At 33.6% G+C, this 133977-nt stretch overlaps 1 protein-coding gene across 1 annotated transcript; it reads right to left on the bottom strand.

Moving 5' to 3' along the window:
* Nucleotides 1-17373: 17373 nt before the first annotated feature.
* Nucleotides 17374-126963, bottom strand: LOC143255412 (contactin-5-like). Its single transcript, XM_076511045.1, has 14 exons — nucleotides 126626-126963; nucleotides 51788-52114; nucleotides 49654-49764; nucleotides 48379-48582; nucleotides 46298-46594; nucleotides 39262-39552; nucleotides 37648-37935; nucleotides 35319-35615; nucleotides 25123-25263; nucleotides 22885-22912; nucleotides 21466-21554; nucleotides 20324-20457; nucleotides 19378-19544; nucleotides 17374-19083 (listed from the first exon to the last, which is right to left on the bottom strand). Exons 1-13 carry the CDS (start codon nucleotides 126720-126722, stop codon nucleotides 19392-19394), a joined length of 2457 nt encoding a protein of 818 aa, XP_076367160.1. The 5' UTR covers nucleotides 126723-126963; the 3' UTR covers nucleotides 17374-19083; nucleotides 19378-19391.
* Nucleotides 126964-133977: the final 7014 nt, after the last annotated feature.

Here is a 133977-nt window from a genome sequence, read left to right as displayed (position 1 = left end):
ATTTGCGTCATCTAGAGGTGCCATGTAATTAAAAAAAACCATAGATGTTTTTGTTTTGTAACAGCATACTTGAATTACATGACGAAATCTGTATCAACTGATATGTTTACTTCCATCCGTATCTTGTTTTTCTTTTACAAATTTGAGTAACAAGCCCTACATAGTTTCCTTTTCTTGTATTTAGCAATAAACTGTTTTCCTCATACTTACTTTTTTAATGTAAAATGGCGTACGTGGGTTACTAGTTTATAGAGTATATTCCAACTCTCTATGAAGGTTATACATAATGATAATAAAGCAGATATCCCAAGATCGTGGAGTCGGTTTCGATCTGCCAAATAACATTTTACCGGTAGAACCAAGTACAGGCGCTAGGCTTGTTGAAGAACAATGATGAAAATATGAAATCTTCATTTCGGGTATCCGCTGGCTTTCGACTTCGGGACGTTCTGGATAGTTGGAAAGAGGCATGTACACCAGAGATAGAGCGACTATGCCAGTTAGCTCTTCATATCTAGAAAGAAAACACAAATGTCTTTGCTATTGCTTTTCTACAAGCGTCCGTACCATCCCAACATAGAAAATCCTAGAGCACTCTCTAATAGAAACTGTATGTATCAGTTCTCGTCATAATCTTTGCTTTTCTTGCAAGAACAAAGTTTCATTTACTAAATTTAAAGAGAAGGTCACGAAAACATTGATAAAATGTAATCAGAAAAAAATATTTTAGAAATTAAGAACTTTAAGTTCGTTAAAATTGCGTTTAATAGTTTTTATAGTTTTATAGTTTTTTATAGTTTTTATAGGTTTATACTTTCTATGCTGTTCAAAATAAACAATAATACTTTCAGTTTTCCAACCAAATGCATGAGCATGTCTTAGTGGTTAGCGTGTCCGAAATGTGAATCCGATGTTTCATAGTTAGCGTTTTGTTACTACAAAATATGTGCCACACACTTCGAAATCGTGGGTGTACTATAAGAGTGACAGTCAAATTCCACGTGTAGGTCAAATAACAGTGAACCGAGGGTTGGTATTGGGGCCTGCTTACCTTTTTTTTTTTCTTTGTGTAGCTTTGCTCAAAGGTTTTAGAACCATCGACTAATCTTCGTACAATCTTTATATTTACTGACTGCTTGCCAGGTTTTCTAAACGTTTTCGTTGAACGTATTTTACAACGTGCTAATTACTTAATCGAAGAACGATTTTAAAGGGCAATCTTTTCTTTATTATTTTCAGACGAGTAATTTTTCCGATATATTTTAAAATGCATAAATTTTCCTAACGTATTTGATATTTCGTGTGTGTATGAATAGTTAAATTCACTTAAAATCCAATGTACATGTCTCACCGACCAAAATCAATAATTAAGAGAGAAGTGATATAGTATATAATAAAAAGTTCATTGATCAAGTATTAAGAAAACTGTAGAAATAACACCATGCATAATCAATTTGTCTTGGGCTTGTCACATTCCATTATTGATTTAAGTGAAAAACCATATCTTTGGTTATCTAATTTACACTTTTAGTAGGATCTGTATTGATTAAATGTCGAAAATTAAGAGAAGTGTCCTCATCTTATCTGGATTGTTCTCAAATAATTTAATTTGTTAATTTATAACGTTGTGAGAGCGCGCTCTGAGTGAGTAGTTTATTTTCCGTATTTTTTATTTAAGGAACCACGTGCCTTCGGATCAACACATTCCTTATTCTTATTATTAAAAAAATACTGAATTTAATTAATTGATTTTTTGACAATTAATACGCCTAAAATACCATTCATAAGAAAGTTATTTTGTTATTCTGGATATTTGCTGAAAGCTTCACGATTTTAGACTCCCCCCGGGGATATAGACCACGTCGCTATGTCAGGTTGTGCTCTGTATGACGGCAGTGCATGTTGACAATAGCCCTGCAACGTTGTTTTCATTTTGTGCTCGTAGACCAGACTGAAGGCATTTAGTCATCAGCAGGCACCATTAACCCTTTTCCCTCCTAATCCACTGTAATGAAAACACTAACAAATTTAAATTGAAAATATATTAGGACAAATATTACGACATTTGGTTGTACAACAGTATATTGAGATTTTTGTTAAAACTAGCCATGAAACAGTTTTTCTTGTTTCAAACTATTATTCTTTCGTTTGAAGATCTGTGGAAAAAAAAATGTTCTTTAAAACAAATTTCGTCAGTTTATTTTAAAAAGGAATTTCACGTCCACCTGCGTCTTTACATACTGTTTTCCATCGCCTAGAGTGAACCAAGAATCTAATTTCTTTCGCTTCATTCGCATTATCTACGTATTGTATTAAGCCTTTACGAACAATTTATTTAATTGCATTTCTTAAAAACAAACAAATATTATTAACTTAGGATTGATAACTTTCACTAGTACAGGATCCTCCGTTTGTTTTAGTTTGTACGAAGCTACACGAGTTATCTGCATGGCCTAATAGTTACTGTTAGCATAAAGATCAAAGGGTTGGGGTATAAGATACATAGCAGCTGGAAATGCTTTGCACTTTCAGCTAAGGGATACATTAATAAAACCGGCAATCAATTCAAGTGTTTAATTTATAGAGCCAGGTGCTGCTGAGCGGCTGTCTTCCTATTGGTCAATAGTTCAAAATTAGGGAAATCTAAGGGTCTGTGATTTGGGTATTTAGTCGTCCCTAATTCTTAAGTGATAGACAAGAAGAAAAACAGCAAGTTAAGAGCGTTCATCGTTATCCTTTTTGCTACTCTTATCTTACCGATTTTAAAGTTACACTTCTAGTGCTCCAGTGGTTTTAAAGATTTTGCAGCAAAGGGAAATAAACTAAAATTTTCAGGTTTACATTCAGGGCACGCCATTTACATTGCCATGTTCAGTCAGTTCCTTAGATCTCTTGTCAGAATCAATAATTCAGATGCTCGAGTAACGAAATATTTTCCCATAGAAGGAAAACCAAATTTAACACCCTTCAAATACATAAAACTTTTGATCCTCATTCAGTGATGACGTAATTGTTTTAAATAAATGCATCAAACTCTTTCGAGTGTACTGGGGGTCTTTTAATTTACAATTAGTCATTTCGTTAAATTTTCTGTTTCCAATAACTATCTCATGTTAGTCTTAGGTTATTAAAACATAAATAAAGCTCTGATATAAACTGAGTAATATCAGCTAAAGATCTTTGTATCAAGCTCGATAACGGCAGACGTGAATTTATATTAGTTTACAGGATGTCCATCAGAGGGTAAGTGTTAGGTTGCCTAGAGTCCTAGGCTACTAAACATCAGCGGAATTAACCAGTTTTCCGAATATCGTTAAATACAAAGAACAGTTCCGTTTATCTAGATACAGATTTTTACTTCGTGCATCTATGGATTCTTCCCAAATTAATTACATATCCAGTTTTAAGTTTACTATAAGCCTTCAGCTTCAGTGATTTAACACTTGCATCGTATGAGACTTTCAAGGTACATTTTGAGGAAGTTAGATCTGTGTCGGAAGTTTTATGAATTAACCATGCATAAATAAAAGAGAACTATGGGATAAGAATTTAACTTGAATGGAACATTTGTACATACATTCACTAAATGGGGAGGTCATAAAATCTTCGAGTTCAGTTATATTCGTTCCTAATTTTGAACTACTGACCACAGGGAAGGTGACAACAGTACCCGCTGCATAAAGGAATTGTATATTCTCTACAGTGTTTAAACTTTAACTTAAATCCCATTTCCGACACCTTAACTGCTTGGCTACACCCGACCTAAAGCGCTGTTTCGGTTATGAACTTCTATTTTTCTTTTCACAAACTGCTGATAATTTAATTAACCGTCGTATCTAAAACTAGAAAAGAAATACAAATGTTCAAGTGCATTATAGTAGAACGATTTTTGAGCTTCATCACGTGATTACTGAAAATACTGCCACGTCAGGCACCCTTGATATGATGACCGTGTATCTTGTCAATAGAACTACAGCATACTTTTCATTACAGAAGGCTTTGTCCTAAGATTTGTCTAAAGCACACCTCTCCTATTTGCGTGTTTTCCATAAGCCAGATAGTGGGCGAGGACAACGTATTTTCAGCGCTCGTTAACAGTCTAATCGCATAGAAATCCATTACAGAGTCTATTCAGTATGTTCGGAATAACAAGAATATCCGTCCCATTACTTCGTTGTTTGAATTATTGGACAGTTAAAAATTCAGTGTGGAAATATTTTTTTTACATGTGATTTCTGTTGCTTCTCCTGAAAAATATTTATGTTCATTATTCTAGGGCACATGGACAGCTTCTTCCACTCACATTTATATTTGTGGATTCTCACCTTTCACAAGATGCACTTTTTGCTTAACACATTCAGAACATTAATTGTTGCAGGTTTCTTTCTGAATGCTCCTGATACCCCGAGGTTATTCTTTTGGCAGATTTTTCTTTAGATGATCCTGATACAAGTTGATTTAAAGTAGTTTGTTTCCAAAGAGCTATCGACTTGAACACTTGATAATATTAAGTGCACGAGTACTTTTTTAGGAAAGGGACATTATGTGACCATTCCCACAACTGGTCAGCTTTCGGTGATATCACAGAACGACAAAGACCGAAAATGTGATTCTGATACATGTCGTTCAATGCGACTTTAATTCCGCTGTGGTTGTAAAGTCAATTTGCATATTTATAATATAACACAATCAACTTTCTGTATAATACTGTTTTTCTAAATTTGTAAGATAGATCAAACATACAAATGAAACTGTTTAAACGAATGCAACTTTAATAAGCTGAAGTAAAGAGCACACTATATAATCATTAAGGCTGTCAGTTTAACATCTTAGAGAAGTGAGAGTTAAGGCTGATTAGAAAAAGTGTACTTAAAGTGCAGCTACTCTTGTTGTGTTTTATTAAAGGCGAAGTTTCGAAAGACGTCTTAAGGTGACAATAGAGCTGCTGATTAAAATCTCACCCGTTCTCAGATTTTACTTCTCCGAGAAGAATCAAAACTCTACAAGACCATTTGCTACACTTAAAATGTTAATATTTCCAAAATGTTCGTATTTTATATAACAATACACAAGTCAAATTGGTATAAAATAAAATTAAATACATTCCTTCATATTGATAGCGCACATCACTACTGAATTTGGACTTGAAGCAATTATACTTTGTGATATTAACAGATTCTGTAGCCGGTTCAGACTTGACAGATGTGGACGCAACAACTATCACGTAAAAGCTCATTGTTGTATCTCTTAACATTAAGCTTGTGTTGATTCTGTATTACACAAAAGAAATATAGGTTATACTATGATTATGTTTTGTTTTATCTTTAGACACAAAAGACTTATTTCAGAGTTAAACAAAACGTTTTCAGTCTTTGACTGGAAACCTCAAGAACACTTATTATGACCATGATCAAATCATACGAGAAACTCGTTTATACTCTCGAGACTAATCTGTGGAATAATAATCAGTGATGTCGAGAAACCCACTTGTTGAGAAATTTATATGCAAAAACGGCTCGTTTGGGTTGAGAAAATATTTTACATAGTGAACCTGACGATGACCGAAGAAGGTCGAAACGTTGTTCGCTCTTCTATGTAAAATATTTTCTCAAACCAAACGAGCTGTTTTTGCATATAAATAATCTGTGGAATGTAGCGGGAAATATACCACCGAAACAGTTATAGGTGACCACTGACCAGTGTGGAATGTAACAATATAAATCCTAAAAAGGTAAAGTCATGTCAAATCATTAAACTGTAGCGGAATTAGGTGCATTTTCATACCCCAATTTTATTAATATTCGACCATTTTGAAACTTTAGAAATTCAAAGTTTAACAGTACTAAAGTTCAAAACTTAAAACTTAGAAGTTTCCTAATTTAAAATTGGTGAAGTTGAAAACCTTAAGTTCGTAGTTTAAAAATGGTAAAACTAATAATTCATGATATTTTTAACATAAACCTAAAACTTTACGTGATTACACTCAAAACATGCCTACGTAAATCAAATTTGGAATTGCTTAAGCAGCCAGGACACAGGCGTATAGGGCTACACCCATCTCGAAACTTGACCATGAAGAATTTCTACGTCTTGAAATCGAATAAAAGAAACATACACTTAAAATAAACTCCATAACAAACGGTTTGTATGTAATTAAGCACAAAGCTATACAAGTGGGCTGTCTTTGTTGTGCCCATCTCGGGTATGGAAATCCTATATTTTGTTATATACAATGGCATCGCGGTGCCTGATGCATGTCTAAAATTCGCAAGTGTTTTATTACAGTCTTGATGCCATAGTAATAAAATGTCATCACATCTTGCTGAGGCTGCTTGTTCGTTATTCGTATTTATTTACTTATTTTTTTAAAGTATTACTTTTTTGTTAAGTCGATAGATTAATTTGTGCGAGATAATTCGATTCACAAAAAAATATGGCAGTTGCTCTCTTATACAAAATAAAATTAAAAAAACGGTTGAAAAACTAACGAGTACTAACTAACTTAACCAATGGCTACTTTACATTAAATTCACCCTCATTTAATAATTTAAATAACTTTTGAATTTCAAGAATTATCTCCTCTTAACGTAAGGAAAAAAGTCTTTCTTCGATCAAAGAACTTCTAAATTTACGACTCAAAATTATTTTCCAAAATTGAAAGCATTGTAATTTGCACAGTTTAAATAAAGCAATTTTTTAACTTAGATTGCTTTTACGACATAATTCATGCAAAAAAAAAACAACAACACTACTGCCGTTTTTCTCGTTATAATCTAAGCTAGTATTGGAAATGTAAACAGCTTAAGTGATGTAACTTATAAAATGTTCAAAAGCCATTAGCAGAAAAATGCGAGAAAAATTCCTTAAAATTCTAATAAAAACTTTTCGAAAAGAAAAGGTAACTTGGTTTTCTGCTTTGAAATGACTGATTGTAAGTAGTATATTTGTTTTTAATCGAAAAGAAACTTTAAAGAATATGATTCATCGACTTTAAACGTATGTACTAATTTACACTGTGTTGGATTCGTATAGACCTTCAATGACCTCATTATAAAAAACATTTCAAAATTATCTAAAATTAAAACAAAACACTAAGCCAACATTAGGTAAACTGATAACTTTCTATAAACAAGCTTGCAAATAATTCACAGAAGCTACTAAAAGTAGTGTTACTTTTATCGAATATATTTTGTGAATTAATTAATGGTGACCTTAATCACTTAGAAGACTTGGAGTCATCTTATAGCTCTAGGTAACAGTAAGTTGACGAAGATGGATTGGTTTATATACTACTAACTAGCGTAACGGGAAAAGTGGAATTACTTCTCTGCAACAGTTTCAATATTCAGTACTGCTGTGTACGACTTTTCCATCACTATAGCTCTATTGTATTATATAGTTGTAACGTGTAACCTGCATAGTACATAGCTATATTGTCTTCATTTGCAACGTGTAACGTATCAAGTACACTGTTTTTGGCTATTTTTATATCGCTAACTGAAACTGGAAACTCTTAATAGTTCCATTTATAGCTCACGAGAAGGCTTCATCCATTTTCAAAGTTCAACTTCCTTTCTTACAATCATATATAAACAAAATGTTTTAAGGAAAGATCGATATTAGATTTAAATTTTTTATTTAAACGTTTTAGACAAAAGATACTTTGTTTATGTAATAAACTTTATTGCACACTTCATATACAATTTACAATTTGCATTTTTTCTTCGAGCAATGCATAACTAAATATCAAGGATATTTTGACATTCGTGTACCTACCATTCTACCCATATTTCACGACGTAGACGCATACGACACGTTTAATGCTACTGATAAAAGTACCTGTAGCTACTAATATATAAAAGTTTCGATGATAACGAAGTTGACAAGACACTTTATGGTAGCGTTTTTGAAAAGTAACACACAAAACGTTACGTTTGTTTTGGTGACACAAGACTTAGTTTTGATTTTATTTCTTCTCCCACCACAAATCAGATGTCATTGAAAAACTCGCAAATAAAATCGACCAGTTATGGAATCGATAAAAAAAGATTGCTTAGCAACTGTTATTATAAAACCAAGAAGAAACCAGAAGCTTATGTTTAATACATAACATTCAGTATAACGAAACATTGTTGGGCAGATTTCGGTTTTGGTAGTTCACCGTTTATCATCTGAAACTAGTGAACGTCTGATGCATCATCTGAGTCAACATGTGATTTAGTTTTGTTCTTAAAAAATAGTGGGCCATATTTTAATTCATTTAGTGTGTTTTGTCTCTCAACATTAAAACAAACAACTTATTCTATAAAGACTATATTAAATTATGTTAACATGTGGTAAAACACGCTTGGTTGTCAAATGGTCTTGGTTGTTTTTCAAATATATGAAGCTTTAACTTTATTTTACTAAGAAATGATACCTGGATAAAAAAACGAGTATAAACTACATTCTAGTTATAGTACTACGGATTGTAAGTATCCAATAATGTTTCTCTTGTATATCCTAGAGAGTTAAAAGTGGTGGAAACTTCTTTCTCATAGTGTAGAAATAATTTCCAGAAATACTGAGCCAATCGAAAAACCAGAGCAGAAATACTATAGTTGAGAATGCATTCTCGACCTCAACGAACTTTCAATTGTAGCAATATTTTCTCTCTGTGCTATGCAAACATTTGTAAAATACTTCACCTTACTTCTTTTTTGTTATGTTAGAGCGTGCAATAGAAAATGTGAATTAAGTAAAACAATGTCTGATCCACAAAGTATATTGTTAGTAAGTACGAACACCGAGAATATTCTCTGTAACAAATCAGCTAACGAAGTAACTTTTAATACATTATGCTATTTGTTTTAGATTAACGAACTATGTAGTGCACAATCTAAACCATTAATGACAAAAGTGTGTGTGAATCCGTCATAGTTTCCGAATCGCTGACCCCACTTTCACAAAACTAACGTGTTTGAAGCAAATTCATGATTTAGCCAATGACGCTTTTTGACCTACTATATGAACTATATAATTTGTACTAAAACATTTTTGCAGATTTATTAATTAAAGTATGCTAGTGACTGACATTTATAAAACCTGAATATCACATGCAATACTCAAACATAAAGGTATTTCCATTCCTTCTACGTTGCGAGTACCATAAATGATTGTCATAACTGTTCAACATTCTAGAGTACTGCATCTTGATTGCCACTTGCGCGACATCTGTCTAGATTACACTCTTCTGATACGTCTAGTAACAACCAGTCTAAATATACGCTTGATTTTATAAATTCCATTTTTAATATATTGGCTTTGAGTATTCTATACGATACTCAAACGTGTTAGTTTTGATACTCAAAATAGCGAAAGGGTGTAGGTTCCCCTGAGAGTGACCAAAGAGAGAGTCAGCGTTCTGATCCTATCTACCTAAACAATATTCCCATGTGCACTCTCTCTTCCCAGTACATTTTTATATGTTTATAACTGGAAAATCATTGGGATGTTTTTCACCAAATCTGTCACATACTCTTCAGATATCCCGGGAAGCAAGGGACGTAGAAGGGTTCGGATACAGAAGTAAATTTTTTTCCCTCGAGGATCCCTTACGTCTTCCCCGTGTGTTTAACAGGTAGGTCAGCTAGTATTGAGTGAGTAATGTTGCATTTAGTCGAGAGGCGCTCGTTTGAATGGCATATTTGTAAAATCAGAAATTCTCCAAACTTCTCTAAATCATGAACAAAGTTAACGTCAAATAAAAGTTAATTGACTGAAACCTATAGTGTTAAATTTGATCCCGTTAATTGGATTTGTCCTTGTTTGGAGTTACTGAAAAAGAGTGGAATTCCCTGAAACCGGTATAACTCAGTGACAAACGATAAATCGCCACAAATTACTTTTGAGAATTAAAATCCGAGAAATGACAACTTATACGCGATTACTTGTAACGCCAAATATACAGAATACGATACACAGTCTTAAAATAATGGCTCAAATAGCATATTCAGTTATGTCCCATTAAATATAATATTTTAATAAAATCGACACTAGTATACAGTAATAATTGAAAAGTTATACCTGTACAGTCAAACTATTCATTACTAATCCATATGTTTAAATATCATGGACCATTCGTGTTTATCAATATATTATACTGGAATCTAGCTTTATTTTGATAAAAAGGGAAAATCTTATATATATTCAGTTAAAACACTTTAAAGTTATACTGGATGACTTTACCATTGCACGAATTTCTACCACTAACTAAAACAATTTGGAAATTGGGAAAGGCGTCTTAATTCAGTTAAATTGTCAGCAAATTAAAAATTAGTATTTGTTCCCTTTTTTAACCAATGTTAACCACGCATTTATATTAAAAAAATACGGTTATTTAAATCCGTGTACACAAATTAATACTATTACCATTAGATATAACTACCTTTTGTACAGAGTTTCAACTATAAAAACTGTATAAACTAATACACGTTTTTAAATATATTACGTGGACAACCATTTTCTTGAACACAAATGTCTGGTATGATTAAAAAACGTGCACAAATATGATAGTATGGCTAACTCACCAATCAAGTTAACTTTTCCAATTGACTAGTCGAAAGAGCATTAAAACAAGAGTATCTAGATGTAGAATTTATCACTAAATATCAATACTTTAATTTGGTCATATTGTACATTTTATGGTAATTACATTACAATTACATTAGTATTATTTTACTAGAAACCTAACGATTAGTCATTCACGTTATGCTCTTCGTGAATAGCGTTTATAAAGATATTGTTCGTCACCGAGTTACAACTACTGAAGTGTACATCTTAACATACGATGTTAATGGGGATTTTTGATTTGATCCTTTTCCGTGAGTAGAGTTTAAAAGAAAATTGTTTGAAAACAATTTTGTTTTTTTACATTGAAAGTATAAAATGCTGATGAAGTCATGCACAATATACGTTTTTTCATTGTTTGTTCTTTTTTGTCTTTGATTTGTTTTCATTATGCACACAAGTTTTTATAATCAGTAAAGTGAGCATAACTTGTGCATGTTTTTACCAATCATTAGGTAACATATCTGGTCTAAAATTAACTTTAAAAAATACTCGAATTGGGTCTTATTTGTTTTAAGCACAAAGTTAGGAAATGAGGTATCAAACCCGGATAGTTTTCGTTATAAATAATCAGTCTTACTTCTGATACACTACCCAGGAACTGTTTGTAATTTATCTAAAACATATTATAGATGGGTCATTCTTAAAATTATGTTGATTTGCTTTGTTTCCTTTTTCAAACGCTAAATCAATTTTGTTTTTTTAAGAGCCATAGTCTAGTATCTCGGCAGCTAATTTTATTCCCTTTTGTACTTTCTTCCGACACATTAGATAATTAATACTGTTTCTCGGGAAAATATTTCACTCATTACTTTGTTACTCTAGAAACTTCACGACATTTCACTGAGTGAATTTTAGGCGCCTGTCTTTTCAAATAATCAAAAATTACATCTAAAATCAATATCAACACGAAAGAGTCCTGGAGGATTACTGGGGAAGGTTAGGTAATAGAACTATCACATTTCTCAGAATCCTCCCCTCAGTGTCAATCATAAGGTATCCTTTACTGAAGAGTATTTTCAAATACTCAGAGATGCAAAATGCTCATCAAAATTATATATGTCAACTTATCCATCAAAATTAAAGTTCGGTGATACGAGCTTCCGATTTCAACTACAGAAACTTCTGATTGACAGATGTATTAAAAGAAGTTGCATCTTACGGAATTCAAGTTATAAGCGTTTCAGTTAAGTCAATGTGATTTTTTTTCTTAAGTAACTACGTCAACAAACTAAACATAAGCAATGTTAGATAGAAGATTTTGTCATTTAATTTTCTATATACTAATGTTCCATTAAGCTTAACTTTTAAAAATAAATATAATCGTTTTTAACTTATAAATTTATCTCAAGAAAGCATAACGTAATTTTCTTCAATAAAATACAGTTGTTAAAATGTATTATATTTAAATCACATGCTTATATCTTAACTTATTAACTGCATTTTTGAGCTTAAATATACGTTTAATCAGATGTAAAATATAATATTCTGCTATCAACTGGTCAGCGTTAAATTTACTCACGTATATCGCTAAAATTCGAGGTTTGATTTCCGCGGTAGATTAACGGCAGATAGCACACTGTTTAATTTTGCCCAAAAGCTATCTGTGTTGAAGCTTACATGACAGCGGTAACTATTTTATAAACCAAACAATGCTATTTACGTAAAGTTTGCATTGTTTCTCTGTTGAATTATCGAGGGATCTCTACGCTGGCCGTCTCTAATTAAGAAATGATAGATCAGAGAAAAAGCAGCTAGTCAACAACACCTAAAGCCAAATCTTCGGCTACTCTTTAACCAAAGGAAAACCAGATTAACTACCACATTACAAATCTTCCATGGTTAAAAGAACAAGAACGTTATGCATTGGGTTTCTATCTCGCGACGCACAGATTGAGAATGAAGTGCTTGAGCTGCCAATTTTGTAGCAACTACAAGCACAGTGTAACGTTCGCGATAACCTAAGATTTTGACCAACTGAACAGGAAAGCTATAATGAAACGATTCCAGTGTTGGAAGGGTAATCTTACATGGATAAGTTATCAACTTATCATATTTCGAGAAAAGAAGGGCAAGGACTGGTGAAGGGGAGGGGCAGAAAATCTCCAGGATTAAGATCTGCAGTTTCTTTGCTTATATCCTTAAGATGGCGAGAAAAAACACGATTTGGAAAATGCAAGCATAGATTCAGCACATTTAGACAATTTTCTTTTTCAAACAAAAGAACTAACTAATGGAATATACTGTCGTCAGCAGCAACGAAAGTCAGTACTTCATAGAAGTTTACAACTGGAATCGACGATTTCCTGAAATATAAAAAAGTACGTTTAAATCTTTCATTTCCTGTAACAGCCTTAAGAAGAGCAAACGGTTCCTTGTTGTTCAAACGTTATGAGCTGCAAATCACAGTGGTATTCATCACCTACAACTTAGGAGTTGCATGTATAGTGATATTCATTTTGACCTTTCACAAAAGAAGGTTTAGGATGACATATAAATAAAAACACCGAATCGTCATTTCTTTGCCTGACTATAGAAGTATTACTAAATAAATAAATGTATACATTGAATTGCATGTAAATCAAAATGGGGCTGAAGTACACGTGGTCATATGCACTAATAAAAAAAATCAGTTGCAACATAACCAAACAAAGAAATGAATTGTTTTGAAAATAGCACTCGGATACGTAGTCACGGTTAGTAGTATAAAATTATTGATTAGTTATTAAGAAATAAATTCGCACTTAAAAACGTATGTTATACTTTACAGTTACAGTCAATAGTCTGTAATTATAAGTAGTTACTAAACAAAACAATTCATATTTAAAAACGTAATTCGCACTTCATAAAATCACTGTCAATAGCTTATATGCTCACCTAACTCTAATAATTAACTAGTTATAAAATAAAAATAAAAAGATTCAAGAAACTTACTGCATGCTCATAACTGAAAATACAGTAAAGCTACTTATGGAAATCATAAACTGGATATCCCTCTTGAAAACATTAAAATAGTGAGTTGATCCATACCCTAATTTCCTCTCAACAAGATCATACATCAAATCCTGGCAATTTTTCCAACCACGTAATAATCACTTTGTTATCCAATCAACACAGTCTTACAAATACATATTTCACACTTGTTTAAAGAGAGGTGTCGACTGCATTTTAGGTGTTACTTAACGCCTTTACTCCAGAAATATAAATATGTACTTAGAAAAAAAAACTTTCGAAAGTTTTAAATCGTATCATTACAGTTTGAAAAGTAATACACGATATATCTCAGTAGTTCTGCACGTTTTGCTTACTTTCACCTACCCGAGGTGAAATTCACTGATGAACACTAAACACAGAGGAAAAAACAAACCACTCCATCTCCACATTACGCAACCTATTTAATCATACCTTCTTTTAATCCGTGATGACGAGAAAACACACTTGTAGAGAAAAATATATATGTAGAAACGGCTGGTATGGATAGAGAAAGCTTTGTGTAGAGGAGCGAACACCGTTTCGACCTTCTTCGGTCACCGTCTTCCCATTTCACGAGATTTTTTTTATTTGTTTAGTTGAATGCATATGAACAAAGAATAAACACCAGAATGAAACAAAAAGACGAATTTTTCCAGAACATCTTTAGTTGTGAAATAGAAAATCAAAATTCACCAGAGAGTGACGATCGTGAGAAAAAGAATTGTAAACTAACTAGTCATTCACAATCGTCCCTTTCTGGAATAACTCGGCACAATCCATTTCTTAGCTACTTTTGAATTTCTGAAGAGCGCATACAATATGTAAATTTTATCAAACCTCAGGCAGAAACAGGAATTTAAATTTGACATATGTAAACATCATTACTCTCACCAAAATGAGAATCCGTATACAGTATTATAGGGAGGGGCTACATTTCCTCCTCCCCCTTCTATGCACGCCCATCGGTAAATCTTCGTCTCTAAAAAAAAAAAGTTAAATTTCGGCAAAATCTTTTGTATAATCAGTGTCAGCAATCAAGGAAAAAGGGCACACTAAATAAACAAACACGACCTCATGGAAATACAAGAACTACCAGAGGCACACTGAACAAACACGACCTCATGGAAATACAAGAACTACCAGAGGCACACTGAACAAACACGACCTCATGGAAATACAAGAACTACCAGAGGCACACTGAACAAACACGACCTCATGGAAATACAACAACTACCAGAGGTACATTGAACAAGCACGACCTCATGGAAATACAACTTATATAAATGCATATATTTTATTGCTTGTGTAGCAAGTGTGCCAGGTTTTCAATAATAAAAGGTACGGGTGAACACCTTTTTCAAGGTACCAAAAACATTTCAGAAATTATACCACCCATATTTATTTTATTGAACGAAAAGAATATCACCATCACTTAGTTACTTTCAGAAATTAAATTTACTTAAGTTGAAAAATTTGGTATCGTCAGATATATAAGAGATATTTCAACTTTATATTACGAAAGTAAATGTTTAAACCTACATCACCAGAGGCGTACTAAACAATAAATCTAATTACCACGAGTGTTGTCCTTTATAATTATAAAACGTCCTGTGTACTAAATAAAGCAGGCAACATTTCTTTCATATTTCATGGCAAATAGTAACAAAACTACCAGTCCCACCTCACCTAATTTAATATACTATCGCTAAGACTTATAAAAACTAAATATTTTATTTGGAGCTTTCATTTGAACTGAAACATTTGACGGAAAATTATCTTCAACTTACCCATTTCAAGATGACTTTTTTTTTTCTACGGTCAAAACAAAAGCGCGTAAACTTCTTGAGGATTAAAAAAAATCCCAGTTAAAGGCAAATAAAACATTATGCAATCCCAGAATACCTCGTCCGCACATGAAAAACACCCATACCTCATGAAAATACAACTACCAGAGGCACACTGAACAAACACAACCTCATGGAAATACAACAACTACCAGAGGCACACTGAACAAACACTGCTTCCATTTCAGAGTTGATCACTGTATTTGTGAATGAAGTTTTTGTATACACTGCTGGGCAAAATCTTAAGGCCAATGAATTTAAAGAAAAAAATATGCATTTTGCGTTTGTAGACTCAACCACTTATTTGAGTAGAGCTTCAAAAGGTGAAAAATAAGAAAGGGGAAAATAAAAATAAAAAAACTTTTTTGCATTTAATAGGTAAAATGTGAACATTAAGAAATTAGCCTAAATACCAGCTGTTGTTACATATCTCGGACCGCTAAGGATTTCTAGTTGGAGAAAACACCTAAATGATTGTATGTTCGTTTGTTTTTTTTATTAAGCACAAAGCTACACAAAAGATTTATCTGTGCTTTGGCCACCATGGGTATCTAAGCCCGGTTTGTAGCATTTTAAGTTCGCAGACATGCCACTGGTGCATACCTAAATGACCTTATAATAAAGACGTCGAGCCTGCAACTTATCCTAAGCGTGTGTATTGAACAGTAGTAGTTTCTTACATCATTGGTCAGTACCAACGTTTAAAAAGTTTGTTTTAATCTTTGAAGATTCAGTCACATTGAGACTGCATAGAACCAAGCGACTGTATTTAATTCTCATATTGAAAGTTCATTGAAAATATCACCTAACCCTATGTCTAGAACATACAGTTTTATAGAATGATGCATAGTGAAATATTCTTGAAATTAAAACACGTATTATCTTATAAACATCGAGTATATATTTCGGTTTAAAATTAACCATTACAATATGATGTATATATAGGTCAGGTTTTCGTCCTCAGAACAGTATATTCAAAATACCTTATATAATCATCCAATAAAACTTAAAATTAAAAGATAAGATTAATGCATCGTTCATACACAGAAAACTATAATAAATAAAAGCAATAAATATCAGTTTTATTCACTTGTTCACAGAACTAGAAAATCAATAATGGCCGCATCACAAGCCCACTGTCACATAATCTAATGGGCCAGTTGGTTAGGGTGCGCTCGATTCGCAATCTAAGAGTCGTGGGTTCGAGTCCCCTTCAAACCAAACATGCTCGTTGGTAAAACAGTAACCCAATAGCTGGTGGTGATGACTAGTTGCTTTCTGTACGCACATAATCTAATCTTTCACTGCTAAATTATGGACGGCTAGTCCTCGTATGGCTTTGTGCGAAACTCATAACAAATAAATACATGATCTAATGTGTGAACTTGTGGTACAATCATGGTTGTTCTGTAATAACCGAGAAACTTGATAAATGTACTTATTAAGATCAGTTTAGTGAAGTCACTACATCGTTTATTTGGTGTGTGTGTTTGAAGAATACATTGTGTTAGAAGATAAAGAAAGGAACAAACAAAATAATCTATAGTACATAAATAACCTCAACGTGGCGCAAAATAATGCTTCTTAACACAGTAATGTACTTATAAAATACACCAGCAAATACATCTTGTATGTTCGTAACTCGGGAACCCATAACCCTAGGAATTCAAGAAGAATGAACGGATTAGAAATACATTGTGATGCTTGGATCACGGTGCACTCTTGTTAACACGAACAATTTAGAATTAAATTATTAAAATATTAATTTTTATCTTAAAATCCATCACGTTGTAATGTGTTTTACTAAAATTTGGTACCTTAACAACTTTTATTTCAGTGGGTGAAGGAAAAAATAATTTCTCAAATCTTTATAGATAACAAACAAAACTTTACTTATTTGTAACATGAATATTTATTGAAAAATTTTCACTGTTACATAATACTCTGGATAGGTGAATGAAATAACAACAACAAGGAAGGGAAAACGTAATATTTTTTAACATCTAGTAAACTTAGTTCAATGCAAGTATATAAGAGCTATTTATTTGAGGTTTATATTTTTTACTTTTCCACTCACGAGAGTTTCTGTAACTGCACTAATCCACCTTCTTAACTTACGACGGAAACCAACGTTCTGAGATTTCCAAAACATACACACAGTGCTCATGTTGAAGAAAATCACTTGGCTAATGAAATATTTGCTTTATTTTTGTTAAAATACCTTACGATTAACTTTGATAAAACCGTGCAAAACATTTGATGTTACTTATAGTTAAAATTCATTTAATAATCACAACAAAAACTTAAAAGTGTATATGTACTTGTCAAGAGCTTGGAAAAAAAATATTTAGTCATAATTACTGTCGTGAATATCGGCGTGACGTCACTGGAAATATAGTAACTACTCGTTACCGAAGCTGGTTCTTTATAACGTTCATGAGCTTGTGCACTGATGATTAGAAGCACTCGTTAATTTAATACAAAACTTGTTTGTTTTGCTAAATAAGTTCTATTTTAAAACATGCCAGGCAAGAAAAATACAATACAAACAGAAATGTAAACCGTGGTGTTAACCGAACCAGTTTATCACCATCCTCTGAGTGAAGATGAGAAGTTTGTTTAGTACCCGCTTCTGAGTAAAGATAGAGGTGGTGTTAAGAACGCCTAGTCGAATGTTTATCACCAGTTGTCGTATAACAGGTGCACATGCTGACTTTGGGAACTAAGACAGTGAGTGGGTAAGTATGTTGGACGTCTATAGTAACGTTTCTGTCGTGTGTAAATTTCAGTAAAAAGTCTTCAATGTTTCGGAAACTATTCTGTTAGTGCTTTTAATACATTAGATGTGCGTACAGTTATTTGTACGATTCCAGTTGGTTGCTCTGTACTAATTAAAAGATAATATTTTTTTATTGTAGTTCAAAAATATATTATTATATTTTTCAATACTAGAGAGAATTGTTGTTGTTTTTTATTGTAAACCCTCTGACATTTCCAATAAACATATAGAAGGTTGCTTTAAAAAAGGACGAATTTTCGCCGCTTCGCTTCCAAAAAGTTCAAGACGTCCTTTGGGGTTTAATTCCCTTAAATTCCAGAAAATGTAATAGAAAGAGGGGAGGTAAACATGAGACGGCAACAAATATGAAACACGTTCAGAACGAGCTTTCTCTGATACTTAAAAATAGGTGATTTCAGTACCCTGGTTGACAGTTGAATGTTATACCAACTATACTAGCTTCTCTTGCTTATGTAAGTCCCATAGAATCAGCCTGGTTTCAAGGATAAGTAATACCATACAAATCACAGAAGATAGATGAGGTGGGCGAATGAGTGACTGTAGTTAATTTATATTACAACACTGCTATTGTCGCGTAGTTTACTGTAGTGATAGCAATAAAACTGTCACTAATAGAATTATCCGTCTATAGGTGCCGCCTCCAACCCAAATGCTGTGTATTGTGTTTTATATGTCTGGTTTTCGTAATAGCTGAATGTGTCATTTCGGTGAGAATTCTTATTTTCCATTGAGGATACAAGCAAATAATAATGTCTTGTGATCCACTTCACCCTAACCCAACATGGGTTACCATTGGATGTTACGACAGTCACTCTGAGTTTCTTCATCAGAAATGATGGTAGAGTAAAGACAAATTTTCTGGAAATGATGAAAAATAATCTCACATCCTGTCGAGCAACAACGTAATACATACATATATTTACTTATATTTTTCACGTAATACCTACGTTTTTTTTGGTTGCTTGTTTTCATTATCATCAAGTGTTGAACCAAGTTTAACATTTACAAATTTGTTATAATATCGTGAAAACAACAAGGAATCACTTCAAATAAAAATTCAGTATTTCCGTAACTTTCAGTATAATATTCTTATGCGTAAGTTTATAAATAAGTGACGACGGCGCTAAATCCGGTATTAAATTTGTTCGATACCTTTTTTTCACAACTCAAACTTCGGTGTTTCTTCCTTCTGCTACGGGGATTTTCTGGGCTCGACCAGGGATGATTCTCTTAAAAACGGGCGACGAAGGCAGAACTTTTACCCTTAAACCAAGATCATGAGGAATGTGGGTTTGTGAACTAAAAGTCCGTGAAGTATCCTGCAAAGTTTAAAAAAGGTAACAAAAATAGCTGTTAGAAATATTAGACATATAAATCAGAAACTTTTCTTAATTTCTTTCCAGTGATTCAGGTCCTTAAGATACTGTATAATTCAAAAGCCTACAATTCAATACTAGTAATGATCGCCGACTTAATCTACTTAAAAGCACAAAAAGTTCTACATAAAATATCGTTTAAAGTTTTGGAAGAGGAAAAAAAAAAACGTTTAGTGCTACTTCTCTGATTCAGTTGTTTCCAAGAGCTTTGGAGAAACGAAACGAAGTGTTAATGTGAAGATTGACTGGGTAAACGAACAAAGACGTTGAGCCGAGAAAGACATTTCAATTTCCATGTAATGAACAACCCTACTGGAATTCCACACATCTTCAAACAAAAAATCTATCACTGAGATAAAACTGAATTTTATAATGACATGGTTTCTTAGTGTGATTTAGTCTTAGCAGAGAAATAAAACAAATTTGTGCGATACTAAAAAACATAACAATCACCACCATAAGTCCTCGTTCACATTTCAAACCAGTATAAGCAGCTACAAATAATGTTATATGTAAAACCACAGTTTATTTTTCCACTTTCATAATAATAGATAATATTATTGTTCTTACATTTCCAAAGGTGAAAAGAATAGAATGTGTATGTCATAAGCCGTTTATGCTGTTACTTTGTATTATGTAAATATATTATGTAAATTGTTATGCATAACGTTTGCAAATTATTCACTTTTCGAACGTAAGTAGTTTCCATAACCTAATCTTACCTTAGCATGGCAGTGACTAGCCTCAGCAAGTGAGTGGGTAATTCCGGCTAAAGGACTAGTCCATCTGTCGGTCTCTCCCATTACAAATGTTCCCCCTTCGTTTATATTACATAGCTCTACCAGGTTCCCGTTGGCTACAAGAACAAGTAAAAGATAAAACAGTGAGGTGTTGTAAGCAGAAAATGACATAGAGAAAGAACAATACGGATATTAAAAGTTTTTGTTATCGTACTTCGTTTATCATCAGTCTCTCTGACAGCAGAATTAATTACACAAAAAGTTGCAAATAATATTATTCAAATAATTATGAAAGCAAAACTGAAACGAACTACTGAACAGTCACACGAAAATAAAGATAACAGGCAAAATTTACCAAAGTCTTTTTCTGATTGGTATGAAGATTTATTTGCTCGAATAATTTATAATGATGATAAAAGTTCGTGAATATATATATATCATCTTTATTAAAATTCATATGGAATATTTTTCAGGTTTACCTTCAAATGATAAATATAATTTGTGTTTATTATCACAGCGTAACTGAGTGTAACTGAAATCCCTTAGCTAAACGCAAATTTTATTTTCTTTGGTGGATTCCCAGCTGATACAACAGTGTCCATAATATTCAGTTTAGGCTTGTGGAAAATTTATGACTATTACTATTCTGACTTCATGAGATAGTCGTTTCCAAGGTCATAAGAATCTACTGTCTACTCAACTAAGTAATCTGAAGACAGACGAACTCAACTACTAATTAATTTCTTACTGTTATTACTGTCAAAAAAGAATGTAATCGCTATTTTGCTTCAGAGCTATTTTAAAAGATATGAGTTGTACAAAGCCAATCTGAAGTAAGGAATTGCACTGAAATAAATTAGATCAAGTTTTAATTTACACAAAATGGTGCACAACGAACTATCATTCACATTTGATTTTTTTTTTCACTTCTATCCGACCATAATCACTGTTAGAATTAAACGGAATATAGTTTACCATACAATTCACGCATTCTTTAAACAGATATATTTTAAATATATTTAAATTCTCTGTTCTAGTACTTAAAAATAAACTTCAACACTGATATGTCTTTAAAACTAAATCTAATAAGATCCATTGTTTTCTTGTATAGGGTATTTCCTGACCTGGAATTATATCTGGCCCTTTCTCATCTTCTATAGTTGATAACGGCCTGTAATCTTCCACTTGGGATTTCAAAGTCATAACTTCTTCACTAAATTAAGAAATGGCTCATGTACTACGACTATGTATTCTACAGTATTTCATGATATAAAAGCAGTAAATATATGACGAAATGGAGAACTTATAGGGTCTAGAAAGACTTGTTTTATGTAAACTCGTTGAATAGATTAAACCGGTATTTAAACATATAAGGCTTAAGATAGAGAATGACAGTGGTTGATTTACAGCGTATAACATTTAGTGATTACACGATTACTCTCTCGAAGGAAATAATGAGCTTATGACTTACAAATGCTTATCTTTACAAGTGTCTGAGTCATGAATCACTAAGTGGGAAAGATGTATGTGCTTAGAAGTCGGAATGAGAACGGCCGAGTGGTTAGTCTGACCTAGTATTAATCTGAGGTTCGAATCCTGCTCCCAACAAAGAACAAAACAAAATCGCAAGTTTCAATTTCCGAACGTGGGTGCGTTTTAAGAGTGACGGTTCAATTCCACTATTTTTTTGAAAAGAGTAGTCCAAAAGTTGGCGGTGGTTGATGTTGACAGATAACCCTAGAGAAGTTTTACTCTAACTTCAAGAAACACAAGCAAAATTTATTTATTTTTTTTAATCTCACATGAAGAAACTCATAAATGAATAATAAAATAATCAAGAGAAATATAAATTATAAGAACGAGATGTGGGTGCTCAGGCGCACAACACCCCACATCTATATCACCCTTCATTGCCTGGAAGTGTGCTTCTATTTCTTTTGATTATTTAATTATTAATAATGTTTATGAATTTATTGATGTGAGACTGGCGAGCGGAGGTTAGGACTGATAAACGGGGTATCTCTATCACAATGTGGGTCCTACTATTTGTAACGCATCTTTCCTTTTGATTTAGTTTTATTTTATTTGACTGTTGAGTTTGAGTATAAATGTTCTACACATATATATAGGAAGTGTACATCCGGTAAATTTTTATTCAATCCGTGTTTAAAGTGTTTTTATGATTTCTACTTCTTTACAAAGTATCCATCTCGCCAGTTCCTAATTCAATGTTATTTTATACTAGCTTGCTGATTTCCAAAACAAAATATTTTAATCACAATTATGGATAATCGTTTTGCTACCATTATTTTAATTGTATCCGATAAATAATTTAACATTCTGTTAAACATATTCTAAATTTATTTTATAAGCACCAAAACATAAAAGAAAGCTAGATAAGAATTTAATGCTTAACCTATACGTACTTCAGGGGCACAACGCTGGAAACTGGATTTCGATACCCGTGACTGCTGAAATCAATTCTAATAGTTTCTACCATTATTAAATGAAGTTACTTCATTCGTGACAATTCAAAGACTTACCATAATTCTTCTTCTACGACAGTTTTGTCTGCAATAAAAAATAATTTAGTATTTTAGATGTGTTTTATCTATCTAAGAATATTAAAATGTTATTTATTTCAATGCATAACTGAGGTTAGGGGCGTTTCTATGGTTTGAACTTTCAAGGAAGTACATTACAAAATAAATTACTGACTTCTTTAGGGTCATCAAGTAACGGAATTTATCATCAAGTTGGCTTGGAACGGCCTGAATGCTAGAGCGCTCAACTCGTAATGTGTTAGTCGCAAGATCGAAACCCGTAACCCAAGATAATCACCTTTTCAGTCATGGGGGACAGGAATGATATAATGTAATTGTTGATATTGGCTGGCAAAGGTATTGATTAGCCGGCTTCCCTTCAGTCCATCGCTCACTTCAAAATTAGGAGTGGCTGATGTAGTTGGCCCTCATGTGAAGTTGCGTGAAGTTAGGCAAACACCAAGAATTTACGAAAACATAAAGACGAAGGAAAGGCCATAGGGTGGAGATCATGAGGTTATTTTACTTCAGCAGATTCATATTTCTAGTCTTCTGACGGCTTGTCGGTTAGCTTCAGACCTTGTAACACTTGAACGCTGGGTTTGATCCCTATGTCGGACATTGCTCAGATGGCGAATTGTTAAGCTTCGAGCAGAAACAACCAAGTATCACTATTTTTCTATCCTTCTGTCTATGTATGTAGCTAACTGCATATGTATTTGTCTTTCTATATATAATGTTAGCATAGTTAACGTGTTCCATCAACCGTACTCCAAAATTTGTCAACATGTGCGCTTGGATATTGTGATTACTGATAGTCTACCGAGTCGTTTTGTATATGCAACCATTAACCTCAATCCAAAAATGTCAATTAGGCTTAACGTAAGACGGGACAGCAAAAAGTTCACAGACCTACAACACTAAAATCCTTAGTTCAATTCCATGAGATGGACATAGCAGATAGCCTAATGTGGCTTTGCGCTGAAGAAACTTAATAAGTCCACTTAACCCCTGTACACTATAGTTGTTAACTTACTGTTATGACCACAAATTTTATGTTTTAAAGCAACGATTCTAGGGTTTAAGAAAAAAGAAACATGGACATTTTTTGTTATTGCCACTTTAATTTTCAAGTTGATCTGTATACTTTAGTACTATTTTATGGTTGCTTGTTTATAGCGTAAAGTTAAACAATGGTTTATCAGCGTTTTGTCCACAGCAAGTAATTGAGTCTAGGATGTTAGCGTTTTAGGTCCGCAAACTTATCGCTGATTCAATGGAGGACAACTACCATTAAAATACGCGAGAGAGCGGGGCACTTCGTCCCGTCATATTAGTTCTTCAGTTCCACTGACATTTGGTATTTAATCATTATTCTTCCTTACCTAAAAAAATATTTATATAAAATATTCTTTTGTCAAAGAGTGGTATTTTAGTTGGCGAAGTTAAAACGTCAGGCACATTATGAAATAATGTGCTTCTATTATTCGCTTGACTTCAGGTAGCGTATATAATGACATATGAGCATTTTCATCGTGCACTTATTGTGAAACTGCCTGAAAAACAAGCTTAGGGACTTTAGCGTGAAAAACAAGAAAGGTGAGATTCGATTTCTTTACGAGAGTCTGTTCTGCTCTTCCAGAGGTGAAAGCAAGAACTTCCATTACTATTCCTTTTGGCTGATTAGCCAGAGACTCAATTTAGCGGGATTCATCAACGGAAGCAGAGGAACGCACAAGCAAAAAGCAGCAAACAAGTCACTGACAAATTAGTCGCCGATTATTTAAGGTATATTATTGGGGACTTATATTGTCTTATTATTAAAATGCCTTATCCTACTTTATTTTCACTGAGTTAGTAGCTTCCATTTCTTTGACTGCTTAGTGTTGTCAATATACTGAATGATCATTACTTATGTAACTTAACTTAAACTCATGTCGAATACTAACTAAAATTTGACTTTTAATTCTACAAGTCAATATACAGTACAGCAGTCAAATATATAACATGATAGAAAAACAACTGGGTTACGTAAACTTGTAATATTATTAGTTTGACATATTTCTGGAAAGCAATTAGGTCACTCGTGTGTTTATAAAAAAAAAAAAATCAGTAAAGCAAATGAAATTTTCATTATCTCTAAATTCTAATATTATCTACTTTGTTTTTAGTTCTACAGCAATCGATATAAATAAATTATACTAACATGAGAAGCCAGATTTCTTATGAACTACCAACCTGCGTTCCTTTTATTTTGTTTTCTAGAACGGACTTTGACAAGAACAATAATGATCAAGATCACGAAGACCAATCCTGCTACTCCTGCTACAATTGTAACAAGTATTGGTCTAAACTCCACAAACCATGGGTTCCCAGGTTCTGCAAGAATTCCAAATAATAAGATGGTAAGAAATACTTACAACGAATAATAGAATGTTAAGTATAGTTTAGTATAGTCAAGACAACATTTAAAATATACGAAAGTAGAAGATGAAAAAATAGATTCGTTTCTAAAATGATGTTTAGAATAAAGCAAGTCGACAACTGACCCAGTCTAGCTATAAAGACATTTTTGTACATATTTCCATTGATAAAATGAGTCGGTAACTCATCGGGTTTACTTTTAAAGATATACATTTAAATCCTTTACTGATTAAAATGTAACGACATTTAACAACTTTTATATTTTTTTTGCAAAACTCATTTCTATCTTTCACTGCCTTATCATAATTATAGTCATAGAGACATATTACACATAAATATTATCTTTTTATACCCGCAATGTATACTGGGTTATGTGTAAGAAACGAATAAATGGAACACGAGTTATATGGTTTTCGATTTATGTAAAGTTATTTTAATCAGATACAATCTTCAATAATACGTTCACAGTCACGATGGAAATCGTAAAACTTTGCACTGGAATTAGCTTGCACATATTCTCCACAAGGGTAATACGCGTTTATAAAGTAATTTTCGTTCAGTGAATAAAATCGTATGTTATCCTTAAACTTCCAAACGGTGCTCTTTTTCTTACCTATATTAGGTGCATTTTATAAGCGAAAACGATTTATCATCCACAAAAATTCGATTACTTTATCCACGTTTCAGCTTACGCTTTCTTCTGAGCGAAACGTTTTACAGCAAAACAATCAGTTTTATTATATCTGGGTAATTAGAGCAAAAGTTTTTGGTTGTTTGTTTTTGCAGGCACTGTTTTCTATACTCTCTATGAAACCTGAAGTTCATACATGAATTGTATTTAATTTTTACACAAGTTATATTGTGTGTCCTCGTGCAGAAATAATTAAATAATAAAGAAATAAATGCGAAGATGAAATAAGAAAAGTAAACTTGTGAACTGACTTTTTTAAACACAGAAAGCCACACTCTGATTGGTTACGAGATACTGTGTAGATATTAATTTCAAGAGTTCTATCTTACATGTGTTATTGTGTGTTCCATCGACTTTGCAAAACAAAAAAGTGGAGTCGAGGCTATCTTAAAGTAACAGTTTAACTTCACTACGAATTATTTTCACGATATAAAAGTTACTTGTAAATGGTTACCGTTTTATTTTGATTACTAAAAAAAACTTTTCTCATGTGTATCCACAATGTTACGTTTAGTTCTGATTGTTTGATTGTTTCTGTCTACTATTCATTGGATGGAAATATTGGCCATCATTACAATTTCAAAATATTATTTTCAGCTACCTAAAAAACGTTATTCTGCGTCATTTCATTTTATCTTAAGTTTTAGCGATGGACAAAGTATAAGTTCATTTTTACTTGAATGCAGGTAATCTTTTTTCCCTTCAAACAAAAACACCTATTATCGCTGAAAGATATTACTTTAGAAGTCTGTTGTGAACTATATGGCATAAAAATGTTTTAATGCTCATCTACATAGTTTGAATAATCGAAAAACTTTTGAAACTTTATTTCAACTGGCCTATTTGTTACTTAACTTGTTACCAACAGTTCTACTTAATCGATTCCTACCACTCAAAAAACGATATACGAATAATTAAGTAACTTCAATCCAATGGTATGTATCCATGGAGATGAAGAAATCTTCAATTCTTTTTATTCAACATTACTTACCATAAAACAAATTGTCACAGTTCATAAAACACATCACAAATGAAACACATTAATCAGTGCCTTATTTTATGGAGCTAGGTTTAAAGTTTTAAACACTTTCACACCGATTTACACTGATGGTGATACATCTGACTATTTTAAGAATTCTGCGTTTTCCTATGAATACAAAGGAAATATCCAACTGCGGCAAATGACACAAGGGTCTATTATTTAGAACCTCTCGAGAAAACAAAGACTTCCAAAACAAAACTCTGCCATCAATTTTGAAGCACTGCGCCATAGAAAACACGATTTATTTTCTAGCACGGATGTTTCAATAAATTTTCGTAGTTCACAAGTTAAATATGGTGCACAAGACAAAGTGGTATCATAAATATTCCAAGGGCATCTCTTCTATCGTCCATCAACGTTCTGCTTCATGTTTTTTATCTTTCTCAACTGTGAAAAAACCAGTCACCAATCTCCATCAGTATAAACCAAGGATGATGAGCTCACAAAGCCTCATAACTCACTGCAGAACAACAACAGTTGTTGAAACATGAATAAAATAGTCACCGTTGGCCTGATAAGACGCCCACTTTTGAATACAGTAAAGAAATTACTAAGCTCTGTTACGCGTTACAGGCAAGCAGCAGGTAGGTTTTCCTTTTCCATTTCCGAGGCACTAAAGAACTCTTGAACAAACTTTTTTTTATATATAGACGAAGAGTAAAACGTTCTTACACTCGAAACTGTTTAAGTACTTTAGTGTCTTTAGTTACGCTTCGCTACTGAATATATATAAAGAAAACTTGTGTATCAGAATTAGTAGTTTTATCTTTGGGAAAAGATGGGGAGGCAGAAAATGTTAAGAGGGGCAACAAATCAAAAAGTCGAAATATTTAATAAATTAAAACAAATCACGTCATATACAACAGTGCTAATAGAAGTTTTATTTGTTTATTAAATGACACAAAACGAGCTTATTATTTATAAAATAAAGTAATGTAATCATTATGCCTAGTGTAGTTTTCTAGGGGACTAGGGCCCCTTAAGCCACCCTTTGCTAATTTCTGAACGACTGGACAAATGATAAAAGATCGCTAAACTGTCTGGTTTGATTATGTAGTGAGTTCAAATGTGGCTGTAATAGCTTTTGTGCATAAAGTTAAAGTTTCTATGATGTTTTCTAGAATCCTAATTATCATCAATCTTACACATTTTATAAATCAACCAATCAGTGATAGCATTGTAAAACAATTATTTTATCCAAATCTAGTCGTTAAAATGCTTTTGTATCTTCTGCTAGCCTTTATTTGATATCATACTTAGTACAAGGTGTCGAAAAGTATGAGTCAATTCTGTTCTAGGTCTGAATAGATATGCCACTCATTAACGAGGTCAAAGATGAACAGTTATAGCTGCTGCTGACGTCAGAACAAAACCATCAGTCGATCCCTTGCTTTTGACACAACTTTTACTTTGTTAATTAAGGACAATTGCAAGCATCACGTATCCTATCCTAGTCTATACGTTTATCTATTAATGTATTTCTAGAAGGAGTAACACGAAACGTTCATCTATTGGTTGTATTTCTAAAAGGAGTTATATGAAAGTTTATCTATCGTTGTATTTCTAGAAGGAATTACGTGAATCGTTTATGTGTTGGTTGAATTTCTAGAAAGAGTTATAATTTTTTTTTATCTACCGGTTGTATTTATAGAAAGAGTTACGCGAAACGTACATGTGCTAGTTGTACTTATAGAACGGATTACGTGAAAAATTTTAATGTAACCAACTAAACGTCTTCCGTTATAAGAAAAATAACAACATGGTAATGGTGCAGTTGTGTTTTCTAAAATAATAATGTAAGAGATATTTACAAATATTTTGAGGGGCAGAATAACAAAAAAAAATATTTTTGTGTAAAAATGAGTTTCCCACCACACTAGAGTGGATCTATATGTAATAGACAGTAAACTGTCGTTACGAACACGTACAGTCATGTGAAAAAGTTAGGACACCCTATGAAAGCCTGTGTATTTTTGTAAAATTTTTGGATATATAGATATATAATCTCAATTTTAACAATACTGAGAGAGTATAGAATTATAACTAAACAATTAAAACTAAAGAAAGACTTTTCAAGATCTTCTGTAAATGTAATTCTACACAAATGCATATTCTAACTGAGAAAAAAGTTGGGACACCCTACCCCTAATAGCTAGTGTTACCCTCTTTGGCTGAAATAACTACAGTGAGACGCTTCTTGTAGCCATTTACCAGTCTCTGACATCAGTCTGAAGAAAGTTTGCCTATCTCTTCAATGCAGAATTCTGTCAGCTGAGAGATGTTTGAGGGGTTTCTTGCATGTACAGCCCGTTTTAAGTCACTCCACAGCATCTCAATGAAATTAAGATCTGGGCTTTGACTCGGCCATTCCAGGACTCTCCATTTCTTAATTTTCAGTCAGTCCTTGGTGGATTTGCTGGTATGTTTTGGGTCATTGTCGTGTTGCAGGGTCCAGTTCCGCTTCAGCTTTAATTTTCGTACAGCCGGTCTCACATGATCCTCAAGCACCCTCTAATACACAGTAGAATTCATGGTGGATCCTATGATTGTGAGCTATCCAGGTCCTGCTGCAGCAAAGCAGCCCCAAACCATGACACTTACACCTCCATGCTTCACAGTTGGTAGAAGGTTCTTTTCCTGGAATGCTGTATTTGGTTTATGCCAAACATGTCCTCTGTTCTGGTGTCCAAATAATTCAATTTTGGACTCATCATTATTCCAGAAGTCCTGGTCTTTGTCTACATTCTCTCTGGCAAACTTCAGTCTGGCCTTAATGTTTCTCTTAGAGAGCAAAGGTTTCTACCTTGCACATCTCCCATGCAAGTTAAACTTGTGCAGTCTCTTTCTGATTGTAGAGGCATGCACTTTCACATCAACACTAGCCAGAGTCTGCTGTAGGTCCCGTGATGACATGTTAGGGTGTTTGGAGACCTCTTTTAGCATCTTGTGGTCTGCTATCGAGGTGAACTTGCTTGGACGACCAGACCTGGGTATGTTGGCAGTTGTTTTGAAAGCTCTCCACTTGTTGACTATTTTCCGGACAGAGGAATGGCTGATTTCAAAATCTTTTGGGATCTTTTTACATCCCTTACCAGACTCATAAGCTGCTACAATTTTCTTTCTGAAGGCCTCAGACAGCTCTTTTGCTCTCACCATGGTGCTCACTCTCACTTCAACAGTCAAGAGCACACCAAACTAAATGTCTGAGGTTTAAATAGGGCAAGCCTCATTAAAAATCCTGAGTAACGATCTTGTAATCATGTGCACCTGGTGTGATACACCTGTGTGTGAGTTGAGCCATTTTAAGTGGGAATAAATGTGGGGCATGTCCTACCTTTTCCTCACTTAGAATATGCATTTTTGTAGATATTAAAAAGTCCCCCGCTGGTGCATCGGTATGTCTACGGATTTACGACGCTACAATCAGGGGTTCGATGCCCCTCGGTGAGCTCAGCAGATAGTCCGATGTGGCTTTGCTACAAGAAAACACAAACACAAGATATTGAAAAGTATTTTCTTTAGTTTTACTTGTTTACTTATATTCCTATAATCTCTCAGTATTGTTAAAATTGAGATTAAACATCTATATATCCAGAAATGTTACAAAAATACACAGGCTTTCATAGGGTGTCCTACCTTTTTCACATGACTGTATCTCTTCTAATTTCAGTTGTGAGGGCGACCCAGATCGAGACAATCGGTCCTGTTTTTCAAAATATCTCCAGCTTGTATTCATTTTTTTTTTTAAATTAGAGAATAAGAACAGTTGATTACAAGAATCGTGTTATCGTTTCGTCGAGTTTGGGTGATCATGTAAACAATGTTGCTCCTACATGCTCAGCACTTTCAAGAAAACGTGTATCAGACTTAGACAAATTTTCACCTCAATCAATCACCACAATCATTGAGCTAATAGATTTTTCGTGTTCTCGATTTATCAGGTCTACTAACAAGTACACTTTGACGCTTAAATTATAACCATTAGCACAGAATCCTATCCAACGCCAACACACAACTTTACTTCATAATACTTCAACATATATATATATTTCGTTCTGAAGTTAAGAATCAGAAAAATATGCATCAGCCACAATATCTTACCTGCGGTGGCACTAAAGCCAGCATAAATGAACAACAGCTTCCAAGTTCTTTTCATAAGGACGCTATTCTTATTAGAGAGGTCACAAGAATAAATCAATGGTTGTTCCGCTTTCCTCTAGGTTTGTTTTTATCGACAAGACTTCTGTTGACGGTTTGCATGATATTGTTTTCGTAATGATATATATGGGTACCTAAGTGTATATCTAAAACTAGTAACTATATCTTCGGTAGTAATGTGACTTGTTCAGTAGGTACTTTGCCGGTTAAATGAACAGTTGAATTTTGAAACTCGTCTTTTCCTGAGCATGCTCAGAAACCATAAACCAAATTATTAATGTATCAGTAAAAAAGTGTGAATATCAGCCGTACATTACAAAGTTAAACTGTTACAGTACGAAATGGAAATATAAACCGTACATAACAGAGTTAAATTGTAAAAGTGCGAAGTGTGAATATGAGTCACATATACCGGAGTTAGATTTTAACGGTACGATAAGTGATACAGAACCACGTTAAAATGTATTAGCACATAATGTGAATATAAACTGTCCAGAATAGAGCTGAAATGTATTAATGCATTGTGTGAATATAAAGTGTGAAGAAGGAAGTTAAAATATGTCGCTACACAGTGCTCAGTTAAACTTAAAATGGAGTCACAATGTACTACGTGTAGGAAGTTTTTAATTTTAGTTTACTACCTGCAGTAAAGGTATTTTTCAATAAAATTCCGAGAATGTGTAACACTTATTTATTAATTTAGTCTTCCGAAGTGCTCAGGAGGTAAGTTGTTTAAAATACTTAAAAAAACATGAAGCACAGTCTAGTATTTAATACACTAATTGATAAGGAGTTTCAATAAAGTATCACTGTCAAAATATAACAGAAATAAAGTGTGAATATTAGCAGTACGGAGTTAAAATGCCACAGAAACAAAATATGAACATTAGCATTACGGAGTTAAAATATCACAGGAAAAAGTCTGAATATTAGCAGTACGGTGTTAAAATCTGACGGTAACAGAGTGTGAATATAAACAGAATAGAGTTAAGATGTGAGAGAAACAAATGTGAATATTAGCAGTACCGACTTAAAATGTGACAGTAACAAAGTGTAAAAATTAGCAGTACGAAGTTAAAATATGACTGAAACAAAGGATGAATATTAGCAGTACGGAGTTATAATGTGACAGTAACAAAGTATGAACATAAACAAACAGAGTTAAAATATAACAGAAATAATAGGTGAATATTAGTAGTGCCGACTTAGAATATGACAGTAACCAAGTGTGAATAGAAACAGAACAAAGTTAAAGTATGACAGAAACGAAGTCTGAATATTAGCAGTATGGAGTTAAAATATGTCAGAAACAAAAGGTGAATATTAGCAATATCAAGTTAATATATGATAGAAACAAAGTCTGAATATTAGCAGTACCGAATTAAAATATCACAGAAACAAAGTCTGAATATTAGCAGTACGGAGTTAAAATGTGACAGTGACAAAGTGTCAATGTAAACAGAAAAGAGTTAAAATATGACAGTAACCAAGTGTGAATGTAAAGAGGATAGAGACAAAATTTGACAGTAAGAAAGTGTGAGTATTAGCAGGACAGATTTAAAATATTACAATAACCAAGTGTAGACGTAAGCAGAATACAATTACAATATGACAGAAACAAAGAGTTAGTATGAGCAGTACGGAGTTAAAATATGACTGTAACCAAGTGTGAACAGAAACAGAATTGAGTTGAAGTACGACAGAAACAAAGTGTGAATGTTAGTAGTGCCGAGTTAAAATACGACAAAAACAAAATGTGAATATTAGCAGTACGGGGTTAAAATGTCACAGTAACAAGATGTGAATATAAACAGAATAGAGTTAAAATATAACAGAAACAAAGTGTGAATAATAACAGGACGGAGTTAAAATATGACCGTAACAAAGTGTGAATATAAACAGGTACTATCCTCTACGCTTGTGTCTCCACAAGAGGCAGTTGCCGTCCTTTCTACAAAGTTTTATCATTCAACTAAGCTTGTCATCTACAACTAGGCAATGATATGAACAAAATGGATTTCAATAAAACGCCTAAGGTTCATGTTACATAAGCAGCATAGATCTCAATGAAACGTCATGGATTCATGTTACATACAAGTAAGTTAGATGTAATTGAAATGTCTTTGGTTCTTGTGTGATATTACGCTAATTAAGAGATGCAGAGCATTGCATTTGTCCCCAAATCTTGATCTTTGATTTTTTAGAGGAAGAACGAGGATCAGAAACAATTACTATATAACTTATTTAGATTAAGATGGTTGTGAACGTGAACATTCAAATTAACAAAAAATTATTATTTTTTATTCAAGTTCTGTGTATGTTAAAAACCTGTATAATCTTATCGTATTTATGCATTCAATCTAAATATTGAATGTGAGGCTAATTCACGTTTGCTGTATCGAATAGAAAGAACGCAGTCTTTGGATGGTTCGATGAATGGACATTCAGTTAGACATATAACAATTGTTTGTGCCAAAGTGACAAAATATTTGTTACCACTTAAATTATAGGAAAGAGAAAACGTCAAGTGATTGAATTTTGTTTTTCTTTGTTATTGATGTGTTCAATAGCATAGTACTAATATTTTCACTTGAATAGCAATTGTGCGCGATTTCAAAGCCAGACAAAAGAATGAACCTATTAATAAAAGCACCCGTCGCAGTTGTTTGGCTTTTCACTGTTTAAAAGGATTGAACTATTACGTTAAAACATACATACAACTGAAAGTGCAGAGCGTGTTCTGCGGCACTACTACTCGAACCTTGGATTTTCTAGGTACGTTAACCACAAGCCCCCAGCAGAGAGCAGGAGCGAAAGTTATATGAAAGTATTTAATTACTAGAGACTAAAATATAAGTGTGTCTTTTCTTATAGCAAAACCACATCGAGGTATCTACTGTGTTTGCCGAGAGGAATCGAACTTCTAACTTTAGCAATGTAAATTCAAAGACTTACTAGTTTTTCACCTAAAGTATTACATAAGATGTCGTTATTAAAAGTATAAAAGAATCATTAAAAACACCAAAAGACTTGAAATTCATCGAAACTAGATACAATTATCTAATGTAAATTAATTTTTCTATAAGTATTGATTAGTAAATGAGAGATCGTTGAAATTATTAACCGTTATTTCAAAGCTAAAATGATCATTGTTTCCTTCTTATACATCAGTTTTTGGTACGACGTAGAAAACCACGTGTGAAAATTAACTTAAGTTCTTCACGTATTACATTGCTACATTTAACCTAACAAAGGCCCTCCGTTAGTACAGCAGTAGGTCTACGGATTTACAACGCTAAAATGAGGGGTTCGATTCACCTCGGTGGGCTCAGCAGATAGCCCGATGTGGCTTTGTTGTAAGACAAACACACATGCCTCACAAGAACAATACATCTGAGTTAACGAGTCACACAATTGATTATACTATGACCATGTTTTTCTAGCAGTCTTCAAGTTGTGGCGAGATTGTTTAATATATCAAAGTTACTGTGTATTCACTACTTCACTTTTGATCACCCTATGTCTCTGGTTTGGCTAGTAGGTATATTATACCATCTATTTCCATACGATCAATTCAACAATATGTCATAATATTTCACAACTCTCTAAATCTCTTTAAGCATGGGAGTTTCATTTTGAGCTTAACATAACTACGTTATTTATTATCCATAAACGTAGATTTACTTTTAACACTTCGGGTATACATGTTTTACACTAACAGTCTACAAAGAAAAGAAAGTTAATGTGATATAACATTACGCTTTGTGTTCTGTACGTAAACTGGAATATTATGATTGGTTGAAGTACGTAGAATGTAGAAACATTATTATTATCGACAGCTAATGATGTCTTCCTTGTGCTCCTCAAACAAGATTAATGACATAAATACATACCACTTCAGAAGACACATTAACGAAATTATAAAATAAGGCACCACTTAAGATCGCGTAATAGCAGCTTAAATTAGTGCATATTTTATAAATCACTGAATTAGATGATATAGCGTATTGGTTCTATCAACAAAACCGATAAACGGAGAGGGGTACAAATTTCGGTCGCTAACTAAACACATCTTTAATTAACAATACCAGCATTTAGTACTTCTGGAAAAGGGCTTACTTTCAACATCTTCCAGTGAAGAAAGCGTGTAGACATTTCTTTTCCACGATTCGCTTCTTCCTTTAGCGTTTACTGCATAAACAATAATTCGAAGCTCTGTATGTTGCGGAAGTCTCTCGACTACGAAGTCGGGTTTTTTGGCAGTTATGTTCGTGTGTATTCTGTCTAGGTTATTTTCATATAATTCTACAACAAAATGTTGACTTAAGCCGCCGTTATAACCCTCAAGGCAAGTAATGTCCACCGAGGTAGTTGTGACGTTTCGTATTGTACAGTTTACTGGCATTGCTGGAGGCCCTGTGGGATATTAAATACAATGTCATTATATCTCTAAATTAGCTATCGTCATCGATAATCTTTTTTCTTCAACAATACGAGGATCTCTGGATATGATAGTTTCAAAAATGTACTATTTGTGAAAAAGAATAAAGTTTTATATTCATACTAAACACATAAGCTGAAACTGCCTGGACTTTGCCTAAATTATATAACTATCATAAAGAGGTTCCTCGTTTGTATAACCTGCAAACAACTCACTTGGGTTATTTGATGAACAATCTCTTGTAAATGATAAGTATAGAGTAACTGTAATGACGTATTCATCAATCTCATTTAAAAAATGGCACCGGTAAGATAGGTTTCGTTCGTTTTCAATTTCTTGTACTCGTGGTATTTGCGTTAGTCATCCCTAATTTAGCAGCGATATGCCAGATGGAGGGCAGCCAAAACTGTTTAATAACGAATAGTGGGATATATCATAACATTATAACAGCCACATGGCTGGAAGGGCGAGCTTGTTAGAGCAAAATGGCACCCCCTTTCAAAAAAGATGGTTAATTTTTACCTACTTTTCGTTTCCAACGTCGCAATTTTTGTTAGACCTATTATTACCGGCGCTGTTTTTGTTAGGATTGTTATAACCTTATTTTATCAATAATATAAGTCACGTGTCTCTTCTTAAGCGCAGAGATACATTTTGCGTTAGCTATACCACGCTAATTGCGATTATCAAATCTCAAATTTTAGCGTAAAGCCCCTCAGTCTTTTCGCTGAGCCACCAGGGAGGAGAGTGGTGCTGTTATTACCATTTCTTCACACTTCGTGTCACCTCTGTCTTTGCCATCTTCACAGGATCAAATGTAATTAGTGTTGTTATAATTGTCATCATTTTCAAGGTCTCATTTTTTTTTCCCACTTCGCATAACTATTGGCGCCATTTTTATCGGTATTATTATTATTATTTCCATATTTCAACATACCGACGTCAATAAGATAATAAGTTATTAGTAACGAATTTTTATACATAAATTAACTAATTTCTGCTACCTCTTCCTTACTTAACTAAATATCTGTATTCTTCTTTACTATGTGTAATTATTTATAGATACAAGTATTTTTTGCTAATATCTACGCCACAGAGTACAAGGTACTTGATTACTGATTCTTCAAATGTAGCTGTCATACCACTGACTTATTCTAACATCTTTTGATCTTACAGATATGTACTAGTTTCAATATTTTAATACCATTGAATTATTCTAACATCCATAGCATTTGATCCCATTTACATATACTAGTTTTATTATCATGGTACCACTGACTTATTCTAGCTTCCACAGGATCTTGGTGCCACTGGATAATTTTTGCTTCAACAGAAGGATTTTGATACTACTTGTTTATTCTAATGTTAACATAAGAATTTTGGTACTAATAACTTATTCTAACGTCAAGATGTATATTGATATAACTCTCATTTCCTACCTTCAATATAAATATTTTGGTGCCATTGGCTTATTTTAAATTCAAAGCATTTTGGTACTACTGATTTATTCTAATGTGAACAGAAACATTATCGTAGAAATGGTTTACTCTAAAAATATATTAGAACCAGTATTTCTTCACTTAAAGTCTTCATTAAAGTAAGAATTCAAGTCGAATTTGTCAGTGGACATATTTCGACATCAGTATAAACATGCTACAGTTCATAAAAATAAACTATTTATCAATTGTGAATATAAATATATCTGCCTTAAAATATCGTTAATCGTGTAAGTTACGCTTACATCCCACACATAAATTACAATTTTCAATAACAAATAATACTCCCTATGTACGGCGCTAGCCATCAAAAATCGTCTACTGTCAGTAAGGTTTAGTTTTAATACAATAATTATAATCTTTACTACATACTGGTTGTCTACAACTATAATAATTCAATCTCTAAGACAAAAATTTAGCTGTAACTCCAATCGTATGAATTATCTGAGAAACTCATCTGAGCTGTTCTAATCCCTATCAGTAGAAAGGCGATTTTCAGAAATAACCTCACCTACAGCAACAATGTTATAAAAGCAAGGTTCCTTCTGTATCCCCACTTTGTTACTCCCCCAACAAACCAGGGTACCGTAGTCCTCCTGACTCTGTGGGATGAAGCTTACCACGCTTCTAGTAAAATCTTCTTCGAAAGTCAACACTTTTCTTTTTCCACGAGAATTGTTAAACATCCAGCGAAACGTCACTTCTTTGGGATCCGCATCGACCTCGCACATCACTCTCACCATTTCGTGCATTGCTGTACCATACACAGTCCTCTGGCCTGCCTTGCATACTGGTGCAACTAGACAAGTGAAACATATACCAAAATAGGTTATTGTTACTTCCTACATTTTCATATACTTTTTTTTAGATTTAAACTACAGAACACTGGATTAAACGTCTTCGTAGAAACAAGAACCTCATAAAACACTCAAATTAAAGTCGTTTTTATATAATTATTGTATATTTAACTAATATATTTCTCCAAACCCAGAGTTAAAAGTGTTTTTCTAAAATTAAATTGTGGTAATTGTTGTTAATGAATATTCGAAACTCATACACTAAGTCATTAGTGGAGATTTAGGTAAGTATCCAAAACTCATTAACCAAGCCATTATCAGAGATATCCAAATTCCATGCACTAAACCATTAGTGGAAATACCTACACCTCATACATTATGTTAATAGTGGAAATACCTAAAACTCTTACACCAGTGGGAAGAAGTCACTCCCTTAGTTTTCAGTTGACTGTTAATTCACACAATTTAAAAGAAAAACCCAATAAATATCATAGGACGTTTTATTTTCACCTACAAAATCTACTTTTATCTTCTAATATCTTTATGCTGTGTCTGTTTCTCATTCCACAAACAAGAACTGTAATCAAATGGCCGTTTTTCAAAAGAGTGGTAAACTTTAAAGGTTTTATCACACAAAAGAAAAAAATATCCAGATCATACTGATTAAATATTAAAACAAAATATCTTTATGAGGGGGTAAAACACAAAAATACAAAAAAATCTACAACATTTCGATCACACGTGTGACCATCACCATGTATCTGAATATAACCACCTGTAGAGGATACTGTACTTTATTTTTAATAAAATGTCTATCCAATTCCAATCTCTTTTATTTTATATTTATTTAATTTTATGTTACGATTCTCTTTAGTATCATTTGTCTCGTTTTTGTAATTTTGTGCAAAGCTACCAGATGGTTTACCTGCGCCAGCCGTCGCTAATTTTAAAGCTAGAGACTAGAGAGATGGCAGCTAACAGGCAAAACCTACCGCTAACGCTTGAGCTACTTTTCAACCAACAAATAGTGGAGTTGACCGTAATATTATAACCCCTGAAAGGACAAATATGTTTGGCGTGACAGAGATTCGAACCCGCGCCCTTATATTGCGAGTCGAGTCAAGCACCACTGCCACCAGGCTATGACATGACTCTCTAGTATTAAAAACACCATCGGTGTTCATGGCGATTACTTATTAATGACCAATGTCGTTTAATTACACAAATTAGTTGTCCTACATTTATGTCCATTACAATAGGACATATAGATGGTGTCAATTAAACCACACTAGTCACTTGTAATAAACAAATGTTTATTTAGTACTTACACTCTACACGAAGATAAATAGAGTCACTTTCTCCAGCCCCCTCAATGTTCTTGGCGTTACAAACATAACGACCTCGCTTCGAACGGTCAACCTTTTGTAGGACTAAGGTGTAATTACTTATAATGATACCAGCAGTCTTGTTGGTGTGAATCTCTTCGTCTTTGAACAGCCAATGAAATTCAGTAACCCAAGGATTAGCTTGAATTTTACAGTCAAAAAACACGTCATGCCCTTTCTTCACTATAGGGTTGTTCAAGTCCCAGGAACTGTTGATGCTAATACGTGGAGCGTCTGAAAATCATTAATATTGACACTATGAGGCAGAATAACTATTAGGACCCATCTAAACGTAACGACAAAATTATAAAAACGCAAACAATATTATAATAATTGCAGAGAATAGGTTGAAATCAAAACGCTGCTTTATACAAAGATGGAAAAAACGTGTGTTCAATCCATCGGGCAAATGAGCGAATATTTGGAACACAAACTTGGCTTGTTTCTATGGAAATATAAGATTTAATCTCTTTAACACATTTGCTTTCTAACAATGAGTGACACCCAAAGCCTGTGAAATAGAATGATAAAAAACATATGGAGAAAATGTTTCAGAAATATCCAGAAAAAAGAATGATCGTTGAAAATGTCATTTTGTGACATTGACAAACTAGATCTAAATAAAATACCAAATGAAGTATTCTCTCAAATAATAAATAAAACTACCTGTGCCTAACATACACAGCCTGGAACACAAACTATAAAACATATATCAACCAATATATATGTAAAAACGGCTGGTATGGATTGAGAAAATTCTTATGTAGAGGAGCGAACAACGTTTCGACTTTCTTCGGTCATTGTCAGGTTCACAAAGAGAGAAAGAGGCAACTGACCGATAGCTGACCATATTGTTTGTAGGGGTTGTGTAATTGAGTGTAGGAGTGTAGTTGAAGCACAAGAAATTAACACAGCATTACATACACCACTATACTGGTACAGATACTTAGAAGAAACGATTGCGGGATTCACATCTACAGAACACACACTTAATTTTTTCAATCACATTAACTCGATACATCTCAACATTAGCTTCGCATGTGAACAGGAAGAAAGCAATCAAGTACAATTTTTTAACCTCAAAATAACAAGAACCAATACACAATTTAAAACAGAAATCCACCGAAAAGTCACCCATACTGGACTATACATTCCTTGAGACTCAGCACATGAAACAAAACAAAAAAAAACTAAACATACTACGAAACCAAATAAAAAAAGTTATAAAACTATGCTCACCGGATAAAATTAACGACGAACTAGACAAAATAAAACAATACTTCATCAACATCAATAAGTTTCCTCCACGAACCGTAGAAAACATTATATGCACACACCTAGACAGAAAGCAAAATCAACCAACAGAAGTAAATATATCCCAAGAATTAAAAAATCACGAAACCATATACTGCTGCATACCATATATTCCCGACATAAGCGGAAAAATAACCAACATTTGGCAAAAATTAGTAACAAAATATGACTTTCCAGTTAACACCAAATTTATTCAAAAACCAGGCACATAACTAAGGTCTATACTATGTAAAAAATACACTGGCAAATACCACACCAACATTATTTATAAAATACAATGTGATAACTGCCACGCCTTCTACGTTGGAGAAGCAAGTAGAAAAATGGAAACCAGATTCAAAGAACATAAAAAGTCACCTTCACACGTTTTCGAACAATGCATATCAAATAAACACAACATAACCATAAAAACGCCCAAATACTAAATAAAGAAACAAACATAAACAAACCCAAAATTAAAGAAGCCTTACTTATACAACAACTTAAGCCCAAAATAAACCAATTCAAAGGAACACCTTTATACCTATATTAATAAATATATTCAAACATCTAACACCGCCCTTTACATTCCTACACTCAATTACACAACCCCCTTCAAACGTGAGGTCAGCTATCGGTCAGTTACTTCTTTGTTTCTTTGTGAACCTGATGATGACCGAAGATGGTCGAAACGTTGTTCGTTCCTCTACATAAAATTTTTCTCAACCTATATATTTTACCTACATATTTTTCTCTACAAGTGGGTTTTCTCGTCATTACGGATTATATATCTATCAAATTGAAGCACATTCTACTGAAACAAACGATAAAATATATTTGAATCAGGTTAAAACGGCTTAATTCTGCTCCAACAAAAGATCAAAAATCATATGAATCGTATTAAGACAGCAGAGCTAAGCTCACATCAATTTGAAACCTATAACAATTGAATTAAGTTAGCACAGTTAGGCTTACACCAATATAAAACACATATCAATAGAGTTAAGACAGTACAATCCAGCTCAAATAAACTATACAACTTATATCAATCACGTCAAAACAGCAATCGTGTTAAAATAGCACAGTTAGGCTTACGCCAATATAAAACAAAGACCAATCAAGTTAAGACAGCACAGCTCAGTTCAAACAAAGTATAAAACATACATCTACTGGATGCCCCAAAAATTGTATACACACTTTGAATGATTATAACTCACTCAAGCTTTCCTTTTTTTACAAGCACAACTGATTTGAAGTAATGACGGAAGCAAGGCTAAGCTTTGAGAAAAGGAAATTTATCTCAAAGTGTTACTTGAAGTGCGGGAACGTAGCTGAAGTGCGAAAACGGTTTAGAAGGGAGTTTCAAACAGATCCACCACGGCGACTCACCGTTACTCGCATCAGAGATAAGTTTTAAACAAATGGAACTGTTCAAGACGTCCATAAATGGCGTTCTGAAAGACCACGATCGTCCATCGTCCCACACGAGAAGCAGAGTTGTTGAAAAGTCTCCACTAATCCCCAAGAATATTTGTTCGGCAAACAGCCCGTGAGACAAGAATCCCGAAATCGAGCGTCCATCGCATGTTGAAGCGCGTTCATTGGAAAAGTTTTATTCCGGCATTAGTCCACACCCGCGATGAAGATGATCCTGACAGGAGAGTTGAATTTGTGAGTACCTCGCAAAATCTGCAGAGGATGCACAGTTTTCAAACAGGATGTTCTGGAGCTATTAGGCCATGTTTAAGTTAAAGGACTCAGTTAATCGCCACAATTGCACTTACTGGGTACCTCAGAACCCGCATGTTACGGTTGAACACTAAGTCAACTTACCAGGGGTTACAGCGTGGTGTGGATTATCAGCGTTGGGCGTAAATGGGCCATTTTTTTTTTCGTAAATACAGTCACTGGTCTCGTTTATCTGAACCTGCTGCAAGAATCTGTCGTGCCACACATTGAGAACAATTTGGAGATGAGGAGTTTTATTTCCAGTAAGATGAAGCACCTCCCCACTACCATCATAATGTGAGGGTCTATCTTGACGAAAATTTGCCGAACAGATGGATTGGGGGAAGAGGTAGCACTGAATTTCCTCCACGTTCACCAGACTTCACACCTCTGGACTTGCTTCTATGGGGAAACGTCAAAGATAAGGTTTACAGCGCAAAACCTGCAACAATCAATGAACTGAGAGCAGAAATTGAAAGAGAATGCACCCAAATACCAAATGAAATGATTCGCGAAGTTTGTAATTCCATCTGTTCGCATTATCAGACTGGATCAGAACGGTCATCCGTTCGAACACCTGTGATAACTCAAAAGATTCTACACTTGTCTTCTTAAAGTTCGATTATAAAATCAAAATATATGTTAATAAACGCTGTATTTATAATCATTCAAAGTGTGTATACCTTTTTTGGGGGACACCTTACACATCAATACAGTTAAAGTAGCACACTTGAGCTCACACCAATATAAAACATATATCAATACGGTTAAAGTAGCACACTTAGGCTTACACTTACATGTAACATATATCAATCGTGTTAAAACAGCACAGTTGGACTTACACTAACTCTTTGAACGATCTTTATTTCCTGTTTATAATTCAAAACTTTCTAGTATGTAGCATAGTCTATGTTGCCTTGCGTTTACTTGTATTTCTTACTGACGTGAGGTTTTATTTGGTTTACGACTAAAAATACCATTCTTTTGAGAAGGCATGTTTACCTAATTTACAACTTAACACAATTTAGTTGATACAAATTTTAAGAACATTCATTATTTCATAATACTTGCATTGCATTTTAAACACACAAAGACCTAATATGGATATTAAAGTATTAATTTTTTGTTGAAGTTGAATATTATTACTTCTTTTGTTTGTTTGTTTGTTTTGAATTTCGCGCAAAGCTACTCGAGGGCTATCTAATCTAGCCGTCCCTAATTTATCAGTGTAAGACTAGAGGGAAGGCAGCTAGTCATCACCACCCACCGCCAACTCTTGGGCTTCTCTTTTACCAACGAATAGTGGGATTGATCGTCACATTATAACGCCCCCACGTCGCACGCCTTAACACGCTTGGCCATGCCAGGCCATTACTTCTTTTAAATATGTTTAATAAATTATCGCCGGTGGTACTTGGCATTTAAAACCGTATGTAACTATTCTCATATACTATCGCTTATAACAAATGTATAAGGAACTACTCGAATAATGTTTTGTATGTAAATGAGATAGTTAATTTAACACTAAGTTACATAGAGGTCTAATTGTAGGTGCAGGTAGTCTAGTTGCTTTGCGCCATAAAACGCCAAACCAACCAACAAATTGTAAGCAACCTAAAATTGGGAATGATTTTTCTTACTTCATTATCTTAAGTGTATTTATATATGATTTTATTTAATTCGTTAGACTTAGAATAAATTGCTTATCTGGCTTTACAATTACACATCGGACAGGGTCTATGGTTCGCGTCTCTTTCCGCTCTCGACAATTTGGGGACTTGAGCACGTTATAACGGTGACAGTGGAATCCCAGTAGTCCAAGAGTTGACGGTCTTTAATACCTGCCGTCCTTTTATCTATATATACTATTTAATATAACCATGTATGGATCATACTTACACAGGCTCAATCATACCTGTGTGCACATTTATGTCTTGACAGATGGCCAAGTAGTTAGGGCGCTCGACTCGTAACCTGAGAGTCGCGAGTTCGAATTCTCGACACACGAAACATGCTCACTCTTTCAGCCTTAGAGGCACAATAATGTGACGATCAATCCTACTGTTCTTTGAATAAAGAGTAGCCAAATAATTGGCGGTGGGTGATGATGACTAGCTACCTTCTCTCTAGTCTTACATTGTTAAATTAAGGACGGCTAGCTCAGATAACCTTCGTGTAGTTTTGCGCAAAATTCAAAACAAACAAACAAAGAAATGTCTTAAGAGTTTAGTATTTATCAAAATGTTCAGAAGTGAATCATGCACATCACTATTACTTACTATACTTTAATGTCGTCATAAATTTCACCTATAATCTTAGAAAATGTATTGCTTCAAATTTCATCTACAATCTTCATTGACTACTTGGAATTAAGCATAAGACTACACAATGGGCTATCTATGCTCCGCCCACCACAAGTATCGAAACTAGATTTCTAGCTATGCAAGGCCGAAGATATCCCGTTATGCCACTGGAAAATTTAGAAAATCTTAAAAAAATGTATTGCTTAAAATTTCACTTATAGTCTTAGATTTTGTTTGCTTGTTTGTTTTTAACTCAGCCATACTGAGCTACCTGCTGTGTCCATTGCGTGGAACCGATTTCAGCATTTTAGCGTTATAAGTTCATAGATTTACCACTGTCCGACCGAGGGACTACAATCTTAGTTTATTTATTATCTAAAATTTTACTTCTAACCTTGAAATATTTATTTAACCATTATTAAGTAGGAGTAAAAAAATTCTTTAAATTTAGAGTCATATGAATTTTAGTCATAACATATTATATAATGAGATCATTTAACTCTTTTTAACGAGCACGGGACTTGTGTTTTAGTTTTCTCCGAATGATGCACATAGTTCTCCCTAATGTTTAAGTGATAGGTTACACAATAAAACAACTAATTAACAGCATCCACTGCCAACTCTAGGTTCACTTCTGATCTAACAGAATATTTGGTTTCCTCATTACTTTTATAACACATTCACGACCTCAAAATAAAGAACGCATTTTTTAAAATAGCAAACCGCGAAGCATGAACCTTCTGATTCATAGTAGAGGCACGTTATGTACTATGCCACACCCATCGAAAAATAAAACGATATGATATTTAAAAGAACTGATAAAGGTATGCAAGAACCATGTTTGTCATATACACCTGTTAAGTAAATTGGAAGTTTATTTAACAAAGTGTGATAAAAATATATATGCATATCTTATTTCTTTCTTTCTGTAAAGATAACATCGTTGTCTGTAATCATTTATGAATTCCAAAGATACTATTCAACTTTAACGTTTTACGAATTATATTGTCTTCTAAATTCGTGATTGTGTTTTCATTTTTTTTTCAACCGTTTTCTCTATCAGATCAGAAATGACAAACGTAGGCATTCTTTTAAATTTATGCAATAGTGTTCCTTTTCTATAATACAAAACTCTTACGAAAAGTTGCTTTATTTAACTTATTCTTCCTAGTTTGAATTTATTTTTTGCAGCCCTAATAACGTTAAATCTAACTATGAGGGTTTCGAACGTTAACGTTTTTCTATCTTACCAGTTGTTTTTTGTTTGTTTGTTTTTGATTTTCGCACAAAGCTACTCGAGGCCTATCTGTGCTAGCCGTTCCTAATTTAGCACTGTAAGACTAGAGGGAAGGCAACTAGTCATCACCACCCACCGCCAACTCTTGGGCTTCTCTTTTACTAACGAATAGTGGGATTGACCGTAACATTATAATGCCCCTACGGCTGAAAGGGCGAGCATGTGTGGCGCGACGTGGATGCGAACCCGCGACCCTCAGATTACGAGTCGCACGCCTTAACGCGCTTGGCCATGCTGGGCCTCTAAATGATAAATGACATTTAGAAACAACAGCAGACTAACAAATTAAAGCTTTATAAATGTACCCTAAAATTAAAGTTAAAAATCAAAAAGACATTTTTAAAAAAACGTTACTTACAATGTACATTCAGAATTCTTTCTTCTTTTAATATGCTGCCTGTAATTAGAAGATTCTCGGCTGTACATGTCATAGTTTTGCCATTATCTGTAACAGAGGGTTTAAGAGTCAACACACTTGTGGTGACGTTTCCATCTACTGAAACTGACGTCTTTGTTGTTTTTAATTCTATACCATTCAGCCGCCAAGTCAGAATAGCCGCGGGCCGGGAGCCCACTGCTTGGCATTCCAGTTTCGTTGTCTTCTCGGCAGAGAATGTTACAGGCTCTTTAGCAATCCTGAGGGCCAGAGGTCTAACTAAGAAACAGTGGTCAGTATGGTTTGAATGTATCCTGACGTGTAAGCAGTTGACGCGACGTCATTAAACAACTTCAGTTAGAGGTCGATTATTCGTGTTAATAGAAAGCGTGATTAATATTAGTTAATATCAAGTTCCTACAGAGCAGGCTACTTACACAAATCATTCACCCAACAATGAATATATCTAATTAAGTATAATGTTCTTAGGTTCTTATTTACATAGTTTAGAAGGTGCTGATTAACCAGTTGGGTACTTTCGTTGCCAGCGATATTTTTGGCCATAATTCCAATGTTATTCATCCGAAATAAAATTTTGACTTATCACGTATACAGAAGATATTTGTCTAGGATACAAATAATATATACTACATATTTGACTTTCAACCATCACTGAATTCAATTTTAATTAATCTTATTGATAGATAAAATCTTGGTTCTTGACACGTGCAGATATCTAAAGACTAATAATTTTATATATATATACACACACACACACACATATATATATAAACTTAATGTAAAATTTTGTTCTCATGATGGTAACACGTTTACCGAAACTGGTTGGCTGTAAGTTATATCAAATAATTTTACTTATTTATGTGCCCTTAAAGAGAGATGATTTTGCACCATGATTTAATAGTATTATTTCTTCATATGACTTAGCAACATAACTTAATAGTGTCATCCCTTTATAAATGTAACTTAGCAACATAACGTATTAGAATTATCTCTTTATAGATATGATTTTGCTCCATAATTATTACTGCTACTGCATAGACATGGCTTAACTCCATGATTTAATAATTATATTCCTACAAATATATATGTTAACTCCTTTATCAATACTGTTATCCCTTTATAGATGTGACATAACTTGATTATTTCGCCGTAAGTATGGCTTAACTTCATGATACATTGATATTTAATTGAGGTACTTCTGATATAATTGTAAGCTTGCCAGTCTATAAACATGCGGCTTTAATATGAACATTATAAAAATAAGTATCATTACTGTAAAATAACGTGTCTGTATTCTAAGTTTTATGTTATTTAGCTGACATGAAAAAAAAAAAAGGATTACATGAAATCTTTTTTAACTTAGTGAACTTTTTCTGTTTGGAAACTGAGTAATAATTAATTGATGAATTTACCTTTTTAGATCCTAGAAATATGATATGAAAATAAATAATATATATATGTGCTTATTTTGTAAGAACTAAAACAAACTTTGCTATTAGCTTGCTCTTTGGTTATTTTCATAAAGTTAAAATCACTCTGTATATTTCTCTGTTAATTTGTATACATATAATTATATTTCATTATTGCTTTAAGACCTATCTATTTGTTTGTTTATTCATAATTAAGCACAAAGCTACACAATGAGCTATCTGTGGTCTACCTACCACGGGTATCGAAACCCGGTTTTCAGTGGTGTGAGTCTACAGACATATCTCAGTGTCACAGGGGGGTGACCTATCTGCTAAAAGATGAGTTAAATCTAATTAATATGTCGATTCCTTTAATTTTTGCTGTTATTATTGTCTGTTTTTGGTACATGGAAAGCTACACAATGGATTATCTGTGCTATTTCCATCACAGGTATCGATACTCGGTTTTTAACATTATAGTTCTTCAATATTCTCGCTGAGCCTCAAGGTGGCTTGTTAATATCACGTTATAGCTCGTGAAGTTTATCTAACGACGATTAGATAAGTATATGTTGTGTTTTTTCGTTTTCATTCAAGTCAAACCGCGTATAGAAGGTCACAATAAGTACTCACAATTCATGTCCACCGTAACAGTCGAAGACAAGGGAGGAATTTTGTCATAATTGGAAGCTCGGCAGCTGAAAGCTGCCATTAGGTCATGTCTCTGTAATGTTGGAATCATCAGTTCGTTTATAACGTTTCCTTTCTCTGTGATGTTGAAGGTATCATCTAGAAGGACGGATTCTCTCCACCACGTCACGTTTGGTGACGGAAAACCTGACAGTTGGCAATAAAACTTATGCAGAGAAACATTAAGTGACTTGGATGCATATTACTTTAATATTAAATTAAAAAGAAATCTAGTTAGTGGGAAAATGTGTGTTTAACAAGTAATCTATGAAATAAAACAGAGCTAAAAGAGACCTAAGCCTACTTGGCATTGTATTTCCAGGAAAATCTAAGTATGATTAAATTTTTTCTTCTTGTAGTTTAAACACAAAACTACTCAATGGACTATCTATGCTCTGTCCATCACCGGTATCAAAATCCAGTTTCTAGCACTGTAAGTCCGCAGGCATGCCCATTCCGCTGTGAGTAGCAGCAGTTGAAATAGTATTTACAGAAGAAAACTAAGCCTAGTTGGCATTGTAATATTGGACAAAGTTAAGCCTAGTTTACATTGTAATAGAGAAAAAAAACTAAGCGTAGTTGACATTGTAATACAAGACAAAAACTAAGCCAAGTTGACATTACATTTAAAGGAAAAACATAAGCCTAGTTATCATTGTATTCACAAGATATTATAAGAAACATCAATGACCAAGAAAAGTGGGTTAATTATTTTGATCAAAATTTTGTGAATGCAATTTAAACATAAGATATTCCAATAAAAACATCTGAAAAAGTTAATGTTCAAACTTATTCTGCGCCATAATGCGGAAGCTAAATATACAAAGAAACAAAAGATTAATACACAATTTAACGATTGGTTTTTATAGTCTTAAGAATGAAATATGTATGTTTTTAAGCACAAAGCTACACAAGTGGCTATCTGTGCTATGCCGATCATGAACATCAAAACCTAGTATTTTTAACGCTGTAAGCCTTCAGACTTGCCGCGGAGCTATTGAGGGAGGAGGTAATATTATATGAAATAACTTATGGACTCTTGAGTGTTAAAAATGTGTAAACAGTCAAAATTTTTTCATGTAATTTTTACCATAAAATATCAAAAAGGCATATAGAAAAGATAACATATACATAGAGTCAATAAAAAAATCAGACTTTTATAATTTTATTTACAAAAAAGTAATCTGTGAATGAGAATAGAAAAATAAGCAGTTTTACCTCCAACGACGTTACAATAAATAAACAAAGTGTGTCCTTCGTTATATGGCCCAATTAGACTCCTTAGTATCTTTCCGTTGTGATCTTTAATTACAGGTTTGCTGGGTGGCTCTGCAGGAGATAAAGGAAAAACTTCCAACCATTTTGAAATAAGATAATTATTTTATTCATAAAAATCTTCGTGAAACAGCTTTCTTTAGAGAATATTTAACAGATAACATCTATATCTCATCTTATGTGTCTCTTAAACCTAGACGGTGGCAGTAATAATTAAATTGGATATTCCTTTTCATTTGCTATTATAAATGTTTCCTAGCTAATAGTACAATGAAATAAAAGATCTATTAACAACGCAAAAAAAGTGATGACACAGTGAGAAGAATACAAAAGAGAGAGAAAAAGATAAAACTAATTGAGACATAGCAATACGTTTTGATGAATATCCTAACCAAAAGTCACGATAAAATGGTTTTATTGTTGCTGTTGTGATAATAATGGAGTGAAGACTTTTTAATTCAAAATGATTTTATATTTTAAGTTATCGAGAATTATGCGAATGAAGGTTGATTTCTTCTGCTGTCGGAAATAAATTGTTATATAAATTAATCTGAATAGCCCAGCAACTGTTTAGTATTTAGCTAATATAGTTTTAATTAAAATATTTTTAATATGAGTTACTTATACTTTATATCATCCCAGTTTTCTTAAATTTACTTTTTTCCTAATCTGGTTTGATTGTCTTAGAATAAAGCCAAATTGAGCTATCTGCTGTAGCCACCGCTAGGAATCAAACCTCGGGTTTTAACGTTTAAGTTTGTAGACTTATTACTGTCCAATCATGGGACATTTTTCCTAAAAATTCCCATTGCAGTTTGTGTATTTGTTTTAGAGCAAAGACACATTGGAATATCTAATGTGTCCACCGCATTGTAACTCCTTAAACATATCGCTGTCCCACTAAAGGATTTGTACTGTAGTTGAAAGTAACTTGAGCAAATATTGCAGGTTTTGTGGCTAATAATTACATTACTTTTTTTGTTCAGAGTACTTGGTTTTATCCCGATTACTTCAATATATATATAAAATATTTTAATGTTTCTAACCATATGCTTTCAATTGTAGTTTAGCCTTGTGCAATATATATCTTCTTTATCAACAATGTGTGTGCCAATCCTACGTACTGATTTTCTTTTCGAGGCTTTTTTTTGTTGTTGTTATTGTTTACTGAAGGCAACTTCAGTAAATTCATACATCACTGTCACTTTTTTCCAGTAGATTTAACCCTGGCTGATTCGAAGTGGGCGAGAAAGAAAACAGGCTTTGTTTCTATAAAATACATCATTTCTAGTTTCTAGATAAAAGCAAAAAAATTGGAAAAAACACTCAAAAGGGTTTCAAGTTTCTGTTAATCTGATCATTTCAGTTGCGGCTCAAGCTTTTGCATAAAATTCAGATAAAGCTCAGAAGTTCCACGGAAATAAACAAAACTAACGCTGTATTAACGGCAGAGACCGGAAATAAAGCTTAAAAATACGAACACCAAATAAATACTTGCAAAGACATCTAAGCTCCAAACGTTTAATAAAAGTACGAGTTCCGTTATCAGAGCCCTGTCACAGTAAGCAACCAGGCGGCACGAAAAATACAAACTACACTCTAAAATAGTGCAGACTCGAAAGAAGTGGAAGTGAGAAAATAATCAGTTGCTTTCTACTTGGGTACAACTCTTGTTAATTGTTACAATATCTTTTATAACCAACATACGAGTGGAGTGATGATAAAATACAACTTTGTAACATTGATTTTTTTTAATATTACCAAAATATTCAATTTAGAGTACTATCGAGATATAAAAAATACCCACTCGAATTTTTCTTCATCACAATAATTTAGCATTATCAAGCGATTACAAATGATATTTAACTAAATTAAATCAGCATTATTAACGATTAAAAAGGGATTCAATCAATATTATCATAATTAAAAATCAATCCATATTAGATTACTATCGGGAGTGGACAATCTTGTGTAAATCAAGGATATAATACAGCTTAGTTTTTTAATCAATCATTTGTCAAAATAGGACATGATGTCCATGTGATTAAAAAAAAGATTGTAACCACTGACCACTGACCAATAACCTTCAGGACACTATCAGTGTATCGAGTCCTAGCTCGATTAAAATCCGCTCGACAACGATATGACCCTTTGTCACTTCGGTTTAGTTTCTTGAACCTCAGAACGGCCGGTTCTGTATCTGTGGCAAAGTAAACCCGAACAGTCCCGTAGACAGACGCGTGCCGGGCTAGACTGAGAGATCCTTTTCTGGCGTCGAGAGTATAAATGGGAGTGGTGATCTTATTCTTGTACCAGAATACAAGCGTAGGAATATCATCCTCAGGGATAGCCGTAATGTTGCAGGGTAATTCCACTCCTTCTCCTTCTAATCCCATTACACTTACTGAAAAGAATATAGACATTAAAAAATATGTTAGAGACTATAGAAGGACTGCACATATTTTAAAAGCATAAAATCTAGTAAAACATCACAGTATTTACACTTATGGTGACAAGATATTATTGGAAAGTTACACGAATGGCGATATAACAAATACGATAAATATAAATATTTCTGATTTTTCACTTCACCAAATTCAAAGCAATTTAAACCTTCGTTGTTAACCTACCGATATCGTGCAATATCGTATTACTACCACTAATATTCTGATTAAATTAACCATGTTACTACTAGTAACATCCTAATTCTAATTTCTCAGTTGACCAATGAAGTTCACAAAGTAACAGAAAAAATAAAATTTTAACCTGGCTTGAAAATCACAAAATCAAGATGAGTGAAAATGCTTTACATTTATTAATCATTTTTTGATGCTCAAGTGCTCGAATAACTGTATATAATCTTTCTAACTTATAATGTGTTAGCATATTGAATGTTGTAGTGAAATATAACTCTGAATAAAATATATCGGGCAATAAAGCCCACGTGCATCTGGAGCTCAAAACTGCGATTGTCAACTACGTTAAGTTCCAGCTGAGTTGATAAAACATATCACTCGAAGAAGCTACAATAGTTGAATCAAATGTATAATTTATCACTAACTCATGAGCAACGTCAGTATACTATAAATTCATAGCTAACATCAAACTGGACACATAATGTAACTGATTTAATAAACATCGCTAACAAGGAGTCATAAAACAAAACTACACCGTGATTAAAATGAAATGATTCGTCGAACTAGAAACCTTGCTTTCATTCATACTTCCGACCGTAATCCGATAATATACACTTGTTTACATCTTATTCCACAAGGTGTATAGGTTCACAAATATATTTATTTACGCATACGTTTGTTAAAACATTTACGACACAGTATATTTATTAGAAAGTTAGCACGTGTAATACAAATCCGAACCGAACATACCTCTACTATCGTTCCCTTCCCGTTATCGAAAACAAAAATAAAGAAAGCCTGGGTTCTGCACATTGGATGTATTATAAGAGTAACTTCCAAATATCACTATTCTGTCAAACAAAGAGTACTCTAGAAGTTGGCTGTGGGTGCTGTTGACTAATTGCTTTCTCTCCTGTCTATCAGTTCAAAATTAGGGACAAGTATAATAGAAAGTTCTTGAGTAGAACTGCTACAATATATATAAACAAACAATAGAATGACTGTCTAAAGTTTAAGTATCGCACATTTTTGATAAGTAGTTTAGTTGACGTGTTAGTTATTTTCTAAAGAGCTAAAGTTTCAGATCTCGCCCACTTTAATCAGTAGTCAACCTCTTGACTACTTTTTTCATAATCTTCTACAGATATTGGTCAGTGTAAATCAGGTTTGGGAATATAAATAATATAGTCACACGATTGAAGTGGACGAAACTTACCGCATTATTGATGTGTGTTATAGTAAGTTTTGACGACAATCACCGTATATACTCAAGTAATAGTAGACCAATGATTTTTCACCAACATATCTTTTTTTTTTACATATTTCGTGTAAACGTCCTCCTAGAGAGCAACTGCTTACCGCAGGCCAGGTCACATTTTATAGCAAACCTTGTGCAAATTCTAGCAACGTAGACAATAACATGAAAATATCATAATTTTAAAGAAGCCAATGTACTCCAAATGTTAGGGTAAATTGTTTGTGCGTGTGTGTTTTCTTATAACAAGGCCATATTAAGCTATCTGCTGAGTCCACCAAGGGGAATCGAGCCCCTAATTTTAGCGTTGTAAATCCGTAGGCTTATCGCTGTACTAGCGGAGGACTACTGTGTTTGTTTATTTTGAATTTCGAACAAAGCTACACGAGGGCTATTTCCGCTATCCGTCTCTAATTTAGCAGTGTTAGACTAGAGGGAAGGCAGCTAATCATCACTACCTACCGCCAACTCTTAGGCAACTCTTTTACCAACGAATAGTGGGATTGACCATCAGATTATAAACCCCCACGGTTGAAAGGGCGGGCATGTTTGGGGTGACGGAGAATCGAACCCGCGACCTTCATAATACGAGTCGAGTGCCTTAACCACCTGGCCATGCCGAACCTCGGCGGAAAGGGCAAGCATGTTTGGTGTGACGGGGTTTCGAATCTGCGACCCTCAGATTACGATTTGAGTGAGTTAACCACCAGAGTACTAGCATCACAGTAGACAGATATGTAACACGTTTTTTTTAAAAACACTAATTATTCTATTATTAAAATAATACGTCAGGTTTAATTTTTATTTTACTTCTATATCAACTGGAATATTGTTTTATGTTTTGTGACTCTTATTGAGCATGCTTTTCAACTTCTCAAAATTATTACTTATGTAATTAAAATTCAACCCCTAACTCATAGCCTAAAAATGATTATGTAAATTTCACTACGACACAGGTATATACGGTATTGTAGTATGAATGTGTGTTATAGTTACTTTTGACTAGAATTATTACATTATTCATCTGTGTTATAGTTACTTTTGACGACAATTATTACATTATTCATCTGTATTATAGTTACTTTTGACGACAATTATTACATTATTTATGCGTGTTTAGTTGACTTTTGACAATAATTATTGCATTGCTGATGTGTATTTAGTTACTACTTTTCACGACAATTATTACACTTGATATATGTTATAGTTACTTTTGATGACTGCTACTGGATCACTGTTATGTGTTGTAGTTACTTTTGACACCTGTTACTGCATTATAGACGTGTGTTGTAGTTAACGTTTTTTACTGTCATGTGCTTCTACGCAAGCAGTTGATATGTACGAGATTTGATGTTTGTTACTTAACAATCATCCGCAAATGCAAAAAACAAAAAGATATATATTTCACAATACAGAAACCCCAGTTGATCCCGTGTATCGAAATTAATCGAATAGAAAACATTACGTTTACTTCCAAATTTTATTTGCTTTATTGTTAACGAACACTAATATATTATAATATATAAAAAAAATCAATAAATGGGTAAAAATTATATTTCTGTTTAGCATATAAGGTTTAATAGCTTCTAAACCTTGTCCAACTGACTGACCGAGATCTTAGCTACGATTATATTCTTCTTACACTCTTTGGCTGAAGAGACTGTCCTAAAAGACAACCTCAAGGATAAATTTAGTTATTCATTATGGGCCCGGCATGGCCAAGCGTGTTAAGGCGTGCGACTCGTAATCCGAGGGTCGCGGGTTCGCATCTCCGTCGCGCCAAACATGCTCGCCCTTTCAGCCGTGGGGGCGTTATAATATTACGGCCAATCCCACTATTCGTTGGTAAAAGAGTAGCCCAAGAGTTGGTGGTGATGACTAGCTGCCGTCCCTCTAGTCTTACACTGCTAAATTAGGGACGGCTAGCACAGATAGCCCTCGAGTAGCTTTGTGCGAAATTCAAAAAACAAACAAACAAAGTTATTCATAAATTGATTTTGTTTTTATTTTTAGTGCAGACGAGTCAATGGGTTAACCACAGAGACTGAATTCTCAAATTTATCACAAAAACCTGCAATTTGTTCTCTTAGAAGAATGGTAATATAAAACAGTAAGAATTATTTACCGATTAGAAGTGTGTTCTGAAGAAATATGGGTGTAGGTATTACTTATCCGTGATAAGAATTTTATAATGAAGAAATGAGTATTATTTACCTATTAGCTCCCCCAGTGGCTCAGTGGTATGTCTGCAGACTTACAACGTTAAAAACCGGGTTTCGATACTATCTGTGCAGAGCACAGATAGCCCACTGTGTAGCTTTGTGCTTAATTCAAAAAACAACAATTTACTTATTAGTAGTCTGTTCTGATGAAGTAAGAGGGTAGGTATTACTTATCCGTGAAAAGAATGTTGTAATAAAGAAATATTATTAACCAATTAGTAGTGTGTTTTGATAAAGAAAAGGGTTAGGTATTATTTTTCCGAGTTAAGAAGGTTAGGATAAAGAAATGAGTATTATTTACCGATTAGTAGTGTGTTCTGAAGAAGAAAGGGGTTATATATTAAATATACATTAAAAGAATGTTATAATGAAGAAATCAGTATTATTTAACGATTACTTGAGTGTTCTGATGGAGAAAGGGGGTAGCTTTACTTATTCATGATAACAATGTTATGATGAAGAAATGAGTATTAATTAAAGATTACTAGAGTGTTCTGATGAAGAAAGGGGGTAGCTTTACTTATTCATGATAACAATGTTATGATGAAGAAATGAGTATTAATTAAAGATTACTAGAGTGTTCTGATGAAGAAAGGGGGTAGCTTTACTTATTCATGATAACAATGTTATGATGAAGAAATGAGTATTAATTAAAGATTACTAGAGTGTTCTGATGAAGAAAGAGGTAGTTATTATTTATCCGTGATAAGAATGCTATAATGAAGAAATGAGTAATATTTACAGTTTAGTAGTTTGTTCTGATGAAAAAAGGGTGTAGGTATTGCTTATCCGTGATAAGAATGTTATGATGAAGAAATGAGTATTATTTACCAATTAGTTAGGTGTTCTGATGAATAAAGATGTTAGTTCTTACTTATCTGTGATAAGAATGCTAGGATGACAAGATTAGCGTTCTTTGCAGATTAGTAGTGAGTTCTAGTGAAAAAAGAGGGTAGGTATTATTTATCCGTGACAAGAATGTTATAATGAATAAATGAGTATTATTTACTAATTAGTAGTGTGTTCTGATGAAGAAATTGGGTAAGTACTACTTATCCGTGATAAGAACGTTATGATGAAGAAATGTGTATGATTTACTGATTCTTAGTGTGTTGTGATGTAGAGAGGGATATTACTTACCCATGATAAATAATATTGCTAAATAAGATAAGTGGAAAGAGAGCTCCGTTGGAGAGCATCTTTTAACATGTATTTATACTTGTCCATTAATTATAATATTTCAGGAACATATATCGCTGCTGTTCCTATCAAGTTCCTTCCGTTACAGACACTTTTGTTTTTAATACATGATCCTTCCAAGAAAATCTGATCAAAGCTTTGTTTGCGGAACGTGATGAAACACAGTAAGATAAGAAGATAAAAGACTGTAAGGCATTACCGAAGCTATCTGGTTATTTTTCACGCATGTAGTTTGAAAATGAGTTTGAAGGCCTTACAGATCCTTTCATTCTGATCAGTTTATTTAGATCCTTAGCCTTTAGCTACAAGTGATGGAGCCCTCACTATACAATATTAATTAATATTCATGCAAAGTCAATTATAAAGTGATGTAGTTTTTAAACTGAACTAGTTATGGCATTTCGTAGTGAAACACAATGAAAATATAGCAAAGTGATGGCAAAATGCTTACACAGTATATACAAAGCCTGGGAGTAAAAATCGAAAACAATTTGCGACGTTTTGAACAAGAAAAGTGCGCTTGTCTATTTCAGTGTAAAATACCGAGTTTTTATGTTGTAAAACAGAAAAAGCTTTAAATAATTGAAGGTAAAAAAAAAACGAATTTTCTCTTGTTAAACAGTATGTATGTGTGTGCGCGTGTTTTATTATACTAAATTCATATCAGGCTATCTTTTATGTTCACCGATGAAATATAACCCCTGATTTTAACTTTGTAAATCCGAAGACCTTCCCTTGTTAAACAAATGATGACGTAAATATTTAAAGTAAAAATCCTGAGTTCTCTATTGTAAAACAGATAATGATAATTAATTATTTTTGGGTAAAATTACGGAGTTTTCTCTGATTGATTAAATAATGATTTAAACATATTATGGTAAATATATCGAGTTTTCTTTTTCAAAACAGAATATTATTTTAAATATTTTGAGTTTAAATTACAGAGTATTATTTTGCTAAACAAATAAAATGCCTCTGAAGTAGAAAGATCAACGTTTCGAAAGGGGGTGTTGCATTTTTCACATATAACGATTTAAATAATTTAATACAATTACCGAGTACTCTGTTGTTAAACAGATCATGAATGAAATGAATTATCTTATGTAACCGTAAGGGAAAAAAACTAGTATTACTGGAAGTTCAGACAACTTCACTTTATAACGCTAGTGGCCTTCTTACACAAATTATCCATTTTCTAGCCTCCACGTATGAATATATGAAAGTTTCACTTTTCAAATCCTCTTTAGAATTTATTGTAATTTTCAAGACATGGGTAATATTTGGTAAAAATATATTTATTTAAGAATTGCAGGTGCGTCCTATAGTTTTAAATATTTTATTTCCGTATTTGTGTAAAAGTCTGACCTAAAAATGTTTTTTTTTTTTTTACTGAAACAGATCGATTTTCATTATGTACCCATTCTCGCTTTTGGAAAAGCCTAATTTCAAATACAGAATATATTTATTTGTTAGCTACAGATATGTGACTTAATTACACAATTTCGCTAATATTTAAGAGATTTAAAATAGTGGGTTGAATTAATACAACGGTACTCTTCTGCGAAATTACATATGTTGTTTTTCTTCAACATGTTCTGTAAATTTGATTTTTTTTTTTTTTTACATTTATTTTATGTTAATTTAATCTGCACTTCAAGCCCCGGCATGGCTAGGTGGGTTAAGGCGTTCAACTTTCACCAAATATGCTCGCCCTTTCAGCTGTGGGTGGTGATGACTAGTTGATTTTCTCTAGTCTTATACTGCTAAATTAGGAACCGCTAGCGCAGATAGCCCTCATGTAGCTTTTCGGGAAATTCCAGAAATAAACAAATAAACTGTACCTCAAATTTATTGTAGTCCGTACTGTGTAAGTACTGATGCATGCACATCTTATTTATATATTTCAGATTTTGTCATTACACCAATTTTATCCATAATGTGTTTAACATTATGTCTAGAAATTTAGACATGGGATAAAATATCTGTTGTTTCTTAAGATTGTTATATATTTTCTATGTTAAGCCTCTAATATACGTATGTAACTCTGCGGACATTTTCTAAATCTTTTCATACAATGATTTTGATTTATATTACTGACTGTATTCATAACAAGCAGCGATTTAAGTAAGTTAAAGAAAGGCTGAGAGAAGCTTTACAAAATTATTGTTAAGAAGAAGAAACATATGGTTAATAAAAAGTAGATCCAACCCTGATTTAGAAATAATGCATGAAGCAAAACACACCTCTAGCTGAGAAATAATATATAAAATCAAATACTCTCCTGATTTCAAAGAAGTAGATTAAACTAGACACAATCCGGATTGGGTAAAAACAGATTAAATCCCTGATATAGTAATATATAATAAAACCAAGCACAGCCATGACTGACCTTGGTTTAGTTTGATTATCGTTAAACGATGGGATATCTGTGTTGTGCCCACAACGTGTATCGAAACCCTATTTTTAGCATCGTAAACTTGCAGTATTGCCACTGAACCATGGGCATGAACAGAAAGAGCTGGTTTAACCAGACACACATTTGATAAAGAAGAAAAATATCAAATCAGACACACCCATAATTTAGAAAAAACATAATAAACCAGACACACCAGACAAAAGAAAAACAGATCATAACAGATAAATCTATAACTTAAAAGGAAAAAAGTAAACCAAATACTAGGTAGCATGATACTTTGTAAATTAATTCAAATGAGTAAGATTTTTCGAGTTGATTGATAAGATATTGAAAATTATCTATCACCAAAACTGTTACCTAATTTTAGAGGTGGCTTGTTTCTCTTTGTTTGTTGTTAACCATAAAGTTACACAATGGTGTACTCACCCAGGTATCGAAACCCGGTATTTAGCTTTATAAGCTTTAAGACTTGCAGCTGAGTCACTGAGGACCGTGTTCAGGTGGCAACCAAGAACATAACGTAAATATTGTATTCCATCAAACATAGTTGTCAGTACATTTGAAATATCTATTTTAACATTTTGTGTGGAAAATATGAGAACAACGTAAAATGTGTAATGAAAATAAAAAGCACGGAGGTTGAAACGTTTCTAATAAATATTCTTACGAAGAATAAAATTAGTTTTGGTCCAAAAAGCATCTGGTAAACCCCTCTTAGTTCACTAGTAAAGCGTGAAGCATGTTCAACTGTCTTCCTTTAGTGGCGGGAACAAGGAAAGGTTGAAAGCATGCGGGTGAATGTAAGGAATGTTATTTGGCAACTAAAACTATGTTATCAATTCCGGTAACCGTGGGACGTAAACAGAAACTATGTCATACATAACGGTAGCCGTGGTATGTATACTAAAGCTATATTATAAACAACGGGAGCCTTGTGTTCTTTTCAGAAACGTGTTATTAAGATTCAAAGGATGGGATGATTAAAATATGATATACGTATGCGCAAGTGTTGCGAAAGATGTTAACACATATACACTAACAGGTATTATTACTGCTGTCGTTATCATATTAGCACAACGTCATTAACAAAAAAAAATGTTGTTCATACCACTTATAAAGAATGACACTAACACTCAATGTCGTGCGTATCACGTTAGCCTTGTAACATTTACACTCAATGTGTCTCAACTGTGTGAAGATAATAACTTTAGCACTTAGTGCTGTCTGTACCACATGAACAAAGTGACATTACTAATTAATGCTGTCTTTATCATGTGAACAAAGTGACAGTGACACTAACAATTAATGCTGTCTGTACCACGTGAACAAAGTGGCATTAACAGTTAATGCTGTCAACATACGGCAGCACTCTCCACTTGAATCAAATAATGAAACTGACTGTCACTCTTATATTAGACTGAAAATACAAACTAAAGTACATAACTGTAAAATTATAAATAATGATAAACATGAATTTTTTTATTAAATTAATATTAAATGAATGTGAGGCTTATCGTCACACACGAGAACTTCTGCAATCCACTCAGCTTATCGAAACACAAATCTTAAATTGTTTTATTAAAAACAAGTATGTGCTCTGGTCAACATCTTGCTTACTTTCTTCATAAGTGTAACATCCAAACAACCAGTTATTTCTATCTAACAAGCAAATTAACTTTATAAGCTAGATTTGCAGTACTGTTATACAGTACTTCTGTATTGTCCACTTGCATATGTTGGCAATATTGTACAACTCTGACTTCCACTGCATAACACGAAGCTACACTGCTTGCAAAAATCTTAAGGCCAATAAACACAAAGAAAAGATATGCACTTTGCATTGTTAGACTCAACCACTTATTTGAGTAGAGCTTTGAAAGATGAAAATAAGAAAAGGGAAAATAAAAAACTTTTTTAGCATTTAATGGGGAAAATGTGAACACTGTGAAATTAGCCTGAATACTAGCAGGTCAAAAGTTTAAGACCATACCAAAAAGAAGTCCTAAACAGGGTAGGAAAAGCCCAACAATAGGTCTCAGTAGTGAGTTGCACGGCCGTCATTGCGAATAACTTCAAACAATTGCTTTGCATGGTTGATATAAGCGTTTGCAGAACGCTGCTGGAATGTTGTTCCAAGTGATGAAGATGGTTTCATGAAGATTATGCACTGTTTGGAATTCACGTCCACGTCTATAGACTTCCCTTACCATTCACTCCCAAACATTTTCAATGGGGTTCAGTTCAGGCGGACACGCTGGATGGTCCAAAAGAATCACGTTATTCAACATGAAAAAGTCCTTTGTCCTGCAGGCATTGTGGATTGCAGCGTTGTCCTGCTGAAATATCCAGTCATTTCCACACAAGCGAGAGCCTTCAGTCAATAAGGATGCTTTCTCCAACATGCCAATGTAGCCAGCTGCTGTTTGATGCTCCTGTATAACATGAAGCTCCATTGTTCCATGGAAGGAGAAAGCACTCCAGATCATGATGGAACCTCCTCCACTGTGTCGTGTAGAAAATGTCTTCGGTGGGATATCCTTATCGTGCCAGTAACGTTGAAAGCCATCTGGACTATCCAGATTAAATTTTGTTCTCATCAGAGAACAAAACCTTCGTCTACTTTTCTAAGCCTCATGTTTGGTGCTGTTTCGTGGTGTGGAAGGAGGCGTGACCTTTGAAGACGTTTACGGTTTTTAAAGCCTTTTTCTTGTAGATGCCGTCTTATTGTTTTTGAGCTGCATTCTGCGTCCTTAAGAGCCTTAATCTGTTTCAACGATCGGCTGGTTTCTTTCTGGACAACCCGTCGAATCCTCCTGCTCAACGCTGGCGAAGTTTTCTTGGTCCGACAACTTGAAATTCTCGTTCCGTATCCCTCAGAGTCTTTGCAACAGCGGTTTTACTACGCCAAACCTCACCAGCGATGGCACGTTGAGAGAAACCTTGCTTTTACATTTCGACAATTCTGTCACGCTCAAACTCTGTCAACTTCTTAGCCTTTGCCATGTTTTTACTCAATGTAACACGGGAGATATCAGTGGGAGCTGTTGACAACGCTAATGCCTGAACACAAATGACTAATTTTCGTTACGTGTTTACCGATTAACGCTTGGTTTCAGTATGGTCTTAAACTTTTGACCAGCTAGTATTTAGACTAATGCCATAGTGTTCACATTTTCCCTATTAAATGCTAAAAACATCTTTCATTTTTATTTTCTCTTTTCTTATTTTCATCTTTCGAAGCTCTACTCAAATAAGTGGTTGAGTCTAACAAAAGCAAAATGCATATTTTTTCTTTATGTTCATTGGCCTTAAGATTTTGGCTAGCAGTGTATAATAAAAAATAAATAAATATAACCCATCCAAACACTATGACTCAACGGTAAGTATGAGAACTTACCGTTAAAAAAAGGTTTTACGCTTAACAATAAGCAAAAAATAATAACCCAGATACATTTTTAAAAGATACCCCAGTGACATCTAGCTACTTAAAACCCACTTGTATGTCTATCGCAAGGATTGTTCGTAAAACATAAGGGCGTAGCTTCGTTTTGTTTGATATCGGAGAGTGTGTTAGGCTTCTCAGTGCAAGGATGACACAGACATCTCTATTAAAGCAATACAAAAATCATTTGGATTTTCTTATCTACTTTTCATCAGAAGCTACACATGAAGAACTAGCCACCTGATGTGGTCAGCTGTCCAGAGCATCCAAACGTCGAAACTGGCAAATAGTAAAAAACCGAGATTTCTTATTCTTGTTCATCATCATATCTCACTATCAGGCCTAGCGCTTACCTGATTCTAGCAATAACTGTAATTTTATCATCATTTGATAGAACAAACAGTTTACACTATATTTGAATACCAATTTTTTATTATTATGTGTAAAATGTTGAAAGCTTTAAAATACACTCTATAACCTAGTAATTCTTGATTAATTAATTATCACATAACACACTTAGCTGTCTCGACTTTCACAGGAGAATAAACTCCTCACGTTACTGGTTTCCTGATTTACAAAACAAATAGAACCAGATTTTTCTATCGCAGATGTTACTCTATTATAAAATAGTTATAAAAGTAGTGTTCTAATGCTAACTACAGGAAGGGTATAATAATAAAAACTGATATTCTATTTAAACTCCTAACGTTCTGTAGCCAAACTGGAAAAGCCAGTAATATAAAAATTATATTCTCCAAGTAAATTCGAGGTGGTTTAATTTCTACGTGATCATTAGCCGGATCAAGTGATATGTTCACTTCAATCCTATCTTGTTTTGTCCCTTTTTTCAAGTTCTGTAGCTAGTTCTACGTAGCATTTTTATTTAATGATAAATAAATAGTTTTCCATAATACTTGTGTATCGCAGGACAACTTAACAAAGAATGAAAACACATTTGTATATTTGATAAAATTTTAGTTGTAGCTTATGAAAAGTTTCTTGATTCACAAGGAATCTGAAGAAAAGCATTTCTAAACGTGTGAAGTATACAATCTATACAATAACTCTTAACAAACTCATATTTGTGAAACTTATCCAAGAAAAGTTAGCTGAAAAAGGAACTGTTAGCTGTTCTAAGACCTGTAAATTTACAAATAAGTATTCGACGCTGGTGGAAATTATTCCGACAAGGTTAGTTAGCTTATAGAGGAACTGTTAGGTGTCCAAAGGCCTGGTAACTTACAAATAATTATTCCATATTGATGAAAATTATTCCAACAAGATTAGCTACAAGAGGAACCGTTAGCTGTTCCAAGGCCTGGCTAGTGATTCAATATACGTATTTAAGATTTTGTCTCAATGGAATAGTAGAAAGATGCATAAGGATAACGACTGATTTACAATATATATATATATATAGAGAGAGTAATTTATGTTGCGTAGAATACTAGAATGTGAGAAAACAATTAAAACTGATTCAGCACACGGAGTTATAATTTAGGTTGCGTAATATTACTACAATGTTGCATAAGAATAAAATTGATTCAGCTTACGTAGTAGTGGCCTGGCATGGCCTAGCGCGTTAAGGCGTGCGCTTCGTAATCTGAGGGTCGCGGATTCGCGCCCGAGTCGCGCCAAACATGCTCGCCCTTTCAGCCGTGGGGGCGTTATAATGTGACGATCAATCCCGCTATTCGTTGGTAAAAGAGTAGCCCAAGAGTTGGCGGTGGGTGGTGATGACTAGCTTCCTTCCCTCTAGTCTTACACTGCTAAATTAGGGACGGGTACCGCAAATAGTCCTCGTGTAGCTTTGCGCGAAATTCAAAAACAAACAAACTTCTAGATCAGACTGTTTTAAAATTTCTTTTAATGCGGGTTACACTGTATAGCTTAGTGATAATGTGACAAAAGCTTACGTAGCTTAAGTGTTGGTTGCGTAGCATACGAGAATGTGAAACAAACGCTTTGACAGAAAAAAATAGAGAAGATAGTGCCTAATATGGACAAAACTGATTTTACTATAAAGAAAAAAGACAAAAACAAACTAGCGGAAAAATAAGTTTTTAAAATATCATATTGGTTTAGCTTATTCAACGACGACACACGCACAGTTTTCTGTATTGTCTACTTGCATTTGTTTATTTACGTCAAGGTTACTAAGGCATCTTCCGCTGTCTGTAATTTTGAACTGTTGATTAAATGGTTTGTTTATTTGTAATTAAACACAAGGTTACACAATGCGCTACCTTCGCTAAACCTAATACTGGTATTGAAACCCATTTTCTGTTGTTGTAAGCCTACAGACATATCGCTGTGCCACTGGAGGGCTGATTAAAGGAAAGACAGCCAGTCGAGAGCACGCTAATTAATTGATTGTTACTCTTACAACAAAAACAAGGCTTAAAATGCGTGGAATATTAAGTGGTCTCGAACCATGGACTTAAATTGAACTCGCCAGCTCCTAAATATATAGCCGTACTATAAGGTCAACTCATATCCTCTATAATTTTGGATTCGTGGTATAATATGAGATATCCTCAGCGTTGATTGGTATCCGACATCCTATACTATATAGACAGCGTATAAATAGGTAGTTACGTCAGGTTTTGGATCAGTGGCAACCTGATAAGTTTACTTATGCATATATCTTCACAGGATGACTACAACAGCTTTTCTTGGATTACATTTTTCATTCTTAATTGCAAAATCAAATGTCTTTCAGAAGATCTCAATGCCAAATTCTCTTCAGCTAGACATTTTGAAACTAAAACTCAATAATCAATACATTTTGTACAAAAATATATTTCTTGCTTAAGAACAAAAAACACTTAAACGAGTTCTACGATGTAAATTTAACTATCTCTATCTCAAAACTCGCTTTTTTTCATCACGTTGAAATTGGCTACAGTCAGTAGTGTAATTACAATTTAAAATAATACGGAGTTCTTGCTTACTTTAATATGAAAAATTGGCAATGGTAATTAAAAATAGATACATTAATGTAATTAAACAATGAAGAAGATAATAATGTAATAATTAATTTCGCACTCATAAACCACACCCCTTCCTTTTTATTCTGAGAAATAATTCTACATTGCACTGAAACTCAAACTGCTCTGAGTGTTGGTTTTTTTCCCAATGAAATCTATTATTTTATATTGTCCTTTGTAATTTCTCAATGATAAAGAAATAAAATGTATATTGCTACTAATTTCTGTTACTTTGATACAATGACAAAGAAAAAAGTTAGAAATTGAAAGTAATATACACAAAACCATATTTGGATGTTATTCATGCTAGAATTAGGCACAGTAGCACTGTTAATTATTTCCTTTTCAAATATGACTTAACCATAATTCCATAAACTTAACTACCGGATAAACATTCTGCTTTCTTTGTCTAAGATCTAAATAGTTATTTAAAATAGTTCGATTGTCAAAAAAAACACACAAAAGAAATTTCATAGCAAAAGTAATAATTCTAAGACTACTAGCTTTGTCTTTAATACATTTAAGAGCTAACTGCAAGGACTCACTTTAAACTCAAAATTTTTATCCTTTATGGTTTCTGTAATTTGAAACACTTTTTCATCTATTTACTTCACTCAACTATTGTACATCCAAATAACCAACTACTGTTGGTGGCCGTCATGGTTTATGTATTTTGGACCATCTATTCACTTATTTACTTCACCCGGCTATTGCAAATCTGTAATTTGAAACATGTACCAAGTTATTTACTTTACCCAATTAACCAAGAATTAAGAAATAAACAATATTTTTCGAACGAAGTATCAGCACAATGATGCAACAGAAAAATTTTGAAACGAAAAAATAATAGAAAGCAGAAGAAATATTAAAAAAAATTGAAATCATGCAATTGTTCCTCTTACAAAGAGAGATTTTGGTAACTGCATGAACAGGAAGTCAGCAAAACTGATATATAAAATTGTGAGTTATTGAAAGCTGTGTTTTTAAAACTTTGCCGGACACTAAATATCACTTCTAGCTAAACTGTTTTTTAAACACATGTGTCACCAAAGAGATTTTTCATTAAATTATATCTTAAGCTGTTCAGGCAAATTTCTTCTCAGGATACTGTGTAGGACAGAAAGAAAAACATGAAATTGTCGAAAATAGGTTTGTGATAATGCTTTGTTACAGAAATGTGCTTTATTTTTATGTTCATTTAGCTAATATACACTGTATTGTGTATTTTACACTTCTTAACTACTGTCTTAGGTTTCAACGATTTTAATCATTTTGAACAATTACATATTCAATACAACCATTTACTGCACAGCCATATACTGTCGCTAGTTTTAATGTTGTTTTAGTAATCTGTAACAGTTATTAACCCTTCTCATACACTCAACTATTTTACTACTAACTACTCCTAGATTAGGGCCCGGCATGGCCAGGTGGTTAAGCGATCGACTAGTAATCCGAAAGTCGCGGGTTCGAATCCTCGTCTCACCAAACACACTAGCCCTTTCAGCCGTGGAAGCGTTATAAAGTGACGGTCATTTCCACTATTCGTTGGCAAAAGAGTAGCCCAAGAGTTGGCGGTGGGTGGTGATGACTAGCTGCCTTCCCTCTAGTCTTACACTGCTTAATTAGGGACGGGTACCGCAAATAGTCCTCGTGTAGCTTTGCGCGAAATTCAAAAACAAACAAACTTCTAGATCAGACTGTTGACAAAACATTCTGTCTCGCTTATCGTTTTTTCCGTCATTTTGTAGGCAACAACTCAAGCACTGTATCAAAATTCTTAATCAAACATGACAGAATGTAGTCCAACTGTTCGTCTACTTACAATTCATAAGCGTAACTACACGGGTTTTTCTTCAGGTAGCTGTCACTAATTTTAAAAAGGTTGACTACGAGGAAGAGAACTGACCATCAACCGCCATCGTCAGCTGTTGGGCTCAAATGAAATAGTAGGATTTTAATATCACCCTTATATCGGACATTTACCTTAACAGCCATTATCAGTTTAACTCTGAAAAAAATATATAAACGTATGTACTCATCTATCTGTTTACCCGTCATGGATTACACAATATAACGCAGAAGTTTGAAATATATGAGACCATATAACCCATTGCTTGCACTTAGTAGTGAAAATTCGTGAAGTTATTCTGTTAAATTAGATGACCTCCTAACATATAGATATCAAAGTTCAAACTCTCAAAGTCAGAATTGCTGTGTTACTTTTAGTTTCAGCCTTCTGTCTACGCTTTTCAAAAGATAATGATTTATTAGTTAAAATTTAATGTCACCCTTCTATTATGCAGTAACATCATCTTTTAAAAAGCAACATTCAACATCATTCTTTGCAAGTTTTATTTTATTCGTATTAAAAACAACAAGAGACCCGTGTCTCTACTACTGTCGCATACGTGAAAATCGATAGAAATCCGCAGAAAGTAAGACGTATTAAATAATTTCTTTCTTTACATGTATAACTCTCGTTAACATAAAGCTTTCAGCTAGAGACAGAAAGATAATAACTAAATATTTTACCTTTGTTATCGTTTTATAAGCCAATGTTGTTAGCGTTTACAAATATGAAGCCTAATGAAGGAACATACAGTTTTGTTTTGTTTTAATTATAAAATAATTTCAACAAAATTTCCAGTGTAATGATTTACTAGCAGGGATTTTAAAAAGTATAGGAATAAAGGAAATATTGTAGCTTAATAACTTGAAGAAATGTTACTTTAGGAAAACCAGTTATGGTTTGTTTTAGTTTTTTGAATTTCGCAAAAAGCTGCACGAGAGCCATCTGCGCTAGCCGTCCCTAATTTAGCAGTGTAAGAGGGAAGGCAACTAGTCATCATCACCCACCGCCAACTCTTGGACTACTCTTTTATCAACGAATAGTGGGACTGACGGTCACGTTATTGCGCTCTAAAGGCTGAAATTTGAAGGTCACACCGAACATTCTCGCCATTTCAGCCATGTGAGCTTTATAAAGTGATGGTCACTCCCACTATCCTTTTATCGCCAAAATATGACGAGATACTTGTACACTTGCTGTCTCTCGATGTGTAACTTTGTCATTTTGAAGGCAAGTTGTGGATAATTCATATTTTTATTCATGTAATTAATCTGTTACACATTTATTGCTAAGTTTAATGGTGCATTTCTTATTTAAGTTTAAATAACGATCTATTTCAAACAGTTGTTAAGTTGTTTAAATAAATAAATGATTTACTAATATTTGTTCAAGCCTGACCCGTTATGTTAGAAAGAAAGAAAAATGAACAGAAGTGAAACTGAAGTATAACTTTCTCACACTATAGTTAAAAATGGTTATTATTCCAAAAGAAAAGTCCCCCGCTGGTACAGAGATAAGTCTAAGGAGTTACAACGCTAAAATTAGGGGTTCGATTTCCCTCGGTTGACTTAGTAGATAGCCCGGTGTGACTTTGCTATAGAAACATACACACACACACACACACACACCAAAATAAAAACTAAAACCAACCTTCTTTACATAGTAACATTCGGTCTATTTCAATAACTTGGTGAAGATGGTCTTGCCATTACAGAGAAAAAAATCAACTAGATTCTTGCAAAAAAAATATTAATTTAAAGAAGACTAGTTAGATGTCACTCTGATATGTGAAAGTTTGCTAGCAAGTTAGTGCTGCTTCAATTAAACAATAACATACCAACAGGGCGCCCGATAAGCAGCAGAACTGTTATAAAGCTTCCCATATGTTAAGTTCATGTTTCCAACATGGACGAATCGCAAATCAAGAAACATACGTACGTATTATCCACAGTGTAAAATGTCATCAAGTAAAGTTTTCAACCCGAGGAAATAAGACAAATATAATTATTTCTTTCAGAATATAGCGTAAACCTACTCGAGAGTTGGCTGAGCCAATTATCCCTAATTTTGAAGTGACGGACTAAAGGGAATGTAGCTCCTGCGTTAAATCTCGTTGTAATATATGCGTACGGTCTCAAGGTGCGAACTACGGAACCTTAGCTCCACAGTCCTGTATTGTTAAAACTGAGCCACATCCGGCTCATCGTCATACAGATGGCCTTAATTATGAACTGAGAGACTAAAGGTAGTAGCTAATCAACAATACCCACCGCCAACTCTTGGGCTACTATTCATTGATTAAATAGCGGTATTTGACTTCAAAATTTATAGCATACTCACATACCCAAAGTGCGGTGCGTTTTTGAGGCAATGGTACGCGAAACACACAAAAAAAACATGCTACGTGGAAATTAAAAAGTGCAATTATTAGCACTGGATCTTGACCTATAAAATACAAATTTAAACAAAGCTAAGCACATTTCTTTTACCGTTGGTCATCATACCGTGACGATTTTAGTGATGTGCAAAATTCTCTGCTACAATTAATCTTGGATCGAAGTGATATTCAGGAAATAATGACTATCTTAAGAAACGGTTGGAGTTCATATCGGTTTTTGTTCACCAAGGTGACACTAAAGATATTTCAATTTTTCAAAATTGTTTTTGTTTACTAAGATGACACTAATAATATGTCAGTTTTTCTACATTTTTTTGTTCACCAAAGGTGAAACTAAAAATTTCAGTTTTTTAAAATTAATTTTGTTCACCAAAGGTAATACTAAAAAATTCGTCAATTTTCGAAGCCCTTTGGTGTAAATGAAAGCTACTACTTACACTAAACCGAGTTTGTTTTCATTCTGTAGTCACAAAATACAAAGAAACCTTAAAATATAAAAACGAAAATTCTAGAATATCCACGTGAAATGCACGTGGTCGTAAAGCAGGTCAATAAAGGAAATGACCATGAATAATTTTAATAACTACGGAATGACATAAGAAAAGACAAAGGTTGGAAAGCATTTTATTTTCTGACATCAACTAAATATATTTCACGACAGTTACTACATAGGAGAAGTAAGCTGTTTGTTATCTTCGGTAAAATTAGTCTTTGTTGATAGAGCACAAGTACTTTATCGTTCACTGAATTATTCATGACATGATTATCAATGCAAATGTTTTACTATGTTAACTTTCTCATGAAAGAAAACCTTTTTTACGGTTATCGTAGCTGTTGTTCTTTTATTTTTTTCTTATGAAAATTTAGAATCATTAACGAAGAATTTTAAACGAAACGTTCTTAGGTACCAGCATGTTACCTATATAATTCTAATCTCTTATTGATCTGTTATCTGCCTACATAATTCTAATCTCCTATTGATTTGTTATCTACATATTTAATCCCAGATATCAGTTATCTACCTGTATAATCCTAATACCTTATAAATAACTTCAACAGCTCGACTTCACTGCCTTCAGGACCAAACTAACCTCAAATCCTATTTCTTTCTTTACTGAAAAATGTTTGGTATAGAGTTGTTAAAGATCGATTAGGCCTAACAGAAAAGATGACACAATACACAGATTATAATATATGTTATACTTTTACACGGAAAAATGTTTAATAAAACACTTTGATAGAATTAAATTGAAATAATTTATACAATATAATTGTATAAAATAATTACGTTTTATACGGATCTTGGTAAAAGAGATATTTGTGACTCTTCGCTGGTTATCACACACCCAGCTTAACCTGTTACAAAACTAGCATATTAAATACGCTAATGGTCTTCATTATAATAACCTTTTCGTAGTTCCATTATTTTCTACACTTACCACATTCTGTCCAACCTACCAGCAAATATTCCAACCATACCGTAACGATTTTGTGTTTTCACATATAAGAAAATTATACAAAGTTTTCAAATAATCAGTAGGGTAAGCAAAAGAAATTAGCACTGGAGTACAAGTATGAACTGTTTGATATTAAGCGACACTGTAGTACAATGTTTGTACTACTTATTGATGGACTGTTGGACCGCTGTTAGCCAGCTGTTTAATGCGAATCAGTAATAAAATCAAACAGCTGATCATAATGTGGTTAAACAACAACAACAACAGTAGATTAAAAGTCTAGTTAACGTTGATGTCAACCATCTTGTCCCTAATGATCTTGATGTTTGTTTGTTTGTTGGTCGGTTTATAAATTTCGCGCAAGGTTACACGAGGGTTATTTGCGCTAGCCGTCCCTAATTTAGCAGTGTAAGACTAGAGGGAAGGCAGCTAGTCATCACTACCCACCGCCAACTCTTGAGCTACTATTTTACCAATGAATAGTGGGACTGACCGCCACATTATAGTTCTCTCACAGCTGAAAGAACGATTACTTTTGGTGTGACAGGGATTCGAACCTGCGACCCTCATATTACGAGTCGAGCGCCCTAACAGCCTGGCCATGCCGGGCCTGTTGATGTCAACCTCAACGAAACGTTGAACCTCGTGTTAAAAGTGTTTTGTTCCTCATTATTTCGATGTCAGCCTCAACGAAACATTGGATCTCGTGTTGGTGCTGTTTTGTTCCTGATTATGTTGACAAAAACCTCAACGAAACGCTTATTTATTTTTTTCTGTTTATTTTATTTGGAATATCTCCATTTTTGACCAATTAAGTCACACAATTACTGCTCTAAAAATGACTTTGTGACCAACTATACAGTACTATACTGTACATACATAAATTATTTCTACCTTATTTTACATCATTATACAAATAAAGTGAAAACACTTTCAGTTATTGTTATGCACTGACATTATTATTTATACGATATTCTCTAGGGAGAAAATAGCGCAGAATGACGCGAGCAGGAAATAACAGCCTCGAGGGAATGACATAACATTTTGTAAATATAATGTTTATAAACAGCGAAAGTGTTAGGTATACTGTAAAAGTGGAGAGAAATGAGATGGTTCTCCAGCTCCTAAGCTGACACAAACTTTATTATGTAGAGATACTGTGCATTTACCGCAACATTTTGGTGTGTGTGACGTGTGACACAAAAGTAGTGATTAACACATTGCTATTAAATTTACAGATTTATTACGGTTATATAATGAAGCTTAGTTTAATTGGCATACAATATATTCCATACAACGATCCTCAGGCAACGTACCTCTTATTAAGTTGAAATACGAAGGCGGACGAGCCTTTAAGGCATAATTGACAATTCTTTGCATATCATTGGGATCCTTTTTCAATAAGAACATTAAGCAAACTTACAAAGCTAAAAATGTTTTAAAATTTCTGTTCCTTAGCAAGTGATATTTCATTTTTTAACAACATGTCGTAGTATCACGTTTATCGATGTCTCCACCTAATTAATACATAATTCTAACAAATGTTATCAATATATCTGGTTTTATCTAGACTATATTATACCTTTTTAATAAGGTCAAACTTTCTCATAAAAAAACTTGTGTACCATTTAGGATCACACTAACTCATAAAGAAAATATATTCTACCTTTTAAGATCAAATTTGATCATAAAGAAACTATATTATATCTTTTAAAACCACACTTTCTCGTAAAGAAACTTTGTTCTACGTTTTAAGACCACACTAGTTACTAAATAATATATATTTTTCTCTTTTAAACTAAGCTATTAAGTCTAAACTCTGAAGCAAATGAAAACTTAAATAGTTTAATTATTCTTCTATTTTTACTGCTTTTTCCAGTAGTCACAAAGTTAGTACTTACTCAAATTCCTTGTTAAAAACTAATAGAAATGAGATAATGCTAAATGTGTCCAAAATATAATGTCTGATAACTTACGGTTTTACATATCTTCATTCCTTAACTTATTTTTGAATAAATTATTTCAATTTCTCAGTCAAATTTTAAATATTTAACTTTCATTGTATTTTTAGATCGCTTATTCATAAATGGATAAAAAGTTCCTGTCATACTAGCATTGATGAAGCTGTTACGATAAAACGTTGGCTAGAAATTAAAAGTTGTTTTTCTAACTTTATTTCCAAACCGACTGAGAACGTTATTTAAAAACTATACACTATAAGGTTTATGGTTCGTAAAATAAAACTGTGCTCCGTATTTTGAGGTTCTGGATGCGTTACAAAATGACTGTGAAATCCCTATAATTTATAAGTTGGAAGTTAGAGACCGCTAGTTTTGTATATTGTTGTTGTTGTTTTGAATTAAGTACAAAGCTACACAACGGGCTATCTGTGCTCTGTCCACCACGAAGTATCGAAACACGGTTTTTAGCGTTGTAAGTCCGCAGGAATACCACTGAGCCACTGGGGGGCTAGTTTTGTATGAATGTCTAATATTAACAAATAAAACCAACCATAAATTATGTAACCTTCAATATTTGCATTGATTTAATTTTCATTACTTTTTATCTTCACGGATAATTATGTCACTAACATAGATTACTAATTAGTTTATGATACAAATAATGAGAGACGTAACATCGCTTGAGGTAGAAACAGTTGAGAAAGATTGCCTTGCCTATAAATGTGCTAGAATACGTATCGAAAGAGCCAAGGTTTGAGCCGCGATATGACATTAAAGATGTCATTAATTTGAGCTTTGATTTACATTGTGTTGGTTGGATTTGTTTGTCCGTAAAATTCCAGGACCAAACGTGGAATACAGATGCAGAGTGGCGTGGGATTAGAAATTCTTATATATTTGACGTGCCACATACCCTTATTCATTTGTGATACTAAGGGGGGTATTTAAAAGTGCCCAAATAAAGAACATTCAAGCATGATGACCTTTAGAAGCAGAACTGCAAATTCGTTGGACCCAAATCTAATATCAAATTATGTGTTTCTGGCCATTCTATGGATCCCAGAGGCGTCATTTTCGAAATTACCCCTATATTCCTCCTCCCTACTCAAAATCCAACCGATATCTTCAGGGTGCTCCCCAGTGGCACAGCGATATGTCTGTGGACTCACACCGCTAAAAATCGGGTTTTGATAGCCGTGATTGGCTCAGCACAGATAGCTTATTATGTAGCTTTGTGCTTACTTCTAAACAAACAATCGTCCTAAGGGGATTTCTTTCGGATAGGACCACCCTTCAGGTTCCTACAGAAGTATGTATAATAAGGAAAGAGTTTGATTGGCGTATTGGAACTTTTATGAGTCACGAGGAAGGATGGTAGTTTTTTTAACTTTGCAGTGCTCATAACTGTAATACTTGGTACGGTTCTTCGGTTAAAAGAAACCGTAAAGACAGCTCGTGCTGTTAAATGATTGCCTTCCTTCCGGTTGGCAGTTCTAAATTAGAGTTCGCTGAACTTTTCGGGTCTATGATTTAGCGGTTTCGCTCATGGGTCACATTAGTAGCCTTTCAGGCCAAAAGTACCAAAATACTGCCTCTGAACAAAAAATACGATCTCAAGGGGGTTAAAAAGACATTATTTAAATAAAAAAATTGGGCACAGCATGACTAGATGGATTGGTTGCTCGACTCGTAATCTGCGGGGTGCAGTTTTGAATCCCCGACACTCAAAACATGTTTTCAGCTGAGACAGTAAAAGAGTAACCGAAAGGTTGGCGTTAGGTAATTATGACTAGCTTGCTATATGCCTTCTCTGTCCTTTATTGCTAAATTAGAGACGCTTAACGCAGATAGCCCTCCTGTATCTTCCCACAAAATTCAATTTAACACAAACTTTACATTTGTTCTAAAAATTAATTTCATTGATGAAATACGCATTATAAAAAAGTATGTAGAATATGTTTCATAACAAAGATATGTCATATAACATATGGCTGTCGAAGTAGAAGACATTCTATTAAAAGAAGCAACGAATACAAAATTTGGAATAACAAAAAATGTTTGTTTATACGCGCTTGTCTCTCACTGGAGTTAAATACTTGGGAGAAACTATTTATTCTGCAGAACAAATAATGTGATTTTTTTTATTAATTATCTTATTTATTCAGTTGCTTAGTTTTTTAACTTCTCAAAACAACTAATTCTCAATATCATAATTAGCGATTTCATTTGGAAAAAAGTTTTGAAAAAAAAAATATTTTATATTTCTCTGCTGTATTTGGTCTAGCTGTTTCATTAAATTTCATGAAACTAAAGTGATTTTTACTAAATATATTTCAAAATGTCATAATAGTACACCAAGATTCCTTTGGTATAAAATTTACTATAAAAACTAAGAAATTTACATTTTTTTTCTCTAAAGCCGTATCTCTTCGTACAAAGAGTAAGATAAATATTGAAAAAAGCAGAAAATTCATCCTGTTCTGTGAGAGAAATGAAACACTCTTCAGTCGCGATATCAAACAAGTCACGATGTCATCGAAATATCGAAGCACTTGTTTGCATTACCTTTTCTTTCCGTCTGAATATCTTTTATTTTTATTTTTCAACTGCTGGATAAACTTTGCTAGTTTTTAGGGTCATTGCACCAGTTAGATAATATCTTATTTTTGCTGTAAAATAGATCCGAGACTGTGGATCGGTAACCAGTACATTTTGGAAATGAGAGAATTTCCAGTATTATGAAGTTTACCATCCTTAAGTTAGCTTCAAATACAGGATTATCTCTAACTATGTATGAACTGTTTTTCTGTACGGAAGTTGAGTTGATTCCACTTCTACTTCTAAAGCTTCTACATAGTTTTACGTATCTGAAATAATTAGTTTTACACGTATAAGATAAATAATTTTACACGTCTGAGATAAATAGTTTTACGTATCTGAGATAAAAAGCTTTAAACATCTGAGATAAATCGTTTTACATGTCTGAGATAACTAATTTTATACGTGTGAGATAAATAGTTTTACTTCTCTGAGGTATCTGGATAAATTATTGTTACACAAACGACTAAGTGAATCACAGAGGGAGAAGATAACCTACAAAACGGTTCTTCTATAACATATAATCTGTCTAGAATTGTAATACAATAAAGTCAACTTGAACATTTCCTTACGTATATGTTCATTCCAAAGAATTCGAAAAAAAATTTCGTTGTACATTATAGGCAATGAAACAAAAAAATTCATTCAAACATTTCCGTTTAATGTTGAAGTGGGGGAATACAAACTGTAATAATGTTCAAAAGGAACACAATAGAAATTCCAGAAAGAAACTGAAACAATTCTCACAGTAATACTCAAATGAATGACATACACTTGATAAAAATAACTAGTTTAACTAATAAGTTAATAACACTCAGAAGAATGTGCTACTAAAAATGAGTTGACGAGCAGAGAACTAAAATTAAACATGAAATTTCTATTATTTCATCATACGTTTATGTTTTACCTGTAAATTTAACCCTTTTTTATACAATCGAAGCTTTGGACACAAAATATTGATTTTTTTTTCAATTTTACAATTATGTTTTTCTTGGAAAAGTATGTTTGTTTGTTGTTAAGTAAAAAGAACACTATACAATGGTTTGTGTTGTTCCCATAACAAACCCCGATTTTTAACGTCATAAATCCAGAGACCTTTCATTCAGACAACGTATGGCTTCTATAAAGAAGTTATTACTTTTCGGGTGATTAAATTTTGTGATGAGTAAAAATAAAAATATTAGAAGCAAAAAGTGTTACCTTTTCTAGTGTAAATCTTTAGTGGATTTTAGCAATATTTCTATATTGTTCTATTGTTAAGAAACAACAAACTGACATACTTATTGATTGACACAATCAACTTTTTTTTATTATTACAATCTATGTTTAAAACTGTGGGATTTTACTGTCTTTTCTTACAATTGTGGTTTTCCACAGTATCCTTTGGAACTGCACATATTTACTGTCTTTTTTTACAACTGTGGAGTTTTCCAACCAAATCGTAAGTATTACACACAAAAACAAATAAGCATGGAGAAAATTACATAGTTGTATTATATATATTCTAAACTAGAAGCTATTTCCAAATAACATTTATTACAATAAATATAGTTTTGTTTCTAGTGTCCACCTGGATAGGTTACGAATTTTCTGATAAATCAGCTTTGAAAAACTCGTTTAGAAAATTATAAGTTAACTTTCCTAATTCTATAATACAATTGCATCGCATTATTTTTAAAATGTCCGTGTTATGAAGAAGAACTCATTCACTGTAGTGTTTCATCCTCAAGTCCACCGTTACGTGAAAGTTCTACAGAATAATTGTTCAGTGCACATTAAAATTTACTTAAAATATTGCCCAATGTGTTCATGATTCATAAAAAGTTTGATGTTTTAAAGTCAGTTATAAATAGTATTATGGTTCATGTTACAAGTTTTTCACAAGTAATAAAATTCTCTTTGTAAAATGATGTAGAGATCGCAGCGTTAAAAAGAAAGCGGACAGGAATGTAGACTGATATAGCTATACGTAGATCATACATAACTATAACTCGATCATACATACCTATACGTATATCATACATAGGTATAAGTAGATCATACATAGCTATAAGTAGATCATACATAGCTATAAGTCGATCATACATAGCTATAAGTCGATCACACATAGCTATAAGTAGACCACACATAGCTATAAGTAGATCATACATAGCTATAAGTAGATCATACATAGCTATAAGTAGATAATTTATGCATGACTTTCAAGGGATAATGCAAACATTGATTATACTAAAAGTACGATTTCTGTTATTATTACTGGTTAATACGTCCATGAGATAACGTCGTGCACTGCTCAGAAACTCAGAGATGTTTTGGCTTTAAACTGAAGCTAGTGAGAGAGTAGATTTAGAGTTATCTCAACTGAAATAGAAAGCAACTTGGTTGGTTGATAATTCTGATTTGGTGTCTTAGCGATGGTTTTGCCATGTTTCTGGGTTTGTTGGGTAAAGAAATAAATGAAATGAGTGGCAATCATCATTTAGAGTAAAGCTCTCTTTCATCTTTGAATTTTAGGTTGCTTATTTGTAATATGTCTATTGGGTACTTGGCAGTCCTTAGATATAGAATTTACCTACTGTATGATATGTTTGCGTGACGTTTTTAAGAAAAACAACTGTTCATTATTCTGTCGGAACATCATGAAACTCATGGATAAAGTACTACCGCTAACAACAATATAGTAAAGTTGAATATCATTAAAACTGGTTCTAACTTCCTCCTGAAAAAAGTATTTCAAACCTTGATACAGTTGCGTAGAAAATTTATAAAACGAGCTCTCACACAGTCGCAAAATGGATATGTTTTGTCCTCCATTACGTCACCGATCAAGTGACATCCATTGTTGTCAAGCGCAAAACTACACAATGAGCTATGCGTTGCACTCACCACAGGTATCGAAATCCGGTTTTTAGCGTTAGAAGATTACTAACTTAGCACTAAGCCACTTGGTAGCCAATTTAGTCGAACAAAAATATATTTACATCAGATATCTGACTAGAAACATAAACTTCTGTAATGTTAGAAGCAATTTCCAAGACATAATTATTACAAAAATATAGTTTGAATAGGCTTTTTGGTTTTAGCGTCCATGGATAAATTACGCAATTAGGCTTATTCAGCTCTAGAAAAGCAGTTTAGGAAATAAAAAGTTAACTATGTTAGGTTTATATCACTTACGTCATCTACTTACTTTTTGTATAGTAAACTTTCTCATGAGCTTGAAATTAACGTGAAACTATGGTTTTATTGTATTTTCCCCTCACCTCAAACAGCACGGAGTGGGTTGTTTGTTTGAAATTAGCCACAAAACTACATAATGGGCTATCTGTGCTCTTCTCACTACGGGTATCGAAACCCGATTTCTAGCGGTGTGAGTCCGTAAACATACTGCTGTGCCACTGAGAGCGCACAGTTAGTAGTGAATTTTCGCAAAAAGCTACAAAAGTACTATTTCTGCATAGCTACTTTTCAGCTGATGAACAATAGGGAAGATAGCTGTTTGTCTTAAGAGAATAGTTTCACTATCACTTATATAGTAAGCTCCCACATTCCCAATTACTGAACAGCATCGGGACGCAAACCAGAAATCCTTACAGTTACATTTTAGGAATTTTGGGAAAGCTAATCATTAAGCCATCCTTCACCACCAAACACCATTTAAAACTTGTATAGTAAATGTAGTTTGTACCAATTGCAGTAAGGTAATGTTGCAGTTTCATATCATATTCATTATGAGGAGAATAAAAACAACAAATAGTATACATTTTTGTTGCTAGGCATTTGTATTTAAGGTAAAGTTGAGCGACAACCATTCCGCACCACCCAGCATCCAAGTTAAGAATATCGGATATTTTTTTATTAGCGCACGGATTCGAATCCGGCTCGCTAAGTAAGAAATCTAGAGATCTGACGATCGTTGAAGTGATGTTATACGTTTCAAAAAAATACATATATATATATATTGGAAGTGTGTGCTAAAGAAATACGGTCTCCTAAAAGGTAAAATATTTCTTTTTCATAAACTTATTTTGACTTACTTGTGTGTAAAGCTACAACATCTAATTTAAGACGTATTGGAAGTATCACCAAGTCCATTACCCAAAACCTGTTGTGACAGAGAAATTCTTCAGATGTTAAGACAAGCCTCATTTTCATAAGAAGATAGTTCTTGGAAAATATTGCATTTGTTACATCGTATAAGGAATACATAACGTTTGGCATGTATAAAGAGAGAAACATACCCACACATGGTGATTATAAAGTTTCGTGGCTCAGCATTTCATACGTCACAAAGGCTTAGGAATATTTAACTATACAGGACTGTTGTGTGTACAAGAGGGATGTACATAAAAATAAACAAATTTGTATATGATACAAGTTTTTTGTTTGTTTATCGCCAACGGTTTTTGTTTTATCTTTGATATCTGTAAATTTCTGTTCAAACGTAAGGAGGCTCTACTTTCCTTTATTTAAATGTTAACGCTAACATTATTATGTGATAAATATAGATATAAAAATTTGTATACCACTTGTGTAATATTTATAGATACGCAGACTTATTTACCATTTGTGTAATATTTATAGATATAAAGAGTATTTACCAATGGCGTAACATTTTTGGACATACATATTTATATACCTCTTGTGTAATTTCGAAACTATCAAAAGTTTATAACTTAAAAGAAGAACAACATTTAAAACATTCTGTATCGAAATTAATGTGTATTTTTTGTCACTGTAGTTTATGCATTACGTAAGGATGAAATCGCTTAAGATAAAACAGCTCTTCGTATCTGTTACGAGACATTTAGGCTTAGCTTATTGATTATCATGACGAACACTGTCATGGATTGTTGGTCTCTTTTCTCCTGTAGGACTATTCTCACTGCACAGAAACAAAAATTATCTCTTTCAACCCACTGTCTGCGGCTGCTCTATACGTGCACTGCATTTTTGCAAGCCCACTCACATTCAACTGTAGGAGATAGACTGTACTCATATACGGCGATTTCTTTGTTTGTAGTTCAGCACAAAGCTACATAAAGGGCTGGTTATCCGTGCGCTGTCCACCACCAAATTCACAGACTTGCCGCCGTACCTCTGGGAGGTCCTTTACGGCGAATTGAGAGTCAAAAACAAGAGTATCAGAAGAGCTAGCGGCAGGTCTTCACTATCTGTTTTTTCTAGTTTAGCATATAAAAATTAAAGGCAGCTTTGTGCAGATACTCCTATGTATCTTTACAAGAGATTCTGAAACAAATTTAAGAAATCTTTATCATAATATTACAAATGTTCGTATCGAGACAATGAATAGAATATGCGGTATATTACTTAGTGAGTAATACACCTAGCAGCTAGTTACTTACCGAATGTTTGACATGGTGTCTTAATATCTAAACTATATCCTTCTTCCTATATTATTGATCCCTCTTTGACTCAGTGCAGATGTCTCGTGGTTGTAAACATGTCAATATTGACCAAGTACACGAACTATCGGTTTAAGCCTTCAAATCACAACACAAGTTGTGCCAATTTGTTCGAAGCTATACACACAACCAGAATGAATAGCTATCTTAATTTGATACTGTATTTATGGTAAAGCTACAAAGTGTATTTGTCGTCAGAGGAAAGCCACCCAGTTAGCAGCACCTTTCCAACCACCATACATACAAAGGGATTATCTAACACTGTTATAATGGAACCGCTAGAGTTCTATGCCAGCTCACCAGCACTGAAATCTAGAAATAACCTGTCCATAATCTGTCCGCCATGCTAAATACAATAATACCACGCTTGAAAATATTTAAATCATTACGACCGGCAGTTTATTATTAATACCTGAAGTTATGAACGTTGATGATATGTAAAAAATACAAAAAACTGCAAAATCAAGGAATGTTTGTTTACCCGTGAAATATTATGTAAATAAAACGTTTTACAAAAACTAAGCATTAATTAACAATAAGACAGTAGCACTCAAACATTCGCTTATCGTGACTTTTATCACTTTAGATTTAAAAGTTGTATTTATAACAGTTTGGAAAATAAAGATATATTGAATCACAGAAGAAAAGATAGATCAAACTAAAGTGAAAGGCAAGAGTTTTTAAAACAAAAATAAAATGTTTCTAACGAATGATTTATGCAAAGAAATGTTGATTTGTTTTATAGAGCGAGAACTTGGTCAAAAAGAGCTATTAAGTCATGCCAAACAGCTCAAACAAAGCGAACTGATAGCTCGTTTCTCGCCAACAACACTTTTATTACTCGTGTAATATCTTCAAACATTTACACACAGAGCTAAGCCCAATAACTTAAGAGAAGAGGGCTGTTGGATCAGTCTCTTGACACACTTTCATACCGTAAGTTAACATTAAATCCAAATCTTAGACTATGATAAGCTAGGAACTGCAGCTTAGGTTCTCATTAACCAAACTACGCGTCCACAGTGTAGGCTGTCATTCAGTGGAGCTTTGTATGGATTTGGATATGAAGAATGGCTTAGAGCATCATTTCTCAAAACTCTAGTTCTCAGATAGTATTTGTTTTGTTACCTGACTTGCTATATTACATTCAGATTATAGTTAACACCATCAAAAGGTAAAGAAATCAGAGTGTTCAACTTATCTAGAAAGTTGAATATCATCAAAGTTATTTTATGTTCACAAACTGACTTTATGAAAAGTTTAATATCTTCACATTTTTTACAGAAGTTGAATATCCACAAACTGTATTTATGGAAAGTTCAATGTCCACGAAATAACATAAAATATTCATAAAACTGTCTATCTAGTAAGCTCAAATGCCTTAAATTTTCTATTGTAAATGGCCCTGTAAGGCCAGGTGGGTTAAGGCGTTCGACTAAATTCTGAGGGTCGCGGGTTCGAATCTTCATCGCACAAAACATGCTCGCTCTTTCAACCGTGAGGGAGTTATAATGTTACGGTCAATCCCACTAAAAGAGTATCCCAAGAGTTGGCGGTAGGTGGTGATGACTAGTTGCCTTTTCTCTAACCTTACACTGCTAAATTAGGGACGGCTAGCGCAGCTAGTCCTCGTTTAGCTTTGCGCGAAATTCAAAAACAAACAAACTTTTGCAAAATTAAATAAGTGCAAAATACACACCCAGCTACAAAGAGAAGAGCTCCAATTAGATAGTATTCTACGAAAGCTATTTGTGAAAAATTCATATCCTTATCGTCTAGAAAAAGTGCAATTACTGATAATCGCATTTTATAAAGTTAATAAATTGTTTTAATGTTACTTTGTTTTTAAAGTATATATTGAAAATCATAAAACGTGCATGTGAACAAAATAACTTAGATAGTTTTTGTTTGACCTTCAATTAAAAAGTTACTAACTAGGCTATCTATTGTGCCTAAGGCAGGTATCGAACTTCAATTTTAGTGTTATAAGCTCATAAGCTTACCGCTTTCAGTTGTATAAAATCATGCTATATGTTTTCACATGATTAATAAGCTTATAATATTTTTGATATTTTGAAGTCCTGCAGTAAACTTGTTTCATGTCTGTGATGTTTAGAGAAAAATATGCTTCTCTACCACCTTCATTGTTAACGTTCCTACTGAAATAGCTACACAATAAAACAGACGAAACACGAACTGATGTTACTTAAAATCTGTATCTGCCTTAGTAATATTGCTGTAACATCTGTATCTCTCTTGGAAATATTACTGTAACATTTGTATCTTTATTGGAAATTTACTGTAATAGCTATATCTGTCATGGGAATATTGCTTTAAGATCTGTGTTGGGAATATAACAGTAATATCTGTTCAGGAAATATTACTCTAAAACCTATACCTGTCATTGAAATGTTACTTTAAATCTGTCTTGGGAATATTACTTTCTTATATCTAGTTACAGATGGTGAATGATATTAGAAACAACTACCTTCAGTTGTTAGAGTAGTATTTCCAAGACATGTGGTAATTGTTTCTATTTTCATTCACTATCTCTATGTAAATATAAGAAGTTAGTTATTTTTGTTATCATTCACCACTTGTAACTAGAAATAAGAGGGTAATTGCTCCTATTATCATTCATCACCTGTAACTAGATATAAGGTAATTGTTTTTATTATCATTCATCACCTGTAACTAGATATGAGAAGGTAATTGTTTTTATTATCGTTCACCACCTGTAACTAGATATGAGAAGGTAATTATATTTATTATCATTCACCACCTGTAACTAGATAAGAGAAGGTAATTGTTTTTATTATCATTCATCACCTGTAACCAGATATAAGAAGGTAGGTGTTTCTATTATTATTTACCATTTATAAATACAAAAATGTAAGAAATGAAAAACATGTTACTGGAAAAATACTGCTGGGATAAAATTCATTTTATAAAGTTTTATTTGAAGTGAGAAACTTATCAACAAAATAATCATGACAGTTTGTGTTGTTTCTACTTTTGTAGATAACTCTGGCACCAAGGTTACATTTCGCAGTTATAGTTTGTATCCTCTTTGTTTGTTATAGTGTGTAGTTGCATGAAGTTAAACTGTATATGGCTATATACGAACAACAGAAATATACAACTTAAGGTGATAAACTTTACTGAACAAAGACAATTTAGTTCTTCCATAAAGTTTTCTCACTATGGTTTTTCACTATTGAAAAACATTTAATGAGCTTTAAAAAATACTGTCGCGAGTTTTTAAAAAAAAAATTAGTTCGTTTATCAGCAAAATAAAAGATGTGTGATACCTGACCAGACGCTCTTTTAATGATACCTTGAATATAAATTCTCCATTCACTTGAGTATAATTTGGTTTGTTTAGAATTCGAGCAAAAGTCCTTTTTGGTAACCGTTCCTGATTTTGAAATGATAAATTAAAGATATGGCAGCTAGGTAATACAATACAACATCAATTCTTTATCAATCCAATTCAGTGAGTTGATTGTCTTAAACATCAGATCTCGCCAAGCCTTGAATAAAGACAAAAACAAATGTTTGTTTATTTCACACAGTAATATATACTCTTATTATATAAAAGTAAAGTAGTGAAGTTTCTCAATTTACTCGAACAAATTAGTTTTATATTTAAACTAAGTGTGAGAACAGTTTACGTTTCCACTGATTATTTTTGTATTAAAATTCTCAGCTTTATCACAGCATTGCCTGTAGTTTCTCTGAGTTCTGAGAATTCGACAACCATAAAATATTCAACATCCAGTTTTCGTTGTTTTTATTTTACAAATAAATTTATATGAATTTGACAATGGATTAAATTAAAAACTGTATGCTTATAACAAATTTGCTTCCCTTCCACGATTTCCTAAGTAATAAAATATAACGTTAAACTTTCACTTTGAATAGTTCGTAAGGATATAAAAATTAAGTATCTTCCTCAAAAAGTCTATATTTTAATGTTTAACCTTCATCAGTGCACGTTATAATATCCACCTTTAAAGAGCATAATGTTCAAGCTACGATTTAGATGTTGAAAAGTTTGCATATTGGCTTCTCATAGCATTGTGCAGATAAACTGTAAGAAAGACTGAGTACCATAAGTATACAATATGTGATTTATTAATACAAAATATGAAATTTACTTACATCAATTTTCTCATATTTAGACACAAAATTCTTATCATTGACATATATTTCGATAATATATGGCCACTTCTTCTCTAACTGACATTTCACATTAAAACTAATAAAATACTGAATGAAGAAGCAGATTTTTAGAATACGTAACAAAAAACACCAAAATGTACGAAAATGTGCTTGGGGTCCGGACAAAGCCAAAGGGTCAAAGTACATTAAACTTTGTTTCAGAGCTAAACTAATGCCAAATTTTGGACAACACGTAAACAAAACGTATTCTGAGTGAACATAAAGTGTTTCTCATATCTTTTACCAGTCATTTTGCAAACACTCATCACATCGTACACTGGGTGTGGAGTGATCAGCGCAGACATGGTTTCCACATGCTGTACAGGTTTGACTGACTTTCCTGTCTGCGATTCTTGGGCAAAGATAACATCGGTTTTTGTTGCTGGAACACCTTGACCAGCATGCTGTCTTGTGTCAAGCACTCCTAAGTCTATAATGGCAGATATGATACCTTTCGGCATTGCAGGGGGATTCTGGAGACGTCTCTTAAGAAGGTTGTACGCATTACTTCACTTCTGGAGAGACCTAAATATGTAATCACTGTTTATTACAATTGATAACCTATGTGAGTTCATATACACAATGCGTGATGAAGACATAGAGCTCCAAGTCTGTATATTACTTGAGGTCTGCACGGGCCCCATGCAACAATTTATTCACAAAAAAATTCGACTACAAAACATTGAAAATTTTACTATTTTTGTGTCACAGGATGATAATGTGACAATTACATAAAAATATAATTGGTCAATGAAAAAAATATTAAAAACTGTGTACTGATAAAGGTTAAAATGCTAGGAAAGAGGTATATTTAGAAGAAACAGTGATTCGTAGTGGTCCTTTCTGAATTCGGATAGATATCGTAAAGAGCGTTACTCTATAATCTAAAATAACAGTATATAGAATGACGTCTACTAAGTGGGTGAATTAAATGAAACATCTTATAAAAAAAATTGATAGATACTGAATAGGAAAACAGAAAACGAGGTTGGCGTGCAGCTGGATAAATAGACAGATATGCAGGTCTAGAATAAATAGCATTTGGAACTGACGTTGAAATTAGTGAAACATTATCTGCTGCAGCATTATCATTTATCGTCTGTTGATTACTGTTTCTCCTATAGTATTGTTACCTGCAGTAAATTTTTCAATATTTATGCTATAATTGTTATATGTAATGCGTTTGTTGCCATTTCTACTATTACATTTTTGTGTTTTGTGTATTTATTACAATTTCTGATATAACACTGTTTGTTATTTGTAGCGTGTTTATTACAATTTCTGCTACAACACTGTTTACTTATCTCACAATTTCTATTATAAAGTTGTTAACTGTGGTGTGGTTGTTATAATTTACTATACCATTATTAGCATATTCAGAGTGCTTATAACAATTCCAGCAATAACATTGTTATTTAAAGTATACTCATTACAGTTTATGCTATTGTGTTGTGTAACCTGTGGTGGATTTATCAAAATTTCTGTTATAATTTTGTGATGCGTTTTATTATAATTTTTGCAATAAAATCGTTTTTACCTGCGGAACATTTCATCACAGTTTCTACCGTAACACTTTTATCTCTTTATTCCAGGTCTTTCTATAGCTTTATTATATGTGGCGTGTTTATTTCACTCACGTATATCTATTTCTTTTTTTATTGGAATCTTTGCATTTTAATTAATAAAATAATAAATAAGCAGATTAATAAAAGATAGGACCACTTTTTCTAAATGCCAATTTTATTTTGGGAGAAATTATATTTTATGATTTTATACAGCAATTAAGGTGATTAAAGAAACAAATAAAAATATATAACTTGAATATATTTTGAATAATGGCTTATACATTTTATGTAGAAATATAATGTATGGGTTCTATAGAGAAAACTTGACTTAAAAGCAGTAAACCCGTTTAAACTACGTCTATTTCTCAAGTAAATAAAATCGACTCCGTGAAACGGACATGATCATCCAATATCTTTAGAATATCTCTGCTTTCGTAGGTTGAAATGTTTCATACAGTCCGACTAGGAATACTAATATTTTTATTAAGTGGCAGATGCACTTACAAATCGATGTAGGATTGTAAAATAAAACTGGACATAATAGGCCGTTAGTCCTAAACGAGCTACGGCAGCTGACACGAGAGTATACCTGTGTCTGTGTGTGTGCGTGTATAGTTACAGCGGAGAAACGTGAGCTGATGGGATCTGTTCAGTCTTCACAGTTTTTACTTCACGGGTTTTGAAAGAATTGTGTGTGTTTGTGTGTAAGTGGCGGGCTCGTGAGATATCAAAGAAGGTGCCTGTTTACATGCCTACATATATATACATATATTACTTTTCTATATGGAAGACATAAAATATAAATTTATAAAGGGATTCTGTAATTAAGCCCGAATCGTTGTTACCTTTACTAACAGTAACTGCTATACTAAAGAATACACATGTAGACACCGTTTGAATTTATAACGATATTAAGATAACTATCCACTTTATTTCATACATAAATATGAATATATCGTGTCTAGATTTTGCAATTAACTTAAATCCATACGAGCTGAAAAATATATTACAATAACAAGGATTAATTCTTTCTCTTCAGTTTAGTCCTAAGAATATACTAAGATAAACACAAGCAACTTTGTAAGTTTAAATCACACAAATGTAGATACACTAGTGCTTCTTCTTCTTCCATGTTTCCTTTCGCTCTAAAAGTTTTGATTAGTTATCTTTAAGGTACGCAATGTGTGTTATTCTTACTGCGGGTATTGTATCTTGATTTTTAGAGTTAACAGTCCCGAAGCTAACCGCTGAGGCATAGTGGCATAATACTTGCTGGTAAAACACCTACAGAGCATGACTGGTCTGCAATCCGCACACGATTTTATTTTTAAAAACACGCTGAAATTATTAAGGAAAGTGTAAAAGATAAGTACTTTATGAAAGTTTATAAAAACACAAAACAACATTATTAACGAAACAAACAACACTTAGCAGGTCAAGAGTCTAGGTAGGTATTCAGTGTTTATTGGCACAAAGCTACAAGGCTATCTGTGCCATACAAGATGTGGTACAGTATAGGTATAGGGCAATTAAGGTAAAAAGTAAAATATGTAAAATTAGGAACTGCCAGGAAGACTGAAGCAAGAAGTACACCCTTGCTGTCAGTCACCTGAAGTGGCCTTTCCAGTCCTGGGTTCAAGTCAAAATAAAAATTGAAATGTGTAAAAGGAATCGTGTTAAAACACTAAAACGTGTAAAGGAAATCATGCTAAAACACTATATAGTCTGATAAAAACACCTTAAATTAAGTGTAAAAGACCAATGGCTCTTAAAAATATAAAAACATGAGTGAGATGGGTAGTATCACCTATAACAAGGGCCAAAGTCAAGGGCAAACCTGCCTTACAAATATCTTTAAAATGGTGTCATCGTTCTAGGTTGTAACGACGGCATGATAATAAAATGTGGATGATTATGATCTGAGTGCCACACAGACCACACACCGGTGCATCAGCACCAGATAAAATGAAGTGGTGAGTTAAAAAACTGTGACCAATGTGTAGCCTTTCCAAAACAACCTCCTCTCTTCGATCCTTACAGAAGCAAGAGGGCTAAAGACCTAGAGAATGTTTGATTTGAAAAAAGCTTGTTATTGTGTTGCTCATTCCAGGTTGCCTGCCATCTGGTGTACAGTCTGGATTTGATAACTGGACCAAAGTCTAGGTATGAAATGGGTACTGGGATGATAGATCCAGAACAGACAGACTTCGCTGCTCTGTCAGCCAGCTCATTCCCACAAATACCAGCATAACCTTGTATTCAAAAGAATTGGACGGAGACAGATGAGAGAGAAAGATGGGCCAGTTTGATTTCGATATTGACGAGAAGAGGGTGATGACTATCATGGAATGATTTCAGGGCCAATAAACAGCTGAGTGAGTCTGTATATATTGTACAATTTGTATATTGCATTAGTTCAATATGATTTAGGGCAAGAGAGGTGGCATACAATTCGGCAGTGAAAACAGAAACTGTGGGGGAGAGTCTGTGTGCCACAATCGAACTGTCACAAACCATGGCAAAGCTTACTGAGTCACCCGATTTGGAATCATCTGTATATATAGGAATGGATGGATCATATGAAAGATGTTCAGCAAAGAAAAAGCGAGTGTATCTGCTCTCTTCAGATGACTCAAAGATAGGCTACAATTGGGGACAGTAATCTGCCACAGTGGAATAGGTTGATTTGAAGAAACTGCAATGTTATTCAAGGAGAAATCCAATTCTTCTAATTGTGCCTGGATACGGAGACTAAAAGGAACAATGGCAGATTTTCTATTATTAAAAAGTGTGGTCTATTGTGGTTGAAAAACACAACTCCAGGTAGGATGCTGTGGTAAGGATCGAAGTTTGGAAGCATACATTAGAGACAGTTGCAAACGGCGAATATATAGAGGGGGTGCATGAGATTCCACATACAGACTTTGCACGAGAGAAGTAGAAAAAGCTCCAATGCAAAGCCGAAGCCCCTGGTGATGGACAGGATCCAACATTTTCAGTACTGAGGTTCTGAAAGAACCATAAACCACAGACCCATAGTCAACTTTGGATTAGACGAGGGCACGATAAATTTTGAGCATGGAGTATCGATCTTCTCCCCAAGAAGTAGAAGAGAGGACACGGAGAATGTTCAATACTTTTAGACATTTGATGCGAAGTTGCTTGATATGCGATATAAAATTTAATTTATAATGAAATATAATACCTAAGAACTTTGCCTCAGGGACGACAGGAAGTACAACATCATCAAAACGGAGTTTTGGAGATGGGTGGATTCCTAATTTGCGGCAGAAATGTATACAAACGGTTTTAGAGAGTGAAAATTTAAAACCATTTCCCGTGGTCCACTTCAGTATCTGATTGATTGCGGTTTGTAGCTTCTTTTCAATAAGCTTTATGTTTGATGACTGACATGAGATATGAAAGTCACCAACAAAAAGATCGTTTGCAACTGAAGGGGGTAGCTGTTCACTGATGGCATTAGTCTTTATAATGAAAAGTGTGACACTCAGAATACAGCTTTGAGGGATTCCAAGTTCCTGTGGGAAAAAATGAGAAAGTGTTGAGCCAACACAGACTTGGAATCAGCACTTCATTAAGAATTGCTGGATGAAATGGGGAAGTTTCCACGCAATCCATATGAGTGAAGGTCTCGTAAGATGCCATATCTCCATGTTGCATTTTATTTTTCTAAATAAAAAAACAGTAACAAGATGTTGTCGCCTTAAAAAGGCTTCTGATTGATGTTTTAAGATAAAGTAAGTGGTCTATCGTAGAGCGTTCTCTTCGGAACCCACACTGAGTAGGTGAGAGGAGGTTGTTTGATTCAGGAAACCAAACGAGGCGGGTAATGACTATCCTCTTTAAGATCTTACTGAAATAACTTTTCAAAGCAATGGGATGATAATTCGAAGGAATCGTTGGATCCTTCCCAGGTTTCAGAATAGGGAGTATGATAGTTTGTCGCCAAGCATCTGGATAGACATTTTCCTGCCATATCCGTTTAAAGACAGCTAGGAGAATAGTAAGAGAGTTCTGGGAAAGGTGGCGTAACATTTCATAATGTACATTATCAGGTCCGACTGATGTATTGCCAGACCGATGAAGTGCAAGTTTGAGTTCCATCAGTGTAATAGAGCGATTGTAGTCATAGGAATGGTCAGTTGAGAAGGAAAGAGGCAAATGCTCCGCTTGTATTTTTATGGCTAAAAAGGAAGTGAATAAGTTCGAAGAGCTAGATACACGAGAAAAGAAGTCTCCAAGAGTATTAGCAAAGCTCTGTGCATCTGAAACTTCGTGGCCATCATATATTAAGATGGAGAGGGGGGCAGAAGTATATCTTCTACTCACCCTCCGAATCTTATTCCATATAACTTTTGTGCTAGTGGTTAAAGAAATGCTGAAGGTTATTTAATCCAAGAATCCTTCTAGCTTTGACGTCTAACATGCCGAGCGTATGCACGGGCTTGCTAAAATGCGATGCGGTTTGAAAGCGTAGGGTATCTTCGAAATTTATCCCAAGCACGTTTTTCGTGCTATGGAACAGGCAGAATTCCACCAAGGGCGGGGATGCCGTGGGGAACATGTCGAGGTTTTAGGGTATTACGTATACATAGATACAGCAACTGTAGGTATTATGTACACATAGATACAGCTAATGTAGGTATTATGTATACATAGATACAGCTACTGTAGGTACTACGTAAACATAGATACAGTTGCTGTAAATATTATGTATACATATATACAGCTTCTGTAGATATTATGTACGCATAGATACAGCTACTGTAGGTATAACGTATACATAAATGCAGCCTCGTCAAGAAAACGTTCAACATCTCTAGCAGTTTGTATTGTTGGATCAACACAAGTAGAACTGAGTTCTTACTGTTCATAGGTTGCGTTTTTTACTCGTCCTACTACACAACACATTCAACCATTCCTTGTTCATAAGTTGCGTTCTTTACTTCTCACACTACAGAACGCACACAACCATTCCTTGTTCATAAGTTGCGTTCGTTCCTCAACTCATCATATCACGTAACACACTCAGCCATTCCTTGATTATAGGTTGTGTTCTTTACTCGTCACACTATTGCACATTCAACCATTCCTTGTTCATAGATTGCATTCTTTACTCGACTCATCAAACCACACGACACACTCAACCATTCCTTTCTCACATGTTACGTTCTAAACAGCACTAACTTCGTTCCTTCCCTTTGCATTTGAAAAATGCAATTTCCTGTCTTTTTAATTTCATTTATTTACATGTCAAGGCTGAAAGTAATCGAATACTGAATAATGATGACGGTAATCATTTAATTTTGACACTACATGACGTTCGTTGCAGTTAACTAGTTCATCCAATCAACTTTCCTTGAGTGACAGACGAATACTCTTTTGAGTACCTTAATCCTAAACTCTGGTGGTAGTGAGTGTGTGTGTTTTCTTAGAGTAAAGTCACATCGGGCTATCTGCTGTGTCCACCAATGGGAACCTAATTCCTTATTTTAGCGTTGTAAATCCCAAGACTTACCGCTGTCAAACCGGGAGCCCTTGTGATTGAATCTTTGAACACATTGTAAAGAAAGAAATTATTTGAGTAAAGACGCTGAAACTGGATAAACACCTATTACTATGTCCCTTTGGAAACTGAACATACTCCTGCTCTTATCACTGTCTTGCAAACTAATCATATGACCGTAAAAGATCTATATATCTGAATTAATGTAGCTCAGAAATCATTAACAAATCGTATAGTAAATCTCTTTGTGTGTATATATATATAAATGTATGTGTGTACGTATAAATTTCCATAAGAGAAAATAGCTCAAACAGTAATTTAGCAACATATCACAGTACCTAAACCTTGTACTCTTCTTAAGATTTTTATAGCCGTTCATATCTTTGTTAATAAGCACACAGCTATAGAATGTATTATTTGTCCTCTGCGGGTATTAAAACCCGAATTTTGGTATTGTCAGCTGTGAGACTTACTACTGAAGCACTGAGAGATCCATAATTTTTCTACCTTATGCTAGGTATATATTGTAAAATAAATATCTTTGAAATTTAACATCAGGTATCTTTTAATAAATATTTTTAAATCACACCTTTATTTCTTGGCAGTTTTAATTAGAAAAACCACTTTCTCTTAATAACTCAAACAACCAACACAACTGCGTATCCTGAAGTCTCAATATAGTAGGTTAAGTAAAAATTATGTTTTTTTTTATTTAGAACGTACGCACGTATTAAAAGAACCAATTAAGGCAATGAACAACTGTGAATTAATTGCGTTAACTATTTTAGTTGCTCTCTTGTAATTAGATGAAGCTTCGTGCAGATCTAAGTATAAGTAAATTAACATGCATTCTGTTTACTTCATCTTTTCTCTATTTTTCATTTTAAGCCAATAAAATCGTGTTATAGCCTCACACTTTGGAATTAATAGAATTTATTAGATTACAGATCCATAAGCTACTCTATTATAAGAAATAGAAGTTTTTCAGTAGAACTAAACAGCTTTTCACAAATCGATAGAATTGGTCTATTAAGGAAAATGTTTTTTTCCAAATAGAATCTCAGGATTTTTTTCAAACCTAAGTTTCCACAGAAAGTACGGATTATAAAACTTTACGAGTCTAGCAAATAACAGCTTGGATGATGGTAGAATACCATTTAGTATTTGCCGCATGAACGAGCATACCATTTGTGCACAATACAAACGTCGAGTGAAACTCTATCATAAGGAAAACGAACAAAAAAAAATCTACGTTTCTGCTTGATATCATTCTATCAAGGAGATTCGGTAAAGAAAAGTGTCATTTTCCCGGAAATAGAACCAGATGCAAATCGAATTCTTTTCACTTCTTCAAGTCGGGAATATTGCTAAAGTTAAGTGCATGCTATAATTGCAGGAGGTTCAACAAAAACTAATTGAATATACAGCAGTAGAAGCAGCAATTCGAAGTCACTGACGTTAATTAATCGATAATAACGTAAAATTGGATTTGATACTAAAGACACGTAAATATCATAGAGAAACTTACAATCAGTTTAATGACAAACCACCGAATCATTAATATTTTATAAAATCAATTAATGCTAACAATATAGTTCGTTTGAAACAGATTAAGTAACAAGTTTTGAATAACGGATCTAAAAAATAATTTCCTTGTAAGTAAAAAGAATAAAGATAAATAATAGGTTGTTTGTGATATGCTCGCCGCGGGAATCAAAACCTGATTTCTAACCTTATAAATCATCAGACTTAGGGCTGAGCCACTTGTAAGATTAAGTCAGTTATTCATTAAGAATGTTTGTTTTATTTTATTTACCTAAATTGCTGAAGTAAACTCTATCGTTACCGATTACCAACAGTTATGTCTGAATATTAGTGAAAATAATTTAAGATCGGCACTTGCGTACGTTCAGATGGCGTGACAGAATGATCTGTAAACATTGAGTAAATTCCAATAATCGAACCCACTTTTACAACAGTTTACCATTATGTTGAAATGGGAAAAATGTAAAGGTAATTTAAATTGTATTACAGAAGTTAAATAGTTCAATTTTTTTGTCAAGTTTCATGAAGTAAAAGTTTTAAACTGGAAAATAACCAACAACGAATTTATCTTGAAATGTTAATTAATCAATTATAACAAACTGTAAGAATAATTTAAACCTATCAGCAAAAACATTGAATAAAATATTAGCAGTAAATAAATACTTCTCTTATTAAACCAAAGTGTTAGAATGCATTAATAATGCAAAGACAAAAATATAATTTTTGCTTTTGTTTCCACGAATTTCTGTAAGTCTGAGGACTCATAACGCTAAACATCGGATTTCAACATCTGTGTGAGCACAGCAGATAACCTACTCTTTAGTTTGACACATAATAATAACAAACAATTCATTAAGTGGACTACTTGTTCACTTCTACCCGCGGGTATCAGAACCCAAAAGTTTAGCAATATAAAACCCCAGACTTATAGATTCCCTCTTTAAGAAATAACAGTGAAACCGATTTTCGTTTCTTGAAGTACTAGAACTTTAAAACTAATATATATATATATTCTTCGTCTCGAAAAATATAATATATATATTACGTAACTCTTTATTTTGACAGGACCCTGGACTAATATTCTCGTTCTAGTGGATTTCTTTGGCCTTGTTCTTTTCGAATTTAATTTTACATTATAACAGACTGTAAATATTAATATTCCTACGTGATTACGATTCATATCTTGATGGTTAAGTCTAATTGCATTCACTGTCCATTGAATTGTCGTGGAACTTGACAAAAACACATGCTTTTTTTCAAAGGTATTTGAGGTAATTTAAACGACAGAGTAGAGCTCTGATTTTAACAAACTGCTTGGACTTCGACAATGAATCAGTATAAAAGACAAAATCCTGACCCACTCTAGAAACAGACAAAACAATTCATTAATGTCAGAACGTTCTATACAACACACTCGAATAATAACTGAATATAGAACCTAAATTCCCGACCCCTCTCTAGAAACAAGCAAAGAGTCCATGATGTTTTGGGCCAGTCTAAATACACAGTACTCTCATATAATTAAACTGTAGCATCTGACATACATTACACACATCAATGTTACAATGTGTTATCCGACATCCAACCATATATGTATACTAATATCGTCTGACTTTTCACGAGTAACAAAATTTGAGTTTATATATTACCTACCTTCATGTGAGTATTACATATGTTTTACTAATATCAACTGACATTGAATGTGATTTACTTATATCAACTTATATTAGATATGTTTTACTAATATCAACTTACATTGAATGTGATTTACTAATATTAACTTATATTAGATATGTTTTACTAATATCAACTTACATTGAATGTGATTTACTAATATTAACTTATATTAGATATCTTTTACTAATATGAACTTACATTAAATGTGATTTACTAATATTAACTTATATTCGATATTTACTAATATGAACTCACATTACATGTGATTTACAAATATCAGCTTACATCAGATACGTTTTACTAATATCTACTTGTATTACATATGTTTTACTAATATCAACTTACATTATATATGTTTTACTAGTCACCTTACGTTACATATGTTTTAGTAATACCATCTTACATTACACATATTTTACTAATATGAACTTACATCACGTGTTTTACTAATATCAAATTATATTACATATGTTTCACTAATATCATCTTACATTACATATATGATTTACTAATTTGAACTTACCTTACGTGTTTTACTAATATCAACTTACATTACATGTGTTTTATTCATATTAACTTACATTACAAACGTTTTGCTAATATCAGCTTATGTTACGTTAAATGTCAAACGGTCACAAAATATGACAATAGTGCGGGTGACCAAAAGAGTTTATGCTGACTCACCACAGTGTAGTGTAACAATCAATAAACCCTTAGATTTTATGGTTTATTCGCTAATGTTTAAATTGTTCATGCCTTCTTCCAATTGTAATCACTTCTTGTGATCAGGGAGTTCCGTTTGGGGCGAGGGTTGGAACATGAGCATTGTGTTTTACAGCGATGTGTTTACATTCATCTTTAAAGGAAACTCGAAGAATATTAATATTACTTTTGCTAAGTAAGGCCTTTGTAGGAATCTTTTTATTTCGTTAAAATTCCTCAGATTTTTCCACTACATACAGTTTGCTAGTGGATGTTTTATATCAGATATTTCACGCTTAATGACTAGAGACGTTACATCTTCAGAAATGTTATTAAATACAAATACAAAGCTAAAGAAAAAGACGATATCTAGGTCAAACACTATATTAGAGACTGAAAAACAGTTTAAGACTAGCACGACTCACAAAGGAGGATTAACTCTTCATATTTCGACACTGCGTAAAATAAATAAAAAAAAGAGAAACTTAATTGATTATCGGATCAAAATCTCAGTGTTTTAACTTTTTTATGTTCCATCTCTCGTGAATTTCATCTCCCACTGCTGGTTTTTTCGTCTAAGGCTAGTGCCTCACACTTTATCATTCTGTCAGTTTCATTGTGAGATTTTTATGATTACAGATCTAGATAGAAAGGGATCTGAACAAACAGGTTGATAGTGAATCTGATGGATACAAAAACTACAAGCTATCGCTTTTAGGAATAGCTAGCACTAAATCCAATCTAGTGCTTGTATACGTTTTTATTGTATTCTCCTCTCGCTGTAACGTTCAAGTGAATTGGCTTTTATAGTAAATGAACACACAATGAGTAAATGTGTTAAATACAATATTTCTAAATATATCATAAATTTCAAATAAGTATAACAAAATAATTATTGAAAAAATAATAACACTTTCTATGCATTTCTAACAATTTATTTTACTAGTTGTTTTTTTAAAGCAGCAATAACATTGTTATTTTCTTATACAATAAATATAACAAGATACCAAGTAAAGCCGCATTAAATATGTTCATTCAGTCAGGTACGGCATGGCCAAGCGTGTTAAGGCGTTCGACTCGTAATCCGAGGGGCGCGGGTTCGAATCCCGGTCGCACCAAACATGCTCGCCCTACCAGCCGTGGGAGCGTTATAATGTTACGGTCAATCCCACTATTCGTTGGTAAAAGAGTAGCACAAGAGTTGGCGGTGAGTGATGATGACTAGCTGCCTTCCCTCTAGTGTTACACTGCTAAATTAGAGACGGCTAGCGCAGATAGCTTTCGAGTAGCTTTGCGCAAAATTAAAAAACAAACAAACAATTCATCTAGTCGACAAAAACAAGATAGAACACTTTTATTATCTTTACTGAATTTATAGGAGTTACTTGGGTATCCAATGTTCTTTTGACTTTTAACCTTTACATGATTCAATGTGAATGTCTTCAAGTGGGCACAGTCATATTGCCATTTGTGATTTCTGAGTGGAGCCTTTTCGATGTAGAATAAATAAACTGCTCCAACAAATCACTTGATATTAGGAACACTACTGAATGGTTACAAAACACGAAGTGATAGAAATAATTTAAGATCTGTTACAAAGTATTGAGTGAAGTCTAAACTTGTTGCTGACAATTTGTATCTATAGATATTTTATATACTTAAGTCATGCTAAGTTTACATCAAAATTTAAAGTTACGCTTGTAGCAGACATTTTATGGTTATATATATACTTTGTGTACTCATCTAATGTTTTGTTAATCCTACGTTAAACATGATTTAAAGTTATACCTGCACCAGACATTTTATGTCTGTATATATTTTATACACTTCTCTCATGTTATACCTACACTAAACATGACTTAAAGTTTGTATTCATATTTAAATATGTAAATAATTATAAATTCTTAGATGCACGTTCCTTATGATCTAAAGAAGAGATTATTTGTTTAGTATGGGTTAAAGAAATGAACGTTTTTTTCAAATTATTTTAGAAATATTGCAATATCAGGTTCACAATTCGTCAAATATTCACCTATTTAGTTGATCAGTTATCGTTTTTACTTTATTAACCTTGAATCAGCTGCTGTACATTTCTACATTATGTCAGACAGCTTTACTAACCTGAGCGTTCACACTTGACAGAGTTTAAAGTGTCACGTGACACAAAACAGTCTAAAAAGTAGAAATTAAAATTTTATACTTAAGGCATGTGTATCATGGTATCTTTGTTAATTACTTTATAGTGAGAGACAGTAATTTGTTGATTTTAAATATTTATTCACATTTTTATGCATTATCTGCGGAATTTAAGTCAAATTGTACCACAAAAAATTTCAATTTATTTCATAAAATATAAATATCGATTTAGTGCACACATTTTGTAAATCTGTATCGATTTTAATGTACTGTGTTTAGCAACAGAAAACATGCTTTATGAAAAATCTATGTTTACTAAGTATTAATAAATAAATTTATTTAACTATTGTCGAACGGACCTGATATGTCACTGAACTTTGATCTAAACGTTCAGGAAAACGAGTTCATTCACACTTTCGCTTTAAAAATGTTTAAAATTTACGTTTTTAAAAGTATATATCAGATTCTTCTTACAAAGGAAATGAGGTTTCCAGTTTAGACGTCAATAAAATTGTCACAATATTGACAGAAACGAAGAGTAAAAAACACAAAACCGACTGTATTACCAAAACTAGTAAACTCTAACCAATAATAAAGATTTTACCTTTCATTGTGCTGGAAAACGTCAGATTTTTGTGTTTTTTAACCTTAAATACATCAGTACAATGTACCAGAAAAATAAATCATTTACACAAATAATAACACTAAACTTTCAAAGTGTATATTGTACATACTTTTGTACATTAAAAACCATTTACGTTCTTTAGTGTTGGGATAATAACATCTCAGTAGTTAATAGTACTCATTATCAACTCGATACAAACAGTTTTTTGTTTAATGTGACAAGTAAGATACCCATTTACAGAAATTTTGTCTATTTTTTGTGATGTATAACTGTTATAACAGAATGACCATAAGGTCATAGCTTGATGCCTTATTTTTCTCTCGAACCACTGCAAATGAAACTAACTCAAGCCAGTCAAAAAACGTAAAGTTATTGGTCTACGTTCCCGTATTTATAACCCTAACATAATGGAATCAAAACACTGACTTTCAAACCCTCAATTTCTTACACATTTGAACCTAAAGAATTAATTTTAGTTGCCTCTATTTTTCAACATTCTTCTGATAAATTCTTCATCATAGCTCAAAGTTCTAGTAGATGTCGTTCTAATTAAACATCATAAAAAAATCGTGTAAGTAAAAGCAGAGACTAAATCACACGTACTGAAGTATCGTCACCGATTGCGGTTTTGGAAAAATAATTTAAAATTATAAAATCAAACTTCAGAGGTGGGAAAAATTATCTAAACCAGGTTACAGTTCAATAATTAACTAGGGGTACTTTTTTATACTGATTATATTGTTAAATACTAAACAATCACTGGTTTATAACTCAAGAACTAGGGTACTGTACAGTGAAACACGACATATACAAATTCAGCTTATAGTACGTCTCTATACCAGTGATTTCTGTAAATTAAAAATATTATTATTCTGTACTTATTCTTAGCTTATGTTCTCGATATTATTTTTAAACTTTTCCAAATTTTTGGACACCCTATTTTACATAGTTGAAATTGATTCCGAACCCTTCAAAGGGTTAACGGTAAGTCTCTGGACTTACAACACTAAAATCCAGGAATATATTTCCTGCAGTGAAAATAGCGCAACTCCAACAACTAACGTTTGGGATGCACTCAAGCAATACGCTCTGTCTGTACACTACGTAGCTATTATGTCATGTTGTCTCCTGGGATCAAAGGATACTATCCAACCTTGTCCAACACGGATACGTAACAGTCAGAGGGCTTTATTCAAAATATACGAATCTTCTGGAACTTGCTATATTAGCACTACAGGCACTATAATCACTTGGCTGGCAGCATAAGCGATTAGAGTGCCCGTTTTTGGGATCGTAGGTTCGGTGGCTTGAATCCTAGTAATTTCACAAAAAAATTGCTGATTGTGACGCATACAAAAATGGCTGGTATAACAATGCGACGGCCGAATAATTCACTGGTCTAAGTGTTGTGAGAATAATACACATAATAAATACGAGAAAATACTCGGAATAATTATACCTATCATTCTAGAAATTTAAATGTTATTATGCAGCATAGAAGTTTTCTAGGGATTGTGAGGAATTGCACAAAACCCTAGTAGAACGTTCGGGCAAAAAACACCTTAAACAATATAGAGACAGTTCGAAAAACACTCTTAAAACCTTTAGTATTGACTGCCAAGGCTATAAACATATAAAATGCATAAAATTTACGAATGTTTGACTTACAAGGGAGAGAAAATCCGCTCAAAACAGCTTGTTTGTAATTTTTATTATTATTGTTTTGCCAGCCTACCACAAACGGATTGGTATTTTGCACCCAAATCTTTTGTAGAATACTAAATGAGGTACTGCGAAAGTCTGTTTGTTTCTTCTACATTTTACACCAACTAGAAATATCGTAATTCCAGTGTAAACGATGTTATCTTTACTCTTGAAGTTAGATTTCTTATAACATCTGTTTTTCCTTTAAAAATACTCAGTATATGGTGAAATAGGAGTTACCAGTCAATAATAATTGAATATTGTATTACTTTAGCATGTAGATACTCAATGTTTTGTACACTATACAATCAGTGTCTTTAGAGGATTAAATCCTATACTATGTATTAAATGAAGGAGTAAAAATATCAATACACATCATATTAAATTCTATAACACACATTCATAGAAAAATTAGTTTAAAAGACACGAAGGTTTATTTAAAGCTATGTTTTAGGCGTGCGTGTTTTATTTGAAAGGGTTGCTTTTCTACTGGTAAAATTTTATACGCGCTTAGTGGAGGGTTGTATCTTAGTGTAGGCATATATTTATTCATTGTTGTGTGATAAATATAGAGAATTTAGTTACACAGAAAATATAAATGCTCATTATATTCTGAAATAAATTTGCATAATAATATCCAGCTGCAGCTTAGTATTTTACATCTCCAACTAATGCGATCAAATAGTCATTAGCTACAGTAAATCATCATGCACAGTATCAGCTTACTACTAGCTATGTTTATTATCATTACAATATTTAAGGTTTACTCCCATGTCAAGTAATCCTTTTCCCATAGTTAAAAATAAACAAGATAAATAAAAAAATTGAAAATTTAAAAACATGTAAGTAAAAATCGTAACAAAAGCAAGCAAACAAGGTGTTGGTACAGTAGACATTGCTTACACAAACTTTAATTCCTTATTTTAACTCCAACAGATGTAATTTTAGGTAACAGCATTGAATCAAAATAGGGATTTAGGGTTTGAGCAAATAAAATCTACAGTATCTTCAGTCTTGTTTACTTATTTCTTTTACGTTTTCTATTTTAATAAGGTGAATATTACCTGGAAACATAAAAACAATATAATTAAGTACTGGTATTTTTTTTTTCTTTTTTGACTCAGGATGCTTAAATAATGTTTTCTTGAACTGTGTTTATAACCATTAATGATTTCTTCATTTCGTTTGACGGTGTTTTGATGAGTTAATAGTTGTTTGTTTCGAAGTTGTTTCATTATTTCTGGTACTCCTGTGATTGTAGAACAAAGTGTTAATCTGTATAATTAAACTAATTAGTAGTCTACCAGTATACATAGAACTGATACCGTTTTTGCCCGATAATAAATAAGTTCTTAAGATATTAATCTCAAGGCAAACTGTGACCAGAATGTTCGCAGAAACTAAATACAAATTAATAATCTCACAAAAATAAAAAAAATAATAAGATACGATCTTGCTTTCGAAGTCCTAAGTTCATATTGATAGAAATACAGTTTTTCTTCTTTTTCATGTTTCGGAATAGACCCGTATGAACCTATTATAGGTATGCACAACCCACGTAGGCCCTACATGGCTAAGTGGTTTAGGCGCTTGACTCGCACTCGAAGTGTCGTGGGTTTAAATCCACGTCCAGCCAAACGTGCTAACCGTTATCATGTAACGGTCTATCCCACTATTCATTGGTAAAAACAAAGTGCCTAAGAGTTGTTGGTGGGTGGTGATGACTAACTGCCTTCCCTCTAGTCGTACTGCTAAATTAGGAACGACTAACTCTGATACCCTTCGTGTAGCTCTGCGCAAAATTCACAACAACAGAAAAACCGGAAAGAGATATAGGAAGAAGCATTTACAACATCCACCTCTAACCGGTTTCTGTACTGTCGCCACCCACAGACAGATATCAAATTGATTTAAGTACGACTTGTTTGCATGTGGTTAAGAACAAAATTTTGCATATATTGATTTAAATCATAGTAGGGTGAATATCATACATTACAAGTGTTTATTTATTTTCAACAGAAATGTGTCACAAATATTTTTGAATTAATATGAGGCTGGGAAAGTACAAATGGAACAGTAGTTGCTGGAATCGTTTGTGATATAAATATATGCCGCATGTATAACAATTCATTTGTTCTGGCTACACTACATAAGCTTTAGAAGAACTGTCCGAGGCGCTAATAATCTCGCAACACATCACGAACACCCAGAATAAAAAATTATAAAGTTGAAACGGTAATAGATCCAAACGTTACTGTTACTGAAGCACCACGTTAGTGCAGCTAACACTTTATCAGACAAAGCACTGAGCAGTTTCTTTAAAATTACAGTTTCTACTTCTCCAGAAGGTTTGTTTGTTCTTGTTACCAGTGCAAAGCTGTACAATGTAATGTACAACCTGTACTCACTTTGCTTATTTGAGATATTTAATACTGGTGTTTTGCGTTATAAACCTTCAAGTTTACCACTCAGCCATCGAGGGGGAAAGGCTCATCATTAGAAGTATCCCCTTTTTTATACTTCTGCGTGAATCTCCAATTATTAATTAATAAATACCAAGAAAAATCACGGTATATATTTTTTCAGAATTTGTTCATAAAACATATTCTCTCTCTACGTAATCTGGAACTAAAAAAACGTGCATGTTTAAAGACTGTAAAAACGCTTTTAAAAAATGGTAAATGGAAATATCAAACTAGCAATGTAATCAAGTTTTTCCTTTGGTTTTTACAATTATACAGAAATTCATTTATTAACAGCGTTAAGTCGCTTATATTCAGTCATCTAAAAGTTAATGAAATGAAACAAAATTTTAAGGTCTAACTTGGTCCTAGGGATCCGATAGTTTCGGGATAGAGATTTTATTCTATTAAATATGCTTCACACTTTTACCTGTGGGTGCGTTACGATCCTGTAATTAGCGTAAGGGAAGCCTCTTCAGGCGGTACATGCTACGGTTGATTGTCTTTCCTCTCTTCCGTTGCTCAACATTTCGAACTATTATACCTGAACTATAGAGACCCAACAATTGCGTGTTTAAAATTGCGTTCAGACGAATGTTATAATTATGGAAATTATTAAACACTTTCGTACTCGGATAAATTGCCTGTTTTCCTACAAATGTTGCTGACTTTTATGTACCACTGCTTTGTTCTTTTTATTTGTTTTCAGAGCAAGGCTACATTGTGGCTATCTTTTGTATTCACCGTAAGGAGTCAACCCAGGGTTTTTGCGTTGGAATACCGTATACTTACCACTGTACCACCTGTTAGGTGTCGCTGTTAGGTGTTGAGCACTTTCTAATAGAGCATAGACAAGAGAGAAATTATAATGTGTGAGTGAGTGAGAGAGAAATCATGTACACAGTAAACAGACTCGGATAAATCTAAAATTCTTAAAAATTACATCCACAGGCAATTTCTAACAATTAATCATTTTTATTCGGGGAGGTCTTAAGTCTCTCATATCTGGCCATTCTCATACTATTTTTAAAATCACACTTACAAGGCATTAGTGTTAGACCTTGCTTATTCAATCTGTTAGGAATTTTTCAAGAATGTGCGTGATAGTATTTCAACCACACTATGTCCATCATGTCCATTGTCGATGAAGACAAGTAAGATTAATGATAATAATTCTTCACCAGCCGAGAACATAGGTACACGCTAAAATAATCGAATGTATAAAGCTAAACTTATGTCTACTTGTTCGCATCTTTCAGCTATTTTTTCTTGATCAATAAGCACTAAATGGATACAGTGAAATAGGATTGCATGAAGAAAGTCATGAAGGAAATGGGAGTTTGACTCCCATCTTCTATATAAATAAACGTCACTGTGTGTGTATGTAAGAGAGAGTGAATGAGTGTTTCTGTTCCTTATACGTTTCCACATTTCTCGATCAATCGACACCAAACTTGACATCGATACTGGATGACATGAGGAAGGTCATGAGAGGAAAAGATGGAACCCCTTTTGCTGTTATAGCGATAGAATTCTTTTAAACAATATGTCTTTCTTTCAGTATTGATACCTTTATATACTGTCTTGCATTTTTAATAATTATTATGATAAGAAAAGAAACAGAAGTACAATTTCCTATTCTTTGTTCCAAACGAGTTTTTGCTTCGCCTGTCCATAGAATCGGTACTCCAGCTAGTTATGTTTATAAAAGACGTAAACATATTCCTATTGAATAAGAAATGTCACCTTGATCTATATAAAGATAAATTATTCAACTATTTCCCTTGTCATTTGTGCGGAACGTGTTTTGTAACAACGAAATGTGAACAACGGAACCTGAAGCTTACAGTTTCCTAGGCTGACCACCAAGTTACGCTATTTTATTACGAATATCAAGTCAGCAAATTAAGCTAAGTTTAGACAGCTAAAACTTAGGATATTCTTCTATTTCCTTCGTAATGTGTTCTTTTAGTCATTCTTAGTTCTTTAGTTTTCTTCTAGTATCCCTTAACATATTATCACCTAATATAAAATAGTGTATGAGCTATCACGTAAATATATATATATATATATTATAACCATAACTTTTCAAGCAAAAACAAAACACATTAAAATTAAGCAAAATACGCTGCATTTCAAAAAGATTCTAGGGTGCAAGCTACAATGTGGGATTATAAAATGCATCCTAGGTTTTGGAGGTGACTGAGAAAGTAGAACCTACATTGCGGTGAGGATACATCGTCTATCAGTCTTACCTTCCAATTCGCTCGTTTCACCTAAGAAATAGACACAATTAGACTAGTAATTAGGGGAGCGAGATCTGAGTATTCAAGCCTACAACGTCCCACATCTATATCACCCTTTACTGCTTTCATATTGGGGACAGGAATGCTAACTTCAAGAGGTAAGTTTCATCTTACTTACCCCCAAATGGTAGTGCCTTATTTCCTTATTTTTCAGTTTATCTGTTTATGTTTTTTATTTTTCTCTTATTCTTATTTTATCTTGAGAGAACAGTCACCTTCCCACAACGGTCTGCAGGCAGTGAAGGGTGATATAGATGTGGGACGTTGATGGCTTGAGCACCGAGATTTCGACCTCCTAATTTATAATATAATTGTCTCTATTTCTTATGTGAGACTAGCGAATTAGAGGTTAAGACTGATAGATTATGTATCTCCACTACAATGTGGGTCTTACTTTCGCAATCACCTCCAAAACCAAGGATACATTTTATAATCCCATGTTGTAGCTTGCACCCTAGGACCTTTTTTTAAAAAATGCAGTGTATTTTGCTTACTTTTTTATTTTAATGTGTTTTGTTTTGACTTAAAAATTATGACATTTTTTACTTATTTAACTTCATTTAAATGTATTTATGTAACTTCACTAAAGTATATATATATATATATATATACGGTTAAGAGAAACGTCATAAAGATAATATGGCCAGTGTCTGTGGTTTTATAATTCTCTGGGCTTGCCAGATGAGTTGCAGAATTATTTCGTGTCAGTTAATACTCTTCACAACAACAGCCCCGTTTCCCATAATTTTATGCCTTTTTGTTGCGTAGATTGTTATCTTTATGATTTGTGTTTGTGTCGATTATCTATAAAGTCCCTTGTATGTTTGTTCATACCAAAAATTTTCCCAATTTCTGATAGCCATGTATAACATTTTTTAGCATTTGTGGATACGCACCGACGGGATCCCATAACATCTTACATGATTAATTTTCTCACTCTTATGAGTTTCGCAGCTATCTCAACTTCCTTCTTGTAACTGTCTTAGTGCTGGTAAATAACGCAAGAGCGCGCTGTCCCGATATTCTCCAAAGAGAAAGAATTCCGTGTCATGCTTAGTGTGGGTATCTTTTTATTTATGCCTTTTATTGAAAATTACATAAAGGTCTGTCAACGTTCTGTCCATATGGGAAATCGTAGCCTAGGTCTCAGCACTGTCGAGAAACCTTCCACTGACTTACGATGGTCGTAAATATACGAGTTACAATTTTATTTAAGTAGTAAAACCTAATTAATTAGATGTTGTAACAGTTTTTGACATTTGTATGAATATTTAGATGTAATACTCAAGGTTTTATTTCAATTTTCTTTCTTCCAACTTTAATCCCAACTGTTTTTAGGTCAGCTAGTATTAACCAAGAAACTTCACACCAGGTGGCTGGCTTAGTCGGTAACTATATAGAACAAACATGTTCGGTGACGGAGATTCAAATTCTTGCCCAGAGATTGGGAGTCGAGCGTCCTAAACACCAGGCCATGATAGAGCCAAAGATTGTACAACTCACTATAAATAGTAAATTCGCAAGGTTTTTGGAAAAAAAAACAAAACACATTTCGCTTTCTTTTTTTATCAACAAAATATCGTTAACACAAACTGTAAGTGCAGATAGTTTAAACAATAAAAAAATTTTTCTGTTTTTTTTCAATAAAAACTCCGAATATATATGAGAAATTTAATTTTTAAAAGTTTTTCCTTTATTTTATATTTAAAGTGGGCCAAGTCATGATTCAGTGGTGAGATTCCGTGATTGATGCCCGTTAACGAAAAAAAAATTACGCTTTGAACTTTGAGGTCATGAGTGTGTAATAAGAATGATGGTCAAGGAAACAGTAACCATTGAGCTGACTGTGAATGATGTTGTCTAGCTATTTACTAGAAGCCTTTACTAGAAGAAAGGCTTCTTCTAGTCTATCACTTCAAAATTAGGGGCAGTTAGCGAAGAAAGCTCTCGTGTAGCTTTTAAGGAAATTTAGCAAAATAAACACTATATGAAAAGCAAACGGATTTTTGGTACATTTAACTATAAAAAATCATTTTAAAAAATATAGAGTTGTGCATCTTGAAATGTTCTTAACCAAGTATCTTGAGAACAAATGTTTGGAACTAGGAATTTTGTTCCAAGAAAGAGATAAACACGATTACACATGTTTCTTGGTTACTAACCTCTCGCTGCCACGTGCCACGTAATATATACATATATATATACTGGCAGGAAGGGTATTCTTGAGCTTCCACTGACAATTTAGGAACCTTAGCTTTATCTTTTAAATTACAAACGTATGCTTCAAGATATTTTAACATACTTTACAGATGTACTCTTAAATTTTCATAAACAAAGCTTAAATTCTATTATATATTAAATACGTCTTTCTAAAAAATAAAACTGAAGTGTCACTAACAGAAAAAAAACTGACTTTAGTAACATAAAAATATACTTTTTCATTGCCGGTATAAAATTTCTAATCAACATGATGGTGAGGACCGTCACAATCTTTCAAACGAGTACAATAAGATCATTCACCTAGCCACTAGACAAGAAACAGCTTCGGCAGAAATATCAGTATGCTACCAAAGAGTTCTTTACTATAGACGAAAAGGATAAGAACTTGTTTATTAAACGTGTTCATTTTGTTGTAATATACGAAATTTATATAAACAAATTTGAAATTAGTTGGTATTACGAATAGAAAAATAGTCCGTATAGTTTGTCGTACCAGATATATTGACAGGCAGAAAGACTGAATTTCTTGGGTTTTCATGATTGCTCACAACATATCTTCATTTCAGTTTACTTTTCTATTTCAGTGATACAAATATGATGTTGTCGGAACGGCTGTCCTTAGTATGAGGTTTACTAACCAAAATCCCGGTTCCGTTACTAAAGAAAGATTAAAACACCAGAGCTTGAAAAGAACATAAAGTAAAATATTAAAAATGAAAAAACAAATTAGATAAAAGTTTTATAAAGTCTGATTCTCCTTCACTCATGAATCGAGTATAGCAACGTTCTTTATGTCCGAAAGAAATCTCCATAGTCACCAATATCTTGTTAAATATACGTCTTAAAGAAACATCTTTGTTAATCCCACTTCTATAGAAATAAATAATGAAAACTATATGAAGGATTAGACAGGGTAACCGAAAAGTAGGTTATTCCTGTACTTCTGCATGGATAACGTTTGATTTACTTCTCCAACTCTCGTGAACATTTTTTCCATTCTGTGAGACATGACGTTCACTTATACTCGTACGGAAACAGAGAGGAAAATTAAAGAAAAGTGGTTTATTTTAACGCAAAGTCTCACACACACTGCGCTATCTCCACTTTGTTGAACGCTGAGAATCGAGCTCCGGATTTCAGCAGTGAAAGCTGTAGAGTTGCCGCTTACCCGTCGGGGGAAAACAAGAAAATCAGTATACAGTTAATGCTTGTGACACCACGTATAATGTTTGTTGATACCAGATCTAATGTTTGTGTCATCAAATCTCATGTTTGTTCCACCAAATGCCAAAGAATATTTTTTCATGTAAAATTTGAGGTCCGTGTAACTATTTCATACAAGCGTTTTGCTGCCATAATTTCAAACATCCATTTCTTACTTTTCAACAGTTTCCTCTGTATTTACGGCCTACTGTATTGTTCTTTCTTAAATACACTTTAGAAAATAAAACATTTTACCCTTCTTCTATTTTTACCTCTTCTGACAAATATCGTTTATAAGATATACTTCAAAAGCTTTACAGTTTCACAAATTCAGTTGTTCTCTACAAATGTAATTAAACAACCTTCGTTTTCAAGAGTTTAGTATCATATGCCAGCCTAGCCTTAACCGTATACGATATACAGAAGACACGATTATGAAAGCTGATAGTACAGTAACAAAAAAAGCACAGATATTGAAACTCCAATATTTCATAGCGACTATGTTATTCGGAAATAACTGCCCCTGCCGTAACATCTTGATAGTCAGTTTAGTCTAATTAATTAACTTCAGATATGAGTGAAGATATCACCTCAGAAACTCGCGTTTATCATATCTGGTCTGACTTCTACTGTAATACCTTAAATCTATAACCAATATTTTTTACAGATGTTACGTAACCTGGACGAATAATGCTAGTAAAACTATCGATAGTTCGATGTTCAAATTGGGAAATAAAACACAATTTTTGGATTACATCCCATTCTTTGTTTAATTTACGGCTGTCTATTTTATCCCTCAATGCAGTTCAATCATTTCCTAATCAAATCCTCGTAGGACACTTGACTGTTGTCTTATTTTATCCTCCTATCATAACGCCCCCACGGATGAAAGTATGAGCATATTTGGTAAAGGGGATTCCAACCCGCGACCTGCAGATTGCAAGTCGAGCATCCTAACTACCAGGCTTCATCATTAATAGCAAAACATTTCAAGTTATATTTTTATTTACTACTTTAATCAATGATCACCCATCACTATTCACAACTGGTTCTTTAAAAAATAAAACGGTTTATTTTCGTAGGTTAATGCATCACAAGCTAAAGAAAATACCGGATAATACTTTGAAGGTATAACGGGAAACCATATTTTCCGTAAAATATTAAATAAAAAATATTCGACAAACTTAATTGTAATAGAATGTTAACAATGAGGTTATTGAGAATTACGACAACAGTGTTAATCTTCACAAACAAATTACCCTATAAAACATTTTATATTGTATTTCAGTCTTAATCTTAAATTTAATAAACGTACAACAACCCCCTCTAGACGTTAGCAATTTATTATGATAAATCAGTTTGTAATGAACGTTTACGTGCATATATATACTAAAACTACTAACATCACTGTTGAATTAATTTATTTTTGTTAAATTATATTTATAATCTTTCCTCACTCAGTAGCTCAGCAGTAAAATACAAGTGCTTATAACGCTAAAATTAAGGATTCGATCCCTGCTATAGACGTCTTTAACCAGATTACGTTTTTTTTTTTATCCAAACTAGTTAACAAATATACAATACACAATACCGGTGAAACTAAAGAGACCGTTGTCCATAATACATATAAGCTTCAGTTTAGACAAATAAACCAGACTGCCTAAAAGTCTTTCTACACCAATGTTAAACATTATTTTTCTTAAATCTTTTATTTAGAGAAAAGTGGTCGAGTCTAGCTTCCACCGTCTAGCATGTCAAAACGTAATAAAAAAGTGTGTGTTTGTGTTCCATTGAACGACTTTGTACTTTTCTACTAATCTCTTCGATCGAGGAAACAGAATAGTCCAATGTATTATTTGGAAAATACCTTGATTTGAAGGAACTTCGCAGAAGTTTCTTTAAAAGACAGAAAAAGTATATAAATCTGATATTAAAATAATACATTATTGAAATCAAACAATTTCACAAAAGTTCAGCAAAAAGAGGAAACTCGTGAAGAAGAATATAACCAAAGGGAAGTATCTAAATTAACTATTCTCCGATTTGTCAGTGGAAAGTTTATGGATTTACAACGTAAAATTCCAGAGTTCAATTCCCCCACAGTTGGCAAAGCAGATAGCCCAATGTGGCCTTTCGCTAATACAAAGTAAAATAAGTTAGAACACATATTATTGAAGTCTGTATTCTTTAATTCTTTATTTATTGAGGAATTTTATGCACATAGCCGTCTTTTCATTGCAACTGGGTATAAGCCTAGGACCCCAAAATTCGAGGCACAAAAACTGAGTAAGCGGTTACACCAGACTTTTTTTACACCAGGTAATTACAACATGTTATGATATAGCTTAGATACTTCGACTTTCTAATTTACTTCTGTAATTACATCTAAGAGCTTTTCAAACTGCCGTTATTTATAATTTATTCAGACTTAATAACTTACAATTGTTATCCTTAGTTATTGCTAAGGAAAAATGGAAAACAGTTAATTAATTACTAACTTCTACTAGTGATTTTATAGTGTTATTTTAATTAAGTTGAGAGAAGCACTTGGTAACAATCCCAGGATTTGCACCGACAGGTGCTGCCTCTTCATATAGAGACGTAAGAAGAAATTTCCTTTGCTGGTTTCACCAGTGACCTGTCCTATTGATTCCCCTGTTTTGCTCTTCCTAGCTATACAATAAGGTACTTTGATTTCCAATAGTCTCATTCCTTCTAAATGTTCATGAACACCTTCTATGGTCGCCACTTTCATCTTACGAGTACAGAAGATATCCCATCAGTGAAGTTGGTTGGGTTAGATAAAGGATTTTCTCCTGGAGCTTGTCAGCCCCCTAATTTAGATTATTCTCTGTGTAGCCTGATTGTTTGCAGTACTTCCTGTAAGTAAGTCGCAAATACTATATTGGTGACACTTCTATTTAAGGTTTATTTCTTTCAGAAATGCCCAGAAGAGTTTGCTTTACGACTTACAGTACCATCTTTATGCTACTTATGGGAAGCTTGCATGCTTCAACAGTTTTATGTATAATGCTGATGCTTTCTCGTTATCTGTGATGAAGAGACCATATATGGCTATGATGACGAATAGGAGTTCGTCCATCACGGTTTTGAAATAAATGTCTCTTCTGCCCCTGCCAAATTTCTATATTTTCTGTTCAATCAGCTATTTTTTTCCATTAGAAGAATTCTGAGAAGAATTATATCAATGGTGGATGTATAACACCCCTCTCCAATTTTGATTAACCAGCATCTTTGTTACGCGTAAAATTAAACTAACAGTTTTAAAAACAAAGTAAACACAGTTACATAATATCCCTGAAGGTAGAGCGTTTTAGTTAAACGCCATCTTAGATCTAAACCGTAACCAGAGTTTAAACTGATTTTCTTCTTTCCTAGACCTACACCGTTTTCAACGTTACAAATGATTTTCTCCTTTTCTAAACCAACTATCCTTACTAAAAGAGAACCGATTTTGGTGGTTATGGTAGAGTATTTTCAGAAAGTACAAGGGAAGACTCTTTAGACGGTACGATTCCCTCCTACTAACGCCCAACGTGGCTTAGTGGTCAGTATGTTTCAAATGTAAATCCAAAGTTTCGTGGTTCGCAATTTGTTTTGTAAAATGCTCACCGCGTTTCAGAAACATGTCTACGCTGTAGAGGTAATGCTCAAATCCCACAGTTCAATCAGATAAGAATAGACCAAGAGTTAGCGGTGGGTGCTATTGAGCAGCTGCCCCCTCTAGTCTATCATTTCAGAGCTTGGAACGGCCATTAATAGATGGCTCTTGTGTAAATTTGTGCGTAATTTCTAAAACAAACGAACAAACACTTTAAATGCAAGTACCGTCCATGTCAACTAAAATTCACACATTTTTATGCAGTCTGTGATACACTGCTTATTATAAACATCATGATACTATGATATAATTGTTCCATTTCACTCTCTTTACAAAACGGAAACTCAAGAAACTTTCGATTCACTCTTCATTATGTTCGTATAATTGCTTCATTTCTTACCCTTAATAATGTAATGTTTTATTTCAGATGGAAATAACGAGCCCAGAGTTATGTAATTAAAAATTTACTTAAATCTTGAATTACGTATGTGTACGTGAATTTTGATTTACGTACACAACGAACATACAATACGATATGCAGACCTCGACAACAAGTTACACAAAAAGTTTTACTGGTAAAATATATAAGTCGAGTTAATCCACTGTCTTTGAAGTTGATATAATTTCTTTGTGAGTTCGGGGGAGAGAACTACCTCTTTGTCCAAATTAAAATATATTTCTTTTATAAACAACATATGAACAGTATTTTTAAAACAGACGAAAAATTGTGGTTCGTTGAGATGCCCAACATGTTTATCCTCTTTTCCTCTTGACGTATAAAGTAAAACTGCTGAGTTACACTAGCAAAATAATACAACACATATATACAGCAAAGTTGAAAAGGTTGGCTCAACGCTTTAATGTTTACGAAAATATTTGTAAAAAAGTGAAGTACATTTCTCTAAGTGTTTTTTCATAAATGTTATTTTTCATTTTGCTGTACTGTAGAGAATTTATTGATCCCTGGTTAAATCTCTAACGTAATTGAATTCTGAGTGGCGAAACCCAACGACAAGGTCACAAGGATGATGGTTTATCAAAACAGGAAAAGTTTCCTGCTGATTCATACATAAACCCTTTCTTTCATCACTAAATAATTCTTATTCAGTGATTTATCAAAAACGTAGAAGATTTCTCTTACACTTACGTTCTTACTTGCAGTATATTACTTTAACTCAGTTACACATGAAAATTACTGTCTTGTTCTAGAACAGCTTTCAACAACCCTTTCCTTAATGTCACTGTGGTTGGAACATGCTTATTTCTTTGGATAATAATAAAAGAACAAGACTACCAAACTTTGTAAATTTAATTATTTGAGTATCGAACACTTTCGTGCTCAAAGATCATCGCTAAATCTGCGCTAGCCGTCCATAATTTAACAGTGTAAGACTAGAAGGAAGGCAACTAGTCATCACTACCAACCGCCAATTCCTGGGCTACTCTTTAAACAACAAATATTGGGATTGACCGTAACATAATAATGCTCTACGGCTGAAAGAGCGAGTATGTTTGGTTTAACAAGGTTCAGGCATGTGTATTTATAATTTACAACAAACGGACCATATAGAAATAAACTAGTTAGTAGCACCCTCTAACAACAAGATTGGCTGTAACGGCTATAATGTTCCCATATTTCAATATGTGGAACCATTTTGGCGGCTTATTGCGGCTCAAGCTTTGGACATTTCTAACCACTGAGTCATGATCTGTCTGAACATTCCCAGTAAACGACCTTATTAATAGAAATCTATTTGGGTGATAAATGGGTGTTTGTTGAAAAGTGAACGATGCTTGAGAGTGTGGGTAAGCACTTTTCAAAATAAAAACCAGAAACATAAATAAATAAAAAGTTTATACAACGCAAGCATTTGCATATGTCATTACATATGTCATTACATATACCATTACATCCTTAAATAAATATATTTATCTTTTCTTCGTACTTACACCACTACTAAGACATTATTCGATGTTCGATCCTTCTTTTCCGGTTAAAAACTGATGGTTAGATATTATTTAGATTGAACAGAAATGGTAGAACACTACCCAAAACACTAACACTAAAACAATGTAGAAATTGCAGTAAAAAAGTTTAATGTTAAGTTTTCGCTAATGCCATTAAACCAGAGTATTTGGAATTAAGCAGCGTCTACTACAAGGCAGATTTCGTTAGTAACAGCATTCAAAGAGAGATAACTGCCCAAGGGAACATATATCACTAATAACATCGAGATCTGGGCTGAGCAGATTTTGCTTCTTTTACTTCAATTTTGTTTTGTTTTTTGTACAAGAAACGAACGTACATGATCCGATTGTACTCTTTAGTGATTAAATAATGTAAGTGCACTGTAGCAAATTAAAGTAATTTCATTCGCATCTCTGACGTAGTTCCTGTATCATTGCAACGGGTATATTAGAAGGTAAACAAGAAAAACATATTTTTTAAACGTGTGATGGTGTATATGTTGTCCGTTATCTGCATTGGTACAATACAACCATATTTCATGAGCTGTAATAAACGTGACTAGAACTTCGACTACTTGAGTGAAATGTATTCAAAACAACTGTAAATACCTTAGAATACTACAAAGCTTATACTTAAAACAACAGTGACTGCTCTAAAATGTTATCTGTATTATATGTAAAATATTGAATGCTCTAGAAGGATTTTGGAATTATATCTAAAACAACAGTGGATGCTTTGAAACATTACTGGAATTGTACCTAAAACAACGGTGGCTGCTCTAAAATGTTAGACCTATTATATCTAAAACATAAGTGGATGCTATAAAACATTACTAGAATTATATCTGAAACAACGGTGGCTGTTCTAAAATGTTACCGTTATTACATCTAAAATAACGATAGATGCTCTAAAATGTTAGCTGTATTATATGTAAAACAACGGTTGATGCTCTGAAATGTTACTAGAATTATATCTAAAACAACAGTGGCTGCTCTAAAATATTACCTGTATTACATATAAATCACAGGTGAATACTCCAGAAGGTTAATAAACCTACAGACAACATCCAAGGTATATTCAATAACCCAAATACATAATATGATAGTATGGTAGTGGCTAGCATGTCCTGACTGTGAATCAGAAGATTCATGGTTCGAAACTCGTTTCTTCAAAACGTTCTCCATAATTTGAAGCTACAAGAATGATAGACAGACCTTAATATTTGATTGAGTAATAGTTGGTGGCGAGTATTGTTGACTAGCTGCTCTCACTCTCATCTATGAAATCAAACAAAAATAACCACTATACACAGGAGCCCTTATGTAGCTGAAACAAACAGAACTTTAATAGACTCTCTAATGTTTCTTCTAAAGATAACATGTAAATAACGTCTAACTAATGCTGAGATCCAATAATGATAGCAGTTACTAATTCAAATGCTGAATTGTTTTTATTATATGATAAATCGTACTTAGACAATCACTTTCTGTCAAAACAAAAAAAACACATCACAAGTTAAGCGTATTTTAACTTCGGTCTAAGAATATGTCTTCTCAAGATAGCCAGTTGAAAAATAAACACGTCTGACTTTACTCTGATAAGAAAAACAACCATATTAAGTTATGTAATGCAAATAACTTGTTTGTTTCTAATTTAGCACACTGCTACACAAAGGGCTATCTGTGCTTTGCTCACCAGGAGTACCGAAACTCGCTTTCTAGCGTTGTATGTCTACAGAAATAATGCTGTGTCACTGTAGGGCTGTAATGCAAAGAATGTTACAAGACGTAGACACCAATAGATATAAGTAGTAAATCACCAGTGTGGCCAGAAATGACGTCACTTTACTAAAAGATGGAAACGTAGACATCTACTTCACTTCAAAATAAAACATTTATTTACAACAAAACTAGATTCATGCCAACTTGAAACAAAAATAAGCTGAAAATCCATATATTTGCATCCATTTTTGGTGTTGGAGTTAAACCGTGAACCGCACTTTCGGGTTTAAATCTGTACAGTGTGTTTTATGGGATGTTTTCCATATTACCCCCTACCTCGACTTTCTTTTAAATCCAAAGCTAAAACAAAATTCACAAATCAAATGAGTTGTATGGGTATATCCGATACTGAGGTTAACTACACTTTATAAGAATGATTATTCAGGTCTTGTACTAATTTCGGGGTCACTTCCTCCATCTTCACTCGTACTGATTCAAGTTATAATTATTCACTACTGTTCACAACCTCAGTTTCCATTGTAAGCATACCAGACACTATAATAACTGAATAAATGAGATTACTACAATTTTTTTGTATGATCTTCGTAATACAGTTGATATCAAAGTGTGTCAGGAACTGGATAAACTTATGACTTGTAAGCCTTCGCCCACTGCATACCTTTCTTATCTTATTAATGGAACTAAAAGATATAATCACCATAATTACCTGCAAAGCAATGATTTTTGAGTCAGATGGTTCTCTATTCTTTAACTAATGTTTTCACCTTGCGGAAATTAATGTTGTTATCGAAACTACTGTCTTATTACTTTGAAAATACTAAGAATTTATATTTCTAAATATGTTGCTTTTTTATTGTACGGAAAGTTTAGTACATTATATGGTTGGAATATACAAATCAGCAATTCACTTGAAAACCACGGCCAGTATAAAGTCGCAGTGTAATGTACATTCATTGTTTGACATTGTTACATTATTTGGTTTTGTATTATAAGAAAAGTTTAAGAACAAAATATTCGTAAACGTAGACCATAAAGATGCTTGCATATCGGGAATTCAAAATTCCCAAGGCATAGACATGCACTGTACTTAATGACACTGGACAACAAAGGAATACGGATCACCTTCGATGCCAGTACGATTCATAGAAAGACATGCAAGAAGTCGTATCCCATCTGTTTAAGTGAATTGCGACAATTTGCAACAGAAGATAATCTGAGAATCCAAAGATAATGGCAAAATCCCTCTATGTGCTTCACGTAACAATGCTCGACCTAATCAAGCCATGCGGACACAAGTAGCTTCAGCAAAACATCCAATCAACTGTGACATATCTCAAGCAGTTGAAGGATAAAAACGTATGTTCATGCTATTCCATATTGGTCAAATCGCAAGACGCAGTATACCTGTGGTTTTCTGTGCGATTGTACTATGAAAATCCTTCGATCTCGTCCACCAGATGGATTATGGGAAGGCTAAATGTATAGGTGAAGCGCTTTGAAAGTGACACACTTACAACCTTTCTGCATAATTTAAAATATTAATGCAGTATTTGTGAGTCCTTTCTTGGATTGGCTGTGAAAAAAAATTTCCAGCCAATGTCTATCCGAGGTGATATTTTACTGTATAGTAGTCAAGAGCCCGTGACAACATTTTGCTGCTTGAAATAATCAGGCTGTTTATATGAAGTTTGCTTAACTCTCTGTAATTGGAATATTTTAAAAAAAGTCACATTGAAAACGTCATAAATTAAGTAGATGATTAATAGAGTGATCTATTGAAGTTAAGTCTCTTTAAACCTTCGTATATATGAATCACTACTTACATACATTCAAGAACTGATGAATAACAATAATAATGTCAAATCGTAGAGTCCTCATCTTTCTTTAGTGTCAAGTTGTACAGCCATTTTTTTTAAATTTCCACTAAACAATAAAATATCTTTCGGGAAAACAACCATGTATTAACGGACTCATAACGTTAAAATCTGAGGTTCAGTTACACGCTGTGAACACAGCAGACAGCCCAATATGTTTGTACTCAAAAATTAACAAACAGTAGCATTGAAGTGAAGACTAATCTTACAAAGACATTTTTTCAAAAAAAGAGAGAAAGGTCATGGCTAACAAATATTCAAACTACGATACACACTAACCATTCTTTATGAACAAAACTGAACAATGCATTGTACAATAAACATCAGCCTAGAGTTCTATTTCTTTAAAAAACTTGGCAGGATAATTCGAAGATCGAATTATAGTTCTACAAATTATCAAGCTTATCGCTGTTCCAAGGGGAAAGGGTATGCAATACAGTTTATTATCGGATTGCAACTCACACATGACATTCAAAATGTGGATTTTAAGGCTTACATATATGGATTTGAAGAAGCAATTTTTAGAGTTGACGGATGGGTGGTTGCATCCCCGCCCCCTAACTTATATGGAACTCATAAGGCAGTTTCTGTTTGGCTGAATTAAAACCAACACAAAAAACTATGGAATAATACAGGAACCTCCCGTTTAATTAGGGAGGCTCAAGGAAGATCAGCCTTCGTTTCGTATGGATGGACATCTGCTATTACTATAATTTCTAAACGTATCGGAATTAGTTAGTTAGCTAACATTTAAAATGTTGATAAAAAATAAAAAAACAAAATACATTCAAATTTGTTGTCGTTTTCACTTGAAAGTTTGCGATAGGATATACGGTATTGTTAAAATTATTTAATCTCACCTAAGGCAAGTAATAATTACTGCTTTTGAAGAATGCGGTAAAGTAGAAAACAGAAAAGTAGACCAAGTAACACACAATCCTACCTTATATAATAATATATGCTTCTAAACAAACATAATTGGCTCGGCATAGCCAAGTGGTTTGGGCACTCGACTTCTAATCTGAGGGTCGTGAGCTCGAATCGCTGTCACACCAAATATGTTCGCCTTTTCAGCCGTGGGGGCGTTATAATACAACGGTCAATTCCACTATTCGTTGGTAAAGAGTAGCCCAGGAATTGGCGGTGGGTGGTGATGACCAGCTGCCTTCCATCTGGTTTTATGCAAATAAATTAGAGACGGGTAGCACAGATAGCTCTCGTGTAACTTTGCGCGAAATTAAAAAAAAATCAAAGAAAATATTTTATAATCACTGGAACCACTTTATCTCTGCAACCATTTTAATACTTTTAATAACATGGCTTTTAATTAAATATCAATATGCAGACGTCACACGAGAAGGGTTGATTGTCTCTAACTACAACTCAATGCTACCATATGCGACTCTTTCGCTGCTCTTAAATAAACCTCAAGAGTTAGGCTTACGGCCCTTAGACGTACCGAGAAATAAGTTTGGTTTGTTACGAATATCCGTGCAAACCAACAAAAATGCTATCTGCACAAATCGTCCTCAATTTTGAACTGACAGACTGGAGGGAAGGCAGGTGGTCATCATTACCCACCGCCAGCTCTTGAGCTACTCTAATCGAATAATGCGATTCGATCATCGCTCTTATAACGCATCCGAGGCTGAAGAGTGCGAGGCGCCATTCTGCGACAACGGAAGAGAACCATGGACCCTAAGATCGATAGACTGGCACGCTACTTGCTAGATGAAGTCCAACCAGCTGAGGTTTTGAACAAATAAACATTCTGAAAGTACATGGAGTTAAAGTAATGGAGTTAAAGTACATTGAGTTGAAGTCTTAATAAACTAAATTTTACACTTCATTAGTCCAGAAATAAAAAAATACATCAGATATGGATTGAGGTTTTAAAATCGGTCATCTGAATAACCTAAAGTAAAATAAAGGTGACAATATGGAGGTCCGTATCGGCCTCTACAACAATCTAATCTAGACATAATTCTAGTTTCCATGTTAATAAACGATATTTAATTTAGCTTTCGACAGGAGGAAACGTGAAACTTGGATATGATATGTTTATTCTTGACCAACTTCCTATATTTGTTCAAACAGATACATTTAGATACATTTCAAACCTTCCGCCACGTAATATCGAAACCGATGATGTACATTTTTCATAATTGTTTTGTGATGCTATAATTCCCATTTATTTGAGGATGTTTTGATATTATGTTTGTCTTAATTTCACTGTTTGTGTGTATATAATATTATATGTATGCATACATAACTACTTTTCAGATCTCATGCGGAGGAAATATTCCTTGTTCCTAAACAATATATTCTTCGATAACCAGTACTTCAAGTTATTTGAAAAAAATGGCGGTACGTGTGAATCATCTCTTTTATAAACCTTTATTATACTTCATAGTTTATTCGTCTAAAACATAACTACACTTCCTTACAATAGTTTTATCTGATACATCTTTATCATACTTGTTAATTTCGTTGTCTAATTTATAAATGTACTTCCTTACGATACTTCTATCTAATACATCTATATAAACTTGTTAATTTCTTCCTCTAATATATATAGAAATGCTTCTTTCTCTGTGGTATACGCCAACCTAAATCCAGTTGTGTTTTAGCATAATTCTGAATACCGATAGGTTTCGGCTCATTCTAAGCATAAATATTTTAGTATAAATGTTCCTTATCTAATTATTGCTAAATTAATATTAACTGTAACAGTTTCAAGTAGGGTTACAAAAAATATGGAAAGCGAAACGACATAAATATCAAACAAGAAAGTGGGCTTTCTTTTTATGATTTTGTTTGATATCTAGTTGATGAGCGGTTCCTGGAGTTTTGAAACCTGTTTAAAGAAAGGGCGCTATCAGCAAATAGCAGTTTGTTGCTGGGAAACATGAAACCCTAACATGGTTATGATTATCAGGTTGTTGTCAATATCTTCACGTGCTGCCTTTCCGATAACCGAATTGTTTCAAAACTTTCCTCACGTGACATCACAACTAATATGTCAACTTAAGTAGTGACATGACGGAAAAATTAAAGGAAAAATAGTTGTTTGCTTTCCTATGTCTCAAATCCTTTGTCTGGAAAGTGACAAATTTTTTTTACCCCTTTTCAAGTATCTTTGTTTAGTGAAGACGTTTCAGAAAAGGAGATATAAATTAACCTGTCTTCCTGTACGAGAGAGATTATCATGCCATATACTAGAGATGGTTTGGTTCTCAACACTTATAGAAGATTAACTGTTAATAAAACACTGTCAACACGGAGAGCTTTATCGCAGGATTATAATATATATTGCAGGAGTGAAGTTATTGGATTAGGAATAAATATTTAAAATAAATCTTCCTATATACGAGTATGGATACACGTCAAAGTGAAATGTGGATAAAGTTTGTCGTGACGCACGGACCTTTAAAATCTTCCTCTGTAATTGGAAGAGATATAGTATATACTGTATAACTGAAAGTTTTTGAGCCTATGCATTTAATAACTATTTTCCTGAATAAACAAGTTGTGTTATTAAACTACAGTTCCCGTGCCCTTTTAGAAAGTTTTCTTTCCGGCCATTCTCCGAGACTATCTAGAGTAATAATTAGAATTAGAATAAGTATTCTAAGCAACTTGTTTACGAAAAGTCAGGGAGAAAAAAAACGAGGTTAGCTCGTGCACATAATTATAATTATTAGCACTAGCATATTTGTATACAAGGCTTACTTATTTTGATCTTTGGAGCAAATCAAGTTTGGTTCCGTCTTTCACATTCGTATTTAATAGCACCAGATGGTCTTTGTTCGAAATTTTCGTATAATGCTTTTCTTTTTCCTCATCACACTGCCAGAAAATTAACAATTGTGGATTAACGCCTTAATAGTCATCTGGTGTGTGTGATTGAACCGGGAAAAATTATTGAATACTACTACTTCATTGAACGTACCCAAAAAAAAAAGAGTATCAAATAGTTTAATTTTTTAACAATAAGACATTAAAAGTGTACAGTTAGAACACTTTTAAGTATAAACTCTTAGGAGTCAGGTATAACCATTCCTAATTCTAAACAACTGAGCAGAGGTGTGGAGGAGCAGTCAATAAGAATTGCGTGCTGCCACTAGTTTTAATCGGTTCTTTAGACCTATCTGTCACTTTTATCACACGGCCACAGCAGAATGTTTGGAGTGTGTTCACCAACATCACGTCTCGAATCCTGGATCCTTCTGTCCTCAGCGTGAAATGTTATCCAATATAAAAGGAAACAAAAACAACAACAGTCTAGGCCCAAGAAAATGTTTACTGCTGATAAAGAATACTGTTATTTCTGTCAGAATACACAGTTTTATCTCCGTATCATCCCACTCAAAGAGTATATCATGAGTAGTAATTACAATTAAAATGTTCTATCCCACTATATTTTCTGAGCTCTATACCGACTATAGTTTCTTTGTTATAAATAGGCCAGTAATTGGTTCTGACTGCTCAACTCCTCAAATTGGGTCAAGCCATATATATTTATATATACCTGCTAAATAAATAATATAATCAAACCTGGTGAACATTCAAATTAAAATGAAATAACAAAAAAGAAAAATACCTGCAAAGCCTACAAAACAAAACAATTACAGACGGAAAGACGTAAATGAAACTCCTAAACTTTCGTAAACAAGAAATTTTTAGCTTTCGCGAAATTAAACTTCCAATTTTTCAAAGTAGATTAACGAAAAATCAGATACAGATGGGGAAAGAAACTTTCTCGTGTTTAACAAGTTAGCTTTTGTTGAACAAACTGCAGCAGTGTCTTAGCTATAAACAAGAATAGATATTTCATTAATGAGCTCTTATTGACGTCACCACTGAAGACAAAATTCGGAGGTACTCTCCCAAAAGGACTCTCCAGCATAGAGATCTACGAATGAATAACACTATTAAGGCCTTTCAATCACTCTTTGACTGACCCTCGAGAAAATGTTGATGGATTGCTAAACAGTATTTAGAACAATATTTCAATTAAAGTAAGTGCTCAAATAAAGAAATTACACTAAATCCTCTGATTGTAAGTTTAGGTCCCCAAGGGATATAAAAGTTGTTTGATAAAAACTCAGTTCTACATTAAAACAACAGAAACAGTAAAATTACATAACTCAATTAAAATATCCTCCAGGTGGCTAAGCAGTAAGTCCGCCAGTTAAGCCTCGGGTTTCGATGCCAGCGGTGTGCAGAACACAGATAGCCTATTTTGTAGTTTTGTGCATAGCAACTATCTAAACCAAAAACGTACTTAAAATAAGCTTTTGTTTCTGCGAGCAATTTGACCATCACTCTCATGATCATAAAGTTCGAAACGCGTTATTAACGGCACCAAGACCAAAACATGAAGTTTCAGGTTCGCAGTCTGAGAATCTTAGCCATTGAGCCATAATCTGTGCGTGAAACCCCCCGATAAGACAGACATAAATTTTGCATCATATGCACTTGGAAGCGTATTCTGTGCGCCTCCCAAGGCCAGTTACAAAATTATATTTAATTCGCATTTCTTAAAAACGACTTTCAGTTTACGTTGCATGAAACCTATATCTGTGTTATATATTAGGGGTAAATTATATGCCATAGCTTTCATAACATTTTAACTCGATCAGAGCTAACGTGTTGAGCTAGGGATCGAGACTTCAAAGTTCTCGGCATGATGACACTGTTAATTTCTAACTGTGATTGCGTTATAAGAGTGACAATCAATCTCCAAGATTGGACAAATCCGACGAGTACTGTTAACTACTGCCTTTCTTTGACCAGTAGTTTAAATATAGAATTCTATGCGGGGATCATTATAAGTGAATACTAGGGATCATTGATCTGTACCTTTAACAACTCTGTGCATAAAATGGTATTCAGGGTTAAAGACTTCTGGGTTGGACTAACGAAAGGAAGTAAATTATTAGCTATGAACTCCCTTGAACTGATTTTATAAGTGCATGCGTGTGTGGAAAAGTAGAATAAACTGTAAAAAGATGAAAGTACGGAGTTTTCAGAACACTAAACAGATGTCCAAAACTTAGTCGGTGTCGTCTTAAAAAGCTCTATACGTTTCTAAAGTAACAAAATATTTCAGCAATGCGGCATCGTTACTAGCAACAATAGTTGCTGAGGTATTCCCAAAGTTTTAAGAATGCGATAAACCTAATAGTGTTCGTTTGTTTTTTATTTATTTTGAATTTCACGCAAAGCTACACCAGGTCCATATGCGCTAGCCGTATCTAATTTAGCATTGTTAGACTAGAGGGACAGCAGCTAATAATCACCGCCCACTACCAAATATTGGGCTATTATTTTAACAACGAATGATGGGATTGACTCACGGCTGATAACGGCGAGAATGTGTGGTAACGGGGATTCGAACCCACGACTCTTAGATTACGAACGGAGAGCCCTAACCATCTGCTCATGCCGGACCCATCCTAGTGAAGAAACGAAAGTAATACAATTTAAGTGTTACGTATAGAACGTGTTTTATCATCATACACTAACAAGTCACATCGGACACACTTTATTGTAAACCGTTTACCCATATCTGGCATCTTCTATTGATTCTATACTCTCTATAGCAATTTATATTAAATATTCGCAGCCAATGGCGTTAAATACGACCAGTCTTCTTTGGTTAGTGTATGGAAATCTAATAGTTAACTAAACTGACGCTTAAGACGTTTCAGCCATATTTCCGTAAGAGTCTAATTTTAATTTACTGACTGCGGCTGTTCTAAATACGCGCAGAATTTGTGCAAGCCGCTCAACGTATGCGGTTATTCCTTTGACAGTTGAAAGCGAGAGTGCCGTATACTGTACCCTTACTGCGAATAACAATCAATTTGTTAATAAATTAGAGCTCAAACAATAGTTGAAAACATTATGGATTTAAAAACAAATATAAGTTTTTTTTCTAACTATTCAACTAGATCACTCTTAGAGTTTTTTTTTTTTTTCATTTATCAAATGAAATGTGATTTCATTTGCATAAAACGTAAATTCTTCGTACAAGCTATAAAACAGTTAAGAGACACAAAGTTTTATTCATCAGGAGAAAACTAGTTTGTCTCCTAACGTTGCAATTTTTCTCTAATTATATTTGGTTTTCTAATTGCATAAATGAATTTCAGTTTGCCCCTGAGGAGGAAAGGTCCACCTTTCAAAAGCGCTTCATTTTTATCAAGACTTCTTGAACCTACGTGTTAAAACACGTATTATAAAAATTATGAACAATTGAATTACAAACACTCTGTGACAAAATCTTCAGGAAAGAGATCAACTTTTCAAACAACTGTAAAATTTCACCTTTGAACTTTTCTTTAATGACATTTATACGCAATCTTTGTTGCGAGTTTAAATCCCGAGTCCTTGATTTAGATACAACGTTTTGATATAACCCACATGAATCCCAAACCATATATTGAACACATAACGTAAAGCCACTGATTTTAATACAACGCTTCAGTTAAACCCACACGAAACTCAAACCATATGTTGAATATGTGACCTAAATCCACCCGATTTCTTGATATCGAAACAACAGCTTTGGTTCAAATAGTTCACGCTTGAAAATACTAGTACATGGCAATGCTTTGCTACCATTAACGTGACAACATAAGGCAATTAGCGATACTTCACTAATAGCATTAATGTGATAGCATTAAACAACGATACTTTACCATACGCGACGTTTCATAATATGGTCAATACTGTGTACCAAAGAAGAGGTAAATTATGAAGGTTTTCTATACACAAAGTTTCTACAATAAGGTTCATATTACGTAGCAGTAACGAAGAAAATACTGCTGTTAATCATCAAAATTATCTCAGAATCTGTTGCTTACCTCCCTTCATACATTTACGTTTCGGAACTGCTTAAAAGAGACACCACACTTATAAAGTACAAATAAACAGTCAACACTCACTTACTTGGTTCTTTTCCAAAGACCTTGGGGCTTATGGTCATCATCAACATATATATGTTTAACACCATAAGTCTGTGATTTTGCTGTCTAGCTATAAGCATGGCAGTGATATAAACTAGCTAGAAACAAATAAGTTTCAATGTATAATGTATACGTACGTCTGTCGAACCTAATAATGTAAATTACGAATTTTGCGTATGAATCCATGAACTTCCCTTCATCTCTCACTAACACTAGCTAATCCCTGTATTAAAGACAACTCCTTCAATGTTCTTGGAGTGTTGAGCCAACGCAATGGAACTTTGTGCAAAACAGCAAGTACCAGTTTTCTCTGCCCTCTTCAACTACTGCAGTTTACTGACGAGTATACTCTTTTAACACTGGCGATGTGCCAAGGGACAGGTGAGAACTGCCATCTAGTGCCGTAGTGGTAATTCTCATCTGACACTATAGAGTGAAACTGTGAGGTGGATTAGATGCCTTTCTTCGTGGAGCAAAGTCTACACATACAAGCTTCACTGTCGGCTATAAAACATACGAAATCAAAAAAAAGAAAAAAGAGAAGATTTTTATTCCCATATATCAGTAGATTAAGTTATTTAAAATATTTGAATATTAGGAGTTAAAGAAATTATACATAAAGTGATTTAAAGTAGCACAGAAACAAAAGTTATTTAACGCTTAATTCTGAGTACAGTAAAATCACTGATTATTAAGAGTAAGTGAAAAGTTAAACTTAAAAAGAAACCTTAAGCGTTTTGCTAACTGTTGTATTTCGAGATTACAAACTCTTCATTTTTTCTGTATACAGATATACATATAGATATATATTTGTATATGAAGGAAATACGTTACGTCCATAAGTCAAATTTGAAATATTCGTTAGTCCACTGGCTCATCTGTTTCTTTTATGACATATAAGTTAAAACAAGCACACCTCTTATTTGATAAACAGCAAGTCTGAAGGCGTATAAAGCTAAAAAACGGGTTTCTATACTGATAGTGGGCATAACCCATTGGTTATAGTCATACATTAAGGTGTGTATATTTTGTTTTGTTTTTTTAAGCGCAAAGCTACACAGCAGGTTATCTACGTTCTGTCCACCGGCTGAATCATCTCCCCCTCATTTAGTGTTTAAAGTCCGTAGACTTACCACTGACGTACCGAAGAATCAGGAAAGAACAAGAAAAACAACATACCTATACGGCACTACTAGAGAGTGTAACTATATCTGAATAATTTATTATGAAAAATTCTATAAAAAACAAACAAACAAACCACAAAACTAATAATCTAATCATTTTATAGACCTTTCAACGGAAGAACATGGATTCTTTGAGGTAATCTAACTTAATCCTTAAACATTCGGTTTCAGGTTTTCAAATGATGGCCCATTAACCACCTCATTGTCACATAAATAAAGAAAAAAATACCATTAATTCGTTTAAAAATAAATGGAAATATCCAATGAACAGTAATGGTGACAACTACGCAAGTTTGTGACACCAAGAAAAGACTCATGGAAAAGTATTTAATCAAGCATATAATTACTTAATGTTATAAATTTATTCATTTCTCTAGTAGTCATTAAAAGTATCTAAAGACAAACCGCAAAGCTTCAGTCATGACATTTCTATTTTTCTGTAGTAGTCACTAAAAGTGTCTGGATACAAACCGTGAAGATTCAGCGATTACATCTACTCCTTCTCTGGTAGTCCTTAAATGTTTCTGGAGTGTAAGATCCAGTCATGATATTTATTCATTCTCTAGTATTTATTCAAATGTGTAGAGACAAACCATGAAGATTCAGTCACTATCGTGAAGAAAATAATATATATATTTAGATTTCAGCCATGATCCACGATTCATGTCTCGTGTTCTAAGATTCAAACTCGTTATATTTCCATGTAAAACAAATTAATAAGATATTTTTCAAAATCAAACTTATACGATTGTGACAACAAAAGTATAGAAACTTTCTGAAGACAGAACTTGTAACATACTAATAAAATAAACAAAGTAAGAAACTTTGACGTGAGTGTGTTGTTGTAGAGCCCTGCCCTGAAGAAGGACTTTCCTACCATTGTTGTAGAACCCTGCCCTGAAGAAGGACTTTCCTATCATTGTTGTAGAATCCTGCCCTGAAAAAGGACTTTCCTATCATCTCTCAGTTCTTAGCACTTCCTCTTCCGGTGGCTCAGGATCTAGCCCAAGGGATTATAACGTTAAATTCAAGTTTAAATACCGTGGTGGACAAAGCCTGAGTAGCAGCCCACTGTGTATGTTTGTGCTTAATAAAATACAAAAAGAAATCTTAACACGCACTAGCATTCCTTCCTTACGCCCATTATTTTCAGTTTTATTTATAACTTCCACAAACAAGTACTTAGTTTTACTCAGCATTTTACTTTAAATCATAAAATATACATAGAGTCGATACTGCTGTGTACACTTGTAATAGATCGATCTATAAGGGAAAATAATAAAAGTATATATTCGGTTTACCGGTAATTGATTCCGTGAGTTTGTACTTGTGCGGGTAAATAAGTGTAAGATTTACTACACGTATTTATCTCAATTTTGTAAATCTGTTAATCTTCATGAGTTCTCATTTCTACTATAAATGAAGATCTATTACCACAAATTGCTTATCGTATATTTTCCTGTAATTCTGTTACGTTTCTTGTTGTTTCTCTTCTTTATAGTTGCAGCTTAACGTGTACTGAGCCGTAATTACTAAAAATTACTAAACTTTCATAGAAACATGAATATCTTTTCTAATACGACATGAGCAACATGAGAGAATATATAATTCCTTATTTGTTTTTAAAACAAAACTGCACAACAGACTATATGTGCTTTGCTCAAAGGGATCAAGCCTTGAATTTTAGTAAAAGCCCTCAAACTTTTGTTTCTTTATTTATTGTTAAGCGGAAATCTAACACTGGGGTATCTGTAGTGTGCCAACTGTGGGTATCAAACTTGAATTTTAGCATGTTTTCAGATTTAATGCTGAGTCATTAGGGAGAGCGCCCTCTGTTTTACTGGTGAATCAACTATGAGACCTGTTAGAATAAGAAGGTAGTATAAATATATATAAAATACTTTAATGCATAGTGTACAGGAATGTAAAGTTTTGTCACGTTATACACATAAAAGTTAAAAAACAAATTGTCTTTGAGCACTACGGTTGACGTGATAGCCATTCATAAGTGTTAAACCTCACTGTTCAGCTTCCATACAGGTGGACAACCAAATCCCAGTCTTCAGCAGTAAGAAACTAGATGTGTTAAGTCTATGCTTGTAAATGAAGGTTAATGGTCTTTCTTTCGTTTTTATTATAAACATTATTTTCCACCTTAACAGACAGTAGCTAAGAAAATTCTTCAGTTTGAGACATATTGTTAAATGTAATTTTCAAACACCTTTGAAACGGGTTTCTCGGCTTTACATGGGCTTTGCACCCACAAATAATAAATCTAGTTGCAAGTTGCATAAAGTACTGCACAAAGTAATCAACATGGAACAGAAATTGGTCCGAACCAAAAATAGACTGACATCAACAGCTCATCCTTCCAGTCATTTTATTTTACAGTATTCTGCAGCTCGTTATACACACTTGATCCTGAAGCCAAGTTACATGTATACACATCAAGAGCTTGGTTACTTACGAGCAAATATATGTCAGTTTCTACGATTCATGTTATTAAAACCGAGTGAGCAGTGTGTTACAAGAGAAATGATTTGCAGCAGTGTTACAAGAATAGTCCTGCAACAACCAAGACTATCTGCTTAACTTATCCTGCAAAATCTAATCAACCTGTCCTTTCAAGAATTTTGGCATTCCGTTAATAACATGCAAACTTCAAATATAAAAAAAACACTAACAGAAGATTCAGAGTAAATAGTAATATATTTTCGTATTTTTTACAATGTAGTTGTCCGTGACAGTTTAGGAAGACAGCGAACCGTTACCTGAAATCAAACAGGTTGAGAAAAGCCGATGTAGTTAAAACTGTATTTTTCATTCACAACATTTATTTTAGCATAGAACGCCAGCGTTGGATCACTATGTCGCAATACTATCCGATGTTAATCATTCAAAATTTAACACTGCCATTTTAGGGTTAACCCGATTCTGACATCGCTGTATTAAAACCAACTTAACTTGGGACAGCTTAACAATGACCAGCACCTTCCAGAAGTAGTACTTGACACTGACTAGTACTTTACGGATGTCGTCTTAACACTGAGGAGTACATTATAGAGGTCGTAATTACCACTGACCAGCACCATACAGAGATCGTACTTAACATTGACTAGCACCTTACAGAAGTCGTTATAACAGTTACACTAGAAGTAAACATTAATTGACTTAAAAAAAAAAAAACCTTAAAGCGTCGGCCCGGCATAGCCAGGTGGTTAAAGCACTCCACTCGTAATCTGAAGGTCGAGGGTTCAAATCCCCGTCAAAGCAAATATGCTTACCCTTTCAGAGTTGGCAGTGGGTGGTGATGACTAACTGCCTTCCCTCTGGTTCTACACTACTAAATTAGGGACGGCTAGCTCAGATAGCCCTCGAGTAGTTTTTCATGAAATTCAAAACAAACCAAACCTTAAACGTCCATTTCTAAACCTAAAAACAGGACGTGAAAACCTATAGAAGTAAGGTTGGTTGCATTACCTAGAAACGATCTGAGAAATAAACTGCTTTGTTTGTTTATTTTTATAGAAACGGGAATCAACCCGGCAACTTTTGTTTTACACTTAGTACCACATCCAGAACAAAAAGACATAACTGGATCATCGAAGACTTAGCATATCTATAACTATGTTTAAGTTGTTGGGAGAAACTCGTTAACTCATATTATTGAGGTAGTCGTTACACTAGCTCATTGATAAGAATCAAAACAGACAAGTTGTACGAGTATAGGTTGCGCATAAATAAGCAATTTTTTTGGGATTATGGTCGAAAATATCGTTAACGGCGAGAATTTGTCGTTGTTTGAAGTTAAGTACAAAGCTACACAATGGGCTATCTAATGGTTTAATTTTTATATGTTGAATTTCGCGCAAAGCTATCGTGGGTTATCTTCGTTGTTTATTCCTAATTTGAAGTAATAGAATATAATGAAGCTATTAATTCAACACCATCCACCACCAACTGTTAGGCTACTCTTAACCAACAAATAGTTGCATTGTAATATAATTCCCCTCACCTAAAAGAGCGAACATGTTCGATGGCAGGAACACATAGCGATTCAAGCGCCCTAATCCCAGATCTAGAGTTCCAAGTTTCGATCATATTTTTAATACATTTATAGTCAGCCAACCAGTAATAGATGAATTACTAAAAATGTAAAGTTTGTTTGGAATTTCGCACTAATCTACGTTTTGTTCCGTGAAATGAGTTATAATAATTTGTTCCAGACTACAGACCATTTTGTACTGTGAAATGAGATATATAATAATTTGTCCTATATTACAGACCACTTTGTTCTGTGAAATGAGATATATAATAATTTGTTTTATATTACAGACCACTTTGTTCCGTGAAATGAGTTATAATAATTTGTTCCAGACTACAGACTATTTTGTACTGTGAAATGAGATATATAATAATTTGTTCTATATTACAGACCACTTTGTTCCGTGAAATGAGTTATATAATAATTTGTTCTATATTACAGACCACTTTGTTCTGCGAAATGAGATATATAATAATTTGTTCTATATTATAGACCACTTTGTTCTGTGAAATGAGATATATAATAATTTTTTGAATCACAGTCCATTTCACTGCACAACAAAGTTTTTGCTTCTTGAACAATGTTGGGTGTTTCTTGTAGATTTTTGGCTGCTGATCACAAAAATCACATCCATATTTGCTCATCACGTACCATTTCATCGAAATCTCCAATTTTGTCATGACCTTTCTTATATTTGTGTCCAAAATTTTCGTTTCTGTAAGAGACCTATAAACAATGTTTTGTGCAGTCTGGGCATGTCCAGGCATGAAATCAGGTCAAGTTGGAAGCTGTTCTATAGAGGTATGCAGCCTGGGCATGTCTGGGTAGGCCGGAACCAGCTTGACACTCAGCAGGCTATAAAAGTAGCTTGCATATACAGATGCTGCTCATCGGATTAATATACACCTTACAGTGTGTACGTATTGTTTCAGAATATAACATTGCCTCAGTAGCACTGTAACAAGTAAGTTAGATATTATAGACGTTTTACAGGACGATCGGTATCGGTAAATATGTCTCGTCAATGTCGTAAGAGCCGCGATACATTCTGCTATGTTTGTGGCGAGTATACAATTGTTCATCAGAGACGCTCAATTACTGCTCTTGTGAGGAAAGCATATCATCTGTACTTCGGCTCTAAAATTCGTGATCAAGACCAGGAATGGGCGCCTCACATTTGTTGCGCGACATGTGCTGTCTGTCTGAGAGCTTGGCTCAGAGGCACTCGAAAGACAATGCCGTTTGCTGCCCCGATGATATGGCGAAAACAGAAAGACCATGTGACGGACTGTTACTTCTGTTTGTCTAATGTGTCTGGTTTCTCTGCCAAAAACAAGAAGTCAATTGAATACCCTAATCTTCCTTCAGCAATGAGACCCGTGCCACATGACGACAGTCTTCTAATTCCGAAACCACAAGAGGAATGGACCTCAGACGAACCAGATGAAGAAACTGCAATGCAGGGAACTGGCAGTGACATTGATCCGGATTTTGAACCGTGCTTCTCAGGCGATCCACATATCATAACACAGTTAGAATTAAACGATCTGGTCAGAGATTTGGATTTGTCAAAACCAAAAGCCGAATTGCTGGGTTCGAGACTGCAGGAATGGTGTTTGCTCTCACCAGGTACGAAAATTTCTGTTTTTCGAAGCCGCTAAGATGATATAACCAAATTCTTTGCACAAGTTGGCAGTCTCTGTTTCTGTGTAGACATCGAAGGATTGTTCTCTGCTTTGGCTTGTGACCATGACCCGCAAGAGTGGCGTCTCTTTATTGATTCATCAATGTTAAGCCTCTAAGCTGTTCTGTTACACATGGACAACGTTTACCCTTCAATACCTGTTGGCTATGCAGCACACATGAAAGAAACCTACGAGAACATGGAAATGTTGCTGAAGTATAACCAGTACGGCAGGTACAACTGGAATATCTATGGAGATCTGAAACTCTTTGCTCTGTTACTAGGACTACAGCTCGGCTATACAAAGTACTGTTGTTTCATCAGTGAATGGGACAGTCGTGCCAAAGAGTCACGTTATTCTAGACAGAACGGGCCACTCCGTAAAAAGTTACTTCCAGGACAGAAAAATGTGACGCATGAAC

This window comes from Tachypleus tridentatus, chromosome 7, assembly GCF_004210375.1.
Source record: "Tachypleus tridentatus isolate NWPU-2018 chromosome 7, ASM421037v1, whole genome shotgun sequence".
Taxonomy (NCBI): domain Eukaryota; kingdom Metazoa; phylum Arthropoda; class Merostomata; order Xiphosura; family Limulidae; genus Tachypleus; species Tachypleus tridentatus.
This window is presented reverse-complemented; position numbering and strand designations above follow the sequence as displayed.

Excerpts from the sequence above, each read along its gene's own strand:
- LOC143255412 (XM_076511045.1), bottom strand. The coding sequence starts at position 126,722 with ATGCTTATAGCTAGACAGCAAAATCACAGACTTATGGTGTTAAACATA. Across the intron at positions 49,765-51,787 it reads TAGTGTCCTGAAGGTTATTG|AGCCACCCAGCAAACCTGTA; the intron begins GTCAGTGGTCAG and ends TATCTCCTGCAG. Across the intron at positions 25,264-35,318 it reads TTCACTGGAAGATGTTGAAA|AACCTGGGAACCCATGGTTT; the intron begins GTAAGCCCTTTT and ends GAATTCTTGCAG.